This window comes from Battus philenor, unplaced genomic scaffold (assembly GCF_028537555.1).
Source record: "Battus philenor isolate CCGP_79_NKW_IND1 unplaced genomic scaffold, ilBatPhil1.0.hap1 SCAF_28, whole genome shotgun sequence".
In the NCBI taxonomy this organism is placed as follows: domain Eukaryota; kingdom Metazoa; phylum Arthropoda; class Insecta; order Lepidoptera; family Papilionidae; genus Battus; species Battus philenor.
Window position 1 is genome coordinate 8,258,972 of NW_027181691.1, and position 144,179 is coordinate 8,403,150.

Sequence of the window (144,179 nt, forward strand, 5' to 3'; positions counted from 1 at the left end):
TCGCGCTAATAATTTTTAATCGCATGCCATTTTCGAAAAACAATGTCTGTATGTATTTATTTCAGAAAAATTTCCATTTTATAATAAATTTAATGCTTTATTACAGAATTAAGATAAATTACAATTTCGTTATCCGGTTGACAAATTCACTTCTAAATCATAGTTTCTAGCTTGGCCTATATCGCTTCGCTTCGCAATATAATATTGAAAGCTATTGTTTCATAAATTTCACTCTTATTGCATAGAAATACGGTTCAAATTTCTCTACAAGACTTTTAGAATAATTCAAATTATTAGTCATAAAAAGTAATTATAAATGTCTATAAACAAATAATTATAGAAATAGAGATGAAACACCAAAAAGACAAAAAAGGCAGTATATTGCTTTATTGCTAAGGATCCCATTTTAGCGACATCTGGTGAATAATAATTCCTATCCCATTTAAGTAACCTATCACATTATTTATATTTCGTAAATAAAAATTTTATCTGTCATAATTTTCATATTTAAATACTTTTGGTGGAGGCCTATGTCCAATAGAGGATACCGTACAGTTAAAGTTTTCTCGTTAACTACAAGCGAAGCGATTTTGTATACCATTCTACGAGTAAAGAAGCCCAGAAACAGAAGCGTGGGCCATGACAGCCTCCGCAGCCTGTTTCACTTCCAGGTGGTGGCGCGCTGCGGCTGCCCACTGCTGGGCAGCAACCCGTGGCGCACCCTGCAACAGGTTCACGTACCGAAGCGCTGATTGCAGGTCTCCGTGATCCATGTGGTACCTGAAAATTAAAGATTTTATTTAACAAATTTTTTTAATATATTAATAATTATTGTTCTACATTCTAGCCATGGAGAGAACTATGTTCGAATTTTTTTTACGAAATCAAATCGGGAATGAGAAGACCTGTAGACCAAAGTAACGGACATGGCCCAGCGGCGTATCATGCTGAACTGATGGCCATTGGAACCTTAAAATTATTTAATGTCGACTACGCATTAGCATAGGACGTTCACCTAATGTGGAGAGACAAGCTTGTTAGACTCTCTTTATTGCTCTCAGGATCACCTTAGGCCTTGGTCCCACTGTAAGCGACCACGTCTCAGATCCTAAGTCATCACAAGCAACACACTGGTCAAAGATCTTTATGTTCAGTCATTACGATAATTTGAACGAAATGATTCAGAGTTTCCCAAACGCCCCCATCCGCTAAGTAGGTTTCGGCGAGTGATCTCTTTCTCTAAATTGATTTTAATATATCAGTGGGACCGGAAAGTAATGTTGTTTCTGTCGACATATTTTACTGATAAATCGATTGATTTTTTCCGCTCCGCATTGAAAATTTCTATACTAGAGGCAAAGGGTTGTTGATAACGAAGGTTGATAACTTGTGTGAATTTAACTAAAGAAAACAACATTACTTTCTGGTCACTCTAATATAATATAGTCATATAAATAATGCTTCCCATATTTTATGAATGCTTTTTTTATTGTAACTTATACCAATAACTGTTTTTTTTTATAAATAATCTGTGCACAATGTTGTAAGTTACGCATTTATATTTTTTAATACCTTATATTATTAAATTATATACATCTATTTATGTAACTGGTTGGTTGTTTATCAAATAAAAAGAATATTTATTATGTAGATTAGACGGTAGACGCGGTATCGGTAGGCCCCTCACTGGGTGAACTGACGTCATAATAAAGGGAAAGTCACTCGATGAGGGCAGTGATAGACCGGTCATCGTAGCGATCTTTGGGGGAGGCTAATACCTTGCATTGGGCGCCTTTTTACTGACACGACGATGGTGGTGATGATGATAATTAAAAATTACATAAATTTATCATTACCTCGCTCTTTGAATAATATCAAATGTGTCCAAATTTGAAAAATCTGTTGGCTTGTTCTTCAATTCGTCTTCGGGGATCTCAGCGAACTGAAAATAATGATTATTCAACAATATTTTATATAAGACACATAATACACTTAAAACTATTTTACATTTATATAATTGTTTTTTAAAATTCTTCATAAATACTTTGTATAAAGTTGACAAGACAGAAGAAGAAATTTAGATAAATTCCAAGAAACTTCAAACCTAATATCCTATAAAGTAGATAATATACGTACATACATATATACACATGTATATAAGCAAAAGCGCTGCTAATTGTTACTTTTTTTACTTAATATATAATCAACCATCAGTAACAGTTTTAAAAGTTACGTCATCATATCACCACTCCCCGAATAGAGTTCAACTAAGAATGGATTTTACGAAATTGCACCCGGAAGGGGGCGAAGAGGGCGTACACATAAAAATGAATGTTTCCAAACTACAACTTGTATTGACATAAAATTTTAAAAATAAATATTAAACCCCATGCGACCACAGCTAGTAAGTAATACTAACTGGAAAACATAATACCTTTTGGAATAGCAGTTTAGACTGAAGCCAGGATAAGAAGTAAACGGGCAGGGAGGCACCATCACGTCCAATCAGTGCCACTTTGACTGCTGTTTTCTCCATCTAGAACACACACAATACATTGGTATCAATTTCAGGGGCGATGAGAAAAAATATTTCTTTCTCTTCTTTACAGGCTTTATTCAAGTAGACATTTACACACATTTTTGAATAGTTTTTTATAACATTTAATATTAATAGTAATCTACCAGAATACTGTTGAGCTCAGAAGCGCTAACCAGAAGCTAAACAGTCGCTCTTTTTTAATGAAATTGAACAATTATTCATGTGTACATCACAATATCAACCTCGGAAATCAGTCAACGAAACCAAGTTGCACACATTTAGAACAGCTAAAAACTTTTTAATACTATAATAAGATTTATGTATTAATATACTTTATATTTAAAATTTAAAACTAAGAAAAGGAAGGTCTTAGATATGTTATAAAACCTTATTATATGTATGTACAGTCAAAACCGTGAAATGTTTAACTTTTTGTGACTTTTAGAGAACTTTTTCAAATAAAAGTATAACCTTATCGAATTTATCAAGGAGGCTTTTTTCTGTAGCGACTCCCTTTTGACGGGCTTCCGGGGAAATGCCGTTTAAAACAGTTTCCACCAGTCGGTCGTTTTTACCTGGAACATATACAAGTAGAAACATATGTTAAATTATTTAAACAAAAAGACGCGGACGCAAAAAATAATTGTCATTATTGTGAGGGTAAATCTTTAATTTTAATCATCATGTCTGCCGATAGACTCCCACTGCAAGGCATAGGCCTTCTCCAATGATCTCTACGATTGGTCTTGCGCTGCCAGAGGTCGGTCTTTTTTACACCTTTCTAATTAAATATCACGCCATAACTTAACAACAAGTTTAACGATTTCATTCGCCTTTTTTCCTTACACAAAGAACAGATAATTGCAAAAAAAAGTGACAAAGGGTGATAACTATTTAGCATTTGATAGTTTGATAATAAAATCACAGCTAATAATCAAACTGCACATTAATAAATTTTCATTGAACTTCTAGTCAATTTAACCACTTCGGTACAGCGCTCGTCGTCCACAAAACTTTACCCACAGCCGAGCGTCGGCTATAGTCGTCAATTAAAAAATTTTAATCTATCTCTGCAATTAAAGTTTATTATAATTACATTAGGTTAACGTAATGCGTATCTGTATCAGCTGGTAATGTAAAACACTCTCATTACAAGTTTTTTAACGAGCAAGACACGCTAGCTATGGCTGTCGACTACAGACGACGTTCGTACTGAAGTTGTGAAAGCCAATGTGTCAAGGTAACACATACCAGCCTTTTCAAGTGCCTTAAGTTCGTTGTCGATTTTGGCCTCAGAGCCACCTCTCCTTGTAGCAGCAAGTAGGGCTTCAGCCGCCGCCCACAGCGACTGCGAACGACGGGCTTCTTCTTCAGCCTTTGCTCTCTCTGGTAAAAAAAATTACACTTGACATTCATTGCGTAGACTTAACAGACTAAATCGATATCATAGTTCCAGTTCATTATTAGATATATTTTGTTAATTCATTACCCAATGCTGTTTTGAATTCACATCCGAATATAGGCCATATCACATGGGCCACACCCATAGATTTCCAATATTACTGGTTCAAAGCGGTCTACATCTAGTGCCTCCGAATGACTTTAACAGATTGATCAGATTATTTGTATGTCTACCTTGTGCGAGGACATGCTATACTACTCTTACTAGTCTTTAGTCTATACTCCAGAACCTTACCAACTCCAACTCCAGAACAACCCACTTAATGCCCACTAACACTTGCTAATCAGCAGGACTACGTTGATTACATCCGTGTATGGATCTCTTTATTCCTGATTCAATCCCTGACTGGCTTCGAGTCATTTATTGACAGCTTATAATGGCATGCTTCAACTTAAACACAAGTTTCAATGCACTCTGAGCCCACAAATTTCTCAGAAGGGTTTTTATGGTCACTTTCACAATCTAAATGTTAGTATAGATAGATTACACCAGAAACCTTACACAGTTGCCAAAAAAGGAGACACAAAGTTATCTTTATATCTAGTATGTACACCCAAAAAGGAGTTACTAAGTTATCATTTTTAGTATGTATATGTACTAAAAGCCACTGTGAAAGAGATAACAAGAGAAAACATTTGAAATGGATATTACCTAGACTAAATAGAAAAAGGCGAAATTTATTTCATTTTCAGTGCACTTTCTTGTCTAATTAGTATAAAGATTGATTAAAGGCTGTCTTCGGACAAATACAACTGTAAAAATAACAATGTTTCATAGTACAATCATACAAAATATATTTCACTAAATTTGATACTTCTATTTATATATTTTATGATTTAGAATCAGTAGATACTTCGGGAAAATATATGGCAACACTTTCATAAATTAATCAAGATGGCGACCATGAGGAACATTGAAAGAATTTTCTTCGCGCTGCGGAAAACAGCAAATGTAGTTATTATATGTTAAAGAATTATTATTAGTTTAATTGTAATTATTAATCAAATTATTATATAAAGGGTAATGCTAAATTGTTTCTCGCCGGTTAATCTAGGCATTATTTGTGCGAATGGTATGCGAAGAGCCTGCAAATGTATAAACTTTATGTTAAAGTAAATAATTTAAAACCTTTTATAATTATAAATGACCTAAAAGAATAAATATAATGGCAACACTCACTTTTCAGAGTCTGCTCTATGGCCATCAGTTTTCCCGCCATCGCCGCCATGTCTTTCTTGAAAATGACGCGCTCTTTTTCAACTTGCTCCGACACGACTTTGTTAAATTTGCCTAAAACCTGCAATGGAAATATTTTAAAATCAAAAACAATGATAATAATAATGATTTTCTTGCTTTTGTGATTCGTCTTTAATTTTTATTCATATATATGCACGCAGAGCGTGCATACGCGGAACCCCACCCTGCGTCCCACGTCCCGATATTTGCCCCACTAGTGCGCAGGCCCAAGTAAATGAAAGTAGTGACAGGGGTACCGACCAGCCAATGGCACTCTCGCTCGGGCACGGTGCTTCGTAACATTGTATAGTTAGTTTGTATTCATTAGTTATGGTATAAGTGTAGTGCATTTCTGATCAATAAACGTGTTTGTTAACTTCATCGTCCTATGTATTTCTTCACGGAGTTAATCCCACGTGATACGCCACAGTCCACCAAATGTCAATGTGAAAAACACCTCTGTGGAAAGAGAACGGAGCCGCAACATATGTATTGGACTTAAATACACATTGCTTTGAGTATTTATTTTCAATTTGAATTAATTTATTTAGGTGTACCGGAAAATCAAAAAGTATATAATATAAGTCGACCCCAAATGGGGTCACGAAGCAAAGTTCTGGGGTCGAGGGATTTTAATATGTAATATTTATATGTACCATTTTATAACATCACTAGAGTGGCGGAATAAAGTGGACTTGCAGCGTCTGAATGACGAAAGTTTAAGAAGCCCTAATATAGACCTTTAACAATCACCTATTTTCACGTGAATAACGAAGATAGACGGTTACGAACCTCTTTATCCTTAGCTTTGAGTTTGTCTTGTAACACCTCCTGCTGGATCTCGAACTGTTTCTTCAGTTGTTCCTTCATTCTTCTGTTCGCCTCCGACTGTATGGCGAGACTCTGAAATATAAATTACATGTTAACATATTATTAAAGCCTTCATTTACATCAATTCATGTTTTTATCTTAAAATAAACTTTTCGCCAAAACAGCCTTTAAACATAATATTGTCAAAGATATTACATTTCTATAATAGTCAATATATATATATTTGATAAAACTGTTTTATGGTATTACCTGGTTATTCCCTAATATTTTATTTGTTCCACCATAATGTTCTTACTACACGGTTTCTAATACCATGGAAAAATTCTGCGGTGTTATAGGTAGGATTATTGTACACAAACATATAAAGTATATATACATATACAGGATGGCATTTAACTTTATTAATGTAGAAAATTATAAAAAAATATACCTTTTTTTGGAACTCCAACTCTTTCTGTAGCATCTCCCTCTTTATTGTTTCTTCAACTTTAGCTTCAATAATAGCCTTTTCGTCGTGACCTGGAACGAAAAAAATTACTTATAGGATAACACATAGTAATATTTCATTTATAGCATATTATATATATATGTCATGTATTTATTATTGTTAAACAAATTAATGTATACAACAAGCTAGTCTATATGTCTACATATCCACTAACTACTACGCTTCTTTTTTGTCTATTTCCATGCTACGGTGGACTGTAAGAAATTGCCTTTAGTGATAAAACATCCCTTTGTATTATGACAATATAAATCTATATTTTTTCTTTCTAATATTATATACAATCATCGTTTCATAAACGCCCTCTTAAAATACTATCTAGGCCTCTCCCAAAGATATCTGGCGATCGTAGTGTGATAATATGCATGTGATAATGTGATGGTATACCGAGGACCTTGCGGCCCATCCTCTAGAAAGATAGTGAGCAATGGCAATCCTATATAATTAATTCATAAAGTGTTAAATATATTAAGATTTTATCCCGAGAATCGAACCTGCTATAGCATATCCCAATCCACAACCGCTAGTATAAGTTCAACTAATTTAGCAATAAATATTTTACAATAAAAATAACTTACATTCAATTGCTCGATTTATTTTCAATTCTCTAACAGTTTGAAGTTCGGCAATAGCATTTTGCAAGTACTGGACCTGAAATGATAAAGTTATATAACCAGCTGCTTCGACAGACTTTCATACTGTCAAATTTACTGATCAGTCACAAATAAAAACATTATTACATGAATCATGTTTCAGAGTAATCTAATAATGCGAGCTATAACTACTTATTAAATGAGCTCTAAGATATAAATACTTGTAACATATATCTTGATCGACATTATCATTTCAATGTAGAGCCTTCATTGCTACACATAAGCCTCTTCCATATATTTACAATAAGACTGGTCCATAGACCATATACTTACAACATTAATAAGATCTGTTTACTTTACGGATGGACATCCTCTATGCTACCTTTGGTGATGGATACCTTTGCCGTGATATACAAAAATTTGGTGACAGATGATGAAGGAGATACCTCCTGCTGAGGAACTCCTTAAATGTAATAAAAGACAAGGAACAAGTCTACTTACAGTCTGAGAATAATCGAAAAAAATATTTGTACTAATAATGTGTGTATAGAAATAGTAATTTAGATTATTTATTAAATGGTAATAATTTTGAAATATATTATGTATACAATTTAAGAACAAAATAGAAATACATGGGAATATACATATATATGTATAAAAATATATGTATATGTATATATATATATATATATATATATATATATATATATATATATATATATATGTATATACATATATACAGATATACATGTGTGTGTTATTGAAAATCAATTGACTGTTACAAGACCTCGCTGATAATGTTGGAATATCATTTTGCTCAGCCCAAAGCATTTTTCTATGACATACTGCATTTATTCTTAGCTACTTTTTCGCCAAAAAATCTACTCATATCGTTTCACCAACACCATATTTGTCTGTATTGGCTCCGTGCGACTTCTGGCTATTCAGCAAACTCAAAAGACCAATGTCACACAGTTTTGACACGATTGAGATAAAAAACCGAATCGGAAAAGTTCTTGATTTGGTTCTTGGTTCCAAAAAAACACAACTCTCTTTCGAGAACTGGTAAAGGCATTTGCAAACGAGGATTTCATCGGAAAGGGATTACTTTAAAATTTATGAAATTGTTTTGGAAGAATAAATAATTAACGTTTTACTTAAAAATTCAACTCACTTTTTGATCATAGCATTACTCTTCCATAAAAATACAACATGGATGAAAATAACAAGTGACACATTGTTATAGAAAACACTTGGGGAGACATGCTGAAAAGCAAGATTAACAGAAATACCAGAGTTTAAAGAAAATTATTATTTTAACATTAAGAAAGAAGAAGAATATTTATAACCTTCTTCTTCTCAACCAATAGCCGTTCTCTACAAGGCATAAGTCTACACCGACGATTGCCATGACGACGGGTCTGCGGTGCCCATATCCTGCGACTTACCGCGACCTATGTAGTCCGTGCACCTAGAGGGGAGACTACCCACGCCTCTACCGGTTCGTAGTCACCACTCGAAAATCCATCAGATGCTCAGCACGAACGATGCCCCGTACGCTGCCACTTAGACTAACAATTCTTCGAGCTACGTCGGTCATATTGATTCTTCTGCGATCTCATTTCTGATTCGATCACGCAGCGATATAGCAAAACTCTTTCCATTGTTCTCTAGATGACCTTGAGACTTTACGCTTATCGTAAGCGACAATATCTCGAATCTATAAGTCATGAGACACAGACTGATCAAAAACCTTATAGGCTATACATTTATATATTTAATACCTTTTTCAAAGCGTACATGAGCAGTAAATCGGTGTCTCCCTGCAACTCCAGTTTGCGTGCGGAGAGATCAATTCCCGGGAATAGCATTTGCAATTCCTCTTTGAATTCGTTCCTCGCAGCTTCTACCTGTAATCATTTAGTCAAAGCCAAGGTCAAAATAATTTAATTACATGAGATTATTACAATCGTTGATAATCATCAGCTTAAAATTAAATTTATGTTAGTTACTAACGCGCCATCTACTGAGAACAAATAAAAACAAAGTCATAGAATTGTAAAAATCTTTTTTAAATTTCGAACAATGTATTTCCAAACATCTTTATCGTAAACATACTCTGAAATAGAATAACATGTTTTTTGGGAGAGCTTGTGCTTGATAAATTTCTTTAATTTACTTAGGGATAAATTTACCGAGTAATTTGGTAGTTTGGTAGTTTGTTATATAATCGTATACATTGACAAACAAAAGTGTAAAACACTTTATGAAGCCTAATAGAGCCAACGGGAAGTTTATTTTTATTCCTTAGATTACGTTGACGTCACTATTTGTCTTAAATTGACCGGGTATTTTTATGTACACATATCTATTATTTTTTAAAAAATTTCAATTAGATTAAATAATAATAGAATATCATATACATAATAAGGCCATGTAAAAGATTCCTCAAATATAATTTCTTATTTAGGTTGACCAAGAAAGTTTGACCTACGCCTTGTTTGGGTTCAGGAAATTCACGTTGTGTTTTTGTTGTATCTCGACATTATTATTTATGTTATATTATTAACAGTAAGTAATATTCTTAATAAATATTTTTTCACTAAAAAAATCACTGCGTGTAAATTCATCTTTACAATGCATATTTACAATTGTCTACAACTACTAATCTTCTCTTTCACTTACATAAGTACTTTAGACATTGAGATAAATATTAAAAGAAGCTAACCAACCTTATTCCAATATTTATCGCTGAGAACTGCTTTTTCTTTTTCCTCTCTATAGGTGATCTCTGCCTCTTGCAGGTCAGCTCGGAACTTCTTAATGTAGCGCTGTGTTGCAGCGATGCTCTCTGGTGGAGCTTTAACACCTGCCTTGATTAGACGATCCAAGGTCTCTACAAAATAAAAACATTTTAATTTGGATTATAAAAAGTATTTACTGAATTTGAATATTATCTCTTTCGCTGTATGTATCTGGCTAGTTTACGAAGAATAAATTTTAAACACTTATGTTTTTTTTTAACTTACCAATAGCGCATTTCGCTTTAGCAGCAGCGTCCTGCGCTTTAGTTATAACTGCGTCCCTTTCGTTTTGAGCCCCTCTAACAGCGGCAAAGTGTTTCTTGTCCAAGTCATCTATGGGAAACTCGACTACCTACAAAATAAAACATCGGAAAGGGTATGTCTCTTTATAATCATATGAATAACAATTTAAAAATGAATTTATTATCGCTTCTCACACTGCCGGTATACGCGAAAGGGTCAGCGTTTGTTTTTTTTTATATAGTCTCGTTTTAGGGGCCTCTCGTACCCCTGTCAAATAGAGGACAGGGACTTTTTATTTTAAATAAGTTAGGACCAGTTGTATATACTCTATAAATTTAGTTTCCAAAGTGGTGCAATTTTCTAAGGGTTCATTGAAGACTTGGCAAGGGTTTATGATGGTGTGACAAAAATAGGGTTTATAATTCGTAACCGGGAGCCTAGGAAAATTTATCTACTTTATATAGTATTAGATAGAGCATAACCAAAAGTAAGGAGGGTATTGATTTTTAAATCATCGCGGTGTAGAGACTATATAGTATGTAGTGTTATATATTATACATTCTTTATTGAACATTATCTATTTCACCGCTCATCATAAGAACATTCTAACAATTCTGTCTTATTTATAATAAATATCAAAAGATACGAAGTTGTTATAGAAATCTTTATTTTCGGTTATTAAAGATATATTTGTGTTGTTCATCCATGCTTTAAATCAATTATAACTACCTTCATGATTAACACACAAAAAAATCAATAATATCATGATTATTTAAAGTTTTAACAGAGTAGAAATAAAAAAATAACAATTTCACTTACATTAAACAGTGCCTTGTTGTAATCTATGCAATGCTTGGTGGCAAGTTTGTAATTATCTATAGCAACTTTTGTGTTCTCGTGCATTTCATGTTCCAATTCAACCATATCCTTTGTTATAACAATCGGAGGATTTTCTTGAGGTGGGCATTGCTCTGTTTGTACGAGTGTCACTATAAAATATAAAAACAATGATTAAATATATATAATATAATAATATATTACTAAGTAATAAAACACTACTTAATGTATATCATCAGAGATTGGAAATTTGCATGCAAATTTACCTAATATTGGAGCATAGGCGTGTTATAGAAACCACATTTATATACAGGGTGATTGATTATAACTTCAACATATATTTATACAGAGTGTTCATCTGAGTAACCCATTCGGTGATTGATTATAGGTGTAAAAACTTCATAGTGATTAATTTATAGCTTATATGTGAGTCAGACATTATAAATAACGTAATAATATAGTAAGAATATGCGTTTTTAAAATCCAATAAGAAATCATAATAATTTTAATTATTGTTGACCTGTCCTAAAAAATATTTTTCAATCTAATAAGTCTTTATATTGGTAAAGCATCTTTTTTGTCCAGACTGACCTAAGTGGTATTTACAGATTCTGCAAGTGGGCTAAGTCTAAAATCTCTTTAAAGGCAGAGAAGTTTGTGTCCACCCTGAGCAAAAACTTTTCAAGCTGCTACATAATACATTTTTACTTTATTATGACAGGCAATACACAACATGACAAACACAAATATCAAAAAAAGAATATTTTGGGAAAGATAAATCATATTAATAATTTGAGAATTTATGCTTTACAAAAGTCAAGACGGAATCATGATATATATCTATAGTAAATTATTTTAGAACTTACATCTGACATATGAGGTTAACTCTGAAAAACCTATTGTTTGTTATTTTTATTAATAACTCATAAAAGATAATTTCTTAGCATTCTATGGATTCACTTTGTTCTTTCAGTCTATCATAATAAATAAAGAGGGATGCTGGGAGTTGACAACCCGAGAAACAGGTTTAGGCCTTACAATGGATTGGCTATCATCATCACCGACTAGTTCCTCTACCTAATTAAATTTCAAATAATTTCACCAATGGTACATAAAACGAACATTTCAGAAATTATCTAATGCTCGCTCTTTACAAGTACAAATCTTTCAGCAAGTCACATAGATTTCACTGTTATATCTTTCTACCTCTTTTGTATTCATTAATTTATGTCAGCCGATAGAAACCCACTGCAAGGCATAGGCATCTCCAACGGTCACCACAATGACCAGTGATTGTGACCACAATATGCCACGTCAAACGCCCTTCCGCAAGCTTGACATGTCATCAGGCCACCTAGTGAGGTACCTGCCCACACCGCGACTACCAGCTCGTGGTTGACATTCGTGAATCTTGAAACCCCAAAGAACATTGGTTACAAGAGCAATATACCTACTATACTATACCCAATACCATTTCAGACAAGAATCTACCTTATACTGTATTAAGTAAATAGGTATCTAAATAATTAACTTCTTAACTTAGCATTGAATATTTACCAGTAGTTTCGACTTCAGGTTTCAATGGAGGTTTTTCTTGTACATACAACGGTTCGAATTTCGTGGGGGGCACTGTTAAACAAGTGAATGATGTGTTAGTAACGTTATCATGCGATATTTACACTGTAAACGAAAATTTTAGAATTAAAATCTTTATACTAGTTATATATTTTTTTATGATGCTTAAAATTTATGGTAACTTTTTCGTATTAAAAAAGGCTTTAGGACTTTAAATATTTTTTTGAGTATGCTTCATGACCACTACGACAAACAACATGTTTTAGTTTTAAATTATTTGACAAATTCTGAAAAATTCGGATACCATGAGAGTTGCTGCGTCTTTATATTCAGGTCAAATAACTTTATATTATTTAAAATTTTTAATTTAAAAAAAATGAATATACACCTCAATCACACTTATATTTTTTTTTTCATCACTCTATTTATTTTTGATTTATACTGTAAGTATTTTATTATAAAGGTATTAAATAAATTCGATCTCTGTACAAAAATATTGTACCAAATAAAACTTATAATTGTTCTGATTAATGTTGGTCAATTGTTAATGATTTGTTAACATGAGAAAAATCAAAGTTCAAGGCAAGTAATGTATGAAGTATTCATTAATCATGATAATATTATTATGAAGTAATTAAAATTCACAATTGCAATTTTCAAACATGATTAACAAAGAAAATTTAAATGAATCTATCTGATGTCATCTTACATTCATAGTCCTTGGGTGCAAAGTGTTTTGCAGCATCTTTTTCTAAATCTTGTTCCGATCTTTGCTCGAAATCAAGTGGAGAGACTCCTTCCTGAGAATAATGGATTAAGATAACAATTAAAGGTTAAAAACATTTTTTTTCATTTTACTAAATATGTCTTCCTTTTTAATTGGCTTTTGATAAGTATGTGTTAATTGTTTCACAGCTAGGTAGGGGGACTATGACTTGCAATTGTAGATCTTGGGTTCGATTCCTGGGATACTATAATTCATACTTTGTGCATTAATTAAACAGGATTGCCACTGCTCACAAACAAGTTTCCGTAGGAGAAGCAGCAGCTTCCTCTGCGTACCATCACACTACACCGTGATCGCCAACCAGCCTGCCAAGCATGGTGATTATGATTTTTGCCCCCATAGACATCTTTGGGAGAGGCCTATACCTTGCAATGAGTATCTGTGGACTGAAACGGCAACAGTTCATTAGGATAGGCCTCTGGCCTCATCCTATATTTCTTGTAGAGGACTGGTTTCCTTCTGTAAAGATGTTCTTTAATAATTCCCTATTTATTTCGTCATTAGTTGGTGTACCTTCACATTGCCTTCTTTAAAGTTTTTTATATCAATAACCAATTTCCCTATTTGTTTGGAATAAGTAATTACACAGTGCAGTACATAATAATATTTATAAAATTATAAAGCCAAGATAAATATGTATTTTTTTAAATAAACCATTGTTCCGTCATGTCAACTCAGACAATAAATCTAGTCATTACTACTCTATTACCTATTGCAACTTGACATTGATTTATGGGAAATCATGTATTGTGAATATTTAAGTTTAAAAATTATATTTTAGTAGAAAATTTAAGTTTAAAATTACCTTTCCAAACATGAAATTACTGATAGCAGTTGAAGCTTTGCTTAATTGGTTAGTAGTGGCCTTCCAATAGGTTGTGTTTTCTTGATATACAAGTGCTATTAAATCGTTCGCCCATGGTGCATTAGATTCTAACCAATTACGAGCATCTGGACTTTTCCTGAAACACAAATTATTCATTAAAATTAGTAAAATTATTAAACAAAATATATTTTAATCTCCTATTTGATCAAAATGCAGGTGGTAGAACCTCTATGGGAAAGTACTGTAGACTACCACCAAGTGGTTTAAGCAGTTAACAATTTTCATTACAATTAAAAATATTTTTACACACACTAAATTAAATAGTCTTTTTTAAATTACAAATTTTAGCCACAGAGTTATACATCACAAAGTTGCCAATTTTATAATGCAACCTGACATTGTCTTCCCTGCATAGAGGAAGGTAGAAAATCTTAGTCGTGCATAGTTTTGAGTAGGATTTATTAATTAGTTTATTTATTTTAAATAACTGTTAAATAATATTAATAATAATGGCCTATATATCCGAACTTATATTTTTTAAACCAATTTTTTTGACATTAAAATATCTCATTTTTCAGTTGTTCTTAGGTCAAAGGCCTCCTCCACATCACTCCATTGCACCCATTGGTTAGCTGCTACCTTGAGCCACATGGGGCCGCGACGTTTATCTTCTAACTCTTTGAGCCCAACTTCTATACTAGATGGTCACCCAATGTTCCACTTTTCATCTTTATTTCGTTGATTATATTGTGTCAGAATTTCAGTTAACTTTATTCTTTCCTGTAAGTCTCTATTTCTGACTTCTATTACATTTTGTGTGAATAAAATAAATAATTGTTTGCAAACAGCGAATGGAAACAGCCACTAAGAGGATATGGCATATCAAGTATTAAGGTGCTATTTAAGACCATTCTGCTTTATTAATTCATTAATATTTAAACATAAGCAATCATAAATAATTATATCCACAGAAGAACCAAAGAATTGTTAGTCTAAAGTGGCAATGATCAGGGAACATTGCAGTGCAGACCCAGTGTGGGTAGACCCCCCATTAGGTGGAACAAATACATAGTTAAAGTCGCGGGAAGTCGTTAGATGAAGAAAGACTGGCAATCATGTTGATCTTTGTAGGAGGCCTATGCCTTGCAGGTGCCTATCAGCTAAAAAGAAGAAGAGGACGAAGATCTAAGCAAGCATAATTATGGCCAGAACTTTATATGCTTGCCATAGGCAGAGATAATTATTTTTATATTATATTATATGTACTAATATAAACTTATTTGTGTTTTGCTGTTGGCCTATTAGGTTGCCTATTTAAAGGCTGTAGTTTTAAGGCTGAATTCAAAAATGATTAAGTCATTGAATTGATATCAATGCTTTTTCTACTTTATTAGGGATGACTTATCACAGTTGGAAAATATGCATTGTATATGTTTATTATAAATCTTAATCTAGGAGCAACATTATATCGTCGTCAGCGGCGCATCGAAAAGGCAAATTCCACAGAAACATAATTCTTCATTTACAATGGCATAAGTATGAGCGAAACTCCAATGAATACTCACTTTTAATACCTATCTGTCCTAGGAAGAATACCAAAATCATTATTATAAGAAACAAATTTATCATACTTAGCATAAACAACTGCTGCTCCTGTTAAAACTGTTGCACCAAGAGCGCTCCAGAAGAGCGTATGTGATTTTGGTGCAGGCTTGGGTGGAGGTGGACAAGCGTCTTTGTCGTAATGAGCATATGTGCGGCGTGGGACGCGCATCACTACCAGCGCTGTGCATGATGCTTCGCCAATTTGTTTTCTCACCTGCAAAAATTAAAAATAAATAACTAAAGGCAGTCCTAAAATTAATCAAATTGATCATGCAACCGGTCCATTGGGGCAAGGTTCTATATTTATTTTAGGTTTTATGGACAATACTCTGTCCAGGGCATGCCTGGAAGAAGAAGAGACTGTTAATCATATACTACTTCGGTATAGTGGTTGCACCATACATGGCTATCCATCTTGGGTTCCCAAGGTGCTTCCATAGATCTCTGGCAACATAAAGACTCTGCTAGAATTTCTCAAGAAGTTGGTTTGGCTTAAGGTTAATGCCTACACAAAATAAGCACAGTGCTACTTGGTTGTGGACACCAGACAAAATAGACAAGTCAATAGTCTATGCCTTACAGTGGGCATCTATGGGCTGACATGATGATGATGAAACAAATTTCAATCATCACAAGTACCTTAAAATAACTAATCAAATATATAACTACTTTTGTTCTTTCTATGCTTAATTATATTACTATCTGACAATTGTCATCATGTCATTCAATGTAAATAAATTTCAATGTTTCTTTTACAAAATGCAGAGTAACTTTTATACAATACATATTCTGTATCTAAGATTACCAGACTTTAACAAATTTAAATATTTAGCATTTTTCCCAAAACTTAAACTAAGAAATTTGCATTGCTGTCAAGTTCCAAACACAAATTACAGTTTTAAAAAAAAATGAGAATCAGTTAATTGTATTATGAGTGGAACTAACACGTAAGCAAAGTTAGTTGATCATATTGATTTCATCCACCTGAATAAGGAATATGAAAGTTAACAGTCGCCGAGCATATTATTTGCCTACATTTATATGTGAACTCAAGCCAACATTTCAGTTTTTTTACCATTAAAAGGCAATATATTTTTGTAAATACACTTATCCCCCGATTTACACGGTAGATACGTTCCCGAGAAAAACGCGTAAATCGAAAATTTAAAAATTTTAAGTCAAAACCGTGTAAATCGAAAAACTTGCAGAAAATGCCAATTTTACTATTTTACAGTTATGAATTTTTTCAATATTTTTGGTGTACACAGAAATAAAAATAAAATGCACTGACAAGTTAAAATATTTAATATATTAAGGAAACACTGTTATTTTATTTAATTACAATACATTAAACAGAAGAGCAAAAAATAAAACCAAAGGTGCTTTATTATCTTTTATCACTGACAAAAATTACTCTCCTTTTTTTTTGGAAACGAAGGTTCGAATTCACTTTCATCACTCGAAGTTATTTGTGCTGATTCGATGTTTGAAACAGAAATGAAATGAGATGGCATTAAAATCGGATATTAAAACAGAAACTAACTTATTTGGAAAACCGTGTAAAAGAAGTACCGTATAAATTGGGGGATAGGTGTACTCATACATGAATTGTAAACTTCATTTTTTTGTCAAAGTAATGAACTAACATCAGTTCATGAGAACATATATACGAATATAACATTTTCTGAACTAATTTACAAAATCCATTACAGATATTCACTGACTTTTGGCTTCAGATTTTACTCTAGATAGAGATTTAGAATTACATATTCCGCATAACATTTTAATTGATTCGCTCTGTGGAGATATACATAGGTTTTATTTTTAAATAAGCTTATTTTATTATGCAAACAGTAAAAAAATATTTATTACTTAATAATGGTAGCCCAGCAGTAGAGGACTGACATTTGCAATTGTGAATTGCAGGTATGATTTCCAGGATACAATCTTAAATGATTGACACTGTGTAAAACTCATAAGCAAGTTTCCAGAGGATGGACAACAGCATCCTCTGCTTGCCATTACCACACTAGCCACTTACCTGGCTGCCAATGTTAGTGAATAAGGTTTATCCCTCAATAAACATAGATATCTTTTGGGTATAAACCATAATCACCAACTGAAAGGCATAGGCCTCCCAAGCTTTTGACAAATTGATAACAGGATATAGAAAATGTGAATTAATAATCAAAAATATCATTTCAGATGAACCTTACAGCAAAAGGAATATTAAATGCTTCAATGATGAGGAGGAGAAATAAAGGAACAGACAACTTATTATTTTTATAAACTGCAACCATTAATAGTATTATAGTCTGACCTTACATTTTTCAATACTTAGACTATACTTGTAAAATAAGTTACTTATTTTAGAATGTTGCAGTGATTCTCGAAAGAGAAATATTTCAATCAAACATAAATAATTTATTTTGTTATACAAAAATAACGAAACATATTAAATTACTAAATAGAGCGATAAATTTTAAGCATTATTACACACGAAAACAGTTCATGGTAAACAGTAAATAATAGTTATATCCAACTTGTATTTTCTTAACAATAAAATAGGCTTATATCCAAAAGTAAATTGTTGTAGAATGCTGTTAACGATAACTATAATTATATTACAATTTTATGTTGCTCAAAGTATTCAAAATTAATAACAATAAACAGGGCCTCAGATTTGACAGCTTACGTTTTTGTTACTTTATAGGTTACTTATTACGAATATGACGTTACGCTATTGTTATGTAAGCGACAACAATAACAAAGTCCGCATTATAATTATTATGGCTATTTAATAAATAATTATAACATGTTTATATATTGTAGCACATTCACAAAATAGATAATTTTAATGATACAACAACGCAAACAAATCAAACCATATAAGTAGTGGTTCCTAATCGATAAATGTTTTGCGATAAAATAATAAGTACTGTTTTAGTTGAAATGAAAGTAACAATTTTAAAAGAAATACATACCAGAACCAAATTTGGATTTGCTAAATGAGTAGTAAATTTGTACATTTTCGGCACCGAATATCTTCCACTCTGGCTGTCAACCGCTTGTCAGTTAATATGTATGCCTGTCAAAAATCTGTGGAAAAAATCCATAAATATATGGCATCCATAAATATATTTTTGAAAAAACGTTTAAATTACAATTTTACAAAAATATTACTTATAGATTTTTTAAATTTATCCAACTTATTACATAGTTATAAAAATATTGCACACCGATACTAACCAAAATAAATTACACCATCATAATGTGAGCCGGTGCCTTATTTCAAAACGCTTTTATTTTAAAGTGAAGTTATGGACCAAGAAACACTTTATTTTTATATCATTTAAGGATGAAAATTTTGTAATGAAATATTTCATCTTAATTTGATAACTTCTGAAGCCTTTTTCCATTATTATTGTTACTTCAAACGAAATCTCTACGATTTAAAGTAAGTTTTCCCAAAATTTAAGAAAATATTATTTAAATAATAATAATTATTAAATATGTTTTTTTATATTAAGTTTATTATTTCCTGTTTACGAAGCGTATTGTTTATCTGCGATTACTGTCTACTGTAAAATAACATAATAGTGACAGTGACGTTTAAAATATTAGATATTTTTAAATGGAATAAAATACTTCTTTTATTACTATAACATATTAATGGTATTATAACATGTTACGTTGTGCTCTATCTGGTAAATCTCATCATATAGTGAATACGTGTTTGTTTTGAAAGTAAAAAAAAAATTATAACCTCTTAATACTTTTCAGTTCTTCGTACTGCAACTATTCAAGTAAAACATCGCAACGCCGCTTACACTATTTACCAAAATGTAAGAAACTATACGGCTGTCAATCCAAATTACAAATATATAACTTTCGCCCCAAATAATACGGGAAGTCTAATTAATAACCGCCATATTTTAGAGATATGTAGTAACTTGACTCCCGTGCCTGTTAGAGGAGTGACTAAATTTAGCCTTAAAAGAGGCAAGAGGAAAACGGTCAAAGCAGCAGTAAGAAGATTCTTTAGACTACATTGGGGAGGATGGATTCGACCCAAAGTTGGTAGACATAAGAAGTTATGGAAGAAATCCCCTCCTCAAAGGAGGCGACTCAGGCAACATGTGTTTTGTAATTCAACACAAAGTACTTTGCTTGACAAAATGGTTACTAAATTCTGGAAAAGACCTAAACATTATGTGGAAGACCCTTATGCCCCATACCATACTAGAGAAGAATTTTTCATAACTAGGAAGAAGCCAGTACCCAGAAATTAAATGTACAATTTTTTTGTGAATATTACTTTGTTTTTGTAGATTAAAAAAAAATGTTAAAGTATAATTAAAAATGCAAGAACTGCAAAATATCAGCAATATTATCATTTTGTTATATCCTTACATATTTATAAAAATCATTTATCTGTAGTTGTCACCTTATACTCATCTATTGTCATTGTGTCAATAGATGCTATTGTATGGCATAAGCCTTTCCCAAAGATTGCATGGTCAAGAAAAAAGTCTTCATAGGTCTTTTAAGGATTTATTGCTAGGACATCTAATAATGAACTGGATTTTTAGAGCACCCATTATTGCCAGCACATTGGTTGTTCAGTATAGTTGCAAGTTGTAAGCAATAATAAGTTATTCTATAATATCACTATTACTGAGGACCTGAAAAACAGTAACACATGTCACTAGTGTTTCTCCTTATTTTCAGCCAATAGACAACTACTGCAAGGTATAGGTCTCCACCAAAGATGGCCACATAGACTGGTCAATAAAAGTCAGTGCTCCGAAAGTCTAGTTGATTATTAGATATCTATTTTATTCCTTAAAATACATAGAAACACTTTTTTCTTTACCCCTAATTCCTCGTTTAAAACATTGCAATTAATCTTATTAGACCACAAAAAGTGAATTTGTGCTTGTAAAAAATAAAGCTAGTAGTTGTTGAAATGAAAGGCCAAACAACCAGTTTTCAAAATGTTAATTCCTAACAAGAAACTACAACAATATTTCAACTACTTGCCTATATAACGAAGCTATGGTATTAGACATACAATTATATAGTATGTTTAGAAAAGATCAAGCACCATCAAAAATCATTCCATGTCAAAAGTTAATATATATAGATATGCCGTGTTGTAAGCCATTAAACAATGGTTTAATTGTTTTAACATGTTTTGATTTTTTTTTTGACTTGGCTCACTTTACTGTCCCAGTGGTATTTACAGATTCCAGGAAATTGGAGGAAGAGCGCATAACCATAACATCTGTGAAGGTTCTTCGGGGAACCTCAGAAGTCCGATGGCTCACAGTGAAGCCTCGGATTAGACCGCAACTTATTACAGTTTTATCATATTTGAAACCGCAAACTTCTAAGATTGCTCAGGCGGACACCTCGTGGAATTACCAGGCGTAAGGATCCCCGTAAGGGGACCGGTTTGGGCTGATACTCGTCTATAATTCTTCCACATTATAGGTTGACAGTGCTGGCCATTAAAAAGAGAGCTAATGAGAGTCCCTCTAAGACCAGAAACACAGATAGCGTTACGTTATATTAAAAAACAGTATTTCTTAATTTTGGTCGGTGTGAAACATGAATTTTTAAAATATTCAATAATAATACATGGTTTGTAATTAAAACAATAAATGTCAAATAATTGGATGGTCATTTTAACCTCTGTAGCTACCCTTGTACGTTAATATTATATATAGATTGTTAATCGGCGATTCTCGACCGACGACAAACAAATCGTCTTATTGACAGACAATAGAGTTCGAGCAAGGTCTGAAGTGCAACAGGGCTATAACTTATGCGCCGCGCGATTGTGGGAATTTTCCATGATAATGTTCTAGCAGGTGTATTAATAGCCAAGTATCTTTGAGAAATATAAGTATTCAATTTACTTCACACGACTGTCGTATTTTTCTTTTTACACATAAGTTTATCTATAAATATGTAAATTGCTATGTAACTGTTAATTGTATTGAGAAAGTTACATTTCGTAGAAGCGTTCCGTATGGAACATTTAAGCAGTTAACTTTAAACAACCCAATTTCATTTTATTTATGATGTAGAACTATTTTCTATTAAGGTCTTTTAAAGAGACCTTTAGGGGATATCCCTTGACATAGACAGGTCAGCAGTATTCACAGAGCACTACGGTTAAATGATTATGTTGATTTGAGTCATATTACTCATATTTTAATTTGTGAATATGTCGTCTGATGAATGGCGAAGTTTTTATACTCGTTAAATTCCTATTCCTTCGGTAAATCGTTCCTAGAAACTAGTAAAATCTTTATTTTGTTTCTCCCCAATCTTTATGGTTTTTTTAGCTGTTCGTTAAACCGAGTTTTGCTTACATTATTCAGTTTACACCAGTCGTTATGTTTTTAGTATTAAATTAAATTTATTTAGATACTTTTCTGATTTGTCCAGAACAAATTCTTTAGAATTTAATTCATGGTAGTTGAAACTAAAAACTGTTATATTTCCAGATTAACTTACATATTGATATAACTTTGGTAACAACTAACATCTTTTTTAAACTGATCACAGACATTGAACATTAAGATTGTATTATAGCGTTTATTGTATTATTAGATACAGGGAGAGTAATTTTCTAATTCAGCGTGACGATTTTTAATACACAATATATGTAATTATTGTAGTCCGTAAGTATAATCCCTAACTCTAATGGTACATAAAGATCATTTTTACTATCTGTCAACTACCCGTCAAAAAAACTGCAGATAATTATATAAAAGATAAATAACTGTAAACAATTCATTTGATAGAGGTAATTTTCAATCTGCTCGCAATATTTGACAGAGTTTGATATAAACTTAACGTATAAATGAAGGTAATTGCATAACCTTTTTAATTTTGATATAATTATAAAAAACTAAAAAACTTATTGACACTACAGCAATATGACTGGTATCAGTGGTATCTTTACACGTGCGATAACGTCAATAAAAACCTTGCCGCCGGTATGTGGTTACCTTAATAACTCAGTGCTATTTGGAGCGGTCAGAAACTTTTCAGTAGAAACATCAAAAAATATGAAGTTCGTACAGTTTACCCATAACGATTGCCCTTGCGACGTTCGTGTTGGATACTTAGTTGAAGACAAAATTGTTGATCTTAATAAAGCCGACCCGACATTGCCTACAACGCTTCTGGGCCTTTTAAAAGATAATGCCATTGAAAAAGCTAAAAAGTAAGTAATTATGATTTTTTTTAGTAAATAAATCAATTTAAATATTTAAAAACTATTTGAAGCACCTTATTGTGTATGCAAGATAATAACAAACGTTAAAATTCTTTTCATGCGGAATTATTGTTGATTACTTTAGAAATACAGTGTTTTTTTTTAAAAATGATTTGAACAAGAGGACCCATACCTCTTTTATAAATAGTATTCTTAAGACTGATATTCTAATACACAATTTTATCATCCTTTTTATAGAAAATCCCTTAATTAGGCATACAAGAATCATATTAAAAAATTAAAATAGTTTCTACTACAGTTTTTTTTAACTATTATATAAACTCTATATTTAAATTAACATAGAATGTATAAGTATAAAATTAGTTTTGGTGTTATGTAGTTATGCTCAATTGAAACAAACATTCTTGATGATATTTATTTGTGTTCAAATTGCTTTCATGAACAATTGTATGCTGAGTCCATTACTATTACTACACTCTTTAAATATTTTTTGTTTAAATAGTTTTATAATATAGTGCATTAACACATTACCTTTAAACCACAATGCTTTTTTATTACTAGATAGTTCCAAAGTTCTTTTTTTGAAATGAGTTGAAACAAAAACAGTATTAAATGCTATTATAATTTAAATCAATGTGTTTTTGTATTTTATGAAATGACCTGCAGATATTAAATATGAACAAGAATAATTGTTATATTATATATTTAACTAAATTTAAATAGGACAAGATGTAGTGTTTTATTGATGTAAAACTGGCTGAATTATAAACTAAAAACCTTATTAGTCCATCATCTTCATTTAAGCCTTTAGACACCCATAATGGTACATAGGCATCCCCCACAGATTTCCAATACAATCAAAAAGAAGCAGGCTTAGCAGGCAGCTTCCTCACTGAACTGAAATGCTTAGTAGCATTATCATTTTCTGACACAAAGTTGGAAATGCAAAATTGCATGATTGTAATAAATAAGACATATCCACTTACCATCAAATAAATATTTACATTTACTAATAAAATTTTTGAATTTGATTATATCTGGCTGGCTTGTTAAAAGTGGCATATTTCTCATGTGTCCGATGCCTGTTGTGATTGAAAGTTTCTCGAGTGGTGATCACAAGCACATAGACTTAGCATGTATAGGTCCCTCCAGGTGGAACGATGATATAATTGAAAGTCATGGGAAGTCGTTGAATGTGGGCAGCATAAGACTGGTCATTCCGGTGATCTTTGGAAGTGGCCTATGTCTTTGCAGTGTCTAAAGACTGACATGAATGAATGAATAAATGGCGCAATAGGTAGTGTGGCTGGTATTATTTCATTATAACCAAAATATTGTTTTTAGTATTACATTGAGGAATTTAATTTATCTGTATAATACACTTTTTAGTAGGATTTGTTGATGGACAGCCTTGTTATTTAACTTCAAAGGGTAAATTCAAAAACTACCTAATATTTATGTTCTCTTATAAGTAGAATATTTATATTTTGTTTTTTATTTACTTAAAGAAAGCATTGGCTCATTAAGAGGAACTTTGGTAATGAAAAAATCTCAGGACAACTAAACCTATATATTGGCAACTGGAGACCCTGAAAATAATTCCTTTGGGGCCAAGACATCACTTCAGACAAACATGCATCTGATTATATAATCTATACTAATAAATCACTACTGTTATACAAATGCTTGCAAGATATATATGACATTACATAGTTACATAATACAACAAAAAACATTAATAAATACCATTAGAAATAAAGATACGCTCATTGCACCTTTCTCCAGGCTTTATAATATTATTAACTCTTGTGTGTAGTTTTTTAATATACTCTTATGTCTCTGAATTATCATTAATAAAATTAAATAGTTTATGTAACATGAACTGTAAAAAACCTTATTACAGTGTGAAAATTTAAAAGAAAACAAAACTGGGGAATAAGAACAAATAAGTACCAAAAAAACTACATATGTAAATAGGATATGATCTCAGATCAGGCATGTTAGGTACGTTAGGTGCATTAGGTGCTCTTATAGCTTCTAATTAAGGGATATAAAGGCCTATGTAGCAGTAGTAAAACTATTTACGTTATTTATCTATCAAATGATATAGTTTTAACTAGACCTTAACCTATTTTTATTTTAATTATAATTATATTTCTGATAATAATTTATTTATCACAATTGTATCACAAATATGGGAAGCTTCCTAAAATAAAAACAATTTAATTTAATAATTACAAAGAGGCTAAATTTAAATTTATTATGTATGAAGTTGGGTTCTTTTAATATTCTTCTTATTATGTACACAATTCATTGCTATAGATGAAAGAAAAAAGTTGAGTGATCATCTAATAAAACTACAGTTTTGTTTAAACATATTTTTATTCAAGGATACAACCCTCCGACTCAAATACATTGTCGTTGTGTTCGGTAAACCTTCGTGCACCTATCCATGGCATGGACAAGATATTGTGCATCGGTCTGAACTATAAGGACCACTGTTCAGAGCAAAACCTGACTCCTCCGGAAGTACCAATAATATTCAGCAAATTTTCAAGCACGATAATTGGCCCAGGTGACGCCATCAAGCTACGTGACTCCACTAAGGTACTGTATAATTATGGATATGTGTGATAGATCCTTGACCAGTATCCGGCAATATCACGCGGCTTTTACTATATCCACTACCTAGCGGGGGGTTTACCTAAGACTCGTCTACTTACTCGTGGTTGACACTAGAGAATCTTTTGACTGCAATAGCCTTCGGCTCATGAGCATTGTGCTCCGCCCACTGCCACTTCGGACGAGAAATTCTTTGAGCTGATTCTGTCATTTCTAATTCGATCTCTCTTAATTGAATCAAGTTAAATAGAAATGTTCAAAAAGACTTCCTTATTTATGTTACTCGAATAGCAAATGGCGCATTTTAAATTTACACGCAGTCTGGAATATTCTAAAATTATGACCCTCAAGGTCAAAGAAAATTTCCTTATTTGAGAAAAGAACCAATATTTAGCCACTTCCGCACACGCAGTGGTAGTCGTAGTGTAACAACTGACACCGATTAGTGCCAAACACAGAGTCTCAAGACTCTGTGTTTGGCACTAATCGGTGTAACGTAACTCCTGAAGATGCCCCGTAGATGGGTGAAACACGTGTTGAGTGATTTAGCGGTGGTAGTTGTGTAATTCGCATTGTTTGCCGCATACGGATTTATCAGCGGGCTGGCGGGCGGTGCACTTTATTGCACGACTACCACTGCATGTGCGGAAGTGGCTAAATATTGGTCCTTTTCTTATTTAGGATGGACTTCCGCGAGGTAACGCCTGATTCCATTAAATTTTACTTATAACTTATTAATTTATATAAATTACAACATAATAAAATTGACACAATTCTTACTTGACTCATAAGTATAAGTGCACTACGTCATTGTAGTTATAAATGTAACCGCAAAATATTTTAATCGCTAAAGTTCCGAATGCTTTATGTCGCTAATTCAATATGTTTTCGATTCGTTCTTGTGTGGCTTCGGAAAGAAAAAAATTATGCAAAAATTCTTTTGTTCTTGCTTCTTTTTAGCCTATGAATGCCTACTGCATGGCTTATGCCTTCTCTGTATATCGCCTTGATGTGTTGGGCTATTCATATCCAGTCACTTCACACCAACACATGTCGTCGGCCTACCCACGTCGCCTCTACCGGAACCAACTTCAGAACCTTTTGTTATTTATACTGAAATTATAATTCAATAATAATTATTTTAACTATAACTATATCTGCCTATAGACGCCCACTCCAATGTATACGCCTCATCTAAAGACCTCCACGATGTCAGCGACTTCCCGTGACTTCCTGTGACCTTGACTATGTTGTCAGTCACCTAGGGGTCTACTACCAGCTCGTGGTCGCCATTCCAAGACCTTTTGATCCCAACGCCCATCGGCTACACGAGCGATGTACTCCATCCTCTGTCACTTTAACCTATCAATTCTTTGAGCTAACTTCGCTAGCGATATAGCTCGATGCTAGATTGGTATCTCACAGCAAAACTCTCAGCATTTATTTTTTTTAATATCAGTTTTTTTTTCATTTATTATGTATCATTTAGTAGATGATTATAATTGTAAAAGTAAGCCAAGATAGATAGATATCTCTGTTAATTGTTTAGTTTTGATATATGAGTATTGTAAATAAAATACACCGTCGTCACTTTTAAAGTGAAAATGCAATTGTGTTGTAAAAATCACGTTAATAAAATAATGGATAGATATTATTATAACCAAAAAATATGTGACGTGAACAACATAGAGCCGATGTGACCTCCGGGCCACGCGAATTGGAGTCAATTATTGAAGCAAATTAAGCTGGCAGCTCATAATGCGCGTAGGTGGTCGACAGATGAAATAATGTTCGGCGTAGATAACGAGGATACTGGCTGTATGTCGGTTATTTTTTATGCTATCTAATATATGAAATTTCCATGTCACAATGTTAGCTACCGTACTCCTCCGGAACGGTTTGACAGATTTTTACCAAATTTTATATGCGTGTTAAGTAGGTTTGAGAATTGGCTACTATCTATTTTCCATACCCCTAAGTGATAAGGGTGGTCCACCCCTAATTTTTTTTTATTTTTTAGACAAATTTTTTGGTTTTTATTTTATTATGATACAGCATACAAAAATACATACAACCCTAAATTTTCACCCCTCTGCGATCAACCCTTATTTTTTATTTGTTAATTAAAAACTATTTTTTTTTTTTTGCAAAACAACGTTTGCGGGAACATCTAGTATTCATGTAAAGTAATAAAAAGAACTCTGATAATAACTGATACTTTTGGAAGTATAATAAATACTGTGATCAAAAGTAAGGTTCAGAAAATGTCAAGTTCTTTATTTATTCTCTCAAATCAATTTCATATTCTTCAAAGTAATCACCGTTTGATAAGAGGTACTTTTACCAACGCTTTTCTAGTGATCGAAACAGTCGGAAGTCTTTTTCCAGTATATCCTACAAGACCTTCGATTCTGTTATAATCTCCTCAAACGTATCGAAACGGCGTCACCACATTATGCTTTTGAGTTTATTGAATTGGTGAATATGGTAGTTGTGGAAAGATATGAGTCGAATTTTTGACACTTGTTTCAAAAAATTGAGCGATTTGGACACTATTTTTTTTTACGACACGTATGACAAAATTGAAACATTTGACAAAAACAAGGGTAGCTCCAGTGGCGTACCTAGGGGGGGGCGGTGGGTGTGGTCCGCACCGGGCGGCACTTACCTAGGGGCGGCATTTTTTAAATTTACTTATAGTTGTAAAAAGCAACATATTCATTTCATATTTATTTTCTTTCTTGAATAATAAATTAAATTATCTTCGTTCTACAATGAGTCAATTAGGACCAAAAACTCTTGCAATATTGCCAATAGAACAAGAAATTACAAATAATTTTAATTTTGAGAGCATTATACACGATTTTTCTAGTATGAAAGCTAGAAAGAAGAGTAGATATTATATAAATATGTTTACGAGTGCATACACATATGTCTAAAAAATTTACTTTGTGTATTAATTAATATTGATTAAATAACTTAATAATTTATTTATGTGTATCAATTTATAAAAAACCACTATTTGATTGACTTATAATAGAAGGGGCGGCAAATTGGAGACCGCCCCGGGCGGCAAAAGTTCTTGGTACACCACTGGGTAGCTCGGAGATATCTTTTGAAAAACAGACGCTTGGCAAATGTTATAAAGAGGATCCATAAAAACTTATTACAAAATTATTAAAACTGTTATTTAAAATTACTAATTTTTAGTCATTTAAATGGAATGAAATAAAGCTTTATTATTACTATGTGGCTCTAAAAAAATTAAAAAAAAGTCGGGTTTTAAAGTTCCACATAAGTTTAGATTAGCTCTTTCACCGTATTATGCATTTGATTATAATATTATTTTATAATGGTTTTAAGGGTTTGGAAAGTTGTGTCTATATACTAGTTTCTTTCATCATTATGTCAGGCAATATATGCCCACTGCAAGCACTCAAAGATGACCGGTCTTGCGCTGCCTACATTCAGCGACTTTTCGCGATATTTCGTGGGCCCACTATGGGGAGACTGCCCACGCGTCTACCGGCTCGTGGTCGCCACTTGAGAACGTTCTTTTTGTTTCTACTGTAGTCATAACAAACACATTAAGATTAGTAATAGAGGCAAAAGCGCAGATCGGCTTATCTTCTCCGGGATGCTAGTTTCAAACCGTGCTGATTGTAAGTCGTAAGAAAAGGACCAATATTTAGCCACTTCCGCACATGCAGTGGTAGTCGTGCATCAAAGTGCACCGCCCGCCAGCCCGCTAATAAATGCGTATGCGGCAAACAATACGAATTACACAACCGCCACCGCCAAATTACTCAACACGTGTTTCACCCCTCCACGGGGCATCCTCAGGAGTTATGTTATATGTGACACTGACTAGTGCCAAACACAGAGTCTATTTTTTGCCACTTTACCACTGCATGTGCGGAAGTGGCTAAATATTGGTCCTTTTCTTAGGATGGACTTCCGCAAGGTAATGCCTGATTCCATTAAAGATTGTAAGTCGTTCCTAGCATCCTTAGGCGTTATGTGAAAAGTCAAACATTAAAACATTTCCTAACTCTTACTTTGGTCATATGTACGAGTAACTTTTTTTATTTGTACCCTAGGCTAAATAGTTATTGATTTTCCAGAAGGTTGACTGGGAAGTGGAACTGACAGTGGTGATCGGGAAAGTGGCAAGCAACGTGAAGGCGGCTGATGCATATAACTACGTATTGGGTTACACCGTCGCTCAAGACATCAGCGCCAGGGATTGGCAGAAGGCTAAAAATGGCGGCCAGTTTCTGCTCGGCAAGGTAAAGTAAAATTATATCTCGCTTTCAAATTGTTATACAAAGTAAAATCGTACAGTTTTATTCAGATGACGTGAAGGTGTTTGGAAGATGATGGATTTTTATTTCATTGTTTATTTTATTTTGGACGGAGAATAATCCTACATACTCGTTTTATGCCGGACTTTCAAAAAACTACACTTTTAATGCCCATGAGCGCGTGTGTGTTATATATATACATACACACACATATTCTCTTAGTATGCAACATGCCAATAACTTGACAGACAGTACAACTCTGCATAGATACATCATCATGTCAACTGACAGACGCCCACTGCAAGATGATGAAGTTCGGTCCGAACTTCATGACTTCAACGATATTAACTATGTCGTCAGTACCACTAGTGGGAGCCTTACCACGCCGCATTTACAGACAAATAGACAAATGTAATAAATTTCAATACGTAGTAATTTGATTTTCGAAAACGCGTTTTCGTACTACATTATCATTAAGTTATTATTTTATTATTTCTGAAATTGTTTTTGGATAGGGTGTACTATACATCAATTGATAGCGAATGAACTGTCCTGAAGTTTTTACACCTGTAATCAACCACCCTGTATATGCTTTTGATATTTGCATTTGGAAACTGTACTAAAATTAATCTTGTCCGTCATCGAGATATTCGCGATACGTGTTAACATTGCAATATGTCATCTAAATTTTAAATGTTTATCTCAATTGTAGCTGCCAGATAGGATAGTGTTGTCACAAGAATTTTACGATAATTCTTAAATCTAGACATGTTTACGTAAGAAGTATTAATTTAAAATTTCTTTGAAATATTCTTTTACAATAACAAATTGAGTATATAATGACTTCTAAGATTTAAGTGAATTTTTTTTCGTTACCACATAACTGAGGGTCCTGGCCAAACACATCGGTCTCCAATACTATTTTCTTTTAGACTTTTTGTTTTCTAAAAAACAGGCCTGCCCCAATTCAACTTGCTAATACGCTGAGACTTTCGTTTTTCTACGGATCTCCTCATTTCGAAGACATTCGACACATTGGAAGCATTAAAATAAAAACATTGAGAATTAATTATACAGGTGTTGTAATTAAAGTTGATTCCGCAGTCGATGGACACGTTCTGTCCCATCGGGCCATGTATCACGACGCACGACGAGATCGGAGACCCCGAAGCCCTCACTATCCAATGCTCCCTCAACGGAGAACAGAAGCAGTGCAGCAAAACCGATCAGCTCATCCACAAGATACCCAAAGTCATCGAGAGACTTTCTTCGTAAGTACAGAACTGTCGCTAAATGCCGCTTGTGGCATTTAACAATATAGCTAGTGGATCATCTTCACTAACAACTATCATCGCCTTTGATGAAATCTGAAATAAAATAGACACAATTACAATTTTCCATCATGTTTCTCTTGGCTTCATAAATTATTAACTATGTGTACGGTATATAACATATATCTACTCCACTTTTATGTCTTTATTTTAAGTTTACTAAACTTTTTTGCACTTTACTTTTAGGTTCTAATAAAAAGGAAATGAATTGGTTAAGTAGTGTAAAGGTATTGTAAAAGTAATCATAAAAAAAATTCGTCTGAGTTTGTTGTGCTTCTCGAACAAAGGCGCGTTGGAAGCCTTTGTAACTTTAAATTGAAAGATCCACTTATCACTATCATCATTATGTTCATTTTTGGACATTTCATCATCAATAGACTTTCCCCTTAGATTCTGACGACAACTGGCTTTAAGCAGCTTTCGTCCAACATCTTCTAATGACTTTAACAAGGTTGTTTTCCCTTGTCATGTCTCTCTTCAGACCTTTAAGGTCGTTGCGAACATCTGTTCTTGCTATGTAGCCTGACTTATGCCCCTTTTTATATTTCACAGACATTAGCGAATTTGCTTTTGTTGTATCAATTAAATGTATTTTTTTTTTGTTTGCGTTTCTGCACGTCACAAAGTTTTCTAAGTCTCTTAAGGCTGCATTGGTTACTTTCATTTGCCTACGGATCTCCTCACTCCTATTTAATGGAATCAGGCGTTACCTTGCGGAAGTCCATCCTGAGTAAGAAAAAGACCAATATTTAGCCACTTCCACTGCAGTGGTAGTCGTGCAACAAAGTGCACCGCCCGCCAGCCCGCTGATAAATGCGTATGCGGCAAATAATGCGAATTACACAACTGCGACCGTTAATTCACTAAACACTTGTTTCACCCCTCCACGGGGCATCTTCAGAAGTTATGTTACACCGATTATCTCTGTGTTTGGCACTAAACGGCATAATTGTATGTGCGGAAGTGGCTAAATATTGGACCTTTTCTTACTACTTATTCCTGATTGAGAGATAAGAAATCCCGACCATTTTTAGGTAAAATAAATGTTTTGTATCGTAACATTATGGTTAATCAGATAAGTACATACGAGGGTCAAACTGAAAGTTCTTAGAAAATCAAAAACTAAGCATTCTAGCAAGTTATTAGTTTTATTATAACTTTTCAAAATAGCGTCCATTTACATCAATACATCGCTGCATTCGATGGAACCATTGAGAAAAGCACCTTGCCCACTCGGCCTTAGGGGTCTCTTCGACGGCGTTTTGAAACGCAGCCACTGCTTCTTCGGCGTCCATAAAATGTTTTCCTCGAAGTTTTTCTTTTATTTTCGGGAATAAATAAAAATCGCAGGGTGCGAGGTCGGGGCTATACGGCGGGTGACCCAGTAATTCCACGTCTGAGGTCGCCAAATAGTCGATCGTTTGCCTGGCGGTGTGCGACGAGGCATTGTCGTGATGAAGGAGGATCCTGCTGCGAGGTCGTTTCTCTCGAACTTTTTCTAAGACAAGTGGCAAACAGTTGTTAGTGTACCACTCTGCATTAACCGTTTTCTGATCCTCTAAGACAACTGTCGCGTAATGACCTGTCTTTCCGAAGAACGAGGCCACCATCTTTTTTCCAACACTTCGACCTCTCTTCACTTTAGTTGGCAACTCTTCGGAAGGAAACACCCACTGAGCAGACTGTCTTTTGGTTTCCGGATCATAACAGTAATCCATCCAGCTTTCGTCACCCGTTAGTATGTCGAACACAGCATTTGAGTCACCTCCGTTAAATTTTTGGATCATTTCTCGGCACCAATCAACACGGCGGAGTTTTTGAGCCTCGGTCAAATTATGCGGTATCCAGCGGGCACAAAGCTTTCTGACCGCTAAATGTTCATGGAGGATTTTGTGCACTTGACTCATACCTATGCCTAGACTTGTCCGAATCTGCTGATAGGTCACTCTTTTGTCAGTCTCTATCATACGCCGCACAACACTGATATTGTCTTCAGTCGTCGCTGTAGAAGGCCGTCCCTCACGCAAATCATCGGTGAGATTAGTTCGACCACGTTTGAATTCATTAAACCAGTTGTAAACTGTGGCACGAGATGGGGCTTCATCGTGAAAAGCCAATCGAAGTCTATCATAACTTTCTTGTTGACTTATATGACATCGAAAGTCATAAAAAATCATTGCACGAAAATTTTCTCGGCTTAAATTCATTCTGACGTGCACAGACAATTTTCAATTTGCCGCCAAATCGTAAAACAAATGACAAATGAATGAAATGTATACTCAATATTATTGGTAAAGAGTTCTATTTTCAAAATTTAAACTTATTTTTTTAATATAATGCTTTTAAGTTGCCAGTTCTAAAAACTTTCAGTTTGGCCCTCGTAATATATCACAATCTATACTTATTGAGATAAAACCATGAGGTAGATAGATACTCGATATTACTCGCGTTATGGAAAATTCATTTAATGCTTCATTAATCAAAATGTTATATGGCACTTCAAAATCAGTCTTTTTATTTAAATCAATATATTCTATTCCTTTTAAAATAGTTTCAAACTAGGGATTCGGGTCCACTTTGATTCTAATTTGAAATATACGATCATTTTATAATATTAGGGGGACCGGAAAATAATGTCGCTTCTGTCGACATATTTAACAGAAAAACCGATTGATTTTTACCGTTTCGCCATTGATTCGTACACTAGATGGCAAAAGGTTGTCGATAACGAAGGTGAATATTGTTGTTTAGGAATAAAAAGTTTTTAAAAAGTAGTCGTGCGAATTTAAATTAACAAAGCGACATTACTTGCCGGTCCCCCTAATACTTAGTTACTATTTTCTTCTTCTGGCTTAAACTTCATTAATTCTTCTAATACTGCTTTAAAATTCAAAATTAAGGCTTCAAGTGAATCGCTCCATTAAACAGTGTCTGCTGGCAGGTTTATGTTTTTAAACATGAATAAAAAATGTAATATTTGACAAATAATTTTAATAAACGAAAGCGTCGAACGATAGAACAGTAACGCGGACTTATATTTTTAAAAGAATATGACCTCTTCTCTTCTATCTTCGTCATCGTTTCAGCAGTAAAATATCCACTACTAAACATATGCATCTCTTAAAGATTTCGAGTAAGGTCGGTTAGGTGTGGCCTGCATCTAGTGTCTTCCGACGATTTTATCTAGATTGTCTGTCCACCTTTGTGGTCGGGCATCGTACTCTGCGCTCATTGGTACGTGGTCTCCAATCCAGAACCATAGCCACCTGTTACCTGCTCAAGCCACTTCAAATATAAATAAAGCCAAAACAACTATATGATGCTTGAAATTTTACAGGGTTATGACTCTACTACCAGGAGATATCATACTTACGGGCACCCCAGGAGGTGTGGGTATGTACCGTAACCCTCCAGAATACCTGAAACCAGGCGATGTTATTTGCAGTGCAATTGAAAAAATCGGCGTCCTTGAAAATAAAGTTGAAAAGTTTCAATAGATTAATCATTACTAAGTTTATACAGTGATATCAAATATCGTTAAAATACACAATGCCATATATAATCTGTGGCCTCATACAGAGATAGCCCTAAAAGAATTCTTGGCTGGAAAAGTTGAAATACAAAATCAACCTTAAAAATTCAGATATTACAAACAATGTACAAAAATATTTCTTTTATACTAATTATTTACACCATCAACGGAAGTACTTGTAAATGTTTATGTTAGTACTATTTGTGTATAGTCTGTGTACAAAATATGGAAAGTCCTTAAAAAGTGACGCCTTGTACATAAATTAAAAATAAAATCTTTTAAAATTTTTGTTTTTTTGGATGATGTATTTTATGCAATTGTTATAAATAAATCAAAGTGAAATAATAAATGCGTTTTATTTCTAATATTTTTAGTTCGTCATATAAAAAAACTGATATGACAAATGAAATTACAAAATTATTTGTAAATTAAAAACATCTGTTATTTTTTTAACGAAATCTTTACTCTCAATATTTGTTAGTACTATTTGTGTATAGTCTGTATATAAAATATGGAGTCTTTAAAAAGTGAATCCATCGACATAAAGCTAATTTACGTAATAAATTTTTAAAAGTTTATAAAAAAATTTTGAATGGTGTATTTTATGCAATTGTTATAATTAAATCGAGGTGAAATAATGAATGTGTTTTATTTGCAATCCTTTTGGTTACTTATATAAAAAAAAAGAAACGGAAACTAAATTAAAAAATTATTAGTAAGTTAACATAACATTTTTCTTCACCAAATCTTCACTTTCAATATGTTAGTACTATTTGTGTATAGTCTGTGTACAAAATATGAAATGTCTCTAAAAAGTGGCGCTGTGTGAGTAAATAAATCTAATTTATGTATTATTTAAAAAAAAAACTGATTTTTTGGGTAATGTATTTTATGCAATTCTTATTATTAAATCAAGGTGAAACAATGAACTATGGTGTATAAACTGTACAAAATGCGGAATGCCTTTAAAAAGTGACGTCTTGTACATAAAGCTAAGTTTTGCAAAAATATTTTTAAAAACTATGATTTTTTTTTAATAATGTGTTTTATTTTTTTCCGACTTCCGTAACATTAACTATATGCCTATATACCTTTACTGGCAGGCCTACCACCATCAAGTCTTCCATCTCTGACTCTGGCCGCCGCCCCCAAATGGCCATCGCACAAGCGATTCTTTGATCTAGATCCGTAACTTTGACTCTTATTCCGATATATCATTTGCTATTCGATCTAGCAGCTGTATAGCATAGCTCTCTGGGTGACCTACAGCCTCCTTATGAGGCCCATCGTAAACGACGTCTCGGATGCGTATGTCATTAATGTGCATAAATTTTCGTAATTAAAAAACATATATTTTTATAAATATTACAGTTTCTGTTCCGCATTCCTCTTTGAGTTTAGGTCAAATATCTAAGTTCATGTTTACTGCTACTAAATAATAATAGTTCTTTGCTTTTAATCTTTGCATCTTTTAATTATGGAGAAAGCCTTTGTCCAACAGTGGATGTCTTACGGCTGAAATGAGGATATCTTTGAATTTTTTTTGTCTAATTCCAAGCGCCTGCGCATACTAATCAGCAAAATCTGTGAAAGTAAATTTTAAAATATTTCATTATTTTTGTGTCATACAATATTGTTTCATAATGTTGTCAGTGTCCGGTGTCAGAATTAGAATTTTTAGTTCAAATTAAAAAAAAACTTCTTTAATTAAATATTAATTAAAAAAAGGAATTGTGCGGATTATATTTCTTATATATTGCCTAAATGGTGACCACCATCACGTCAGGCTTACTCTTGTAATCCGGCCGGTTTCGTGCCACTTACAGCAGAAGTGATCGTGGGATATCACTTACCTCGCGAACTATGCTTTCTTTAAACACTGATATGGTCTCTTAGTTCATTTCGTGGACTTTACCCTTCAGATACTCCCATAAAAAAAATGTTACGAGGATAAGATCCGGTGATGTCACGTCAGGAGATGTCATTAACCCTTAAATGCAACACTTATTTTTATTTTATATATATATATATATATATATATCTTATAATGATAAGTACACTACAATGCAAGAAAAAATCGAATAAATGCATACATATAATATTTTTATACTTATTAAAAAAAAACCTTATGTTACACAACATTATGCATTTACTGCTACTTATGGCGTTTAGGTAGTATGTTGCAGTTTTTCATCATTATGTATTTAAGGGTTTTTTCATACTATGATTGTCTGTAAAAGATTGCCTTGTGTGATAAGAACGCCCATTGTACTTTTTTGTATATTATTGTGAAACTATTTAAATGTATCCTAACGTGTACAATAAAATGTTAAATAAATAAAATATTTTTTATTTATATACGTGTATATTGTAATAGAAATTAACAATAAAGACATTTTAAATTTTATTATCTATAATATTCCTTTATATTATAGTTTTAATTGAAAACGGATCGGGTTACTCACATTCATCATTTAAATAAAGAACAATTGTATCCATGTAAATGTAGTATAAAATAATAGTAATATAAAAGAACGATGTAACACACTCCCATGTAGTGTCTCTGACATTGTTATAAATTTAAGAAGTTCGTTAAATAAAAACTTCGGGAAAAAAATCTATATTACCAATAATTATTTTTTAAAAAAAATTAAACCACGTAGTATTTTAAATATAGAATACTAAAATAAAGCTTTGGAATAAGTTGCTCTACTATTGTATTAAGGATGTTGTAAAAACCGTTACTAGTTTGTTGTGGGCTCTTCTGGTATACTATGACGTATGCACATTTGCGAGTAAATAAATAATAACAAATACTCGAATTCAAAGTGAGATAAAAACTAGTAATAAAACTAAACAAGACTGTATATGATGAGAAAAAAATGTTTAGATTTACTCATGCAATAGATAAAACACGTTAAAAGTGATAGATGTCAATTGTCAAGATTTAAATTTCGATCTCAATTCCAAATTGCCTCGAGTAGGTTGTTCGAAGCAGGTCTGGATGATGATTGGTGAATGGGGCTCGCAATTGAGCCAATCGGCGTCTTCCGTTCGTTTACAGGAAGAAGCATTTTGCCGCGCGCGCAACTTCGCTTTTCATAGACTATTAAATTTAATAGGGAGGGGAGTTTTATTGAGTTAAGTGGTCAATACGGGCTATGTGACCATTGTAACTTGACCTCCCGCGCTTTTAGCATCCATATAAATTGATATAACGATGTAACACTTCGCACGCTGAATTAACTGGTTGTCTCCCTTCAGACTAAATTTGTCTACGCAACGGATATTTGTCGTTATGAATAGATTTCGAGCAATTTTATCGTTGAGACCTATTGATGGCAGTTGTAGAATGCAATTTTCTATTCATTGTGCAATAGATCTCAATAATCATTCTATTCTGTTTACAAAGGTCCAATAAACAGTACATTCTTGTTATAACAATCTGTTGCGTTCACGTTAAAACGCTTCGTATTACTGGCCACTACGGCCACGATACTTTTTATTTGAAATCATTCTTGAGCGTTCGAATTCGAACGCCGATTTGAAATTGGCCGCTGTCAGTAATGTCAATCTCTAATTGCATTTGGATTGATTTTGAGGTACAAATATTATTTATACCGGTTATGTCGTTTTTAATTAGGTAAAGATACGTGATCGGGTAATCCATCTCCACCACCTAAACGCATACTTATTTGTCTGTTATCATATTTTATATAGTTGGTTAATAAAAATTGCCTTTTTTGGGATACTTTTTTTTCAGCTTGAAATTGTAACTGTAAAAAGATAAAAAAATAGATTAAAATTTAGTAATGATTGCAAAATAGTTACTGATACATTATATACACGTCTTAATATCTTTAGACAACATTATCTAACCCGATTGAGTTTGGATTTAAAAACAGTGCGTACTTATATAGCTCAGCACTTCTTTTCTATCTGTATAAAGTGATTACTCTGAAATATATTAAATTAATTTATTTTTCCAAATAACTACGACATTTCAGTAACTTTTGTCAGTACAAAGTTTATATAGATAGATGGTAAACAATAATTTATTTTAATATGTAGTAATTGAATAAGGGTGTTTCATACAATATTTTTAAAATAAGGAAACAGCAAATGTACTATACATTCTCCTTTTTAAAGCTTTTACACCTATAATCTATCACACTGTATGTTTGCAAATTTAAAAATATTTTTAATAAAGAGACACACATCTGTGTAGAATGATTGTTTATAAATAACCAACGAACTTTTATCAGTTGTCGATAGCGGGATAAAGTGAATTTTAGACTGCACAAATTGATACCAAGTGCTACGTTCATTGGTTATATGATATGAATAATAAACTCCCGCATTTTTTGTATCTATAGAGGTTAACAGTAAGTGGATTTTGTTGTCTCTTCTCTCTTGTGACCTGTACAGATAATGAAATAATATAAATATGCTTGTCTTATCTTATTCTACATTCAAAGAAAAAATTCCTACAGAGGTCCACGGGTGACTTAATGGGGGTCTGACACCCAATGACTTCCTTCAAAGATCGTCACGAAGAAGGCTCTCGCGCTGTCCGTGTCCGACTGCTAGTGACTTACCCAGTAGAAGGCACGGAGGACCCACGCTGCGTCTACCGGCACGTGGTCGCCTACTGCAACTTTAGATCAGCAATTCTTTGAGCTACGTTGGTGACTTGGTTCTTCTGTTTAGCTTACGTGTATGTAATTTTACTTTTGTAATATTATTGTTTATATCTTATAAGACGACAAAATACGATACGAAAAAAAATATAATTGCAAAGAATTAAAAGTCATTGTGACATATATACACTGGCTGCAGTTTGGCTTCTGTCGTTCGTCTGTATCTTCTTTCTTCTAGAAGTTGTAACACTAAATACTCATTGATAAGCACTTAAGCAGCAGGAGATGTAGTATAAAAAGCACTCCTGCGGCACTAGTACTTAGTAACAAGATTTAGTTTTCTTCTTTCTTCATTTTTCTATATATCTTCTTTCTTCTGCTTTCCTAGATTAACAGTTTACTACTTTTATTTAATTGACGAACAGAGAAACAATTAAATATTACGAATTAACCAGTAGTTATGCGATATTTTAAATACAATCTTCCAAACTTACAACCCTATACCAACTTCCTTACAATACATGATATATATACATGTAACATACATGTTAAAAACGTGTGATACTAAATAAATATACACATATATAAGAGATTTTTAAATATTTACAGACTCTTCATGATACATCTGGAAATATAAGGCTTAGAAACTTGAAAATTTGGAATTAATATGATAGGCAGGAAGTAAACTATACATATATATATATATAAATTGTAATGTGAAAAAAAAAGTTGAAATTGTCATTAAAAACTCCCGGGCATCAGAATAAAAAGAAGGCCGCTAAATTTTTTCAGTTTGTTAGGAGTATTAATAACATTCGCCTAGCATCTATTTGCCAAGAGTAGTAACATCATTTAGTTCAGCTCAAATAATTTTGAAGGATGTTTTGTGTCAAACGCGTCGTCACCTGATCTTTCTCCGTGCGACTTCTGGCTATTCAGCAATCCTAAAAATCCAACGCGGGGACGACATTTTGACAAGATTAAGAAGATAAAAACCGAACCGAAGAAGGTGTTGAATATCGGTAAAAGAATCTGACAGTTCCGAGGATTGGAAAAGGCGTTGACAAAAGTGCGTTTTATCGGAAGGAGATGAAACTGATTTGGAAGAATTAAAAATGTATTTACATTTTATAAACGAATTCACCTTACATTTTGATCACTGTATTATACATATCGCCGTCCTCTTGGCGTATAGATCCCCACTAGAAGCACAAGATGTGCGTCTTACTTTTAAAACTATAATAAATATGTATAACTTTTCCATATTAACATAATATAAAAGTAATATTTATTTATAGCTTATCTATCTACAATTTTAAATATTCATAAAAATAAATTTTGTGTGTTCGTCGACTAAAAGATTTCTCGATACATCACATCAGAAAACAACATACTTAGTAAACATTCAATATAAGATACTACGGTTTTTAAGCGATTAGTTATTCATTTTAATAATTGATAAATATTATAATATATATGTAATATGTGTATATATATATGTATAAGCTGACATTTGAAAATGTACGAATAAAATTATACCATATTTCATTATTTTCTTTAAATCTTCTTACTTCCTTTGCGTTATCTGAAAAAAAATTGTAACATATATACTTTTTATGTTATTATACAGGGGAAAAGGTTATATGTGTTAAAGATTTAAAGAGGCGAATTTATAGCTCATTTCATAGTATAAAACTTTTATACCCCCGGTTAAATTACTTTGTATGAAGCTATAACTCTGAAATAGATTATATTAATTATGTTTTTCCATTGAAATGCGACAGGTAAAAAACTTTAATCAGATAGTAAATAATAATTTAAAATTTTTCAAGCGTATTATTTTTGAAACCATTGATTTTTGAATAGAGAGTACTATACAATAATTAACGACATACATACGCATATTTTAAAGCTATAAAAGAAGATGACCCACTTATAGTAGAGGCTATTTATAACTTTTATTAATGTAAACCGGTATCACATTCCATTTACATGTCATAAATGTTCTTATCAAAAAAAGTTAAAACGTATTATGAATAGTTAAACTCATGACATATATTTTAGTCAATATTTATACTTTGTTATTATTTCTAGATATCTATAACTGCTGTATTTTTTTTAATTAAACATCGACGCTGTTGACTTAGCATTTACAGCGTTACCGGTATTCAAATGGCACCAGCGACCACTTCACCTGCAACACTCCGCACAGGACATCGCGTCATTCACAATAGAACAAAACAATACTCACCACACCGCAATACAAGTTCTTAGGGCCGCCCGCTTCCTAACCGCGAACAGCGTGGACGAACCCAGGTTGGACACGGATCCATCTTTGGCTTGCCTGTGGTCCACGCTGCCGTCCCAAGCCGCATACACAACATCAACACTACACAGCACTACTTGGGTAGAGCGATTTACTACGTGCGAACGACATCGTGCAACTGGAATACGTCTGTCCAGCTTCTGTTTTATTTTTAAGTTCACGGACCCTTCTGCTCTGCGAACTCAGTTCCGATGAAGCTGTAAAAGCCCCCGGGCTATCAGCATCAACTTCAGCCGAAACCAAGCAGCTTAGCTCTTCTCTTAAATTTACTTCAGCAAACTAACAGGTTCTAGTTTGACTGGAGAATGCCTACAGAATGAAGTCCGCCCTTACAAAATTTGTATAGTGATTAAATAAATAAAAATATTATTAAAATAATGTTTTTAGACATTTATTTGTATTGAGCGTATGGAGGATGGATAGATGATTGTGGAATAAAATATACAGCAAATCAAAAGCAAATCCACAAGGCACGCTTATATCTTATAGTGGAAGTCCTGCGGTTCAAATATAGTTAATGACATTTGGTATTTTACAGGCAGATGACAATTAATAATACGTTATTTACATTTGGAAGATCATAGCTTCGTTAATGGCCACTTTATGCATCTAAATGTGATTTGCGTTGGCAAAAAAATAAGTACTTTATAATGATGTCAAATGTGTGATTGCGATTGATTGTTATTTTAAGACAAGGATGATTAAAATAGCCTATTATTTTATTAAAGATCAAATAGGATATAAACATGCCCGGGATTAGTGTCATACTGATGATCTGTTTGACAGATTGATGATTTATAACAGCAAAATGTTGAAATTTGCTTTAAATGTGTAACTAGCAACTTTCTTTCCAGGTTCTTTTCCATTGAACCAACAATCCGAACCTTTCAGTAGTCTATTCATAAATACATATTTAAATATATGTTGTATCAATGTCTTTATGTCTAAAGTTCTCATCTAAGTCCATTAATAACAATAAATATTTGCTTCATAGATGTCATTGCTTAGCTTTTGCAGGCTGTTACAATTTTATCAATCGCAGAATTCACGGATCTGGAATCAGAGCTAAAATGATAAATATTTACCCCTTTTCATACGTAACTTTAATGTTATTGTGACGCGTCTTTGTGTCTGTCTACGTTGTTGAAAAGGTGGTTGTTGTTCCTTAACTGTCAATTTACTGTTGTTAATGTCATACGACTTCTTGTACGTGTCCTGTCTGGCTCTATGTGTATTTTGTTGTAATGAGTCTAAGAATAAAATTGAAGAAAACGTGCCGGCAGCGAACAGCGTTTAAGTCCACAAGGTGGACGGATAACTTTGTAATGGTTTAATGCACTTTCCACGGATTTTATTGGAAATTTACAAGGGTCTATGTCCAGTGGTATATTCTACTGCTGAAATAATGATGACGATGAATACTTTTAACTTTTTATCCTCTGCTAATCTTGTTTAGTATTAAGTGCCCTTGCTGTCAACATTTTTATAGTTATGCAGCTCGAGATTTCTTTCAGGAACATCGGGTCAGATTAGATCGTATTGTATAATGACGTTGGAGAGTCGAAGCTCTTAGTTTAGTCAAGCGAATGTAACGTGGAGGGAGTAGGCTCAAGGCCCCCCCGACAAGGGATGTCACTCGTCGATAATTTCACTCATGTGTGTATGTAAAGCATAACACATTTTAAGACTACTCCCTTATTGCATCGTTGATTTTATTTTAATTGATATAACATACATTCTTTTAGGAGTATACAATAAAAATAAAACGATTTTTATTGAACTGTTCCTAGTAAAAACACGAGGCTATATTTACTCAGTCGGTATTCACAAATAGAGGGGATGCTTGGTAGTGTCTGTTTCAGTAATCATATACGTCATGACATTGCGACGTTTTTATTTCAAATCCATGTTTTGTTTTTAGACTATATGCTGCCATTTAAAAATATTTATAAATACAGGGTGATTTTTCCAAATAGGTGTAAGCTATAGAAGGGAGAATATATACCTCATTTATCAGCAAATTTTTACCAAGATTTTAGACTAACTTTCCAATAACCCTGTATAAAGTGATCACTCTAAAATATATGACACTAGTTTTTTTTTTATTATTAGAATATGACTGGCTGCAAAGAAAGATTGTAAACAAGATTAATTTTCATAGGTTATAATCCGAATTTTTAAAACGATTATTCTTTGGGTTTTTATCAATACATTTTTAGGATTTTTGGACCGGGTGTGCAATACATTACTTGATAAAAATTAACTATACATTGACTCCCTAATAGCTTTTACACCTATAACAATCATCCTTTAAATAACCACATAAATTATATTGTAACGACCTCCTTGGACAAAATGTTTCAAACTCTTTGGTGTGGTGTCATCTAAATAATAACAATGAAAAAAGTTAGAATTGGTTTTGAATTTGGAATGACGTTCGTTGCGTAGGCAAAAATGATTTACATTTTAATTCCTTATTTTTCACGTTTTTTGAACGTTTTAGACCGGCCCATCTGTCTGTATTTGTTAAGTAGTTATGTGGCATCGCTTATGTATATTATAATACCTTTACCGGAAGACTTTGTACTGCCAATGGTTATTGCCATGTTGCATTCTATAAGAAGAAACAAATGAATGTAACATTTTTAAATGTGATTCTTTTATTTATTGTCAAAAAATATATGCAATGCGTGAACTGTCAAAGTTGCAATGTTTTAACAAAATTCAAAAGTATTAGCTGCAAGGAGTTTGTTCAAAAAGAACTTCTTGCAGAATATTAGGAAACTTAAAGAAAGAGATGAATACAATCGGTAAAGTCTTTTTCAGGCTATGACGAGACCAAAGGAAAGAGGGATTCATTTAAATATACAGGATGAGTGATATAAGTGTCAAAGCTTTCAAGAAGTGAACGTTAAGCTTATTTGTCAGCAAAAAGCTTTATAGCTTTTCTTTTTACATCTATTTCCTTTCATCATGTATAGTTATCACACCAAAATATATTACATTAATTTACATTTTTTATTTGAAAGTGTCAGGCCATTAACTTCTGGTAATACAAAGCATGCAAGGACAGATAGTAAACAATAATTCATTTTAATATGTAGTAGTTAAAATTTTGAACACTATCTTAATATTACGTAATAATTATCTCTAAAATGATTCATTTTTAGCCACAGTACATCATTAATTGACAGCAAGTGAGCTATACATTCAACACTTTAAATCTTATATATCTAAAACCTATCATGGTGTATATAGAATGTCATGAAAGTTTTTCGTAGAAAAATGTCGAGTAACCTTTTAAATTAAGTTTACATTACATTAATTCATTAGAAAATAAGCGTTTGTATAATATTGATTGATATACTTGTTAAAACATGTGAATATTCAGTTGTAACAACATAATTTCATAAAACTTTAAACATCGAAACATGTTTCATCCAGCCCTTCATAACGCAGTGCGAGCATCTTCAGTTTAATTGGTCAATTGCTCGCATCCGTGTGCCACAGACTCACAAAGTACTAGAACTGACAGTATCCGGTTTAGAGGCAATCACTTCGAGCAATTTCTACAGGCCTTAATTCGTTAAACTGCGAGAGGCGAGATTTAAATGTCTTCTATATTGCTACAAAGATTTAGGCTCAAATTGCTGGTGAATTAAATCACTTTAGTTTTTTTTTTATTTCACGAAAACTTTTGGTGGCCATGATTTTTTTTCATTTTAGGCAAAAATTAATTTCATGACTATGTTATCATCATCATAATTTCACCGGTAGCACATTCAGTGCTGGGCCTAGCCCCCCCCCCCCCCTATAGGTTTACAACAGAAAAGGTTTAAACCGCCTGTTTCCAGCGCTTTCCGTCGAACTTAACAAGATCTCGTAGATGGACGTTCTACGCAGCGTTTGGTAGTCTATAGTCTCCTTCAGAATTAGAAGGCCCCCTGCGGCCATCACTTTCTTCAACTTGCCATTTCGCTGGACAATGCCGGTTAGTTTCTTTTGACTACGGATCTTCGAATCTCGAAGATAGACCCTCTTGATAGCTTGATGTGCAACTGCAGCCTTGTACCTATGTGGTGGGTCGTTTGCAGTTTTGAAATACTTCTTTTGCACTGACAAATGATCTTTACCCGTGGACGAGCATTGCTTTACCAAGTTAAACATGACGGAACAATGAAGGCACAGCCTCATGTACCATAATTTTTTTGGACAGAACTGCTATTACAGATTCCACGGCATTGAGGCGGCAGGGCGTAGGGGGCGTCTAAACTAGGACTTTTTTGTAAGATGGCGAAGTTCGGAAGCTCCCGGAGGAGCCTCAGCTTGGGACGCCACGTGCTATTTCACCGGATTGGGACGCTGCACAGCTCTTAACTTGCTAGCAGGTGCTCCAGTGAGTGATAATACTCAAGGGCCTCTAAATGTAGAAACTTGTTTGAGCGCAGTGGCCATTGCCAGTTTCTAGAGCATACCAAAATACTACACCTCGATCTCCAACCCGCCTGCCAGGCGTGGCTATTATAATTTATCCCCCTATATATATCTTCGGGGGATAGGTCTCCTTACAGAGTGTGTCTATGCCCTGAAACCACGACGATGACGATTCCGAACAGTCGCTTGTTATTGCCTGACATAACTAAACTTCGGCAAGCGTCAGTGCTGGGAGAAGTGGCAGAAAAGAACTCCAACAACAGTTCAACCTAGTGCTAATGTTAAAATTATATTTTTATACTGTTATCTATAATTAATTTCATTGTAATACTTATAGACTTTCTTTCCTGGCAAATGTTATTGTCTTTTAATGAGTCACACATTTATTTTAATATTAGTATCATTAGATAACGAGGAGGACAGGAAAATACACAAAATGTGCCAAACTAACTGGAATAAACTAAACAACATTTATTACCTGGACAAATTAACTTCATTTTATATTTTTATTAGATTTACATTTATTTAAATTGTTTAAGAATTTTCACAGATTTTTATTTACATTCAGTGCTACTTTTAGGATTTATAACAACTTGATTTAAAGAAATTAAATATTTTTTACAGAAGCAAACATCTAGACTGTCTGTCATCGAATGAATATCAGAAAACACACGTAACTTATTTAATTTGTTTTCTCTCTTTTTAATGATATCGAGATTAGGATGCGTTCACACGAAGAGTAAATTTATATTTCATGAAGTTATTATTGTGATTATTTTTTAAATTAACGTGTGTGCTTTAAAGCTTGTATATGAAACCTTTTTATGAAAATTATGAATTATTTTTTTTATTGTTCATAGTCTTAGATTAGTCTTAGATTAATATAAACATAAAATTTTAACAGAATTACTATTGGTCGTCAACTTTTTATCTATCTATTTTAATCTATTTAATTTTTGACTCTTGTGGAGAAGAAACAGAAAGAAGCTCCATAAAAACACATAATTAATAAAGTTTAACACAAATTTATACATAAACACTTCATTAGACATAGCCTATAACTGACGTAAATTCAACTAATTTTAATATATAAAAATAACTTTGTTAATTAGATAGTTAAAACGTCTATTCAATGTGTTTTAATTGCAAATTTTTGATGCGTGTTCTAAGTCACATTATATATTAGATAATATAATTAAACACGTGCCATTTCTATACAATATGTAATGTAAAGTCGCTTCGTGATCGTCCATATGGTAGCGGGATGAATGACCAGCAAACGTTTTCGGGGGCGAACGCCGCATGTTCGTAATTTAAATGGCGCTGTGACGATACTTAGCTGATATTAAAAAAAAAAATTTTTCTTTATTGCATACATATATTCTTCAATCGTATATACTTGACACTAATTTCTGATGTTGAATGAATGAATGAATGTTAATAATTTTATTATTAATAAAATTATGTTTGACAATCTACCAGTTTTTAATAGAAATGGTTATAGGATAAATTTTATTTTGAAATGATTATGTCAATTATTTCTGAACGTTTATTTTGTGTTTTAGTACAGAAACCAGTATACGGTATGATAAGAAAATGCTATAATTAGATACGCAGATACAAAAACGAAGATTAATTTGATTTGAATAGAATTTTTTTTTGTATAAATAACAGTCGATGAATGAAAATTAGACTTGTTGATCAGACTTAAATAAAAAAACATATGTATCACTGAATAGACTTTTTTTAAATAATTATCTGTCATCCTATTACTGCTCCAAATTATACAGATTACTTTTATATAAAATAATAAATGACATTTGTTTTAAAAAGATTATATACATGTTTTTGCGAACGAAATACATAAAGTATGATTAAAATTAATGCTTTAAAACGTTTTTTTGAAATTTGTTCCGCATATTTTTTATTAAACGATATAAAAATATATATTGAAATGAAATATACTTTTAAGAATATATGTACATACTAGTATAATTACTCGATTATCATAATTATATGGAACATGTACTACTTTATAGATGTAAAAGGGTTTGAGGGGTAAATGTTTAGTTCATTTGTCAAGAAAAAGCTTTGTAGATTTTACGCATATTTCCAATTACCCTGTATAAAGTGATCTCTCTGAAATATGTTATATTGATTTATTTTTTCTGTTGGAATGCGACATGCCATTAACTTCTGGCACTACAAATTCTTTGCTATAATATTTAATCTGTAGTTATTCAAATTTTAAGTACGCTTATTCTTATTATATTTTTACGTTGTGTATTTCTGAAACCAAATAAATTACATTCAGTCCCTTAAAGCTTTTATATCTATAACCAATCGCCATATATATGTCGTGTCTAAAATTAAAATAACTGTCTAGTATAATAATATATCAGTTTATCTATTCGAGAACTACGGCAACAATTTAAGGCGAAGTCAAAACAATGCCAACGTTTAAAGCTGTTATAATAATAACGGCACTGTTTACTTTGGTAGCAAGTTCATCACACTGCGTCGCTTTAGCGCTATCAGTAACTCTTTATAATACTCATCTTTAACTTTTGCCCTTTATTATCTGCGGTCGAGTTGCCACCCCGCTTTATCTTGTTAACGCTCCCTGAACAGAGCAGCATTTCTTCAATGTTGTTTGTCCAATTGTCCATTGACAATTCAAATCACATTAATAGAAATTCAAATTAAATTATTAACGCTTCAGTTTGTGTTCTGTGACAATTCATCTAAAAATTCTTTGTAATTTAAGAGATTAGATAAAAAAAGGAAAAATAACAAATTCAAGTTCGCTTAAATAGTAAATTATTACAAACAAATATGCTTATTAGCGTACTCATTATATAATTCACAGCATTTAGCGTGGACTTGATTAGTGATTCACTGTATGATGTGTCTGCTATTGCTCTAAATAGTGGCATAACGTCATACAGACAATAATAGGTGGTAATAGACTTGAATGGGCTTAGACATTTTATCCTTGTTTAAATTTTTTCTTTTTAAAAATATATATCCTTGTCAAAAGGTTTTTATATTGTAAATTACATAAAAAGCAGGAAATTTTAGAAAAAATTAAATAGAGTTAAATTTAAAATAAACCGTTAAAAATTAAAAAAGAAACTTACAAATTCAGAATAAAGTTTCGTCTCGCGCATCCAAATGTAACTGTCACTGGTTATAATCAAACTGAGCACATGAATATCGAAGCGTCGTGTTCGGAATTTGAACTGTGGAAACAATATGGCGACGGACGGACGTCGCGCGTTGTCGGCGCACGAGTATTGACTACTCCTTAACTAAGTTTGATTAGCTTTAAATAGTGGTGCCCACATTATCTACTTATTTCATTGAACGAGCTCGTTGGTGTGGGACTCTCTTTAGTAGTTTATGCTGAACTTCTCTAAAAGTTTACATTTTATAATATTTCATTTAATTATTTAATTTTCGACAATTCAAAAGTGCGTGTAAATGCTACTTTTTATAAGATATTTTAAATTTCGAACTTTTTTTTTAATTGTAACCATTAAAATGGCATAATATCCTTAAAAAATCAATGTACATTTTTTCAACATGTTTACTTAATAGTAAGCTCCCATGCAACTCCAATATCACGCAAAACAATAATTTAGAGACTTATTACTTGTAGTTCTGTGCATGTGGATTTCTTACAATATTTTTTATATAATTTGGCGACTTAATCATTCAATAAATTTAATTGATCCGCCAACCATTAAATGAAAAACTAGAAAAACAGAAAAAGGCACCGCCTTAGTTCAAGCCGGTCAAAAGGTGTCCTACCTACAATTACATGTGATCATAATAAAAAAAACTACAAAGCTTAGAAAAAAAATTATATGTATAATTAAGATAACAAGCGGAATTTTTTTAAGAAAAATAATATTATTGAAGTATGTGACATCTAAACGTCCACACACTCCTTGAATATTAACCACAATTTCTTGAAAATTCGCGGGCACATCGCTCGTTCGATAACGGACTTTTGTTGTTCCATGTTGTTTCTGCCATTGTCATTAACTTATTGGTGTAAACTCAGCTTTTCAGGTACCCCGGTGAAGAATAACCCATCGACACTATAATATTTCTTTACAAATTTTCGAACATGGCGGCTAAAGACTATTGGACGACACACCACATTGTTACAACCAGATCCTGAAGTTATTGGTTTTAAAATTATGCAGTTCTGGCAAGAAAAGTTTACATAAAATTTAAAGACTATATACAGTTTCTTTTAAATGTTTGTAAAAAAATAACAAGTTTTTTTACACAATTTAATAAAAATAAAGTAAAAATAAATTTAAAAAGATTATTTCTAAAATTATACATTTATAAAAATAAATCGCGTTTTGAGCTTGTTAACTTTGTACATATAAACAATAAAATATAATAAGGACCTAAATTGTTGATTTCAGATAATATTAAATAAATCCCGCCCATTTTTTGAAAATTGATTCATATTTTTATCCACATATGATCATTGAAAGTGACTTTGTGTAGGCCATGAGAAGAATGCTAGTTTAGGCCAATTTGTTACAAACAAGAAACAGATTGAACTATGCCATAAGGTATCTCTCAACTTCACGCTACGGGGTTTCCAGGGCTTCCCTTTAAACAATTTTTTCCAATGCTCTATTATCGCTTGAAAAATATTTAATTCTTTATGATTTTTAATGAACCTATTGTAATTACAAAATAATTTAGAGACGTCATATGGGAGTGGATTGTAGTATCGTATACCTTTGCCCCGAAAAAGTTACGAATTTTTTTAAGTTTACATTTTCAACCAGTAGTTATTATAAAACAGTCAGCCCAGATACAATCATCTGCCTGTATGAATGAGGTGTTCGGTTCCAAGACTGAATTAACAAATTAGACTCAATTATATCAGCGGCCGTCATCGGCATTAACATGCCGTACCTACTGTGTCCCGGTATAGACATTTATATGGTGTCAGAGGTCACGGAGCAAAGAACTGGAGGGTTAATTAAAATTGTGAAGTCTAAGAGATTGGTTTTATGTGCATATGTATTCCGCAATACAAATGAACGAATGAGAAGTCATTTAAATTATTTCATAATTAACTGTGCAAGATATTTAAACTAAAAAAAATATATTTAACGCTAAATTTGCGTATTAATCGATAGTAACAGAGTACAACTATTTTTTTCTCACAAAAATTAGCCTGTATTAACCATGTCTTTGCAAGTTTGTGTTAAAATTAAAAAAAAACCGTTACGTCATTTACTTAATGTCAATATTTGTATCTTTTAGATTATCAAATATATCTTCAATGTTAAATAAGAAAACTAATTAAGGATAAACCATATCAGCAAGGCATAGGTCTTCCTCAAAGATCGCCTCGATGATCAGCGACTTCCCGCGAAAAAAAATACAAATTTTAACATTATTATGAGGTTATTTTGATATCACACAGGAAATTCAATTTAATCGATCATGTATTTGCAAAATGGTCAACGTTTTTTACGAAATGTGCACTTCTATATTCGATTACATACAAAACTTCTACTTTTGTCATCGATATTAAAAAGTTATTATAATAGTTTTGTATAGATAACAGCAACATAATGGACAAGGGCTTGTTACGTAATATTTAAATTTAGTGTCATCTGTTTAACGCGGGTTTAATTTACATTATTTTTTAATTATTGCAATCTGTCAAATGTGCATTATTTTACCAAGGTTTAAATTATAGTTATTGCTAAACATATTGTGGTAATAAATGTAACATTTATAAGGTGTTATATGAAATTTTATGTTTATCGAGTAATATAATATTAATATTGTCTGAATATTAATTTGAATTCTGTTTTCTATTCAATATAATTTGACTCTCGCGATAAGTCGCTTAGATCATAGGAAAACTTGAAATGGACTATGCATTTTCAATCTACTACATTCACGGAGAAATCTTTGACTGTTGTCGCTTTCAGATTATGAGTTGCCAGAAGAAATAAGACGCACTAAATCGCTGTCGGCTTCTAAATATATAGTAAAAGGGCCCTTGGCGTCTAAAATTCATATTACTATGCCTATGCCGTGTAATATATATTATATTATATAAGTATATTTGTATGTATATATGTGGCGATCATTGGGCGAGTTCTATGCCTTTGCAGTAGGCGTCAAAGTTATTATCTATGTAAGGATAATTAAATTAAATTACTTATATTTGTAAAAGTATTAAAGGGGTATAGCATATTAGTCAGCAAAGCTTTAAAGTTTTTAAACCTATTTCAAATTATCCTGTACAAAGTGATCTATTTTTTTTGGTTTTGATTGAATTGAATTTAAAAATGCCCTGTCGATAATGTCGCGGCCATAGAGAGTACACATAGTTTTAATATTTATTTTAAATTGAACATCCTCGTTGTAAGCTTCCGGCGGAAATATGATGGTTTATTCTTTGAGGGAATTAAATTTAATTAACCTTGGTTTGCTGGTACGACATTTTTGACACCACTTCGGACCCATTTTGAAATAATTGGTATCTTCATTCTTTTTTATTGCTATGTTACCATTGTTAAAACTATATAATCTTTAAAGTAATTATTATGACTTGTAATATTTATAAATATTAAGATTAATCTAATTTAACTATCAAAATTAAAACGTTCTTAATTTTGTAAAATTTGTGTTTATTTTAGAAATAAAATGTTCACAATTAGAAAGGATTTTAAGCAGTAATAAAGCTTATTAAAAGTTTATTGGGAAGGCCTATGTCCAGTAGTGAACATCTTACGACTAAAATGATGATGACAAAAATAAAATTCGATAATGTATTTCTCTATGTTTCTAGTAAAATCCCCTCCATTACACAATATTTTTATACCATACTCCTCCGAAAAGGCTTGACCGATTTATACCAAATTTTATATACGTATTCAATAGGTCTGAGAATCGGCTACTATCTATTTTTCATACCCCTAAGTGATAAGGGTTGTCACCCTTGAAAAAAATTATTATTTGACGAAATTTTTTGTTTTTTTTTAAATTTTTTAAAATACAGCATACAAAAATACACACAACCCTAAATTTTCACCCCTCTACAGTCAACCCTTATTTTTAATTTGTAAATTAAAAACATTATTTTTTTTGCAAAACAACGTTTGCGGGATCCGCTAGTAAAGCTATATAAATTAATAAGTAGAAAAAAATCGCGTCTGAATTTACTGTGGGATTCTCTTAGACCAGGGCCTGTTAAAAATAATTTTAGATTATCTCTAACCTGTTTATATGGACTCATTGATATATTTATGTCGCCGTCGTTTTAGCAGATAAACGCCTACTGCAAGGCTTTCGTCTCTCCCAAAGAAATCTCCGGAGAATATACCATAATCGCCATGTTGGGCATGCGGGTTGGCGATCGCAATGTGGTATCATGGTACGAAGAGGACGCTGTTGCCCACCTTCTGGAAATTTGTTTGTGACCGGTGGTAATCTTATATAATTAATGCACAAAGTGTGAATTATATAACATTGTAGCCAGAGAATGCAAAGACAAATGCAAATCTCAGTCCTCTGCCGCTGGGTTTCCACTGAAAATAATAATGAATACAATTAAAAATTCATTGTGCTTTCAGGTATCAGGTGCTTTCAGTAGGATAGACAAGCGAAAAAAATAATTTTAACTTTGTATATATCATCATCATTTAAGCCGAATGACGTCCAATGCTGGACACAAGCCGCCTTTAGAAATCTAATCAAAAAACCCAATAGAAAGCTGATTGCATCCAGTGTCTTTAAGAGGGGCTCGTCTGTCTTCCTTGTGGTTGGACTTTATGGTATATTTTTATAAATTAATATGAAGTGAACAATGACGTAAATAAATTTTAAAGTTTCTCTATGTTAGAATTACTTATCTTTTACTACTGATCTTCTTATTTCAAACCTTGACACTTGGCTGGTTGACACTTACAGTAGTTTTATGGCACCCGTTATTCGAGGCCTCTCGTTCTTCTCTATCTCGTTCAGGGACAGGGAACTTATAATTTTTATTAATTATTTGACATTCTTCTTTTTATTTCTTTTCTTTCTTTCAGTATTCTTAAGATCATTCATTCTTCTTGTATACTTCACATGATCTTTCATAGTCATCCATTTTTAGTTTCCACCTTTTCATCACTTTTCATGTTTCACCTCACTTCTCAAATATCACACGTGTTAGGTTTCTTTTCTTATAACAATTCATTTCGTGTTTAAACCATTTTTATTATATAAATTTGTAGATATTATCAGTTGTTATCACATTTAATTTTATTTAATCTAATGTTTTGTTTACAAATTTACTTCCTTTTCAATTGCTTTTTGTAGATTGCTTCATTTCACTTACCCGACCTGATATCTTATTTTAGAGCCTTTTTTAACAATTGCCACTTATGTAACCTTCCTGCAATACCTGAAAAAGGTCGGCACTTACAGTATTACCAGTATTGAGATAGCAGTTCGCTGAATGCCCTCATACCTTCTCTTTTCGACTTTAAGAAGTTCGTCTGTCCACTTTGTAGGCAGACGTACAACGCTTCACTTCTCTGCCCGTGGTTGCTTCTTCAGAACCTTGAGACACCAGCCTGCCTATCTGTTCTGCACGCTGTTCTATTAGAAATCTATAGGGAAGCATATGCCTAGCTGTAGACTCCTTACCACACCTATAAAAATGAACACTCCTTTGGTCGCTGTTATTTGTCTAGGATGGGCAGGTGCCCAGGTGGTTACATAGATCTTCACAACATTTTTTTTTGTTTCGGTGGGGGAAATCTTCCGATATTGAAGATACCCTGCCTCTGGGGGGAGGACAGGGATATGTGGGATTCCTACCCACTAAAACCCCCCCCGGTGGTCGCCCTCTGCGCCAAACGGGGGACCGCGATATCTCCCGGTCAGGGATCGCCACGCGGTCTTCCCTCGCGCTGTGCTATTTTTCGATAGCCCGTAACGGGGTATGCGTGGATACGCTACCCCCGAAACCCTCGTGGTGCTAACACGATGGTTCGAGACCACGTCGAACCATCGTCCGCCTCAGAGTCGCCGAAGCTAGTGGGAGTTTAGGGCCCCCACCCTAAACTCCCGCGACTCCGAAGGCCCCGTTTATGGTAGGGGAGCACCATTCATCGGAGGGCCGTCGCGAGGCACGTCTCTGCGCTGACGGCGTCGTCTCCGAGCGGGATCTGTCCTCTGCCGATCCCGTTCGGCTGCCTCCTTCTGAAATACCCTTAAAGTCCAGCGACTTCCTTAACTATGTCTTCTAGCTAGATCTTCACATACAACATAACCTAACCCGAACACTAAAACTTAACTAATCACTAAAAAATTAGTATATTTTATATACAGGTTGATGTTTATTGGTGTATAAGCTTTAAGCGAGTGAATGCATAGTTCATTTATTAGCTAAAAGCTAAAAACTTTTACCCCGATATTTGTTGCTTTAATTTTTAGTTCTAATAAAAGATATCTTTTATATTATTTTAAAACACGTAGTATTTCGCATTTTATTACATTTTTCTTAATACATATCATATATTACTTGAAATAAAAAGCTCTAAATTTTCACTCCTTTAAAGTTTTTACATATATAATGAATCACCCTGTTTATTATAATAAAACTAAGCGAAAAGTTGTGTAATTATAAAGAAAACTTTGCAATCAGAAAGCTTTGGTCGTATTTTAATGATAAAATATATAAAATTTATTCCAAATTCAAATATTATGCAACCGATAATACATTATCTGAAGGTTTCCTTTGACATTACTACGCATTTATTACATAAGGACAGGATAGGGGACAGAATTGTTTGTGCATACATTCTGCGCAGTTATTTCAAATTGCATTAACGAGATGATATCGTCATAATAAAACTCGTGTGTTGTGAATCGCCCAGGAAGACAACAGTATAAAGAGTGGTTTGTGCGTCTGTATGTTGTTAACTAAACATTGTTTATTTTTTAAATAGTTTTATTTAGTTCGACCCGTACGGAATTTATTTGTTTATTTATTTGGGACAAAATTAGAAATTGAAATTTAAGCACCTTCCCGTTGTCTGATTGATCTGAAATTTGGCACACACATTTAATTTAGATGACTATACAATATAAGAAAATCAATAACATTATAAATCTAAGATGGTCGCCGATACAAAATGGCGGATTACATATTTTTCCTTAACCCCCTCAATATGGGTATCAAATGAAAGGGCTACACTAATAAAACACGATGATTATGTCAAAATTTAAAATTCAAGATGGACGCCGTTCCAATATGGCGGACAAGGTACATATTTTTCCACAACCACCACAATATGGGTATCAAAAAATCGTTTAACTTAAAAGTTTTTTAAATGTATTTATTTAATTTTAATTCTTTTTATTATTTACAGCTACAACTACGACTGTTAATAAATAAGATTGGTGAAACATGATATTAGTTGCCAGGCAATAGTAGCTGACTGACTCGAGGTTTGGAATTTTCGAGCACCCTTGTGACGGAATGCTAAAAGTGGTGTCAACGAGTAACAGGCTAAACCAAGATTTTAGGGGCCTTTGAGAGAGAAGTAGAGTCCAGTCCAGTCTGAAATGGCAGTAAGCAAGGCACATCACTCGTACAACTGATGGCCGTTGAGGCGAAAAAGCGCCGTATTTTGACGAATTTCAGTATTACGATAGGAATGTAGTTACTTCCTCCACTCGAAATAGGTAAATTTTTAAAGTAAACGAGAATGTAAAGTCTGAAAACCATTGGTTTAATCGAAGTCAAACAATTTTGTTTTTAAAAGAATCAGAAACAAGGAGATCACCGAAGCATCTCGAAGAATTGCTCGTGTGAGCACATCTCTCGTATAACTAATTACCTTTGAGGCCGAAAGGTTCTAGAGTGGCAAACACGTGGCGGTAGACGTGGCGTGAATAAGTGAACCCACTAGGTGAACGAATGACATAGTTAAGCTCGCTAGAAGGCCTGTGCCTTGCAATGGACGTCTATCCTTCGGAAGCCTACGAGTTTCTATACGTCGTTTCGAACTCATGGAATAAAAAAAAGATTTTTGAAAGGAGGTTGAACTATTATCGATAGATATTTTTACTCTATACTTTTATCGAAACAGCTGGACAGGAAATAAAAAAAATAACGTTCGATATCTAAATGTTTATAAAATGCAACAATAGTTTAATCCTCACAGCTATACATTCGCCGACAGTGAGTGTGACTTGATTTAACCCCATTAGGGTCTGCGTTCACTAAGTGATTACTTCCTCATTGATGCCCGCCCGTCGCCTTTGTGATTTGATGCAATCATAGTAGAAAATATACGTGTTGGTGTCGGTGGAATGTTCGAGAAACTCGTTACGTAAATAAAAATTGTTGAAAACGTATATGTATATAATAAAATAATCTAAGCTGTGAAAAATGTTACACATTGTAAATAATGAAATAGATCTAGACTGCAGTGACTGAGGATGGGATGGAAGATGATGGATAAAAGGAATAAAGACAAATGAATAGAATGCTATAGAGTAAATGTTAAAGAATGAAAGAATAGAAAATAGAACGTAGATAAAAAGAGAACTGAAAAAATTAATGGGATTGGAACAAGAGGCCCCCAAAAACGGGGACCAAATAAATATATTTTATAAATAAAACACTGAATAAAGTTATCAAGTTTTATTATAACTTTAAAATGCTTCATGCTATATAAAGATTACTTTGTATTTATTTAAAAAAAATAAACTTATTAATTTATATGATAATTTAGAGATATTAACATGTATGTACATATTACTATTCACAGATGCAAACAAAAGAGTTTGAATTACCAGAAAACTGAAAGGCACAAAAAGCATATCTTTATTTCCAATGTTAGCCTTATGCATATTTATTTTCGTATATTTATTAATATTCTTATAAGTATAAACAAGATTATTATATATAATAATTATGTAATTATATACAGAATGATTGTTTACATGTGTTTTACAACTTTTTAAAAGGTGAACGTTTAGCACATTTGTCAACAAAAAGTTTTAAAGCTTTTACAACTATTTCCAATCAATCTTTATAAATTGATCACTCTAAAACTCAATTATAATACATCAGGCTGATAACTTTTAGCAGTTCACAGATGAATAAAAAAAATGAAAATGTATTGATTCCAATTTTAAAAACGCTTTTTCTTAATATAATATCATTATGTTATTTATTATTTCTGAAACTGTTAATTTTTAGATAGAGTGTACCGTACATTGATTGACAGCAAGCGAGCTATATATTCACCTTTTAAAACATTTATAAATATAACAAATCAACCAGAGATTATAATTATTAAATGCATTGATAAACCATTCGATGAATAAGACAGTATTATTTTTTTTATTTATTACCTTATAAAGCAAAATATGTAATATTAATATTCGAAGTGTTTTATATTTTTAGTCTTTATTTAAAGTAAGATTCTAGCGGCTATGTGGGAGAATAGCCGGTCGAAACGTACTTAAAATTATGACTAAATTAAAAAAAAATCTTCTTTAACACCAGTCTCTTTCATTCTATATATCCTCTTCCTTCTTGCGTCATATCTCTACTGAAAAACGTGAAACTTTTTGGAATGTTTGTCACCTATTATATTATCTGTGCCGGTCTTCATGGCGTATTGCTTCAGCTACAGTCGTATCGGTAGAAATTTATAGTCGTCACCGATTTTCCTGATTAAATTAACCGAATAACTCAATATATATCATACAAATAAAATAGCAAGAACAGTAGTGAAGTACTGAGATTTGCGATGGTAGGCAACGGTTTCAAATTAATACATTCTTATATAATTCACACTTTGTTCATTAAATATATAGGATTGCTACTAGTCACAAACATTTCCAGAGGATACAAAAGTGTCCTTTGCATACCATAACACCACACTGCGATCGCCAATCCGTCTGCCAAGAGTGGCGATTTATGGTATATTCCCCCATAGATATCTTTACGAGGCAAATGCCTTATAGTGGGCCTCTATGAGCTTTAACGAAAGAATATAAAATAGATTAAGATAGGCTTGTTTTAAAATAAAAAGAAACTACTTAAACTCACCACAAAATAAATTCTTCTTTTCTCTTCTTACACGGTGAAAATGTTTGAGATTCATTCAAGCAGAAATTAAAAGACTTTAAATATATCAATAAAGCCGAATAAATTCTACTTATATCAACCTCAAATTGATGTCATTACTCTTATTTTATTTATTCTGTTGTCCTGCACATCTGACATTTCTAATAATATAACAGAATATAAACATTTATAAATAAATGGAACACACAAATAACAGTATACAAATGAATTCAAATTAAATAACTACATATATAGAAGAAAAAAACTAAATAGAGTTTATTTAAATTATGGCATTACATATAACAAACATGGCGGAAAGATTTTGAATGGTTACATTTTAGCGCTTGTTTTTATCATTCAATAAAGCCAGAAATATCCAAATAAAATTATCACTAGTCGAACAAATCCTACTTAGAAGAATATTCAAAGATGTAGAAGTGAATAGTCGAAATTGTTTTCTTCTGTGACGAAACAAGTTATTTTATGTAAATACTTTTTAAATTACATAGATTAAATATTGCTTCTACTGAATGAAGGGAAATCTAACGGAAGGGTGATATCCAGTAGTGAATGCCTTGCTGCTGAAATGATGTTCATGATAAAAATTCTTCTGGATTATACCACACGGAGAAATTTATCTTCGTAAATATAAGCAGAGAATATACGACATTAATAAAAACAATTGTCGTATAAAATCTACTTAAATTCACGATAATATTTTATTCTCTATACATTGGTGAAACTTGTAATTCGGCTGAATATTTTGACGCAAAATAAAGTAGAAATCAACAGGCTTTAAATAATAAACAAAGCCTGACGATATCTACTTAAATACGCACCAAAAATAAAATACAAATTGTTTTGAACCTATGAAACAAATAAGAAATAATTATTTTAAGTATTCTTAGCTAACATAACATATATTTTATTATAATACGTCTTTAAATAATCGAATTTATTATTTAAAAATACAATTAAATTAGAATAAAGATTAATATACAAACTTCATCACATCAGCCGATAGATGCCCACAACAAGGCATAGGCCTTCCATATACTTCGCCACCATATCCGGTCTTGCACTGCCTGCATTTGGCGACTTTCCGCGACCATAATTATATCAGTCCATCTTGTGGGAGGCCTATCCACGCCGCGTCTATCGGCTTGTGGTCGCCATTTGAGAACCTTTCGACCCCAACAGCCATCAGTTGCACAAACCATGTGCCATGCCTAGTGCCACTTTAGACTAGAAATTTTTTGAGCTGCGTCGTTCGTATTTATATAATACATATATAAGAAATTTGAAAAAGCTCTATACTGACTCATCACGATATCTTTTGAACAATAAAGCCAGGAGACTTGAAAATTGGCAAGAATATTTCTTTCACCAAGTAGCGGCTAGCTAAGAACAGATTTTACGAACTTCAAGCCACAACCAGGGTTGAGTAGATGTTCATTAAAAAATCATATTTTCAAAATTTACCTAAAAGGTACTGAGAATGGGTTTGTAAAGTTTCACTTAAAAAGACAGCGCGGGCCACGGTAAGCGAGCGGGGGATAGCTAGAATATATATACACATAACATATATATATTTTTCTTAAATATTATGGCAATTAAAACCGTAAAGGTCACATCACAACCAAATGAAGGCGTTCGTCTCTTTCTTTACATAAAAATACAGAAGGAATATGGATAAATCATCATATCAGACGATAGATGCCCACTGCAAGGAAAAGAACTCCATAAATATCGCTACGATGACCATTGACTACCCGAATCCTGCGATTTCCCGAGACAGTAATTATGTCGGCTGTTCTTCTAGTGGGTTGTCTATCCATATCACGTTTATCAGATCTTGGTCAAGAATACAGATAATTAAACACAAATTCAAAAATAAACAAAACAAAATAAAAATTCACCTTTCCCTTTTAAGTCCCATTGGTAACTGTAATGCTAAAAATGTTACGCCAACTGTCGTACAATTAAAATTATTCTTAAAATTTTACACTGTCTATCCAATATTATCACAGTACGATGTCACAGTATTAACTGATTCATATTCAAAATATTTAATCTTTTTATAGGAAGAGCAATGCAATTAAATATTTCCCTTAATCACCAAGGGTTGTTTACAACGAATAGATAAATAATTAGTTTGTTTATTTGTCATTTACGCTTCTAAATCTATCTCATTAGTAATGGCGTCTTATTTGTAACAGACAGAGAAAATATATTATATTTAGATATTAAAAACAAATAATGAAATAACATTGTTAAGATTGTTACATTTGATTCTGTACATATTGTCTTTAGCAGTATTGCCATATAGAACCGATAGTTGGCTTATTCATATGATTTTTTGGCACTCTTTTTTATTTTAATTTAATATTTTTTATTGTACATGTTAAGATACATTTAATTAGTTTTATAATAATATACGAAAAGGTACAATGGGCGGTCTTATCACACAAGGCAATCTCTTACAGACAACCCTAGCATGGAAAAGGTAAAAGTACGAAAAAGGGTAGTTTACGTGTACAAAAAATACATATTTACAAAAAAACGAACATACATAGACATACATACTTAAACATACATATATAACGTATATACTTATAATAAACAAAGTTTAATACATATTATAAATATAATAAAATAATAAATAAATACATCTAACTAACTTTTAGCAGTATTGATTCGATCGCACTTGCCTCAGAAAGAAACAGAAGAAGAAAAAGAAATGAAATAACTGATAGATAATTATAGGTCTTGTAAATGGTTCTTAACCATTTTATTGAAAATTAGTAGTGATTTAGCACGTCTTATATTCAGCGGTAAATCATTCCCCAATCGAACGGCCTGCGTGGTGAAAGATTTGTCTATAAACGAGGAAGAATGCACCGGTATTTTTAATTCCAGATTCTCTGATGATCTCAAAGACCTTTCATGTATTCCTGAAGAAATTGAAACCTTGATTTGAGGTAAGAGGGAGTGAGTGGATTGAAAAGATTATTATAGAGTAGATAAAGTATGTGAGCATTCCGGCGAAGCCTTATGGGTAACCAATTAAGCTTAGCGCGAAATTCCGAAACATGATCATATTTTCGGAGGCCCAATATGAAGCGAATACAAAACTTTTGAAGGCGCTAAAGTTTATTTAGTTGGTTTTCAGTGAGGTCTAGATAGCTGACATCTGCGTAATCAAGGATGGGTAGAAGAAGTGACTGTGCAAGAGAAATTTTAGTAGTAGTAGGTAAAAAGTAGCTAAGACGTCGCAAAGACCCTGCCGATGCAAATAGTTTACGGCTTATTTCCCGAACCTGTGGACCTCATGAAAGCAGTTTATCGAAATGAATGCCAAGGTTTTTAACTGTCTCACTGAAAAGAATCACTGTGCCGTTATAGGCTACGGATGGCAATAACGCCCAGTTTAGTTTGCCAAGCATTCTACTGCCGCCGATCACAATGGCCTGCATTTTAGATGGATTGACGGCTAATCCATAGGCCTTGCTCCACTTGCAAATGCTGTCCACATTACAGTTTATGCAGGCAATGCTTCCGCAATCTTATCCAATGGTACTTGAGAATAAATTTAAAGATCATCATAATGATGGCAGGTAGAACCTAATTGTTGGGAAATTGTATTAATAAATAGAACAAATAGAAGAAGAGATAGAACGCCGCCCTTTGGGACACCGACAGTTGTAGCGCAATAAGAGGAAAAATTGTCATTAACGCAAACTCGCTGTCGGCGTCCAGATAAGTAACTGCGAAACCATGTGATTGCCATTGAAGATATATTAAGAGAACTCAGTATGCCGAGCAGAATATCAAAATCGACGGTGTTGAAGGCATTACTGAAATCAAGGAGAGCAAGAACTCTTAACTTACCCTGCTCCATACCTTGTTTGATGTCATCTGTAATATTAACTAGAGTAGTGGTAGTGAGACCTGGTCGAAAGCCGGATTGAATGGGATGAAGGAGATTATTTTTAGACAGGAATTTACAGAGTTGAGTATGGATTAAACGTTCTAAGACCTTGGATAGAAATGGCAGGATTGATATAGGTCGAAAATCCTACAGGGTAGACGGGTTAAACTTTTTAGGAATGGGAGTGATTTGTGCATTTTTCCAAACTATTGGGAAGGTCCCACTAGTGATAGAGAAATTAAGGATATGGCAAATAATTAGTGAGATTATGTCGAGAATGGGTAGGATCATTTTGCGACCCACACAGTCACTTCCAAATGCGTTTGAAGAAATTGACATAATGTTTCTCACAAAATCACATGCAGCTCAGGGTCCGAAAGTAAAGAGCTGGGAGGGCTACGGTTAGACAAGTGCCTAAGAGTATTTTCTTTGGATGCGTTACAAAGTTTGGATGAAGCAGAGAAATGATTATTAAGAGAGTTTAAGTCTATATTTCTCGGAAAAGAGTTCTGTTTTGATTTACCTATACCTAATGACTTTAAAAATTTGCAGACTCTGGCTGGGTCTTGATTTTCAAGTGATTTATGAATAAACAGGCGCTGTGCATTTCTACATACTTTCCTGCAGTGATTCCTAATTGTGGTATACCTTTCCCAATTAGCATCAGTTGGGCGGAATTTATATCTATATTTTGCAGCTGCTTTTTAAGCTAATAAACCTTTGATGTCGCTAGTGAGCCAAGATGAAGGAAGATGTTTCAGTTTGATTGACCGAAAAGGAGCGTGGATGTCATAAAGTTCGATCAGCTTATTGTTGAAAAAATGTACTTTATGGTCGATACAGTTTGAGCCGAGAGCAGATTCCAATAAATTTTTTTAGCGTCACTGTGTTTTCTACATTCATACCATCAAAATTTCGTCTAAAAAGTGTTCCATGAGTAGCCGTTGGAGGTCGGATACGACAGGATAGGAAAAGTAAATCGTAATATGGATCGTAATAGGAAATTATCAGCAGAGCATTGACCATATTTAGCCACATGATCATAAGAGGACACAAACATCAGATCAAAAAGAGAAGGAGAGCAGTTAGGAAAGTGGTTACTGGCAGCAAGCGGGAGGAAAGAGAGCTGGCACGACAGAACGGTGTTATGAAGAGAGGAAGAATGGGAATCTTTCTTAAGGAGACAGGTGTTAAAGTCACTCATGATTATGCTGTGACTATACGAAGGTACGAATTTCTCTAGGAGAACTTCTAAAGATGAGAAATAGTCTATTCGAAGTGAGGGACAGTAGTAAACGCCAAGAAGAACTTTGGTGTGCGAAAGTTCCACCTCTAATAAGAGAGGCTCACCATCATTTGGGAGCGGTGGCTGTGGTGACGCACTAATCACGGTATATGGTATGTGAGAACGGTGTAATGGCAACACCACTACCGCCACCCGTTACGTGATCATTTCGGATGAGATGGAATCCAGGAAGAGAATAGGAGGTAGAGGAAAGACAAGGTTTCAACCAAGCTTCGGAGACGAGGATAGCGTTTATATAATAACAGTCAAAGGTAGCCAACATATCCGGGAAATGAACAGAAATGCTCTGAGCATTTATATGAACAACATTAAGGTTCCAGGGAACATCAGAGAACTGCGACGAGAGACATTGTGCTGGAGAAGGCAGACTTTTAAAGCTATCATTACTACAGTAAGATGTAAAGTCATCACTATTATTATAAATTTTAATGTTAGGCAATGACATTGTCTATGATGAATATATCTATCAATAACATTATTAATAAATTATACATAATAATAAATTATGCTAAAATACAATATTTTTCACTTGATACGTATACGTACTTAATTATTACAGGATTGAAGAATTTTAGTGTCATTTGACTTTTGATTTTTGTCCGGGCAAATTAAAAATACTTTATGAGAGGCGATTATGTGACAGTCGAATAGAAGACAAAATTACACTTTGAGTGTGATAGGTGACATAGTTAATTCCTACTTAAAAAAAAAAAAACTTTTGTCACCCAGTTGAACGAGTATTCGAAGTCATATTTGCTTGTAAGGTGCAAAAATAGTTTGACATTGTATTTTATAGGTAAACGAAATATAATATAATAAAATCTCTATTTACCCGGACCAAAGTTCAACATAAATTTAAATATTTCTCGTAACGCGATAACGATTTACGAAACTCAGCACATAAACATTGCCGTCGCGGGTCCAACAGTTCGTAATGCCAAACCTTTGACGTGCTGCCATAAACACCTCATGCCTTCTCTTGCTCAGAAACTCTGACAGTGTAATGCCGGATCCCTTTAATTTAGTTTTATTGAACCATATCTTGTCGCGAGAGCTGATGTCTCGCATTTTCAGCAGGATGGGTCTCGGCTGCTTGGATGACAATGGTCGGCCTATGCGATAACATCTCTGTATGTTATCGTCAAAAAAAATTACTGAGCTGTAATCGCTGTTTAATAGTATCCGCGACAAGCTGTGCAGTGCTTTCGCCTCTGCAGCACCGTGCAACAATAAAATTTTCCGTCGCCTCTGCATTTCTAAGTTGTCTATGTTTTATATGTATATCCAAAGTCTCTATTTGCTTTTGCAGTAGACATAGGGCTTGGGTTCAAAGGTACGGAACGCGTTAAATTCAGCAGCCAAGTAAGGAGTGCTGGATGTTGTACCTGCCGATTTTTGTAACTAAGCTTCAAATGCAGCTATCCTACCGTTGAATTCTTTCTTCATTTCATCCACAGAGGCTTTTATTAAAGAATCCATTGCGGGGTAGATGAGTTTAATTTTAAGTGATATTACGAGATACGATAACAAGGAATTTTGTGAAAAACTGCAAAGTAAAAACACAAATCCCGGCAGATAGACACTTATGCTTTGTTTATATACATGTAGTAGAACCCAAAGACTTTTACACAAATTTTAAAACAATAAATATTCACAGAGCACTTTTTTGCGTCTATCCTCTTAACTACCCTCGTAGTAACTCCCAACTTTTTATCATATATATGTACCAGAGTGACACACAGATAGTGTTATATAGAGACATAACATACGGATATTTATTCAGAGTAAGACAGACTTGTTAGTTATAGATGTAAAAGCTATAAAGTGGTGAATGTACATATCGCACAACATATTCATAAATTAATATTCTCTGTTATAAAAAATAACGTTGTGATTATAGATGTAAGGCCGGTTTAAAACGAATAAAACCAATCGGTTTAAAACGAAAAAAACCGTTTAAAACCGAAAAAACCCATTTTTTTCGATTTTAAACGTTTAGTGTTGACGACTATGTTTTTCTTAAATATAAACACATTATCTATTCCAAGCGTAGACATTACCTAGCTAAGTTGAAAAACTTTTACCTAGTTAATTATATTGGTTATTTTGAAAAGATTTATCAATCAGTTTCATTCGGTTTAAAACCAAACTCACACACTTGTACTTCTCACGCGGAGAGACGTCAAGATGCAACGTTGCCAGCTCGCCTACTCCACACCACACACACACACATACATAGCGTGTTGCGTGCGGACATGTCAGTGTTGCCAGTATTGTAAAAAAATGTACAAATTTAGATTTAATATAAAGGTACTCGTACCAAATATGCCAAACATTACTAAATAACTAAAATGTAATGAGCTGTTATAAAATTAGATTATTAGGTACCCGACTTTTTCTTGAAAGTAATAAAAAAAAAACTGGCTAATCTTACACAGTCCACTCGACAACATGATGATCATACAGTCAAGAAAGTCATGAAAATTTATGAGGCGCCACTATCTTTGTAAAACTGACTGACATTTCTGTCCTAAAATGAAATATGGCAACACTATTTCTTTTCATGACTTTCTTGACAGACTGTGCTGCTATGCACACAAGCAGTCGGCAGTGGTTCTCTGTCGGCAAACTCTTTGAACAGAAATTGAGGAGTGGACCTTTGAGTAGACCTTAACTACTTGGAAACAAAGGTCAAAACTCCTATCCACAATTTCTTTATGATTTAGGTACATATTTTAATCTATTGTATGTAATATTGTTTCTTTATAATTATAGTACTTTATATGTAATATACTTACCTACATAGGTATAAACTGCATAGGTAACTAACACAAGACCAAGTATTGTCGATAATGATGTGTAAAAACACTGTTCTTATATTTTAGTAGGCGAGTTTTAAGCCGTTTAAAAAGATTTATTTGGGGTTTTAAACCGCCACTTTTGGTTTTAAACGTTTTAAATCGGCTTTTTTACATCTATAGTTGTGATAATAAAATATAACAAAGTGTTTTTGAATTCAGATTATTACATATGTCAATTAATTATGTTTTATCTGTCCCTACAGACTGCACTACCAGAAGTTACTGGCGTGTCGCATTCCTATAGAAAAACTAATTTAACGTAACATATTTCAGAGTGATCGCTTTATATAAAATAATTGGAAATAGGCTTTAAAAATATTTTCTGACAAATGAGCTATATATTAACCCCTTTGAATATTTTACGCATATAATCTATCATCCTGTTTAATCTGAGGACGGCGTTGTGATTTATACATTCGTATATTTTTAAATGTTCTTCTTACTATTTATAATTATTTATGTGTAACTGTTTGTTTGAACACCCTGGTTACAGGTCGCCTTTATTCGATCCTATTGCGAATCTATGGGGGAGGCCTATGTCCAACTGTCCTATGGTAGAAACTATGATGATGAGAAACATACCTCCTTTACAGCTATTACCAGTACACGTCGAAGGTGAAGTGAAGACGATGCTGGTGAAGAGTTTGTTTTTTTTCTCAAATATTTAAATGTTTTTGTAATTGTATCTCCAAAAAGATTATACTGCATTTAAGTTATATCTATTAGTCGAAAAGAATAATTTTTTTAAAACGAAATCGAAATATCTATATCATCCATCAATCACCACCAATCCACCTCGTGGATAGCAACCGCTACCTTTAACAGAGGCCTCTGTTATCGCAAATAAAAATTATTAAAAAATACACGATACCTTTTCATTGCTTATACTTCTGGAAATTTCGAGCTGTCCGACTGTTACTAACTAGTTGCAATGTTGTTGAGAATAAAAATCAAACTGTTTCATTGACTGAATACTTTAACAATTATTATTTGTACATTTAATACTAACACTTAAAAAATGAATCTTAGCGCATAAATACATTTTATAATCATTTTAATAGTACATGATTTATTTTAATTACATTTTAATTTTCTTTTTTGGTTACAGGTATTTTTGTTTGTATTTGTGGTTGGATATACTACTTTTTTGTTTCTGTCATAGTTTTTTCATATTTTATATTTATTATATATCGAATTAAAGTTCTGTAGTAGAACCACGCTCACCGTCGTAGCTCGAAGAATTGACCGTCTGAAGTAGGCGGGGCACATCGCTCGTGCAACTGTTGGCAGTTGGAGCTACGAGCAGGCGCCCCATTAGGTGGACCTGCGACATAGTCAAGGTCGCGGGATATCGATGGATGTCGGAAGCGCAAGATCGGTCTTCATCAAGAGGTTCATCAACGTCTATCGGCTGAAAAGTAAAAGAAGATGTACAAAAATTTTTACTGTTACAGAATTTTTAAAATTTCTGATGAATGAATGGGTTTGGTATTGGTATAATTACATGTGCTATTAGGTCTAAAAATTATTAGGTTTTCTATCTTAAATGTAGTTAAACAATGTTGTGTGAAATTAACCGCAATGTTGTTTCATACTGAATGCTTTTACAAAATGCTCATATTTCCAAAATTATTATTTATACAGATGTAAGTATTATGTCATAAAGCGTTTATAAACAAAAGTATGTTCTCTCTCCCCTTAAAGAATATCGTTGGTCATGACTCACGAGTTAACAATTGGACGATTGTATAGTTTCAAGCATGGCAAACTTTTTCTTCAGATTTCTGAATTCTTGTGTAACGTGCATGTGAAAGAAGAGATTATATTTGTAAGTTTTCACCTACTACTCCAAATTATTTACATCTGTAAAGAGAAAAATCTTCAATATAAAAACCATAATTAAGTTAACATGTTTTAAACGCCTGCAAGAAAAATAAGAGCAAAGATTGCATCACACAACATGCCGTATTAATTTTGTAGGCGGCTAATTACTACAGATGATTTTAAGTTTCATTTAAAGTTCTCATCATAAATCATGTAATAAATTTATGAAGTTTACTAAAAAAAACTACTTTTACTAAAAAATCCTACTATCCTACTTTGGTAATTAGTTGTTCCACTACTGCGTATTAAGGTTATTGTGAAAATGATTACAAAAAATCCGTTGTTGTCAGCAATCAAAAAAAAAAAATAAAAAAATTCGTTGTTCAAATCAGAATGCGTTCGAAACCTTCATCGATTCTCTCTCAAGAATCTCTCAAATAACTATGAAATTAGGGTCATATGGCTATATAATTGACTCGCATACATCTCGTGTTACAGAGGCCACTGGTAATGATCCTCAGTGAATGACATGAGAATAAATAAATTAAATTCCTTTGCCGATTTGCATTGGCATAGGAAAGTATCTCATATCATAGATATCTTTCATCATCAACACCAAGTCACCCAATAGACGCCCACTCCTCCAAAGATCGCCAGTATGTCGTCGGTCTTCCTGGTCGGATCTACTTAAGCCGTGTTAACAGGCTCATAGTTGTACTGGAAAACCTTTCGGCCACAAAGGCTGTCGATTACGCGAAAGCTGTGCCCCGCCTACTGCTACTTCTGGGGGCCAATTCTTCGAGCTATGTCTAAACTTGGTATATTATTAAGATATAGAACAAAGCCCTTTGTCGATTTGCATTGGTATAGAAGGCTATAATTCATCATCGATAATTTTAATTTGCAGTAAAAATAAAAACGTTATTTTTATTTGAACAGCATGAACAGCACACATCAGCAACAACACAGTGAGCAATGGACGAGCCATGAGGAGTGCTGACAAGCAAAAGAGGCAACGCCTTCTATAAGCTGCCAGCTCTATAACACCCGGCTCCGGCTGTCGCGACCCCGACTGCGATTGGTGGCAGGGACTTTAACCGGTCATGGTCTTTTTAACAAATATCTACTTACATTAGGGGTTACGGACAGTACTTTGTGTAGAGCGTGCCCGAAAAAGAACGAGACTGCTGATCACGTCGTACTTCGGTGTACGGGGTAGCAGCTAACAGAGCTCTGTGAGCTGCTACTACGGTAGCTGCCCTCACGGATCGTTGAGGTGCCTCTCCGGGTTCGCCGGCAACATGAAGGGTCTGCTGGGATTTCTTGAGGAGTTGGTTGGCTTGATTAAGACCAACTCAAACGCAAAATGAAACCAGTTCCGCTTGGTTGCGAAAATCAGCCCGCTGAGACAAGACAAGAAATTGCATTTTCTCGGTAGAAGTTGTTACCATTAGCCCTAAGGCTTTTACAGCTGCATCTGAACTGAGTTCACGGAACGGAAGGTTCTGTGATCTTAAACGGACAAGACATGGCCGTGCGTATTATGGGTGTTATCTATAAAAAGCACGACTTCTAGATGTTATTAAAACCACAATTATCAATATACATTTTTTATTTTAATACACATTTACTACAACATACATTTATAATTACAATAAATACTTAGATTCTTACATTATAAAACTGAAAATAACATAAGAATAGCATTAAAATGGTTGTAAATTTAATATTATTGTGTAAATATAGATGAGCTTTTCTTTCTTCTAAATTTTTGTCACCGTCGATTATAGTCAAGTGAGTTCATTTTGCGATCGTCAAAACGAGCAAATTGCTTTATTACTGCCCGTTAGTGACGGTCACAAACCAACTTCGCTTAACAAAACTGTGCTCCCGGAGACATGTTCATCATTTATCAGCTCATTCTTCATCATAATTACAACTGGACCTCCACTGCTAGACTTTAGCTTCCTTTAAAGATTTTCAATAGGTTGTAAGGCTGCTTGAAATTGGCTTGCATCCAGCGTCTTCTGTCAACCTTAAGAAACTGGTTTGTCCATCTTGATCGATTTCTAGAACTTACAGACATCAACGGTCATCTGTTTTGAGCGCTATGTGACTTGTATACTGCTACCTCAACTTACCAATTTTATTAACTTGCTGGTCTTTGTCTGTAATTAAGTCTTGCCTATACAAAAAAGTTAACAGGCGAATCCTTTTTCATACGGTAGCTGTTATCATCATCATTTAAACTGCAGGACTGTCTGTTCAATTCGTGGATGGATATCTTACCCTGCGCTTACCGTTCCGTGGTCTCCACTCCAGAACCTCAAGGCCTCAGCAGCCGTTTGTTCTGCTAGCTATGTGGCTTGCCCACTTTAATTTACCAATTCCCTAGGCATGACGGCGGCTCAGTATTACATATACAAAGACAGACAATTTCTTTTTCACACCTTAGCTGTTAGAATAACAAATATAAATCAAACTTGAATTAAAAAGTTATGTTAATAATGTTAGAAACCGACAGTAATACAGATGACAGTTACATTATATTAATTTGTACAAGTTCAATTTTAAATTTTCATCTCTTTTATAAAAATATTAAACTTATATATAAAAGGAAACATTTTTTTATGAATTCAAATCTGGAACACATGGCTCCATGATACATTTTACTTTTTTTAGTGTTACCTTCTATTGTTTTTAAAAATAGAACGCAACAACGATACTTTTATTTAATCAGTTGATACAAATATATTTCTTTAAATATTTAATATAAATTTAGAGAAACTAGTTTTTACGAAAAATATTATGCACTTATTTACAATATACATATTATAAAAGCTAATTCTATTCGCTTAAATAATACAATACGAGACACTATTAATAATTTCTATTTAAAAATTTATTCTTGACTTTTGAGGTTATTAAATTTCTCCGTCTAGCGAAGCTGAACATTTATTTAATATTTCTTAATGATCTTTAACAAAAACAATTTGAATTTCGAATACTATTTATGTAAACATAATGTCAGTTTACATTGTAAACATTGTTAATAGTAGTCATTAGTAAAAGCAAACAAGCGGTTTAATTGTTATTATTATTTGTTCTTGTTTTGTTTAAGGAAAATAATATTTAAGTAATGATATTTCTTTAATTACCTTTATATCATTCAAAATTAGACAATAATCAGTGTACCTATAATCCTACATTGCATGCAACATATTATAACAACTTTTGATTTCTTGCAGTTATTTAAAGGATTTTGTAAATGTAAATATTGACCTCGTCAGACTTAAATAGACTCGTATATAAAGTGTTTAGTTATGCGTGTAAAGGACTGAACATATAGCTCATTTTTGTTTAAAAATAATACATAACTTAATGATATAAATAAGAAAAAGTGTGTTGAAGTTTCAGACTACTACATATTAAAATGAATTATTATTTACTATCTATCCATGCAGACTTTGTGCAGTCAGATGTAATAGACCGGTGGTGTTGCAATGAAAAACATAAATTAACGTTATATATTTTAGAGGGATCAATTTATACTGGTCGATTGGAACACAATATTACTCACAAATCCATGAATTTTACACAGACAATAGAAGTGCATGAAATGCACTGTCTTTTTTTGGATCGGAATCCCAATGCGGCCCAAAGGACGTATAGGTTAAGACCTTTTTTAAGGTAGCGAAGCTCGCGGAAGTGTTGCCAGATATTATTATTTGACTGGATTACTCTTAATGAAGTAACTAGACCCCCACAAGTGGACTCCTGCTTGTTCTGTCATTCGTCGTTTCTACCTAATTAGTGGTCGTCCAATAAAGTATGAACACAGATCACACAGAAAAATAGAGCAGATGGAGCATTCGCCTGAAAATCAAGCGCTTTCTGCGCTCTGGTCAAGTCTTTCAATCCTGTTTGACTCTATAAAACTGTCGTAGAACTGGAGCTGGGCAATACAGCAATAGTGCTGATTGAATTACAGCTGAAAATTAAAGTATATATTATTATTATATTAGGGGGACCGGAAAGTAATGTTTTCTTAAGTTAAATTCACACGACTAAATTTAAAAAAAAAGTTTTTGTTTCAAATCAACAATATATTCACCTTTATTATCTACAACCTTTTGCCACCTAGTATACAAATTTTCAATGCCGGAGCGTAATCAATAGGTTTTTTTGTAAAATATGTTGTCAGTAACGATATTACTTTCCAATCCCCCTAATTCTTTTCAATACATGAACATAAAAAAGTAAAAAAAATCGTGATAAAACAATATAAAATATTTGAGTATTCAATATGTCAGACATTGGTAAACTTTATAAAACGTTGCAACACTTGAATCAATAAAATTATTGTCTGCCTTCAATTTGTCTCTCTCCATGTTCAAGAAGGTCAGCTCAAGGTTAGACTGTTTTTAGAATTCCATTAAATAAAAATAATTACGTTGTAATATCTATCTGTATATGTGAAAATATTTATATATTTTTTCTGTCCATAAATAATGTTATAATTAAACATAAACAAAATATTACTTTTGAATTTGGAATCTGTCATTTTTATATGACGGTTCATTGCGTTTTCTTATATTCACGCCAGTATATTGTAAAATATTTTGTTATATTAAAACGAAGTTCCGTTATAAAGTAAACCGAATCGTTGTGATTGCATTACATACAGTGGGTCTGGTGCCAGATATAATTTTTAAAACCATCCTTATAATTATAATTTATAGTTAGTTTTAGATAGTAAGGTTTGTTCCAAACGCCTTGATTATTTCAAGCCTTCTAGAACAGTACATATGATTGGCAGTGAGGAATTTTTCCACAGAAAGAGTGCCGGATGCTATTGATAACTGTTCTCAATGTTTAAAGGACTGTTTTGCAGACAATTGAGATTACTTGAACAAGCTTTATGTTTTTATAATAATGTATTAAACTAACACACTATAATTGTAATAAATGTTACGTACAATTGCGAAATGTTATTTTTTTTGTAACAATATTTATTGCAAGACTTATAAAAGATTGATTATATACTTGATTATATAAGAGATTTTTATTTTTGTACTGACTCTTTACGATATATCGGAAACCATATTTATTAAATAACTATCCATTCCCTCAAGCGTATTGCTTACTTGAGGGTAACAGATAATTACATATTAATTTAGATAGCTAGACTACACAATAATTTAATATTTCTGTTTATTTTTACGGGATGTGAAACTACGGGAGGAGAACAGTTAGTATTATAAAGCATTATTATATTTACGAGCAGTGATAGTCCAGCGGTAGACGACTGAGCCTTGCGATCATAGGTCGCGGGTTCAATTCCTTGGATACGTTCTTAAGTAATTCTCACTTTTTGTATTAACTCTGTATTTGGCACTAATCGGTGTAACATAGCTCATGAAGATGCCCCGTGGAGGGGTGAAACACGTGTTGAGTGATTTGATGGTGGCGGTTGTGTGATTAGCATTGTTTGCCGCATGCGCATTTATCAGTAGGCTGGCGGGAGGTGCATTTCATTGCACGACTACCACTGCATGTGCGGAAGTGGCTAAATATTGGTCCTTTTCTTACTAAATTATATAGGGTTGCCTCTGCTTGTGAACAAGTTTTCAGAGGATGGGCAGCAGCGTCCTCTGCGTACCATACCATCACACTGAGATCGCCAACTCGCCTCCAAGCGATGCGATTATGGTTTATCCTCTCATATCTTTGGGGGAGGCATATGTCTTGCAGAGAACGTCTATGAGCTGAAACAACCATTATATTTGTACTTCAATTATTTCATATTAATTGTAAAATAGTCTTAAGTAATATTCAATTAGATGTTGTTAGAAATTATGTGTTAATAGGTAACACTAGCACTTCTGTAAAATGATAATTCATAATCATATATCGAGAGTAAAATTTTGTATGAACAAACATTCTGTTGTCAACAATTTTTTGTTGTTGTGTTGTTTTTATATAAATAAATATGTTCAAAGACAGTAACTGTATTAAGTTAAAAAGATAAATATATACATGGTCATAAAATTAATTCTTGTATGATTAAAACTTTCACATTTCTTTACTGTACAGGGATTCCTAAAATGTTTGATATACATTTGGTCGAACGAAATCTAAAAATCGACACCTATCGTTTAACATAAATTATTTATTAAAAAATACCTAAAAATATTACCTTCTTAGATATTTATATGTAATTTAAATTTTATAACATTAATAATTACTAATAACATTGACATATCGAATTTTAAATTCTAATAGGAAAATTATTTAAAGTTCATTCAATTAACCGCAAAGTTTATAAATCCGTAAGCGTTTTGTATCAATAAAAAAATACAAGAGAAAATTATTTTTTAATGTGCTTCGCCTATGGCTATTTTTGTAGCGATGCATCTACGATTTAGTCAATCAAACGCGATACTGTCGCCATTCTTTCACGATGTAAATGCAATTCAAAGAAACCTAAGTTCTTTCCCCGTCGCAATACAGTAGCGCGTTGGCTTCGCTACTGTAACCCATTGCAAATGCGACTAACACGTGTCTGTATCGATACGTGCGTTTGGTAGGTGCACGACAAGATCGCTACAAAAAGTCGTCGACGGGCCTAGGTATCTCTAGCTCCAAATAGTTAGTTAATCTACCATTCAGCGAATGTAGATCAAGCTGAATTTTAATTAATAATTATTGTTATTAATACCCAAACTATTTGTTTCCTATTTTAATATAAATAAGTTATAGGAATACCGATGTTCACTACTGAACTTAGACTTCCGCATAGGTATGCAATAATACCGAATCGGAATAAGTCCAGCGTGTTTCAACTGTCTTAACAATGTCGCCTGTCCTTTCTTTTTGTATATGTTCTACACTTTGCTTAAGGCTCCAGGTACCTATTTATTATTATCAAAACATTTCTAATTATAAGCAATATATCATAGTATTCTAATTTATTATAAAATAGAAGAAATATTATATAATATTTTAGTCTGTCATAATAAATAATAATAACGAATATCCACTATAACTTATATGTTTATTTCGAATGTAATATCTGTATTCCTTGACAGTAATACACTATGTAAAAGGTGAAAGGGAAAGCAAATAATATATTGCTTATTGTGTCGATTTATATACAGAGTTGTAAAATTTTATGAATGAAATATACAATTTGAAAAGCAATAACATTATTGATCTAATTAGATGAATTATGTATTAAATTTTCTCTAGCACGTCTTGCATTTAAAGTGCTAACTTCTTGGCAAAACAAGCCGTGGTTTCTTATCCAGGGCCCAAGGGCCTGACCACTTCGTTCGTTTGAGTGACCTAATATCTTGGCGGTCAATTAATCCCAGGAAATATGCCATCATCATTTCAGCTGTAGAACCTATACTAATAGTCATAGGCCTTCCCGATAGATTTCCAATAGGACCGGTTAGAAGCGCCCCGCATCAAGCGTCGACCTTATAACATTAATAGGTCATTTGTTCATCCTAGGTCTTCCGATGGCATAGAAATCTATCCAGCTTATGGATGGAATTTTAGAACTTTAAGACCTCTTGCGGCTACTCCCTCTACGTGCTATGTGGCCTGCGCACTGCAACTTCTACTTGCCAATTCGCTGGTCAGTGTCTTTGGATTACGTTCGTTTATGCATCTAATTCAATCTTCTGGAGAAATCCCTAGCATAGTTTTCTAGCTAGCTATATGAGCTTGCTAATGTACTTTGGAGTTTAAATTAGGTGTTGTATAATTGTTATGCCCTCTCAGGTGTCCACGAAGTTCGCCCGAGGTTCTTGAAGTGTCCCCCTAAGTGACCTATTTGGCGACTTCCCAAGCTAATGAAACATGCCTGAATTAAAACTCCCTAGAGATCACTAGACCTTTGTTACTGTAAAGTGATTTAAACTAAACATCATCAGCGATCTGCCTCCTACTCGCAGGAACATAGATTGAATTGTGGAATGAAAGAACAAAAAGATAATGTAAGGAATGATAGAAAAGAATGAAAATAATACAAACAAAGTAAAAAAAATAATGACTAAAAATAGAATCCCTGTCCCTGACAAGATAGGAGAGAAAGAGAGGTCCCGAAAGCAGGTGGCCGTTAATAAAAACTCTCAGGAACTGTAAATGTAGTGACAGCTAATAATGTCAATTATTTAAAAACAACTACAATTTTTTTTATCTATAGTGCTTGAATAGCTGTGTATTGGTATATGAAGCCTGTTTAAAGAATTAAAAAAAAATAAAACTCACTGTTTTACATTAGTATAAAGGTACTGCTTGTGTTCCCTTTTACTAAAAAGAAATACATATCGATACATACGATGTCCAGGTTTCCGGCTGCAGATGAGAAGCTTCAATGTTATTTCTTTCATTTTACTCAGGTTGCTCATGCAGGAATATTAGAGTATCCAGACGTCTTAATTAGTAACAATTTAGTTCTAATTTAGTTTCCATAAAATAAGAAGTAGTAATCGCAACCCAGTTTCATTCGTATTAATGTAAGATAAATGCTTATGTTAGTTCTCTTCTTTTTGTAATTTTCAGCCGATAGATTCCCGCTGCAAGGCATAGGCCTTCCTCAAAGTTCGCCACGATGACCGGTCTTTCGCTGCCGCATACAGCGACTTCCGGAGGCCTTGGTCTCCTCAACGGTCTGGAGCACGAGCGATATCCCCGCACATTGTCACTCCAGACAAGGAATTCTTGAAGCGACTTCGCGACCTTGATTATGCCTTCGGTTCACCCAGGACCAAGTCACGCTCCGTCTAACTTTAACCTAACCTAGCCAAATTTAATTACTCTTATTTTTAAAAGAATTTAATTCATTTTAATATTTGTTTCATTGCATTAACTTCTAATGTTATGAACGGTTTTTAGTAGAAAAAATACCAAAAGCTGGTAAATTTTAAGCCATTTTTTACAATAAATTATCTGCAAATTTTGTAACACACGTATTATTTTAAATAAAAAAAATATTTGTGAAAACAACAATAAAATATACTGACGGTTGATAAAAACCATCATTGCATACATATTTTCTATTGTAATTAATTCACTAAGTAAAATTTGCGTATATTCCAAGTTTTAAACTAAACGAATAATAAAGGACCACAGACTCCTAAATTGATATAAACAAATGAAAAGGTTACTGACCTTTGGATAGTTTAAAAATAGAAACAATTTATAAATATGGTATGTTGCTAACCTATACGTCAAAGTACTATAACTATATAGTGTCATAATTAAATGTTTTAAGTTTTGTAAATTTTTTACGAGCAGACTATTAATATAAATATAGTTAAAAAATACGAATAGCCAAAGCAGTTTTGAAATTAAAAAAAAAAAAAAACAAAATTAAGAAGTTCTTTATTTAAATAGGCATTTACACGAACTTTTTCGTTCGTCAATTATTGTAACATAACAAATAGTAAACGATAGCTGCTGAGAAGAGCCGACCAGAAACTCAACAGTGGCTCTTTTTAAACGAATTTTAACAATGTTTGATATATACATTCATGTAAGTGAGATATCAGACCAAGTTGCATATACATATAGTGATCAACTGAAAAAGGTAAATTACTAAAACAATATTTATTTAATTGCTTACTTTGAATTATGGAGTAAAGAAATGGAACATCTTAGATATCTTGTGGCATTTTATTATATATGCGCACGCGCAGACCCGTGAAGGCATTGTTAAATTTTTGACGAACGTATTATATTATTTATTAATTGTGGATTGAGAAGCAATATTATAATACCGATTTATTTAAGAACATCTCTCAGGGAATCTCTATACTTTGAATAATGTTTATTTTATTTTAGATCTAAAACTAAGAAAGGGAGGATCTAAGATATGCTGTGGTACTCTATTATATTTTCGTACATGAATCAACAATTTACAAGTAACGAAATATAAACTTCTGACATACAGTTTCGGTAGTATGTCTTCAGATATACGTAGCCGTAATTATAAAGTACAGGCTATATCAAAGAGTGAATATATAAAAAAAATCTTACCATAAACCTATTTGATTGGAACACTAATATAATCACTCGTATTGATATAAAATTATTGTGACATTTGTGTTGATCTGATACAGAAGGTGATCGAAGCTGGACTGAGTTGGATAGGGACTGCGGTTCGGCAATGTAGGTCTTGTGAACACAGCCTTCAAGCGCAGGGAAGGATTTCAAGCAGAAATTTAAATTAATTCATAATTTTTACGCTCTTCTTGTTCTCTCTTTCATATAATTAAACTTTATTTTCTTTTATTTAATTAAATAATGTTTCTGTTTACTAATAAAAAAAGTAACGCAGCTATAAATTTGTTAATTTTTTAATTGGCGCTTTTCGTGTGTCAAAATAGCTAAATATGATAAAAATAAATAATTTCTAGTGACGCCATTTTGTTTTTACACAATATTTTTATTTAAAAGTTCTGTACAACTTTAAATATTATTGTTTTTATTAACACTTTAGTAACTTCGTACGTAACTTACAAGTTACGAACTTTTGTATTTTTTTCATTTTATTAACAAATTAGTTTCTGTTTCTTGTATTGTTGTGTTTCATAATTATGATGATGTCAGCCGATAGACATCCTCTGCAAGACATTGTCTTCCTCGTCTCGACGACCGATCTAGCGCTTTCTGCGTCTTGCAAAAATTGTGCTTGCCTGCTAGTTTTTAGTAAATATAACTATAATTAATATATACTATAATTATCATTTTCAAACTTTTCATTTTACGCCAACTGTCAGTTTTGCTATGCCCAATACATTATTTTTAACTTTATTGGTTTCCCTTCACTGAACAGACTCTTCTTGAATATATACCGAACCTATAAGAAATAGTCATTTAAAAAAATAATAATGTAATTCGAATTGAAAGAAAAAGCGTTTTCAAAATTCGCATTACATTGTGTATAGTCTCTACAAACTTTGTACTTCTAGAAGTTACTGGTCCATCGTATTTCAACAGAAAAAAATCAATATTACTTATTTAAACAATTAATCTATGTAGCTTATTTGTAAATAGGTTTCAAAGCTTTAAAGCTTTTTACTGTCTAATACACATGTAACCAATAGCCCTATAGATATTCACATTAATATGAAAGTATATGAACATTGATAATGTATTAAAAATATTCAGATTTTTAATTCTAGTTAATTGAGTCGAGTGCAGCCCTGCGCTCGTGTGGTTTCGTGTGTGTTCAAGTGTCTTCTATATTTGTTCTAATTCCTGCGTACATGAAACTGGTAAAGCTACATTAATTTTCTTCATTTTTTCATTGATTTTACGAAATCTATTTCGAAATCATACAAATTTATTTAGTTCAACGCGCATAGTTTGGTAAAAACGAAACTTTGAAAACCTTGGAGGAATTGAGATTGGTATGGATATGACGTTTAGTTACGAGCAGTGGTAGCCCAGAGGTTGTTCAAGTTCAATTTCCAGGACACAATCAGCTATAATTCACACTTTGTGTATTAATTATATAAGATTACCTCTGTTCGCAAACACTTTTCCAGAGGATGTACAGCAGTGTCCTCTGCGTACCATAATACCACACTGCGTTCGCTAACCCGCCTGCCAAGCGTGAAGTTTATATTAGGGAAGTAACGTCGTTTCTTTCGACATATTTTACAGAAAAGTCGATTGATAGTAAAAATCTCCATTATTGAAAATTTGTATACTATAAAGCAAAGGGTTGTTGATAACGAAGATGAATATATTGTTGAATAGAAATAAAAATTTTACTTATTAAAGCGACGTTAGTTTTCTCTCCCCCTAATAGTATATCCCCCCTAGATATTATTGGGGAAGGCCTACGCCTAAATTGAGTATTTACATACGGTGAAATATTCATTTCTTATACCTAGATGCCGCTCCTTCCGTCCACTACATACATTAATTTATTTCTGTCGTATGACATTTAGATAACTTATCCTAGGCCATAACAATTATTATTTAGTGTTCTTTACGACTACAATTTTACTTAGGTATGGGTGTTCTTTTTCTTCTGTTATGTTAGCGGCGGAATTATTAAATTCTGGGTGCATAGCATGGAATTTCTTTTTCATTTCTCAGACTAATTTCTGTTAGGCATGCGCGCTTTCTATACTAAATGATAAAGATGAGATAAAATTCATTTATTTAATATTGGAATTTTTAACAGAACTGTTATTTTTCGTCGATCCTTAACTTTATTAATAAAATTTATTTTTAACTTTACTCTGCTTCCCAAGGTTTTATAGTCGTGGAGAAGAAGCAGGAAGAAAGTCTACCACTCCAATTATTGTAGAGAAAAAGATAGCTTTACAATCATTACTTGAATTTATGTACTCACCCCATTCATCTATTTCTTTATATGATACATTATATAAATCTACAGTTTATATTTCCCGGGCAGTATTTATATATATATATCATCCCTTAAGCTTTTTCTGATAACTTAATCGTCCAAATCTACTTGTATTTATGAAGAAAAAAATTGTTCAGCATAAGTGATATAATATTATTTCGCTTATTATAACTTTAACAGAGAATTTATGATTACTTATGTAATTTTATGCTATTTTTATATAATATTGTTTTGAACTTACTTAGGAACATTTAATGCTTTATATCCTTCCTTATTTCTATTATTACTTAAATTTTATCGTTATTTATGCGTAGTTGATCCACGTCATAATCATAAAATGGAAAGTTTGTTACGAATTTTGTAGAACAATTCGTTTTTAATCTTTATCGTCAAAATACTCTGAAATAATATGCCTTTTAGCATAGTCTGTACTTAATTAATTTCTTTAATTTATAAAAATATGAATTGTACCGCGTCGTTTGGTAGTTTTTTTTATAAAATGGTATAAATTGAACTAAAACTGAGTGATACACTTTTTGGAACCTAATAGCAGGTACAGCAAGTTTATTTTTAATCCTTAGATTACATTGATGAAGATCTTAAATTTTTTAGTATTATTATATACATACATCAGGTTGTCATCAACATATTGTAAGTCTAGTGTGAATTTCTTAGTGTCGAATCTTCCGACTTTTGTAATATAGTAAAATATATTATTTGACGCTATAGGTTGTATTATTTTATACTTACTTTCTTTTTATGTCACGAATTATAACTTAATTCTAATGTGATTTGTTAACGATGCTGATTATTGGAATCAAATGTTCTTTACAATATTATTTTGAACTCAGATCGAGTAATTTCATTTTTTATTTTACTAGATATATAAGCATTGGAAAAGTGATCTACGAAAAAAAACTAGTGTGTTTCTTTTGGGCTTCTTTCTGATTTTAACGCTAGAATTATAATCTTTATTATACGTAAGTAATAGTCAATCACATACATCGGAAGACGTTGAATTTAAGCCGCCTTGTCCTGGTCCTTTTAAAAATCTACGAGGCAGGATTAGGTCGAATAATGGATGTCCTACGAATGTAATTATGATGATGACGAATTGTCAATCATTTTTTTAAAAAACGAGCCATTTTTTCTACAACACTGAATTTATTTATATAGCTAATTAAATTTATTTATTACGTTATACAGGTAATAAATTGACCATTAAAAAAATTAGGTATGTGGTCTTCGAACATTAGTATCTAGAGCAGCGGTAGCGCAGCGGTAAAGGACTGAGTTTACAACCGCCGGTCGCGGGTTCGGTTTCCAGGATTCATTCTTATATTATTTATACTTTGTGCATTAATCATACACGATTGCCACTGCCCACAAAGTTTCCATAGGATGCCCAGCATTGTCTTCTACTTATCATAATACTAGTAATTATGGTGTATCCCCCATGGATATCCTTGGGGGTGGCCTACACCTTACTGTGAGAATCTATGGGCTGAAACGACGACAATTCCATTATATAATAAATGAAAAAATCACATACGTGTGGCTAAAGCCGTGAAGAAGTTTCAAGAGATTACCTTTGCATTGAATTAATATTGCCTCAAGCTTTTACAACTGGAACTGAATATCTAAGATCTGGTGCCTTCTGGTTATTATCTGTTCCGTTCATTGAAAATTCTCTTTTGATTAAAATTCAAATATAGAGCTATAAATTTCAATTTAGGATTGGCTAATATAACCATAAAATATTTATTCATGACACGTAAATTGTCTATAATTTTTACAAAAAAAAAATACTTCTCGAAGGATTCACTGGTCATCGTTTATTGATTAAAAAATCGAATTAGAATTTTTTTTTATTTTTTATTATATCAATGATTTAATAAACTTTTTAAAAGACCACTTATAATTAACGATAGGTAAATTCGAAAGTTTATTGAAAATATTTTAATTTTCGTCATTCGTAATGAGAGATCCATATAATCGATTATACACACATGCAGATGAATAAATTACAGTTGTACAAATAGATACGTCCGTTTGTTCAGAGCCCGACCTCATTTTTCGACGAAGGTCCGCCATTGTTATAATTTTAATATATATCCATTTCGACGGTTCGACTTATTACAAATAAAACGTATGTATGTCTTTTCCATATGAATCAATGTCTTTAAAATTAAGATTTACGTATTTAACACAAATACTATTTATATGGTCATTATATGACGCATTATTTCTATCCATGTACTGACTCATATAACTGGTTGGTCTTAAGATACATAGGTGTGGCAAAAAGAGAGTATTTTCATCCTTTTATCGCAGCTTCATCTTGTTTTCGTCTATAGCAGAGTTCCCCAAACTTTTTTTGTGTCGTAGACCCCTTGCCATATTTTTTCCGTGATGGGTAGACCTCCTACTTACCTGATATCGATTTCCTGTAAATTTCTAACTGTAGTGAAGTTTAGTGTTAAAAACTTAAAGTAGAAACACACGTTATGTTATGAAAATGTATTGCGACCACAAAGCCAATACCAACATCCTACAACTTACACAATTTTATAAACATATATAATATTTTTTTTACTTCATAGGTACTTTTACAAATAATGTAAATGTTTTGGTATTATAAGATAGTATGATGTAAGTAAATAGGTACTATCAGTGTATGTGTTGAGATCCACTATCGTGGACCCCCATTTTCATTTCATAGACGCCCAAATTTTTCGCTGACGTAGCCCCCTTGCAGGTTGTCATAGACCCCTAAGGGTCGATATAGACCACTCTGGGAATTACTGGTCTATAGCATTGATTTGATAACATCATAAAGCTAATAAAAGAGAGATTGTAGTGAAAAGGATAAAATAAAATGCAAATTGCACTTTATTATTTTTGGTGTAAAAACTTTAAAGAGGTCAATCGTCACTTCAATCCATAGACGCCGACTGCAAGGTATTAGAAAGCCACTAAGATATCTATGTAGGGATATCTCATAATAGTCACGTTTGGCAGACGGGTTTGTGATCGCAGTATTATGGTTGAGAGAGGACGCTTCTGCCAACCCTGTGGAAAACTGTTGTTGAGCAGTGGCAACCCTATATAATTAATGCACTGAAAGTCATGAATTGAACCCGCGATCTATGGTCACAAGTCTAAGTCCTCTACCGCTCTGCTACTACTGCTCCTTCTATCCTCTATTTACGGTAAATATTGAGAGAGTATAGCCAGGAGAACTGGTGGCAAGTTTAAAAACTTCATCAGGAATTTAGATGGACAAAAACTCGTGGTCACAGTCCCATCACGAACCTTCCGAACTAGTCTGATCCACATTCTATACTACGGCAACCGAAGCAATACGTGTGAATTATAAAAGATTGTATCCCGGGAAAAAATTCTGCGATCTATGATTGTAACTCTCAGTTCTCTTTCGCAGTGCTACCACTGTTCGAGGTAGAGAAAGAGGTGAATATATAAACCATTTGCTGGCAAGTATTGTATAATACAAGTGCAAGTGTTGTATAATATAAGTAGGTTATTTGAATTTTTTCTGAAATATGTTACATTAATTAATATTATTTATTGAAATGCGATAATCTAAAAATTTCTAGCAGTAAAATGTAGTAATCTAAATTTTGAAAACGTTTTTATTACGGGTACTATATTATTATTACGTTATTTGATATTTCTAAAGCTATTGTCTTTTGTTAAGCGTGTACTTGAGATTAATTGACATCAAACGTGCTATACATTCAACCTTTAAAGCTGTTACACTTATAAACAATAACCCTTTATACTGATTTCAGTGTCTTTCGAATAGAGTTTACTTAATTAAATTCGTATTTAAAATAATCTTCTTTATAAGATACTCGCTTCCTGGGAGAATATTACCTTCAAGTAACCATCTACAACAGGGGTGAACAACGCGAGGCCCGCAGGCTGCTTTCGACCCGTTATACATGCTTATGCGACCCGCCAAGTAATTCTAAAATTGAATTTATTTTTTCGAATGTCAGTACGTACTAAACTGGAACAATTGATCAAAGATGACAATCGATCAAGACTTAGTGATGCACGATTAGAAAGGATTATATTAATCAGCTTATCTAAAGTACAGGGGCTAACTTCTGTATTAAATATTTCAAAGATTTTCATTTTAATTTGCTCCTCTTGTTTGTTTTACATTATATATATATATAAATTTTTACGTGAAATCTCTACTTATTTTAACTTTAATTATTCTTTAATTCTAATGTTTATTATAAACAAAATTTTGTAAATTATTAATATGCGTAACTTTATGTGCGGTCCACCACAAAAAATTTACGTTTGAACTGGCCTATTAACTTAAAAGGTTGCCCACTCCTGATCTATAAGTTACCATGTAGGAGAATCTACACAATCACTCATCAACGCAGTATTTTTGTGCTCGTTTGTCAATCATCATCACCCGAATTGGTGGCCACTGCAATGCAAAAGTCCTACCCGAAGATCAACTCGATGGTCAGTCCTGCGCTGCCCGCATGCAGCGACTTTCCGAGAACTTGTCTCTGTCATCGGTCCACCTAGTATTTATCATTACCACCTAGTATTTATCATTACATTAATACCCTAGTATTTATCATTACCGTGTCTACGGGTTCGTGGTCAATTTCGATCCCAATGGCCATCCGTTGCACGAGTAAAGTGCCTTGCCCGCTGCCATTTCAGACCAGCTTCCGACGTAGAAGTCAATGAAGTTCTTCTTTGGATGTCATCATTTCTGATTCGATTTCGTAATGAAACTCTATGTCGTTGGTCCGCTACTTGAATGAACTTACCCACAAAGAGTTGTCGTCACTTGAGAACTTTTCGATCTCAACGGTCAACGGTTGCACGAGCGCTATGGACTGTCCATTGCCCCTTTAGACGAGCAGGTCTTTGATCCTTCGTTAGTGGCTTTCGTTTTTCTGCGGATATTATCATATTCTGATAAGTTCTTGCAGCGAATAGTGCTCTCATTGGTAAGTATTAAAAATAGCGTATTAAATTGTAGCACATGCCGGTAATAGATGTAAAATATTAAATTAAACGCGATGTAAATACAAATAAGCTATTTTTGTAAAGTGGGCCACAGATCTAGCATTACGTGGTTTCCTCTCGTTCCACACCGCAGCCGCGTATCGCTATATTATTCGATTGTATTCTTATTGCGTATACCAACTAGATTAACTTTCGACACTAGTCGATAGTTTCTTTATTTAATTTTAAGACTAAATATTGGCAGAACTGTAAGCTGAACCTTTGTCTAACTTATGCTTTTAAGAAATATATATTATTTCGTAGTAAATTTCAGTACTGTCATTTAAAAAGTGCGAAGAATACTATTTTACAAGACTGCTACAAGACGGACAATTCATGGAATGACAAAGGCTAAAAGGCCCTCACGAGTGAACTTCGGCTTGAGTCGTCACTCCTCGATATTAGCTGGATAGCATTACGACTCAAGGGTTCCCCAAAGTGCAGAACCTAGACTTGGTCGGTTGATATTATCTGTCTAACATAATTATCAATTCGGACAGCCTTAACGCAGGGAGAAATGCTACGTCTTTCATTACAGATTTATTTTTTAAAGTATGAAAATAGGTCACTTAATGCCAAGAATATGAAGATCTTTATAAGTAAAATCTCTGTGAATTTGTTGGTAGGCGCTGAAGAATATGAAAAAAAATCGTGGTCTTTAAAATATATAATTGGCAGAGACGTTTTAACTTGGGTTTATTAATAAGTGAATTATATTTAAATTTTTTATCGACACAAATTAATTTATATTGATAATATGAGTACTTACAAATATTTTTAATATCTGTTTTTTATATACCTTTTAAGTCAGGGGTAAACAGCGTTTTTATTCAACAGGCCAATTTAAATTTTAAAATTGTTTGACAATGCTTATATCTCGAATGTTCGGGGAGCACGAAGAAGCGAAATTACTTGGACTTAAACTTTACTGCAAATGCCTTTTCGATAATTCCCTGAATCTGAAAATCGCGTAACGAGTGACAGCCCAAGCTTTGTACCTCTTTCGTGAATCCTTGAGCAAAGTCACTGCATGGGGAGTCCATGTAAATGATCTAAGAGGCCTTCCAGTAGTTTCGTTACCTTAAAAAAGGTCAATAGCTATGCATCCTCTGCACTCTGTCGTCTCTAACTCGCGGAATCTGTAAATGCTACTAGGTCAACAGTGATCATTTGACACTTAAAAAGATGTAAGAAAACTTTTGCCTAAATTGTTTATTTATTTCGTCTACAACTGTTAAATAATAAATATTTTGAACACATTTAGATGTCAGCACAGACCGTGGTCTATTGTGTGCCTTTGGACCCAGTTATTACATGGAGCATTGGTTTATGTGACGCTTTAATATTTTCAATGATACACTACAATTTAGGATTTGTATATTCTAGGTCTTTGATGTCTTACGATTAAAGTCAATTTTATAATCTATTCACATCGTTACGTTATGTTTTCTTCTAGTATATCTTCTTTTTCTTTTCAGCCACGATGACCAGTCTTGCGCTGCTCGCATCAAGCGACTCCACGTGATCTTAACTATGCTGTCGGTCCACATAGTAGAGGGCGTAACTGCACCGCGTCCGCCTGTTTATTTAAGTATATAATAATTGGTAAATAATTATTAATATATTTAATTTACAGCTCATTTTTAAGTGTTATTTTAAGACATATAGTTATAACAGTGAATTGTATTTTAATTGTTAAGTTGATTTAAAATTTTCATTAACTTAATAGTTTCTGTAATCGTATTTATATTGTTATTATTTTAGTGTGGAAATGCTTGAATAGCTGTATCTTTTTGTAATATTAGTAATATTTTTGTGACAGTAACAAATATTACAAGTGATACGACAAGTCTAGCACAGACTAATAAATATTTTCGTTGCGTCAAGTCACACGCAAAACTTGCCAGTTTAAATGCATTTTATACATACGAAATCGCCAAGTACCAGAAAGATTTTATTCAATGATAGAAACGTTGCCTCTGCATTTCTATAAAACTATCTATAATAATACCCACAGTCACGGGCATGTAAGTAATAATCCTGTTGCCCTTTGGTCGTTGCTAGAAGTCTGTCAACAAAAGGATTATTTTGGCGTCGGTAGGAACTCGCGGATTAGCAAACGTCCGATAAAATATGAAGACTCAGCTATATATCCACCAAAATTGAAATTTATCTTTTCTGATATTTTATTACTTTTTACGCTATTAACGTCAAATAGGCGCCTAGCAATTTGATATAAGCAATTTCGGATATATAAAACAAGAAGCCGATGAAAAGTATACGGCATTTGATTTGACATGATCTAGTTTACAATTCATATGTATAAGAAGATAACATAAGCCCATATGTTTAAGTTTGCATATTCAGAACATACGCGAATTTCGTTGTCATCGGGACGGGCGTAGTAAATTGCCACTACCTGTTCAGGGATAATCTGGACTTCGGACGTCGACATTATGACTGCCTGCATGTTGTTCGAAGTGGGTCAATGGTATCAGATCACGGCGGGGTCACCAATATACGCGTAGCGGTTATTTGAAAGCTACTACCCGTTCACATATTTGTTCCCGAAAAATTAGCTCAAGGGCAAAGACGACAGGAGCATTACTAGCGGCGTTCAAATTCAAATCCTCGTTCGAATTTTAATTAGAAGGCATAAACATTCTTTTAAGCAAAGTGTTTTGGTTTGATCTACACGAACCGTTCTTAAATAAACGCTACAGATCTATTTATTTATCATAATGGGTTAATTACATTTTATGTTAACATTCGGCATCTTGAATTAAACCTATAGAAACAAAAGAACCTATGAGTAATCCATGTGATAATACACTTTATAAAAAAAAAACTTTAAAAATTCCAGTAATTTTTACATTAAACAGCTACCACTTCATGTGTGTTTGGATAATCAGAAGAATTTCTACTGTTGACTTTAATGCCAATTCGAAAAGCATTAGCTCTGGAAGGAGAAATGTTCAAAGAAAGTATAACGCTTCTGTAATCAACGGAGGAAAACTTACCTGGTATATGACGGCATTGGGAGGAAGTTGCAGGCCCTCTTTTGACCGCTTATAATATGGCTCTTATTTTTAGCAAATTAATTGCGTCCGAATTCTTTTTGATGAATACTATAATATTTTGGTTTACGTAGCAAATGATAAAAATGTCTTGGCTAGACCGATTTGTAAGTACGGAGTAGTCACCTGCAATTAATTCATTAATGTGGTTGATAGTAAGGTCAAAATATAGACGTGATTCTTCTTTGAGGAGTTGCGATGTGCGCACTGAAAATTTAAATGTGCACCTTATATGAAAATTTTCAATTCTTACCAAATACCTGATTCACGAAAAATACACGGTGGAGATTACACAAAGACTCTGCTTACGTAAGTCATTATTGGGAGATACACTGACCTTTCAATGATAACATTTATTCGTAAAAGTCACATTTGTAGTTAAAATTCACTGTATTGGTTTTATTAATAACATTTTAGTAAATATTTATATTACATATTATCGAAAATTCTTTATTTTAAATTTGCTTTAGATTCATTTATACAATACATTAAAAAGTTGTTGCCTGTCAGTGTCAATGTCAAACGATGGACATGAACAGTTCGTGACAAATTACGTTTGTTGTTGGACGTCTTAACTTAAAAAAGTTAAATTTGTTTATAAGATCAAACTAATGTGTGCTTAAAAATGTATATTTATGAGTTACCGTTTGAAGTAAATAAAGAATTGTGTAGATTACTTGACAATGACGACGAATGGAAGACATTAGCTGGAGTTCATATGAAATATTCACCTTTCGAAGTAAATGTGAGTTGTTTGATATTAACGTACGAGTGTTTATAACGTATCATTTGGACTTTTGGGTTTACCCCGATTAAGAGGGATTGGTGGGAATTCCAATGGGTTTTTACAAAAAACATCAGCTTTAAAATCACGTATGAGTCGATAGGTCATATCACAATCTATAATACGAATTGTTTTAACGTAAACAAGTTTTTCTTAAAATCTTTTTTTTAGACCCAATATCCTTGGCCTCATAATAAATGCTGCGTTTTTTTCGAAAAGGAGTACTACACAGACATTATCTTTTCACAATTTACAGATCTTTAGGATATCTAATTAATTAACTAGCAAAGTATGCCATATAACACAAGAAGTTTTTATTGGTGATATGCAGAACTTTGTTTCTTTTACTTCTCCCATGTATGTCAGTCTCAGCTACCATATTTTCCCTGTTGTGAACACAACCTCAGCCTCCTTTCTTCTCAATCTAGCTAGTAAAAATAGTCTGATGGTTTTTGTATGGTCACCAATCATTTTACAGATGTCAATGTTAGTTATTATCATTCTGATTTGATTTTTACTATTCTAAATCTCAAATAAATAATATCTGGTGAAACATTTATATTTTATTTATGTAAGTAGTGAAGATACAGAGGAAGGCTTACCCCTCTGTTTTGTTATTGAGTATATAATATATATAAATAAATGATTATATGTGAAGAAGATATAATTAAGGTGTATTCACTCTATTAGATACACAATGCTGTTTATTTTTATTATCAAAAGGATTCCATTTAAAAGTAAGTATTTAAATTCCCAGGCTGTTCTATTTTGTGAAAGTTTTAAGGAACCATGCAAGGTGTTGTACATTTTTGCATCAGTCCAACTAGTGGGTGACCATCCCCTGGCCCTTTTAACCTTTCTTTACTTTGTTGAAGTGGACTTAAGAATGGACAATTGCCAAATGTCCCATGTGATTTACATGTTAACAAAGTTACAATTACGAATTTTTATTGTTCCAATATTTTTAAAAATATTTAATACAAGACCTTAACTTGAAAATTTACTTTAATTAGTGAGTCCAGTAAAAATTAGGGAGAGACTATATTAGTTTTGTATTTTTTTTGTTAATAAGGTAACAATAAATATTTTACATTTCACTTATAGGAAATAGAACAAGTGGCAAAAAGGCAAGCATCTTCACCCACAGCACAACTGTTCATCCGTTGGGGACAACTAAACCACAGGGTTGAGGAACTGTTTATACTGCTGTATCGTATGAAACATGTACCAGCACTTAGGTGCTTAGTACCAGTCGTTGACAACAGATTTCACAGACTACTTAGCAAATATGATAATAAAGGAGATAAATCAAAGGATGTCAGTAATGGTGAGTAATATGTAAATTGAAACTTGATTAATTGTTTTTTTTATCAATGCCATAATTGTTATGTAATAGGTATAATAAATTCAGAAAAGCACATAATCATGGACGCTGTAAGATAGAGCAAGAAAACTATTGTTAATAATTGTTATAATTTTTTTAATTCTGTTTTACCTGTCTAACTAACATTATATTATAAATATTACTACATTTTATTTTATTGCTCGTCTAAAGTGGCAGTAGGTGGAACACCTTGCTTGTGTAACCAAAGACCAGAGGCTGTAGATGTGGAATGGTCTCTCTGTGATTAGGCCCCTCACCAGGTGGAGCGACGATATAGTTAAAGTCGCTGGAAGTTGTCAAAAGCCGACAGCGCATGGCCCGTCATCTTAGCGATCTATTGAAGAGGCCTATACATAGCATTCGCCCGATAGAAAATAGTGATATCCGCTACTCATTACATTAGGATGTCACTGAAGCTATTTACATACAAAATTCCATATATATTAATGTTTTTTTTGCAATATATTTTGCCCGAACTGTGACTTCACAAAATCATGTTGGTTCCAACATAACACAGACCTCCACAGCTACCTCGACTTTCTAACAGTCCAGAAGTTCGTCCAGCCCTGCTTAACAGACAGACTTTTATGCACCTTAATCCATTGAGAACGGGCGCGTCTCGCTATACCTTCCGCGCCTCCTTCAATATCTTCAAAAGGCGCCATAATGACGTTCTCACTGATATCATTTTACGTTCTCACAATTTAAGCGCCACATATCACACACTGCAGACAGTCATAACACTGTAAGCGCCGTTCCCACTAAACCAGCTTCCACTCTACCAGCGTCGTGAGACTGCAGTTTTAATTCGACTATATTCTCAAAAAAATATATGCTTATATAGGTTAACCCAATATAGATATATCGAAAGCGAATAAAATTTTCATAGACCCTCAATTTAGAATTGGGATTCTTCAATTTTTTCTCGCCTGCCTAGGCTCCGGTCAAGTCTCCTCTGAACCACATGGACTCTGTGCATCTCCACCAGGACCACTTTGGGAACTATTTAATTCATGACAAATATATTGTTTTTTTTTTGGGTCAAAAGCGTTATTGAAACTTACTGCTTCATTAAACAGGGGGTCTTAATAAACAATGTTGTTGTGTAGCGTTTCTTTTTAGCTAATTGACGCCCACTACAAGACCCTTACGACGAGCCCCCATGGGGCACGAGGTACAGAATAGTCATCACACTTATACTCATGATTCGGCGGCTGCGCCCGCCTAACCCACGTTCAAGCGAGGGCGGTCTGGAGAGGCCCGTGTCGCTCCCGTCCGCTGAGTAGTCCTCGCTTCGTATAACTTGCACTACACCTCATTCACTACACTATATTAATACACGGGCATAGTCTCTTCGTGCGTGCGTCTTTATTGTAGCTGTGGTACGATCACCCAGCGTAAATTTTTAGTCTACAGACCTGTTTCTGCGGACTGAATTTAGATGAAGCTACACAAAACCTAAATCGACTAGCAGCACACCTTCAAACACATCAAATGCACTATAAAACACAGATCTCCCGCAAAAGTATCTGTGGGGGATATAACATAATTGCCACTATTGACAGGCGGCTTAGGGACTGCAGTTTGGTAATAAAATACACAGAGGTCGCTACTGCCCATACTCTGGAAACATGTGAACGGCAACCCTTTATAGTTATTGCACAAAGTGTTTATTATATGAGAATGTATCCTGATTGGTTACTACAGGTCAACTGATTTCTCAATATAATTGTGTAAAATTAGCGCAATGTAAAAAAGATATTTATAATACGGAATACTAATGAAGCAATATAAATAAAACAGTTGATTCATTTATATGAGCGCAGCATGAATAAGTCGATTTCAAAAAACGCTTTCGTCACTATATAAGCTCGGAGCGTGCGTCAAAGCAACAGGAAAGTGATGAGAAAAATTGCTACGTTCTACGTAAACTCATTTAAAGTTATTCTTCGAAATATGTTTTTCTGCTAGGTGGCAAACAAAACCTAATAATTTATATTTGCCTCTTATTAGATGTACTTATACGCACAGTGATTTTGTATAGCTACAAGCTTAGAAAAAAGTTATAAACACAACAGACGACTTATTGCAGATTAATGTGCTTAGCTTAACCTGTCTGGAAGGTGGTGTAAATATCTGACATCCTGTCCAAGAAAAGCAACTTACACGAGAGGCATCCGATAATTATAAAGTTACTTCTAATTTAGGCTCCGAGGGAACCGCTGCTCACCAGAGTTCTATCTTAAACTTAGATTGCTAAAATCGACCCTTTATAAGTTCAACAATTATACTTTCTTTAGTTTTTTTTTTTAAAAAAAGAAGTCTCCAATTGTCTAAACTTGACTATATGATATCCCATAAATCGACATCAAAACGAAATCTGCAAGTAGTTCCTGGAAATGTCAATTAAAAAATGTTACCGAATCGTTGATTGATATTTCATTTTCATAGTCTTTTGTACTATTTATTTATATAATTTTTCATTTACAGATATTGCAATTCAAGAGACTGCAAAAGCAGAAGGGACGTGTTCGTCTATACCCATACCGGTTATGTTAATGCAAAAGGTATTTTATATTTCTACAATCTGCCTACACTTGCTAGCTATAGGATATTTTTACAGAATGTAACAAGATTCGTAATGAAACGTGGCCCTGTATGCTCTGAATTTTGAATGGTTCGACTGGTTTCGGAATTTGTAATTTTTTTTCTATAGTATTGTATAAAATAATACAAAATTAAAATATGATGAAGGAAAGAAAAATAATAATAGTCAATTGGATATGTAAATAATTAAAGTCTCGAGACATGTGGCGAGGGATGTAATGCGTGAGTGTTGTGAAAATGATAGATAATATGAAGAATGAAAGAAAGATGAAAGAGAAGGAGAAGTGGGTAAGTTTGCGAAAAAAAAAATTGTGAAATATATCCCTGTGTCAAAAAAATGGGGGAACGAAAGACCCCCAATAACGGGGGCCATAAAAAATTAATGATACAATGTAACTGTAAGGCCTACGTTCGTTATTCTTTGCCTCAATCTAGATGAATACAAGGCCTTATATATCTTGTAACTATAGTTAATCATAGCTGCATTAAATTATAAATAACATTGAGATTCATGTCAAGTTTTTTTTTAAAAAAAGTGTAGTCTAATATTAATATTGATTTTGAGGGACTTTATTATAAAAATCACATCTGAAAAACTACTAGGGTTTATGTAAAGTAATCCCTGAAAGTTTCATTCGGTTAACAATACCTACACACTACAATTGACGAAATTTCATTATTTTATTTTTACGCGAATTGCCTACTATAAAAGTGTTTTGTTCGATTGATTACCTAAATTGTATTTTATGACCCAAACATGACTTTAAGGCGACATAGTCATATGGCGTTTGGTCAGAACTGCCCTCTACCACCGGTTTACTGCATTGGTCAATCTAGTCATTTTATGTTAAAAGATGCGTAATCAATTAAATATTATCATGTTGTACATAAACACTAGATTGGATTGTTCCTAGGTAGACTAGACATACCTGACATTATAGATAATAATTTAATTTGTTAAATCTGCCTTTATGTGTTTACCAATGCTCATGTGTTTCTGCCTTTCTTAACAGATGATACTTGCTAAATGAATTGAATTATGATTATCTCTGAAAGAAGACCCTACTGTTAACATTGTTTATTTATAGTTAAAATGGATGTTTGGTTGGTTAGTATAATTGTAAATATATTTTTCAGGGTATAGATAACATTCACAGTAAGGAAACCAATGGTCCATCTAGTAACGTCGAATCAAATACGGAGTCGAGTATGGTAAGCCATTGTTCTATTCGTTGTGACTGGAGCACGTTTTGTGGTTACATTGTCACATGCGATTTCTATGTAATTATTAAGTTAGTCATGTGTCGTTGAACTTTTGTCAATGAACAGATTTTCAGAATTTAAAATATATGGTCATCTACTCCTATAGAAGTTATTGCATATTGGACACGGATGTGTTTCAATACAAAGGTAGGTTGATGATGTCATAAAAATAACAGGGAATTGATTAGATTTGAGTAAAGATAGAAAGATAGGAAGCAATAGTTTACATTTTTCTTTACCCCAATAGAGGCTCATATCTAGCGTTGAATAGATATGTATCTAGATAATGAAATAATATACTTACAAAAATTTAAGAATGTTTACAAATGTAGTTTGGATATATATATCACTACCATTTATATATATATATATATAAATATATATATATATCATTGTATATATATACAAATGGTATTTAAACAGGATCGTTTTATTTTCAATGGCCCCCGTTTTTGGGAGCCTCTTGTACACCTCTAGTTTATTGTGTTAAATGGACTTTATTTTTAATAAATATTTCACGTGTCTTTTATATTCACTCTCTTCTTCCGATCTTCACATAATCGTTCATTCAGTCTTCTAAAATACACCTGTCCCCCGATTTACACGATTCTTGTTTTACACGTTTTCGCTTTTACACGGTTTTCCAAATAAGTTTTTTTTTGTTTTTATAACCGATTTTATTACCATCTCTCATAATGTAAATATTTCTGCTTCAAACATCGAATCCGCACAAATAACTTCGAGTGATGAAAGTGAATTGGAACCTTCAATTCCAAAAAAATACATGAGAGTAATTTCTGACAGTGATAAATGATAATAAAACACCTTTGGTTTTATTTTTTGTTCTTCTTTTTAATGTATTGTAATTAAATAAAATAACAGTGTTTCCGTAATATATTAAATATTTTAACTTGTCAAAGCATTTTATTTTTATTTCTGTGTACACCTAAAAATATTGAAAAAAATCACAACTGTTAAATAGCAAAATTATGCATTTTCTGCAAGCTTTTCGATTTACACGGTTTTGACTTGAAAATTTTTTTTTGTTTCTCTCAGGAACGTATCTACCGTGTAAATCGGGGGATAGGTGTATATCTAACATTCTCATTAATTCTAAATTTCCTGCATTGCATCGCCTTTCATCTTCTTTCAAATTATTCAGGTCTATCCGTAACGATGTATCAGTCTATTCTTATTTATTTGAATTACAAATGTATAGGAAAAAACGAAGACCTAATCTTTGGTTTTTCTTTATTTTAATATTTTATTTACATTTTTATTTTATTACCGTATTCTATTAATTTTATTGCTCTTCTAAATTTTTAAAATTGTTATTAATTTAAATTGTTTATCCTATCTTAATTCAGTTTCACGATGTAAAGTAACGAAGGGATCTTCAATAAGAACTAAAGTAAGAATTATTTTTTTATGATCAAAGATTTATTATTTTTGATCATATTATATTAAGCCGTAAGATATATACTACTGGACACAGGCATTCATTATAGATATCCTATGAGAGGCCTGTGGCTCCTTATGAAGCGGTCAGAAAGACTTTCATTATGATTTCAGCCAATAGGCACACCCCTATTAGGTATAGGCATTCTCTTGAAATAGCCACGATGACCAGTCATGCTTTTCACAGCCAGAGACTTCTAGGAACCTTGACATACGTCGTCAGCTTCCTAGTAGGGGGCCGTACTCACGAATTCTATAAAGTGTATATTGTATATACTTTTAATATTTGTATAATATAACTATAGGACAATTCATCTTGCACCGGGCCGAAACCTCCAGGCCTGGACGACGAGCTGATTAAGAAAATTTCCGCCATTCCCATGGTGCATTACGAGGAGTTAAAAGCAGCGACTGATAATTGGAACGACAGTAACCTATTAGGAAAAGGTGGATTCGGGCAAGTCTACAAAGGTATGGTACGATTTTTAAATTAAATTATTTATTTGCTACAGGTTACATGCATGTTATATATGTGTGTGTGTGCGTGTCGTCTTGGATGTCCCTCTCATAGCACTGACTACTCATTCCTTCGCAATATAATCTGTTCTTTTCTGGAACGCTTCTCCACCTCGATATTAGGATGATCAGAAATCGTTGCAGTTTAAAGCGAAAGTTCGAAAGCCGTTGCATAACAAGCTGACGGAATCTTCACGATATGATTTATTTATTGTATTTATAATTAGTACATGTAAATATATATATTATATTATGTATCATTATAGTTAGACATTAGTATTTTATATGATATTTCTTTTCTTCATATTTCCATTAAATCGAAAATCTTCAATAAATCGCCAAGGTGTTTTTTTGCAAATATTGTCAGTAAAACCCTTAAAAATAATGGGCGACTTACGGAAACAGCGATTTACCCATTATTTTTCTGCGGGGCCGCGCGGGTCACATGCCTTGGTAAAAACAGTCGAAACACTGTCCGTTGGCTCCCTAGAGGCTTCTGGAGTGATCGAGGGGATGCGGACACATGGTGTACGACGCGACCTCTTGGACCCAACATGATGGCAGTCACATGGTGTCCGTCGCGGCCCACTGAACTAAACATGGTTTTTAGTCTGGCGTTCAACGTGTTAATAATATTTTTTTACTCAGGTCATACCATTAACGCTATTACAATGATAATTCTATACATGATAATAAACGACACCAGGCCTAAACGAAGAATTTTAGGTTATTGTAATTGTAATTTTAAGTAAAATTTTTCGGTATAATTCTGGTTTAACCATTTTAGTGCCAAACATATTTTTCCAATATATGCTTAAATGTAAAATCCATTAATTATATGAACAAGAGAAAAATTCACCATATCTAAATTTTTTTCAACATTCTCTTCAGAAAATTTTATACTAAGATAATATAAACGCAGAAATTGAATACAACATATTTATTGACAAGAAAATTACAGAAAGTGAATGGCAAACGAAAAAGATTTATTTACAAAAGTGTTTTCCTCTGCGAACACCGTGCAGTCGTTTTTCACACGTGGAGCAATTCATGTTGAATCTTTTCACTGCACTTCTGTTCTTACTGCTGCATACCATACGTCGTCGTAAATTTCGTCTTGGAAATTTTATCAAATCAAGAGTCAAGTAATTTCCAGCCTGGTGATTTTATTATTATTGGAATGATGCTGATATATTATATATGACTTTAATAGTTGCCAAAAGTGCGCTACAAAAAAGAGCGCTATCGCGCCGCTGGCATTTTTCACAACTAGCGAGAGCAGCGCGACGGCGCTCCTTGGCGCTAAAAGAGTTATTTATAACTCATGTAGTGCTAAATTTAGTTGGTATAGGAAATCAAAATTCGAACTGTAATTATAAAAAATAATTAACGATTCCTTTTGAATGATTGGGTAAGATTTCAAGTGGTTTAATGAAAAAAAAAATAGTTTTGTTCACAGACGACAAAACGTTTAAATTTCTGACATCTTTGTCTAGATGTTTCTATGTTTTTGTAGGTGTGTGGAAGCTGTCGGCAGTCGCTGTTAAGCGCTTACTTAACAACGATTGGAAGAACAATAAAGAATTGATCGGAGAAATGTGCCTGAACCAGTACCGTCATGATAACATTTTACCACTGTACGGATACAGCCTTGGAGGTTGGTTATATCTATTGGTTAATAGCTGTTCCTATAGAAGTTATTGCATTCGAACAGAAATAATAAATTAATGAAGTATCCTTAAAAGTGATCACTTTATTTATTGAACAAAAGTAAAATAATATTATTAATAATCCGGTGCGGCTAATCTGTGCTACTGTAAGGGCACTATAACGTGGTCACTTATGTGGCTCCACGAGACGAATACACTAAGAAATTCTCTAGGTAACGAACTGCTAATGAGATACATATATGAACGAAATAGAAGTCCAAAGGATCGGCAAGTTTATATGACAGGTAACTTCAGGTTTTAAAATGTAGACATCTATTGATTTTTTAAAATAGCAAAATAAGCGCTGAAATGTTAACTATATAAACAGATAAAAGAAACTAGACAAAAAGGAAACAAAGTAGTAATATAACTTATTTACCCACAAATTTAAAGACTCTGCTACTATGATAGAGTAGTACTCAAGACCAAAAATGGCCTTTTAATAGTGTATACTACGGGCTGATAAACCCAGCGTTGAATGTCTACCCATGAGCTGAGCAGATGACCTGGTAAAGACCGCTTCCGACCGTCGTATTGGAAATCTATGGCTAAAATGATGATCACTTTTTCTATTTTTTTTTACTAATTCATTCAATAGTTGTCTGCATGAATAGCTGTTAGTTTATTTTGTAGTATCTCGGGCTGTTAAAAGTGTATCTCCTGACATCAAAACCTATCTTCTCTTAGAACATTTATGTTTTTAAAGGTCCAGAGGCATGCCTTGTGTACCAATATATGGCAGGGGGCTCGTTGGAGAAACGACTGCGTTGTAAGACCGGTCACCCGCCTCTGACGTGGTCGCAACGATACAAAATTGCACACGGTGTTGCCAGGTAAAACTTTAATCCAAAAAATTTAAATAAAAAAATATCGATTCATTTTTATGTTCTCGATGTTTCGAATTTCGAATGTAAAAAAAGGGATACATTTAAAAATTTATTAACAGTATTTGCGTAAATCCGGGTCAATGTTTATATATAATATCATAAATATTTAATAAATATTAGGTAATGAATTGATAATTACGTAAAAATTAAATTAAATATGGAATTACTGCTCAATTAATTTATTTTAGTATGATACCTGTTCAACAAAGCGACGTAACTATTTTCGTACTTGAAGATTTTGACTGACTTAGCTTTCAAATCCTTATACAAATAGGCATTTACATTCACTTTAAAATCGTCAATTATTTTAACATTTAGTAGTGGTGATTTTTAAGAAACAAGTTTTAATATAAAAAAGTAGATAAAAGATCTACGCAGCAACCACTGAGAATGCTTCTTCGATGAAATTTATAAATTTAGTATTTGTTTTGAATATCTTCATCAGATTCAGTTTCTTAAATCAAACTGATGACACCACTCGGACAATAGCGCATCACGTCTGAGAAGATTTTTTTGTTTCATCATTCCTGTCATATGACGTCAAGTACAAAGGTACAGGACCTCCATCCAGGGTATTTCGACTTTAACAAAAGTCCTTATAGATTGACGTAAATTTCAGACCCCCTTTTATTTTGTTTCTAGGGGGCTTCAATATCTTCACACGATGGCGGGCACTCCTCTCATACACGGCGATATAAAGCCAGCTAACATACTCCTCGACCAGTGCATCATGCCTAAGATAGGTGACTTCGGTCTGGCGAGAAAAGGACCCTATGGGGAGGAGAGAACCCACTTGAAGGTGTCCAGGTAACTAAAAATTTCTAGAGTAATTAGTTAAATTCACACGACTACATTTTTAACAAGTTTTCTTTCTTATCAGCAATATATTCGCCTTCGTTATCAACAACCTTTTGCCAGTATAAAAATTTTTAATGTGGGGGCGGTAAAAATCAATCGATTTTTTTGTAAAATATATCGACAGAAACGATTTTATTTTTTAAATTAACTTTAATTTAATCATTCACAGTACTTTATGAATGAATGTAAAGAATCGAATCAAGTCAATCAATCGAGATCGAATCAGAAATGAACAGTTCCGTAGAAAACAAACATCACGGAAGTAGCTCGAAGAATTGCTCGTCAGACCGGTCATCGTGGCGGTCTTTTCGGGAAGCTTAAGGCTTATAGTGCACGTATATCTGCTGATATGATGATGATAGGAAAATAGAATAGGCAAACAATGGTCTTATCATAAGAGCCGATTTCTTACAGGCAATCAATGCATTATCTGGATTTGATACCAGACTTGTAGGTATACTATCTTCCCGATTTCCATCACGGGAGCTAGAGCTGCCATGCAGATAGCAAGCTACCGCTAATGGTGGTTCCTAACCTCGCGATCACCCCACCATGCGGTTAAACTTTATTAATACTAGCGCTACACGTGACAATGTTTGACTCGCAATTGAATGCAGCCGACGACACCTTGATTGTTCCTTTAACATTATATGTCATTGAGACGTTAAACTGTCCGGTCTTGTTTGCATTACTCCTCAATATAAAACATATATAAATATTGTGATTTGAACTTATTCTTGTGGTAAACCGAACGTTCATAGTTTCTAGGACGAAATAAGTGTCCTGCAAAATGTTAGCGTGTGGACTTATGAGGTCTTAAATGACTTGTTAACACTCACTGCTGAACTAGCAAAACTATTGTAATAGTCTTATCTTAGTATTATCAATATTACATATTTAACGCCTGTAAATCTTTTCATTGTTCATAGTTTTATTTAAGTGATTTTTCCTTGAGCAACGCGATGGACAGATTTTATGTCACTTTCCCTAATTTTCACACCGAACATTTTTCCAATTTAGGATAGATGGACTAAATTTTCAGCCTTCTTTTCAGGGATATTCTGTATTTCTAAGTTGCAGCTGCGAGATGCCTGGTGTAGGTCGTCAAACTTGGTGGTTATTTTTTCCAGGTCGACACGGTTGTCTCAAGTCCGTTAAATTTTAGAAAACCACACGTTCTGAAAAACCAATTTTATTACAAGTATTATTAAGTATTGGACCTCAATCATGGGTTATAACGTTCACTAAAGTGTATTTTATTCTTGTTTATATTAGTTACAAGTGTATAAAGCACATTCAAAAATAAAATTAAACTTTTTTTTAGCGTTTGTGCTAGAATAAAATAATCGTTTAAAAAAGTCTATTTATTGTCTGTGAAAACGTTGTACCGATTTAAAAAAATAAGTGTAATAATAGTATCGAATGTAAATTATTTGCAATGTGTCTCATTGCAGAGTTCACGGTACTCGACCCTACCTACCCGACGAATATCTGCGCTCCCACTACCTCTCCCCAGCGGTAGACGTCTTCAGTTACGGGGTAGTGATGCTAGAGCTGGCCACAGCACTACCCGCCATGGACAGAACTAGACGTTTCCAGCTGTTAAAGGATTATATTCTTTACTTACAAGATCGCGAAAGCATTGATTTAGGTGAATATGAACTTTATGACTATGTAACAAAGTCCTTTTTTATATGCAGTCGAGTTATTTAGTAATTTTATTTTGTAAATGTTCCGTGAAATGACTAAGTATTTTCTTTGACTTTTCTTTTTAAAAAAGGCTTCGATTTAAGATGGCCAAACCTGATGTCAGTTATATTTGTTTATTTATGTGTGTAATTTACAAATTATATGACCCACACAAAAAGCTCGGGAATGATTTGTCCGTAAAGCCTCTCATAGCTTTACATGATGAAGTAGCTTTTAGCTTGATGATCTCCTATTTGCATTCAAATTGGACTCTTCTGAAATTCTTCTCATGATGTATCAATATCCTGGGTAGATAATGATACAGGCTGATTGGTTATAAAAACTTTACGGGGTCAATACATTGCTAAATTGTCAGTTTTAAATCTTCTGCATTCAATCAACCTTTATAGTGTTCATTATAAAATATTTAGTTTAAATATAAAAGCTCATTTGGGTGCAAAAAGTTTTAAAGATTTTACACCTATTACTTTGCATAAAAAGATTAATCTTATTTTTTTTTCTATTGCAATGCGACAGGCCAATAACTTCTGGCATTACAGTCTACGGGGACAGATAATAAACAATATTTAATTTTAACATGTAGTCATTCGAATTTTGAAAATGCTTGTTATTATACCATATAATCATCTAATATATAAAATTCTCGTGTCACGGTGTTCGAACTTGAACTCCTCTGAAACGGCTTGACTGATTTTTACCAAATTTAATATGCGTATTCAGTAGGTCTGAGAATCGGCTACTATCTATTTTCTATACCCCTAAGTGATAAAGGTTGTTCACACTTAAAAAAAAATTTTATTTTTTTAACGAAATTTTTTGTTTTTATTTTTTTATGATACAGCATACAAGAATACATACAACCATAAATTTTCACCCCTCTACGATCAACCCTTATTTTTTATTTGTAAATTAAAATATCAATTTTTTTTGCAAAACAACGTTTGCGGGATCAGCTAGTTATATTATATTATAAATATACATTAATTATTATTATTTTTATAGGTACCTTGGAAGACAGAAATTTACGAGGTACACCGTTGTCGAATGTCGAGCTCTGCTGCGAGTTCATTTCTATAGGTTTACATTGCACGCAGTATGACAGGCAACAGCGTCCCACCATGCTACGTGTCTACAAGAGATTGGACGCATTGGCCACACCAGAGTTCCCCGACTCTCGCTAAAGCATGTACAGTCGCAGTCAAAAGTGTCGTCAACTGTAAGAATTAAAAGTCAATTAGATAAAGCTCTACGAAGCCGAAATTAGCCAATTGTCTCTTTCCAAAGGTCGATGTGCAATATTTATTGCAGGGTACTGTACGTCGATATAATTAGATACGTAATATTTGTTCCTGATATACATTTTAAAAAATTTGTAAACACATCTTTAGAAATTTACAACTGATGACACTATTTTATCTGTCCCTTACACTGGTGAAATTTATAAACTAGTGAAAGTGTTTCAAATATATTAACTAGGTGTACAAAATATAGTATATTTAGAAATATTATCAGTACTTAATAAGTATTGCCATTATTAATGTAAGTTTAATAATAAATGAGTATTTATGTTTGCTAAGAACATAATGCTTGTAGGATCTTCGGCCTAATTTACTGACCTTAGCCTTGTCCAATGCCTTATAAACAATGCGTAGTTTAAAGAGCGATAAACAATCTAGCACTACCGTTAATAACACTTTTGATTGATAATTGCAATTTAACTATTAATAATTGTTTCATAAATAATTACTGTATTGTTTCTAAAGATGTTAATGCTGTTAGCCCTAAGGCTTTTACAGCTTCATCGGTACTGAGTTCACTGAGCCGAAGGGTCCGTGAATTAGAATTAATAATTACTACGTTTGCATCGTTCTTATAGCCCTCAGACTGTCTTAAGTACGCCCTGACATTGGGCGCCATCTTGATTATTCTCTTAGTGTTGCCATATATTTTCCTGACGTGCCTATAAGCTTAATGGTGTTAAAATGCAAGTTTTTAATATGTTATAATAACTTAAAACTAGCTTTTGTTTGTGGTTACTGTTTTAAAAGTGAACGTAATTGTAATATTGTAGTGTTGGCGAAAAATCAAGATATTTGAGGTAATTTACACATATATCTACTGTGACAAGAATAGTATTTTTTTAAGAAATTTTATTATGAAAAGGTCTGTGTAAAAGGTTGCTATATTGGATGGGAAAGGGATCCAATAACTACCTTATCATTGTACCTTTGAATATTAATCGAAGAACAAAATCGATTTTTATGATTTAACGAAATGTTTTTTTTCATTTACATCAATGAATATTACTTTGGTATATTGTCCGTCGCCAAAATTGTTTTTCGAAGTTTGTTATAATTACAACTAGCGTGATTTAAATCTGTACAATGTTTTTTGTAAATTGTACGTGTTGAGTAAGACAAAACGAACTATAGCTAAGTATGTATTGTGAAATCATAGACAATATTTTTATACTCTATAATAAAAAGTCATAGCACATAAAACATACCCAGGCGTATTGGTGCATTAATTCAATAATATAATTATAAAATTTGTGATAAGAAACTACAGCAATGTAACTGTTTCAAAAAATATTTATAAATTATTTACAATAAATATATTTTTATATTTAAAATATTTACATTACTAAGCTCAAACTGTTGATTTATATATTAGAGTTAAATGTTTTATGCTTATTAAAGTTATTTTTCTATATATTGCTGTTTTAATTTTGACCTTATAAAAAAACGTGGTCGATGGGCTTTATAAGAGCGCTCAAGGTCAGAACAATGTAGACAGCTATGCCGTGTCGTTAGTAGAGTGGTTGATGTGTGAGGCGAATGGATTGTCCCACAATCCATTCGCCTCACACATCAACATTCTATCGCAGGATCCGTAAGGACGTCTTTAGGACGCCGTATGAGGTTTCTAAAGGAGGTTTCGGGGGTTAAGCGAGTGACGTTTGCTATGAAGGGGTTGGGGTGGGAAGAGGCCTTCTCGAAGTATGCTTTTTAGCACGCCTTGAAGAACTATTTAAATCCCACGTGAAATTGCCTTATTTTTACGTCGTGCGAAAGAGACAGCGCTTTACAATGTTTCTCGCCTTGTGATTGGCTGACATTTTTGTGTTATTGGTTAAATACTGCTTTCATATTTTTAACCCGTCAACTGCTTATGGACATATCTGTCCTAACTCCCCAGGTGCGAATGGGTCACATCTGTCCCGAAATAAAGTAGGCTACATTATGTCAAATCTACTTAAAAATGCAACCTAAAATCGCTTGCTCTCGATGTACCACAGACCACAGGATCATAAACAATAATATTTTATTTATCATTTTAAAAAATCGTTCCCGACACTGATAGGCGCCATGTTTTTTGGCCGGGGACCTCTCCTTCCACCCCTATCTTATTGGGGGACATGGATTTCATTTTTTATTAATAATTTTTTCACTTTCCCTATTTTTATTTCCATTCTCTTCTTTCATTCCTCACAATATCTATCTTGCTACTCTTTCTTTCCACAGTTCTATCTTTTTCTTCCACTCTGATTACCATTTCATCCATCCTCAATCACCGCAGTTAGGTCTATTTACAATTTGCTATATAACAGATTTTTTATTTAAATTTTTCTCTTATATTTATGTTTCGCAGTTCTTTAATTTTATCACAGTGACAATTTTTGTTTACTGGTTTGTTCCTTACTATATTTTACTTCTAATTTACATTTTATTCTTACATGTTTTACTTATTACTATTTATAACATGGCAGGCGTTATGTTGCGGCATATGAAGGGTTAAGAAATTTATAAATATAGGCTGTTTGGTCAATATACACACTTCTATTTTGGACTTCAAGCTGTTTTTGGACCTCCAAGACCTACCGGCTCTAGGAAGAATCCCACGTGGTCAATAATGAACTGTATGAAACGATTAGAGAGGAAAACCTATAAGGATAAAATAATAAGCTAAAACTTGTCAATCAAAATATAGTTTTATTGTTACATAACCTTTATACAATATACACTGACATTTTACATACTAATGTCATAGAAAGATATAACCGGCGTGTATAATGCCTAAACAGGGAATAATAACGGAAATTAAATTTAATTTGAAAATTACAATTACGTTTCATGTACACGCCGGTTATAAAAACAGCTGAAACCACACTAAGGTTAAATATATAAATTTTATATTCATTCAAACCATACTAGATATTAATACTGGACCCGATAGAATTTTAAAATGAATACAAAAAACTGTTATTGCTTCTAAAAGACAGTTAAATAAACTTATTTAATCATGAAATATCTTCATTTGTCTAAGACCTTTGTTCCCAAAAAATGTCCTGACGGGCCCCCAAGATCCAAGAAACCCGAGCTCACAATTCATAAACGACACGTCTATAATAATGTATTAGGTTGACCGGAAAGTAATGTCGCTTTCTTAAGTTCAATTCACACGACTACATTTTTAACAAGTATTTATTCCTAATCAACAATATATTACCATCGTTATCAACAACCTTTTGCCTTCTAGTATACAAATTTTCAATACCGGAGCGGTAAACAATCAGTTTTTCTGTAAAATATATCGACAGAAACGACATTACTTTCCGGTCCCCCTAATATCTGCTATCGATAATGAAGAACTAAAATGTTGGTTTTACTTCATATAAAAGTTACACGACTTGTAAAACCTTGCATTTTCCCATATTTAGTAAAATATATCGACACTAACAAAGCAGCTGTTTATAATGTTTATTCAGACGTATAAAGACACTAAATACCACTTATGGTGTGTGTGTTTTTGCATGCGCATGAAATTCATTCTTCACCAAATTATCACACACAAAACACAATTGGAATTTCGACAATTTTTCTAAGAAAACTTAAATTCGTTATAGGAACTCAGTCGTAAGATTTTGGTAGAAATAGAGCTACTACAGGAGGTCCACCGAAACTAGGTTTAAGAGAGGTCTAAGAGAAATAAAGCCTGGGAACCTGTTATCTAAGACATCACTATGAAAGTTATCTTAATTCATAGACAATTTCGAAACTCCAAAGGCAGGAATAATTTGGCAAAAACACGTAAATAATTTAGTGTAACATTAGTGAGGTTTCGTGGCATTTTTCTTACTGGCATGTAATTTAAGAGATCCCATAACATTACTCGCAAGGTATTTTATATTAAAAATGTAATATGATATGCGAATAAATTTTAAATTTCAGTTTTTATCACTATGGCATAATATCGCGGTTTACAATTTCAATTTCAGTTGTTTTTTCTGAACATTATCGCGACAAAAATATATCTATTAATCACCACAACAATTTCTGCTATAAACAATTTCTGAAAGCATTCATTGTTTCATCCATTCAGTGTTTAACAATTAAAAATAATATGATTTTCGTCAAAATTAAATTTACCAATAATGCTTTCAGAAATTGAATAGCGAAGGGGTCGGCAACCTTTTTAGTCTGAAGAACACACAGTATAAAGTTATTACGACAAAAATGTTTGTTGCAAACACTAAATAAAATAAAGTTACTTGCCCAATGCAAGGCATAGGCCACCCCAGAGATATATATATATATATGTAGGGATATATAATCGCCACGCTTGGCAGGCGGGTGCAATTACAGTATTGTATTATGGTACGCAGAGGACGCTGTTACCCAATCACTGGAAACCTATTTGTAAGTAGTGGCAACCCTATGTTATTAATGTACAGTGTTAAATTATATAACATTATATCCGAGGAATCTACCTGCGACCAAAGATCGAAGTCTCAATCCGCTGGGCTACCACTGCTCTGTATTTAGATAAAATACAAACTATTATTACATAATCACTCATAACAATTGAACATTTACATACAACACTGCAGTTTCAGAAATTTTTTGAAAAAACATTGCATTTGACTTGAAAGTTTCATTGGTTAGTTTCTTTACTTTCAAAAAACAATGCAATACAAAGGATGTTTAATTTACTATATATACTATGATATATAATACTATATATCTATATATATAAGGTGGAGGCGGGTAACACAAGATCGGATTTTCGGGGGAAACCTTTGCATTGCAGTGGGCATCTATTCGCTGATACGGATATATATTAATATTTGCATACGAAACTGAGTCGCGGCTTCGCTCTCTCGCTCTTCATCCGAAGGTTTACGACCCCTGTTATAACGCAATCAGTCCATAGAGAAATCACATTGTCAATTAAAACGATTATTAATATCAGATAACATGAACAACACTAACACACAAGTATACTAAAACGTAGTCTTACTTCTAGAGATTTCATGAATTTCAATGTTGTAAACATTTTGGTAAATTAATCCTATTAAAGTTCCATATGACTCGGAATAATCTAGAACATCTGCCAAATGTATAAACAAAAGTGAGACGTGGCACCGTAATACAGGGCTTGTGACGTCAGAAAGTCCAAATATCAAATGTACGATTAATTTTGTAACAATTTTTCAGATTTCCTTTCGTATATAGTATTAAATACAGATATAACAACATTCAAATAACTGACACGTAATATGAAAACCCGTTTTTCTTTTATGTATTAATAATTATAAAAATGGCCACATTACTTTTAATATTTGGAATACAAACCTCATATAGGTAAAACATCATCATTTTCCTAATGTCGGTTTTATTGTGGATACATTAAATACATTGCAAAACTATCTCGACTCGTTCCGGAAGATCAACACAAGTCGGCACGTTTGCAGGATTAGTATAGTAATGGCTTCCAAAACAAATACTTTTTTATTTTAATTACAAAACTTTAGTGTATTTAAACATTGAATAATTTTAATTCTCAGATCAATACTCAAAGACATCAATCCCAAAATACATATAGATAAATGAAGTCATGGAGTCATATGTTTACTTACTGGCTCTCGTGGCCCGCACTGCCTGTTATTCTAGGTTATGCCATGCCCAAAAAACCTGACAAGTTTACATCTATAAGAGCAAGTTTGTTCGCATGATTTTAAAGGTAATGCTCTAATACCCACCCTGTACCAAATGCACAACTATCTCAATACAGTACCCGGCGATAAATATCGCACATCGACGTTTGGAAAGACAATCGGCTAATTTCAGCTTCGTAGAGAACTATCTCTGTCCCACACTACATCGCACATCGACCTTTGGAAAGAGAATTTCGGCTTCGTAGAGCACTATCTCTGTTCCACCACTATCTACGTGACGTTTTGTCAGTCGTTATATTTCGAGCGACAGAGATAACTCTCTACGAAGCCAAAATTAGCCGATTGTCTCTTTCCAAAAGTCAATGTGCAATATTTATCGCCGGGTACTGTAGTTAGTGATAAAAATAAGGATGTGTTTACATGCGTTTTATTTTTCACAGCGCTGATTCGTATTATTGCTCTTATTTTGATCATTCCTGATTACCCAACGCTATTTAACCAATGGCTTGGCGTGTTCATGAATTGTCTACTGTTAAATTTGTGAATGATTGCTCGTCTGAAATGGCAGCAAGCGGAGCACATTGCTCGCCACGAGCCAGTAATCGCAGCACGGGTAGATCACCCCTACTAGGTAGACCCACGACGTCTAGGTAGACTCACGACGTCTAGGTAGACCCACGACGTCTAGGTAGACCCACGACGTCTAGGTAGACCTACGACGTCTAGGTAGACCCACGACGTCTAGGTAGACCCACGACGTCTAGGTTAACCCACGACGTAATCAAGGTCGCATAAGTCTCTGGAAGTGGACAGTGACAAGACCAGAGGGCCTGACGGACCCAGAGGGATAAAACAGAGCGGCCAATATTCCCCCCGTCTCGCTGCGTGCATAAAGCGCGTTACGGTAGCACTATAATACCGTTACATGCCCCTGTCTGGAGAGATTTTACCAGTGGTATATTACTACAAATTTCTTGAATTAAGAATTAAATACATCAAAGTTATAACTTTGTTAATAGACTCAATATCCGTCATAATTCAATCCAAAAATAAAAAAATCTCGTATAATCATCATAAAATACATTAATATTACAATTCTATAAAATTTTGTTAACATAAATATAATAATTATTTAAACTGGCGACATTACGTCTGTTATCCATGCGGTTAATATTATGGCTATTAATGAATCTTAGTACATGAATATAAAATTTAATGTCGGGAAAAATTTTTGGTTATCGGTTATTGGATTAAAATAACCGATTTTTAAACTTACATATGAAAACATTCAGTTGCAAACTTAAGTGTACTAAAATGGCAATACCAATTTCATTTGAAAACAACTACAGGGTTTAGAAGGAAATTCAAAATGTATTTTGTGGACACGATACAGTCATTAATAACAGTGCGTAGAAGTTTAGACAGCTTGGATATCGTGGGTTTGGGAGAACTAATACCACCACGAGCGCTTTTACACTCGATACAATTTATTTCGTAACCTTTAATGGTGAAATCTTTGGATCCGATCGTATATGAATTCTGATCATTTAATAAGACGCCTTTGAAACGAATTTTGTCGTCCGCACGCAAAAATCTCGTGTAATTCGTAAAGTAATGGTCGAACGTAAGGGTTATATCAGCATGGCGTTTCAACAGTCCACCGCTTGCTTCCATCGTAAGTTTTATTTCGTGGCTGTACCTAAAAAAAAAACAATATTTTATTACATGGCAACACATAGGTCGACGAAAAAGGTTCTTTCGAAAATAGTATATATAAACTTGTAATTGTTTCTGGCTGGTTTCGATAACATTAAAAAGTCTATAATATAAACAGTTAAGTTTTGTTACGTGTTAATTTTTAATTGTTTTTCTCTGTGAAAATATTCCAAAAAAGGGAAAAAAATGCAACGCAAGTCCCAAAAAAAACCTGACATTTATGAACCTAATGCAGTGTCAGAAAGAGTAACAAAAATTTGTTTTAATCGTTTTCATACAGGGCATTTTGATGTCAAAAACGCAAGGCGCTCTGATCGCCTAGTTGCAAATAAAAAGGTGGACGGCATTTTCGGAAAAAGTGGAAAAAGGTCGGCACAGACATAGCTGAACAATTGAAAACTGACCACAAAAGTTTTGACCTATTTGAAAAACGTACGCATTTGGATACCACATTGTTTATTGTTAAATAATTACCAAAAACCAAACCTACTACTTGTCGCGATTCTTAGCCAGATTTCTCTAAATTTCTTCATTTCATGTCATCAAACAAAATGGTACCTATATACTACAGTATACAAACTTAAAAAAATAGGTCTAAAATTTCAAAATAAAATGCGCAGAAACTTTTTACTTAATCAATTACGTAAGCCAGATAGAAAATAGAGACGATCGTATATGAACACTTTGAAAAAAGATTTGTTTTGCTCTGCTTTTTTAGGTCGGAGCGTTTTAGAAGCTTAGCTTACGTTCCATGTTTGGACTACCATATAAATCGAGATTAGCATTCCTGCACAAGAACCTCTGAAAGGGTAGAACCTCGGCTTGTTATCAGACTGGATGTTGTTATGCAAAGGAGATCCAAGCCTCATTTGTCAAAATGAGTTCATCATCACCATCATCATTTAAACCTTAAATCAGGTTTTAGGCTTAGCGCCCTGACCCCTCAATGCTACTTGGGCAGCAGGGAAAGAGAGGTAAAAAAAGATTAACTTACTCATTCAAATTGTTGAGATGGCAAGTCTTGCCGCTCTGTCTAGCAACACTTTTCACAAACTCGCACCCCTCAATTAAATCTGGACGCTGTGTTTGTTGACATAAAGTTGCATATTCCTCGCCGTAGTAGCACTTGAAGTACTCCTGCAGGAAGCTGGGCAGCCACGATGCAAAATCATTCCACTGGTTCTTCACACTTTTCAACTTCACTTCACTGATATAACCCTCCCACTTTACATGGGCGCCTTCGAGAACTGCGCACTTTATTTGAGTAGCAGCCATGTTTGTTTCAGACCATGATGGCGTATTGCATTGGTTGTAATAATCCTCCCAATTTATGTGGTAATTGTTGTCCTCGTATTCAGTCATGAATTCGTTCTTTAAAAGATTCTTTATGCTTGATTTGTCATCGCCTATCAGCTCTATTAGGCCGGATGGGAACCCATCATCTTGTATATCACCGATTAACTGGTTTCCAAGGTATAATAATGTCAGAAGACCAATTGCCAGCTGAAAAGTTACACTTATTAATACATCTCTTTGTACATCAAATGTATGTTGGATAATTTTTTTTTGTATTTTATTAGAATTAGATAAAAGCATGTTATATATTTAAAACTGTGTATGAAAATGTACATACCTGAAACGGCGTCACAAATTTCTTGGTGACTTCTGATTTCGCTAATACACACGTAATTACCAAACTAATGCCAAAACCGGCCAATATAGAAATAGTATAGAACAATCTAGAAAGCGTAATATACTGCAGGAACGCGAATATAGGTAATGTAACTGTAATAACGCCCAATAGTGGGAGAAACAAGAAAGAACAAACCAACGCTAGAGTACCCCTGATCAACCCATACGTCGTACACCCGTGGGAACAAGTTATGAACATCTGCAACCAACTCAACGTAACGCAGTGTGGTAGGGTGTACTTGAAGAAACCCTGCCACTCGCTTCTCCGGGCCATAGACACCAATATTACAGGAATAAGTAATGAGAAAAACACTCTCGAGTTCAAACAAAACTCGATGCTATTACCAAGTATATAAGACGGATAATTCGATATATGTAGATCCAGAAACCTCCAACCTTGATGTACTACCGTGTCTTTCTCATACGGATATTTGGCCAACACATTAATGCCAAATGATACAAGAGCTAGTTTATCTGGGTATGGGTTACCGTTGTTACCGAAAGAGAATAGAGTCAAGAACATAAGACAGAAGGAGAGAACGCAGAATTCAGAGAAAGGCACCCATTGGGTTGCAATAAACGGGTACAGGAACAAATTGACAAACAGAGCTAGAAAAAACTGAATGAAAGGGTAAAGGTTATTCCGAACGAATAGGTTCTCAGACTCGTCAGGTTGTAAGCTTCCGTCGCTGTACCTCAGGAAAAGTCCTGACCACTTCCTAAAATCGATAAACTGACGTTTCGCCAGCAACATTTTGAATGTACAAATGACCATGGCAACAAAACTCACGTAATACAACACAAGTGGAACCAAATGGTAAAGACTTTCCGTGTTAGCTGATAAATACGCAACAAGGAGTAGAGACAGTTCTATATTTGAAAGCCTAAACGAAAACGAACCAAAGTAGTATAACAATTTCAGATATAACACCTGGATGAAGACGAGGGGATGCAAAAACGCCTGTTGAAACAAGGGTATGTGGTCGAGTGCTTTTATACTTGGGTCTGTGAGGGTCAACTCGTAACTGACTAGAGGTAACTCGCCCTGACAATAGTCTACTGCGGCGGACACTAAATTGTCGACCGTTAAATTGCGAATGTCATCGTGACTGCTGACTTCTTCCGGGAAATCTGGAAAAGAAACATTAGCCTTTCATAATTAAAATGTTTATTATAGTGCTTTCGTAACAGCTACATCACTACTTTTGCTAAAGTATTATTAACTGTGAGAAGAAAAATTAGATGGTCTAAAACAGGGATGAATAACAGCGGCCCGCGCGGTGTTTCATTATAATCACTCCTTGCTTTCATCATAAAAGAAGGACGTGTGCGTGTACGGTTGGTAACTCAAAATCGTATACACTATTCTACGGTGTACATTATTCTATTGTCAGTCGCAGAGTGACTAATATATAATAATCACACGGTTTCATATAAACAAAGACGATTTATAAGGCATGGATCAAATAGACGACAATCACATAATAGTTCACTAACAAAAAGTTATTATACAGGTGATCGATTGTGGATGTAAAATCTTTAAAGGGGTGAATGTATAGTTAATCTACTATCAATAAAACTATGGTACAGCCTATACAAAATTCAATTGCTTCACATATACAAAGTAATGATAACAATGCAAGAATTATAGACCTGTCGCTTGTTTTAACATAAAAATAAAAATTAATGTAATTTATTTCAAAGTGATTATAAAGGATTATTGGAAATAGGTGCAAAAGCTTTAAAGATTTTTGCCGACAAATAAGCTAAACACTACCACCACTTTTACACATATAAGCATCCAACTTGTATATTCCTTGTCCCTGTTCATGATCAGGACCAAAAAAATGCAATCAAACAGTTTCTTTGTTATTTTATTTATGTTACTGCCCACCATCTTTTACGCCCAAAAGCCAATTCAGAAGAGTAGTTCTTCGAGGTAGGTCTGTGATCTTGGTTTTTCTGCGAATTCCTCATTTATGGTGGCGGTTGTGGACAAAGGTTATAGAGTGGAAATGAGCCTTCCACTATCTAAACTGACGACATAGTTGAGGTAGCGATACGTTGCCAATAGAACCTCTTCGGTGGTCGTACTATGAGCCTTTGGAGGAGCCGCCGAATGTCCATACGGAACCCGCAGGTGTTCCGAGGTACTTGTTTCAAGACACATCCCGGGGAAAAGCTGTGGACTTCTGGGTTCCTTGGGTTCACATTGAGTGGACGAAGATGACCAGGCAAAATCTTAGCAGTATTCTAATGAATCCCGGCAAAATGGCTGTTATTACATCTAGCTAGAACAACTTTACACTGGTTAGACGTACCTTCTTCAGCGTGGGTAGTTCTGATGGTTCCGTTCACGTGTATTTGGTCGCCGGCTTCGAGTAGAGACGGCTCCAAAGCTTGCTCCCCGTCCAAAGCGCGAGCCTCGTCTGATAATAAATTTTTATAGATTCCGTTACAATCGGTTCTTTATCAGTAAACACAAAATTAGTGTGAAATTTACAAATTTAAAAACGACGGAATATCTGTGAACCAATTCATTCATATTTAATGGAATCAGGCGTTACCTCGCGAAAGTCCATCCTAAGTAAGAAAAGGACCACTATTTAGCCACTTCCGCACATACAGTGGTAGTCGTGCAATGAAATGCACCGCCCGCCAGCCCGCTGATAAATGCGTATGCGGCAAACAATGCGAATCATAAAACCGCACAAATTCTGTGTTTGGCACTAATCGGCGTAACATAACTGAAGATGCCCCGTGGAGGAGTGAAACACGTGTTGAGTAATTTGGTGGTGGCGGTTGTGTTCATAATAATAATAACCCAGCTACTTTTGTATAAATATTGGATTAGAAAAGGATTTAGGTTAATGATGTTACGTTGTCGTTTTGGCCCGTAGACGCACATTGCAAAGTATAGGCCTCTCACAAAGATATATACCATCATCACCACGCTTTCTTTGCATGCGGGTCGGTGATGGTATTAGAAATCGCAGTGAGGTATTACAAACGCTGCTGCCCATCCTGCGGAAACTTGTTTGTGAACAGTGGTAATAGTTTATGATAAATGCGTAGTGTAAATTATATATAAGACTAGCAGTTGACGTTGTTCTGCAAAAAAAAGTTTTTAATTTATAAATAAAAAATAAGGGTTGATCTTAGATGGGTGAAAATTAAGGGTTGTATGTACTTTTGTATGCTGTATCATAAAAAAATAAAAACAAAAATTTTGTCTAAAAAAAAAGTGGATGGACCACCATTTAAGGGGATGAAAAAAATATGTCCGATTCTCCACCCTGGCCGATATGTACGCTAAGATTGTATATTATATATATGGATGTTATAGAGATGGATCTTCACATAGCAAATAATTGAGTTAAAAGATATTGCAAGATAGTTAAAAAATAAAGATAAAATACATTTATTCAACATAGGAACTTTTAACAGAACTCTTATTGATCATCAACATATTATCTATTTTTGAATCTATTTTATTTTTGACTCTATTCAGCTTCGCTATTTGTGGAGAGGAAGATACTCCACAACAATACATTCTACATTAAAGTTTAACATGGATTTACATATATACACTTTATCAGAAATAGCCTAAATTAAATCAAAATAACCAGGCAATATTATTATTATCATTTAAATATTCGTTTATTGAATAAGCTTTTTCAGTCAATTTAATTTTAATATTAGTTTTGAATTATTATGTAAATGGTAGTCCAATAATGTTTTGCGGCATTTTATTAAAATATATGATTGCGTTTATAAATGTATTAGTCTTTTTGCAATTAAAATTAAAGAAATAATTCATTAAGGAAAGGATTAACAAATCCTTCATGAGTTTCGAGTGTACGCATATGTAACAAACACCACAAGATATCTTTTCCTAATTTTAAATCTAAAATTGACAGTATATCATTAAATAAATCTTATTAATGCACCTAAGATCGTTTTTAGTTGATCGAAATGTGTAGAATTTCGTTCGTTGACTCCTTTGCATGTTTGATATTTCAAGATACATATAAATAATTGGTAAAATTTATTTTAAAAAAGCAACTGTTTCTCGCCGGCTCTTCTCAGTAGACCATTCCGAACCGGTGATAGCTTGCTCCTTGTATCTACTATCGTACTTTAATCGATGATTTAAAAGTGCGTGTTTATGCTAACTTTAATAAAGATACTTTGCATTTGATACCTGGTAATTCTTCATCAGTAGCATCGATTTCCTCTGAATCCTTTTTGAGGGTAGTCGTACATATTTCACGTATGCGTTTCTCCAACTGCGCCGTTGTTATATACTGCTCACCGTTTGATAGGCTGCAGGTAATTATTTTAAATTAATTAATGCTTTAAAAATATTTTTCTTTTAGAATTTACAAAAGAACAGATATATCTAATATGCTAGTAATATATAGCTAATATCTAATATATTGGACCGATTATCAAGATGGACCAATCGAACCTTGGTCCCGCCATTTAAATTCTTCCTCGCTTTACCGCCGCTGACCATGTCTAGGATTTTTTTTTAGTTTGGGTGACATTACCGCTAACGCTAATGGAAGTTTAGCACCCCCCCCCCCCAGGTTGTTTACCCTAACTTACACTCCAAATGTTCAATGCTGCCAATTACTGAATGTCAGTGAATTGGCAAAAATTCAATCCACATATCAAAATTTGTTTTTTATTCTCCTTTATTTAACACGTTTTACGTATTTATTATTTTAAAATCATTCCTTGCATCACCATACCATAGTCCACGTATCGAGCCGGCAGCGCGAGATCGTCGGCTAAGTTGGTAATTTAAACTAACAATATGAATATTTTTCTTCTTTTCCTAGGACAGAACTTACCTCGCGAACAAATCCCTTGCTGCTTTCCTAGCCACTATTTCTTGTCGGCTCGCAGCGAGGCATGACTTGGCACGCACTATCGCCGCACTGTCTTCATCAATTACACCGCTACGTATGCACCTGTAAACAATAAGTGTGTCTTCTAAACCTGACAAATATAATACGATCGTTGTCACCAATCGTCGTTTGCACCCGGTGACCGACTGTCCTGTATTAGCAGGACTTCTAGACTAGACTAGACTAGACTTCAACAAAAGTACAAAGTAATCTTTTTTGGATAAATGTATTAACAATTTTTCATCCTCAAATCAGAATAATTAATTTCCAAACATCTATCTAAAGCAGGTAGTCTCTGAAATAGGTAAAGTCTTTTTGGTAAAGTCTTTTTGGTAGAGTCTGTGCCTAATAAATTTCTTTAATAAATAGATTAATTAACTGCGTCGTTTGGTAGTTATTAAATCGTATAAATTAACCCACGAATGAGTGAGATAGCCTAATAGCGGGGGTACGGTATGGTTTTGACGTTCACAACGCCATCTATCCATAAATTATGGACATCTTGCACTGCGCTTGTCGGTTTTGCACACTATGCCACACACGTGTTAATGTATTAGACATAAATCTTACAAATTTTGAGACACGTAATTTATAGTGATATTTATTTATAATCAACTTACATTATCCTGTGTAATTCGCATCGTACTCTGTCCCACTTCACTTTCCAAATTTCGAATTCGGGTACATCGTACACTGGCATTTTACACGGATACACGAAATTATTAAAAAAAAAGTATCCATAAACTATGCGACAGAGAACCAATAACCCTTCTCCTCTCAGCCCTTATTCATCACTAACGCCACAAATGTCGGAACGCAACTGCCATGTTTAATGTTTACGTTCGAACGGAATGACAATAGTTAAACAAATAACATTACCTCATGTCATTGGCGGAACTCGTAACACAGATTTCACGGTGTTCAGAAAATATTGTTGGATTAATAACGGAATTTCACAAATGATAAATGACATCCAAAAATATGTCGTTAATTTTTTTTTCTAATTCGCTAATGACAGAATTCAAATGTCAATTTCGAGAATAAACTTCGTGATTTACTGTCTTTGTAATGTTTTATCCATATCGAATAATATTGCTATGGAGTCAAAAAAATTAATTAATATCTTTACTTTCACATTTATTACCACTGATGTTAACAACATTCAACAAACATTCAATTCAACTCCAACCTAGTAATTATTAATAATAATTTAATTTTCTTTCTCAACACTTCGCCTTTTGACGTATACGAAAAAAAAAAACAACTTTTTTAAAAATCGAAAACAAAGATCTTGATGTGAAGACTCATGTAACTTGAGAGTCACCGGACGCCCGCTTTGTCCACAATTCGACACAGCTCTAAGATATGGAGTCTTTTGAGATTCCCGATAAGACCGTTTGGTAGCGGCCTGAATCTAGCGTCTCCCGACGACTTTATAAAGCTTTAAGCTTAGGACTATTTTTGTGTTGAAACATCTATAGTATTGAAACGAGAAAATTGATTCTACGATAATAACTACAACACAAAGATTCATTAACTAATACTGATTAAGTATGGATGTAAAATTTTTTAAGTGGTTCTCTTTGGCTGTCAATTATTATACAGTATACCTTATATAAACATCAATGTTTTATTAATAATTAAGAAAACCTACCTTTTGCAAATTTTGGTTAAAATGTGTGGACAATTTGAAAGAAACAAAATATAAACAATAAAGAGTCACTTACCTTCTCAACATTCTCCTTGCCTCTGGATGTGCTTGTTCAGTAGCACATATCAACCATTCTAACGCTTGCTTAAAATTTGAAATTTTATCTGCTTCAAGTTCTGATGAAAAAATATAATAATGTAATCTAATAATCCTTTTACAAATACATAGTAGTTAAATATATGTAATACAATAATATGCATATATATATATATATATATATATACATATATATATATATACATATATATATATACATATATATATATACATATATATACATATATATATATACATATATATATATATACATACATATATATATATATATATATATTTATATATATACAATTGCCAATTGCTACACACAAAGCTGCTTCTTCTATATGGGTGATTATTCATATTTTCGTTAAGGCATACAGCAGGTTATCCAGGAATAATAATGAAAAATTAGAATAACTTTTAAATAGTCATAATAAGTTTTGTTTTCTTATGAAGGAACAGCGTAAAATGTGAACAGATGAACTGGTTAAGGTTATCGGAAAACACTAAATGGAGGCACTGAATTTCCATTCAGTCTTTTTGGAAATATATGAAAGAGTCCAATGTTCAGCAGTAGACATCTTGCAGTTGAAATGATGATGCAGCTTAGTGATTAAACTAGAATTTAATTCAACACAGATAATAAATATACTAATGAGAAGTAAGAGTAATACCACATTTTTCTTCTAAAAGCTGTTTAGCAAGAACAACTTGTGACTCCGCACACCCATCTTCAGCCAACTGATTCCTTAACCTCCTCAGAGAGCCTTGTGGTCCATCTGAACAAAAATAAATTCTTCAAAAGTAGACAATCATTATTAAAAATTTGTGTGTATATATATATATATATATCTATCACTTATTTACTAGACAAAGTTAGCTTTTTGTCATAGTATGATTTTAACATTGCTTCCACTGTTGAACCCATATATGTTAAGTTCAACCGCTAACTTGCGAGTCCCATTTTACATCACATTTCATACAAAAGATTAATTATCCTGTACATAGACAACACACTTTGTGTAACACTTAAAATGCAAAAAGTTACCGCATTGACAAATTTCCCCACAACAACCCGCTTAAACTGCCTTTATGATATTTTCATGCAGGTGTATATATACTAACATTACATAACAGCATTTCATATAAAACTGTCATAAGAGTTACATAACACTATAGTGTTTCATGCCATCTAGAATATAACTTCTATCCCCACCAGAGATACTAAATACATACAGCAATAAGTTATTTTTTCTAAAATAACTTATTACTGTATGTACTCAGTAATCTACTTAGTAATCTAAGGTGTTTCGATAGAGTTGACCAGAAACTTCACTGAAAATTTATCTTAGGTCACCAGCCGGATGCCATTTTTGCATTAATTTTATGTAACTCTCATTTAAAAATAGTACAAATTGGTTTCCATAACGACTAAATCAAAAACACCACTATTAAAAAATAAAGCCATTACCCTACTAATAATCAGTTCTTCACCAAGTTCAATAGTTGCAGCAGGAATATTTATATAATTCTGTAAGTGCTGTATAATATCATATTGGCTCCACACTTCTTTCAGATTGTTGTTTCTATCTAATGCTATAATATTTATTTTGTGATATTTTGGTGGCCTAATCCTGTATGCACTCTGATGACTTCCTGTCTTCTGATACAGTATCATTTTCATAGTTGCCACAATTTGATTCACAATCACTTGAACAATCCGATAAGGCAAAAAGCAATTTGTCATCATTTTTTTATTTACTTTTTTAATTATTAAATATTTTTTACAACAAAAGATTTAGAAAATCTTATTAGCATGAAAAACATGTATTATACTTGCGAACAATTGCATTGCATGGTCGCCAACAGAGATAACAAGAGTGGTCCAAAATTAACATTACGAGTTTACTTATGGCCAGTGTGCAATATTGGAACTTAAAAACACAAACAGCAAAGAGCTATACATTCATTAATTTAAAGGTTCTACACTAATCGAACCCACTATCTATGATCGCAAGTAACAATCCTTACTGCTGAGCTACCACTGTTCATTCCCTTAATTCTATATCAAGGACTTTAAAAAGCACATTTTAGCAATTTTTTGTAAACATATGAAATAGTTATATAATTGTAGAATGCATTAATGATTGTAAGGATATTTAAAGTTACTTTTACATGTGGTTACTTTCTAAAAATGTGTTCAAGGAACAATAAAACTTTTTGTTTTTGGTTTCTTTTAGTTAAATAATGAAAATCGGTTATATATATGGTCCATCCATTTTATGATATTTTTTATATAATTCTTCATTCTGTTTTGTATATGTGGTTGCGAATAAAAACAAAGGTTATATTTAATAGCTAGGCCATATGATTAGATGAATCATAATAATGCAAATATCCCTTGAAACTATCTGACATATTGTCGAAACGAAATGTAATGAAACATTTTATGAACAACCATTGTTACCAATTTAAACAAGCTTCTAAAATCTAATGTTATGGTATTTGCACTGAATACTTTAAGAAATATACTGGACACGTTTAAGAATCGCATTGAGCATAAGTATCACCTGCATAGCTGCTATTTAGCTTGCTATACAAATAAAATAAATCATTTATGAATCAACATACATTTGTTACAAAGTTAAAACAACAAAAGATTGGTTCCAAATTTATGGCGAATATCAAAGATGAAAATAAAAATTCAAGAGAACACACAATTATAAAGTGAATATATTTAGTCATTATTAAATTTATAAAAACATTGTTATCTACGCTAAAAATATATATACTTACCATGAAGATTCCACCGTTTTCGTCCAACAGGCATGACCTTTACGACGGATAAAATATTAATAAAGTATTATTGAATTACAGCACTAGAAAGGAATTTATAAACAATCAACAAAACTATATTTTGATTCAATCTTTCTCAATTTATTTATTTTGACAGACTCAGTCAATTTGTCATTGGGCCGTCGTTATCTACACAAACGTTATATTATTGCTACCATTTGTAAAATTTTACTTTAACTTGAAACAAAATTTGCATCATTAAAATAGCCGCCTTCACCGCCTACACTTAAACATAAAAACTAACACGTCATAACTTAATCTCAAAATATCTCTGTAAGTATAATTCAAGGTTAATATTAATTATAAATAACCACCGTGTGGGGTAACAAAACTTTAATTTTAGAAAATAATAGGGAGAAATAATATTAAGAACTGCAAAGTAGATACGGTTAAATTCATTTTTACAAAAACGCTTTTTATACTACGATGTGGTTATATCAATCTTTATCTATAAATTAATGTGTCGATAAATATGTAAAACTGTAATTCAATAAATTATGGCGCGTCAATGAAAATATTCTGAAATCTAAATTGAAATTTAAAACTTTAGTCCAGTGTTTAACAGACATAAGAATTTCTCAGCTTTTACTTCAGGAAAAAATATTAATTATGTATTTTAAAAAACACCTAGGATTTTCTAAAATAAAACCAAATTTAAGTTATTTACATAGATTAAACAAAAACAAAGAAAACTTCGGCTCTAATAAAATAAAATAGACGTAAAGTGTCATGAAATATTTTTATATTTATTTATTTTATATTTTTCATGAAATACAATTTTATTAATAAAAAATATTAAGCGAACATTGACTATTTTTTTTAAATATTTATTATTTCCGGTTATAAAAATGCATCTTGATTATATTCAGTGCGGAAATGCGATTTCGTAGAAGTCCGATTTAACTTTACTATCTTTGATATTAAAGTTGTATAACTTTCGATTAAATTTTATAAGTTTTTCATATTTATAAAATTAGCATGTCGATATGTGCTATTAGTTGTCAAGCACTACTTAAGTTATTGATCGGCAATACTCGGAATCGGGATGGTCCTTTTGAGTTTACTATATAGTGTGCTTGTGTAGTATGTTAAAGGTTTTCTTCGTGTAAAGCTGAATTACCTTTTAATATATTACATTTAACTCTAGTATAGAGTGGCTATGAATTTTTGAGATATTAAAATGCTAACTCCAAGGTTTCAATTATCTCAGGACGATAATCATGTGTACATAAATGTGCACGCGCCGTATACGAACATCGGCGAAACAGAAATTGATGTAGACGGAGAAAACTTTTTATTCGTGTCTAGTCCATATTTCTTACGTTTATGCCTCCCGGGCAGAATAGTTGAAAATGATCATTCAAAGGGTTCATACATTTGTGATTCAGGTGACTTCCATCTCGCATTCGACAAAGAAAATCCTGGTGAGCACTTTGAAAATCTAGACATGATAACTAGCCTGCTATCTCCAAGAGAAATACCAAATCTGAATCACGATTTAGTAGAAATGTTGGATGATGATAGCATCACTGATAACTCTGATAATTCTGATAACAGTGATCACACAGATAACACTGATAACAGTGATAATAGTGAAAAAGATGAACAGAGTGATGATAGCACTGCACATATCATTGCTTACCCTTACGGTTTTGGCAATAAACTCAAAGTGGAGTTCGGCGACGTTTCAGGAGAATTTCCACAAATTTTTGAATTAAAGCATCCAGATCGTGTCCCCATTTCACAGCGTAATGAGCTTCGAATTAAACACGAAAATCGCAAGTTTTCTTGTGATCATTATTTAGCTGACTTCTTTGATGAGGAACTTCTTGAACCATATGTTAATTTCACAGTTTATTGGAACAGACCAGAATTTCCACTTGTCATTGAATTCACAGGAGATGAAATTGGATTACTTAAAGATCTACCAAATAGGCATTACTTATTGAGTAACAGTGAGTATAAGCAGGTAATGCTTGGTCTAGTAGATATTTTATATGCTTTCTGCTATGACAAGAGAACAACCCAGAATGAAAGCTCTGTGGAATCAAGTTGGACCATCAATAAACTCTCATCTACTTTGAGCTGGTTTTGTGTTTTTGATGAAACAAAAGAGGTGCTGATTGCATGCTATAGGAGGGCTCTTATCTACCCAATATTTAGAAATTTTGACCTCTGCAAAAATGTTAAAGATGATCTGATATCTATGTTTAAAAAGGGGAAAAAATTTGTACTACAGTGCTTAATCAACATATACACATTGTTCAATTCCTGCAATGATGCTCGATATATCCTCAATCAGCTATATATTAAAGATTACCTGATCTTTCTTCAACAATGCAGACCAGAAGAGTTGGATGAATTGTGTAACAATATAGCCAACATTGAAATCACAAAGGCAGATCTTGAATTAGAGTTGGATGAGCTGGAAGAAGCGGCCAAATTGGTTGACCATGAGCATCCGGATGTTGTTCAAAATGAGCTAGCTTGTGAACTGGCCTCTTTGTCGCTAGTCCCAGGATTGAAAAAGCCATCTCAACTAATGGAAGAAACTGATGAAGATAGTGAATCCTCTGATTCCAGCAGTGACTCATCAAGCGATTCTTCTGACACACTAGATTCTGATGATGACCCATCTTGATATATGGGGTCTGAAATTATAGGCAAAGAATTGTAAGGGTCTTGCAAGTTTTTGCCGGCTGGCATAGCTAGCTCCTTATGGCTTGGAAAGACTGAAGAAAGGAAAAGAATTTACAGGAATTGGACATTTTGTGATGTGTTAATATTGCAGGGAAATGAATGAACTTTGAGCATCCAGTGAATACTCCATTTAACTATTTTAAGTAGCTTATACTCCTTTACATGTACAACTAATACCCAACAGCATATAAGGCAATTTCACAATATTATTGCAATGTTCTATTAGACTAAATAAACCTTAGAAATTTATTAACAGATATATATTGATGTTTAAACTTTCTTTACTTCATAAAAGTATATATGTGTTAAAATATTATAAATATTTGTTAACTGCTTTCTCCTAAATTTTATTAAAAAAATTCATTCACTATTGAGTACTGTTTGTATTTGATATAAATCTGAATTATAATAATTTATTGCTTGCAATGCAATAAAGCATGAAAACTTTAGAATTTATGTGACTTCATATATATAGTATTCACTAGTTATATTCATGTTTAACATAATAAAAACTTAGTGATGTTTAACCTGAATTATAGTATTCAAATAGATGTTTATTTGTTATAACAAGTGATCTTGATATTTGCATTTAATGTTATAGCTAATTACCATACTATTAGTGTGTCTAATTAATAGTACATAATGTACGTATGTGACATAGTATATTCATTAAAATGTAGAAATTGTTACTATTTTCGATACTGGCATTATACCAATGGAGAAAAGCTGGTTGTCTGTGTTTTAGTTCATTTATGTGTTTATTATCTAAATGTTGTTCAATGTTATGCTTAATATGACAATTTTCATCAATCAATTGTCTGCATGTTAATCTATAAGTAATTAAATATATTAAAGTCATTGTCTATCACATTGAATTGTATCTTGTAGTTCTCATAACTCTTTATTGAAATCAATATATTAAACACATTAAAATGCATTATCACATGTACCTAAGGTACGCTTCATTATTAAAAGAAGAATAAATGTTAGATATATTAATAAGTAGTATTATTTAATACCCTCTTTTATCAAATTAAATTCATGACCATGTCAGCAAATTAGAATTAGTTTCAACTTCCCGATAATGACATCCTTCAATTTAAAGTTACGAGAGTTTCCAACGCATCCACATCCCTTTAGGGTAGGGTAGGGTACTTGTATCCAGCAGGGGGCTTGCCCACGCCGGACTGGTGACCACGAGCCGGTAGCCGCGGTAGTCTCCCTTTGAGCCCCAACAGCAGTGGGTTTCACGAGCGATTTGCCCCACCAATAGCCACTTTAGAAGAGCAATTCGTCGAACTACGTCGGTGACTGGAACTTCTGCGATCTTATTTCTAATTCAATCTCCCAGTCAAGATCATAGCTATGAAACTAAATCTAACACAACCCTTTTGTTACGTCAAGGCAGACTAAACCTTCACGGTTTAGACTGCCTAACTCTGTCCACTACGCGCATTAAAACACTACCGAAGTTTTAATGCGCGTTGAATTAACCTGTACATGACGACGAGGCCTTAAAGATCGTTTTACATGGGTTGATGAAAATGTTTAGATCCGTCAACGTCTAAGTCTACTTCAGATGAATGGCGCATTGGAGATTATCTTGAATACCTTACTATTTTAGGAATTAAACATTATTTTTAAAGATAAGTCATAAATAATTAATGTAATGGATATTGGCTAATTGATAGAACTATTCCACAAATATTAAATAACTAATTTACTTACAAAGAATTGACCAAATTTAATAAAAATGGATCAAGAAATATAGATTTGTTATACCTTTCGCTAGGCTTACTATACAAAGCAATACTTTTGTTGGCAACTGTATGTATTAAAATACAGTGTCTCTAAATTATCCCGCGCTTAATCTAAAGAGTTCAGTAAAAAACTTACGTGTCAATATTTTTATTAATTGATAATAAAGTCTAAAAATGATTTGCTCTTCTACTGTATTAAGTTATAAAAGCGATCATAAAAACCCCTTGGATTTTTTATGGGTTATTCTCAGATCAGGACGTGTTTGGAACCCTCGTAGCTTTAATTTCTATATTATGGAGTTCAAAATGATTGTAGTTCCTACCAAATTAGGCACATCTGGCATTCTTCCCGTGACGTACACATGTAGACATTATTAATGATCCTATGTTGATAATAATGTAAATAAATGTCTTTAATAAATCCTTTTACATTGTTCAATATTTTATAAACATAATTAAAATTATTTGGAGATTTCATCTTGATTGTACCACGTTAATTGAAGCTTAGCTATATTAGATTTATTAGGGGGATCGCAAAATAATATCGCGTTCTTAAGTTAAAATCACACGACTACATTTTTAACAAATATTATTTCTTATCAACAATATATTCAATTTCGTTGTCAACAACCTTTCGCCATCTAGTATACAAATTTTCAATGCCAGAGCGGTAAAATCCATGGTTTTTTTTGTAAAATATGTCGACATAAACAACATTACTTTCCGGTCCTCCTAATATATTATTAATAGCATGCTTAAAGCAGCTATGTATATCGGTTTAACAATATGGCGGTGGTGCGGTATTGATCTGTGGCCTTCCGAATCATTAAGTAGATCAAGCGACAATCGAAATAGATTAGTCATTACATATTTCTAACACTTATTATAGAAATAATTTTTATGTACGATATTTTCTTTCTTCATAAATAAATATACTAAATAAATTATCCTGCAAAAATTCTGAGGACTGCGAGTCTTGTATTTTTTCGAATTTGTTATTTTGTATGCTTTACAGTTTCTGCAGATGATGGTGACAGATTGCTGACAGTGTCTAGGCTGTTTAACCTCCTTGTTAAAAAGCTCTAGCACGATCTATTACGTAGACGTTTAAACTTTAAATTCATTACTAATCTTATTCTCACAGTTGAATCAATATCTTTGTGGTCAATTATAGATTAAATGTGTCAAAATAAAATAGGCCAATTTTTTTTGCATTTATTAATAAAGTTAAAGTAAGTTTTTCATAAACTGACATTGGATTTACACTTAACAATATTGACATCTATTAAAAACAGCCATATTATAACATTCGAACTTTAATGCTATAAATAAATGGAGGGAACAATTAAAATGGCAAAATAACTGTCATATGAACTAATGAAACAAAAAAAATGTCAAAAACTATGTTACGTATCTTATTATTCGACATTTAAAATTATTCATATAATGAGACAAACTATTTCCTACCAATCAGTATAAAATTCACATTTTCACTAGTAAAAAAACATGACAAGGGATAGCATTTTTGCATTTATATTTAGCTGTGGATAATTTTTAATCTTTTTTATGCGCCAAAATTTGGATTAAATCCCTTTATGTATTTTTTTAAAACATAATTGCAGTATACCCCAAAACATGCTAATATAGTACCCTTAATTGTGAAATTAATAATAATTTACATCTTAAAGAAATTCAATTAGTTTGCTTTCTTGAAATACTCCTTGCTTTCCATTGGGCTTGGCTTGATGGTAGCTGCGTTGGTATCCGGATTCCAATTGGCAGGGCATACTGTGAATACATATATTAAGGATTGGTTTCACTCTACTATTAGCATATGTTGGAGAAATAGCAGTAGTGTTTATTCTAATAGTCATTCGTTATCATTTCGGCCATTGTTAGATATAGGCTTCTGCCATAGATTTCCAATAGAACGGAGAAGTAATATTCAGTAAAAATAATTTTAACTTTAAGTTTTCTCACAGAGACCACAGTACATAGACAAAGTGATGATTATTATTAAGTTTTTTTGGTCAAAAAAATTACATAAAATATCATAAGTAGCTGTAAAGAAGAATTCTGGAAACACATCTAAGAAATATTCTTAAGCAATGAATAGGGTCTATGTAAAAAAGTTTCACATCTAATAGAACTGAAAACAAAAAAAATTCTTGCGGTTCAATTCTGTTGTATTATCTTATACCACTCCACACATATGTTGATTTTTTTTAAAAAAAATTATGTAGTATGTTGAGATTTTGTTTTATATCAAGTTTGTGTGTTATACACATTTTGTATATTTTTAACTTCATCTATTATATATATCATATCATCATCTAAGTGGCACACCAACATATATAATTTATTATTGATCGCATAGTAAAATAATTTAAACCATATATTAAACAAATTTTTCTTTTCAACCATTAGATGCTCACTACAAGCCATAGACCTATCCCAAAGATCGCCTTGACCGCTCTGGTGCTGCTCGCATCCAGCGAATGCTCACTGCCATTTGGTTTATTTTTACTTATTGTCGCCTACTGAAGAACCTTTCGTTACCAACAGACATTAGTTACATGAGCAATGTGCCCCACCCACTGACTCTTTAAGTTCCATCGCAACTGGCCATTCTTCAAGTTGCGATGGGATCTTGATTCTCCTGCAGATCTCTTCATCTTTGATTCGACCTCGCAGTGAACCTCAGAGCATAGCTCTCATCTTTACTCTCGGTTACCTTGAGCTTTCTTATAATGTCCAATGTAAGCTACAATAACCACTAGCAAAACACAAAACAGACTTGTCACTTTTTTGTGACAGGTGTCGGTTTTGTGACAGGCATTATGTTGTCACCAAAATTACATTGGTGATGAATTTTCCTGTACTGCATGAAAACAAGTTTATTATCTATATGAAATAAAAAAATGATGTTTCACCTTCTCCATGCTTGTCAGCAAATTGAAAAGCCTTCACTAATCTCAGGGTTTCATCCACAGACCTTCCGACTGGTAAATCGTTTACTGACATGTGTCTCAAAATACCCTTGCCATCTATTAGGAAGAGACCTGAAAAGAAAAGTGTATTAGATACAATCCTACCATTGGGTATTATAAGTAAAATAAATAAAGAATTAAATACATTCTTAACTATGAAATTGTTCTTATTGTCAAGTATGTCTTTTTTGAACAGACTATGCTACTGAAATGGCATTAGCAGATTTAGAGGGTTCTAGAACGTGGACCCTCGACTCGAGACGCTACATACTATTATTTCACCAAATAAGAAGGCCGTCGAGCTCTAAATCGATTCAGTGGACGCTCCATGGAGTGACCTACAAGAGCCTCCATGAGGGAATTTGGGCTGATGTCACTTGTCGATTTATTATGGTTTTAAGGGTGTAATTATTGGGTATAATAATGTAAAAAATACCAAACTTAACCAACGAAATAACTAGGAAAAAATTTGTAGTGCATGAATAAATTCAATGTATGTGGACCGGGTAGTGCTGTGCTATTTATAATGTGCCAAAAGACTTAGGCCAGTTCCAAATTTAAGCGTTGGTTAAGTATGGAGGGGAGTCTGGTTGGTAAGGGTTAATACCAATACACAGTTCCCACTCGTGATGGTCCTCCAGAGAATAATGTGCTCCTACTAGAAATGAAGGGCCCTAAACTCCCATTAGCTTCAAGGACTTTAGTTCAGACTTTAAATTGACGAGGTCTCGAACCATCGTGATAGCATCATGAGGGTTTTGGAAGGTATCGTGAACAACGCATAACATGGGACAGGACAACTAAAATAACACAACAACAGGGACTGCAAGTAGTTCTAGCCGGGACATACCGCGGTCTCTCACAAAGCGCAAAGAGCGACCACTGGGAGTTTTAGTGGGTTGGAATCCCTAATAGCCTTGTCAAAGTTGGGGATACGGAACAACCAGAAGATTTTCCCCAAAACCAAAAAAGGTTACTACCAATCTCTTACTGTTTTTTCAACTTGAATTTTATCTTAATATTATTATTTTCTTTCCTAACTGGCTCCAGTCCTGTCACTGCCGGTGCTGGGTATCGCCCGAATGTGCTTCTGTGCTACGTTGCCTAGCCAAAGCCTTGCTACTGCTCTATACTTTATTTGAGGGTGAAAAGAGGCGGCCAAAAGCTTCCCGTCTTAGATTGTTATTGTTGTCTTATGTTGTTGATAAAATCTTTGGTTTAGAAATAACGATGACCATATAAATGTGCTTAAAAGTTAAAAATGGCAAGCTGACCAAGAAAATGTAAGCTACTAGGAGAGTAGGTTATAAAATAAGGCTACCTATAAGTTAATAATACATGTTAGTCTTACCTCGTAAGGCAAAGCCTTCATCTAAAAGCACTTCATAATCTTGTGAAACTTTCTTCTTGTAATCTGCTAACAGTGGAATTTCGATTTTACCCAGCCCTCCATCCTATTAAATTAGAGAAAATTATTACCAAATTGTTTTGAAATATCTTACAAATTTGAGAGAAACAATATTGAGAGTATAATCAAAATTATATTCATATGGTAAACACTAGAAACCTTAAAGGTACAAGAAATATATTACCCGGCGATAAATATTGCACATCGACTTTTGGAAAAGGACAATCGGCTTTGTAGAGCATTATCTCTGTCGCACGACTGACAAAACTTCACATAGGTAAGGTGGGACAGAGATAATGCTCTATGGAGCCGAAATTACCCGATTGTTTCTTTCCAAAGGTCGATGTGCAATATTTATCGTCGGGAACTGTATTACATCCAAAATTATCACATATTCTAATGTACCAAAAAAAAGCCTAGAAAATGGATTTTTTTGGACTGGACTGTTAATACTACCTAAATGGCATTTGTATATACTGCAGGTTTAAGACGACAGGGCGTAGAAGGCGCTAACCTAATACCTCTTTTACAGTAGCTAAGCTCTAGGGTCCGGGGACAGCCTCGACTTGGAGTATTACACATTACTAATTCAATGGATTGGGAGGCTGCTGAGATTTAGAGAAGGCCTTTAATCATTAAGAATCTTTATTAACAACTAACATTACTAGCATTGTTTAAATGTAAAATATGGTTAAGAATTAAAAAAAAAGTTTTTGTTATGTACAGTCGCCGCCGTTTAAGTCCATAGACGCCCACTACACATGGCATTGCATAGGCCTCTTCCAAAGGTATCTGTGGGGGGATGTAACATATTTGTCACATTCGGCAGGGGGGTTGCCGATCGCAGTGTATATTATGGTACGCAGAGAATGCTGCTGCCCATCCTCAGGTAACTTGTTTACAAACAGTGGCAGTCCAATAAATTTATACACAAAGTGTCAATTGTATTAGAACTTACAATAAGGCTACCACTTTATTATGTATACATATATGTAATATATTTTTATAAACATTTTGTTTTCTGTATGTTATACCTAATCTAGTAATAATAAATTTGTTCTTGCTGGGTACTTATGTGTTTTAATTGCCTTTTCTATGTATGATTGAAAATAAATATATAAAAAATAAGAAAAAATAATGTTATAGTTATTATATAAATTGATACCAATAAATATCCGCCACCTATAAATATTTAAATCCCATTTTTGAGCTCTGTTTTGCCGATGTACACATGAAAATTTCGAAGGTTCTTGAAAACACAGATTTAACATTTTAAATTTTAGATTAAATGCTACAATATAAGTGACAAACCTTCCTTGGTGTGTTGGTCCATGCCAAATGACTAAACTCAGAATCTGTAGAAACACCAATAACCTCACACTGGATATTGCCAAACTCTTTATACCTGTCACTGAAGGCAATCAACTCAGTTGGGCAGACAAATGTACTGGAAAAAAATAATAAAATGAATTTAATTAGCAATATTCATATTTAAGTTGTGAAAACATCTATGGTACAATTTCTTAAAAAAGGCAAGCCATTTTTTGTTTTAATATACTTTCAGTTTTTGGACTAAATATTGTTAATGTATATGTATCTTTATTAAATAAATTATCCCAATGTATACATTCATCATTCATTCATCTGTGTAATATTTTAGGATAAATTTTATAAGAACTTTTTATAAAATTTATTTCGATTTCCCAATAGCTGGCATAGGTTATGTAAATTTAAATACTGAAATAATTCAAAAATCAATCGAAGTCAAAAATAATCATTAAAAGGGCAGCATGTGATTTGCAAGCTGCAGTTTGGCTACCCTGTTATAGAACACAGATGTTAATTTTGATAGCTACAAGGGAGATAAACACAATATATATTTATATTGCAATATACATACATATATAATGTTTAGCTATTGCAGTAGTCCTTAATACAGCCATTCAAATTATATAAAATAAAATTGAAGTGTAAATCATTTAAAATAACAGGATATTGAATCTATGTGAAACTTACAAGTCCAGCGGGTAAAATAATAAAACAACATATTTCCCAGAATAATCAGCAAGTTTCACTTCTTTAAATTCCCCATTAACAACAGCTGTGCCTCTAAAGTCCGGTGCAGGTTTCTGTATTCTTGGTGCAAAGGCAGCACAGGCTGAAATTACAGATTATATTTCATTTATTGTTGAATTTATTAAATGTGCAATACATTGCTATTAATAAGGTCTTACTGATGTAATTTCTCATTTATTGTTAAACCCGAGAGCTATAAAGTATTTTGTTTTTTGGTCATTGCTTCAAATTATTCTTTATATAGTCATTATGTGAGCAGTGGTAGCCCAGTGACAGAGGACTGAGACTTGCGAAAATAACTTGTGGGTACAATTTCGAGGATACAATCTTATATAATTAATTTTATACTTTGTGTATTAATTATGTAAGATTCCCTCTGCTCACAAACAAGTTTTCCGAGGATGGGCACCAGTATCTTCTCCATACCATAATGTGATTGCCAACCCCGCATACCAAGCATGGCAATTATGTTGTATTCCCACTTAAATATTGTTGGGCAATGCTTATGACTTGCAGTGGGTGTATATTGGCTGCTTCTATTGTCTTTATAAAATGAAAAATAAAATATCAATAATTATTGATTGTAAATTACAGCTACGAAGTAACGTTATTGAAACAGGGTGATGAACACTAAATAATATGTTTGACATATAATGATAAAACGTAACTTTCTACAATTACGAAAAACTAACTTAAATATTGAGTAAAGATATTAAATAAAACATTGCACTTGCGAGACCCCAAATAATACTAGTACTTATTATGTACGTAAGTGTTATGTTTATAATCTTTGAGGTTAAATGTTGGTGTTATATACGAGGTTATTAGATACATACGTGAATTAAATTTGAAACAATCAATTCAGTGACATTTTTTTTTCGGGCAAAGATCTTTGTTCAGTATCGCGTGTACATGGTTATGTAACATACTTACTTGTGGAAAAATTTGTTTTCTTTAATAAAGGAAGCCCAGCCGTTACCACCTATAACAAAAAAAGTAAATGTGAAGTAAATGAAATATAAATATCTTTCCTGCCACTAAGAAATACATAAAAAAAACATTTACCCTACGAATGCTTTGTTTAATGAAAATCGACATTATATATATATTTTATACTTTCAAAGTTATTAAAAGTAAACTTATTTGAAAGAAATTTCTCGCAAGTCGCAACAGTGAATATTATTCCGTTGCAAGGTAAAATTTTGACATTTGACAATAACTTGCAATGTGATTTTGACATTCGGTATGTTTAAATTTTCTAATGGCAATATTGATTCATTTGAAATAATTTTTAATGGTTACATGTTTACTATTTAAAAGTACATGGATGTGATTAAATATGTAATCACTAAAACAAAATTTTCTACAACAGTGATCATGTCAGTATAAATTTTATACTAAATATAAATTAATAAAAAAGAGTAATTGTAAAGAGAGCACTCCTCATTTATATACATTGCTAGGTAAATTACTTTTAAGTTTTTAACAAATAAAATGCTAATAATTATATCACTCATTATAGGGTATCAATTTAGGTGTTTTATTTCTGCGTGAGATTATATAACTTTCATTACCATTACGTCCTCGAACCAAAAAGTAAAAATGGTTATGAATCACTGTTTAGGGTCGGATATAGTTACTGTCGTTGTACCAAGGTATTCTAAAAGACATAGTAATTGGTGGAAAAAATACTTTTTTTATAGTGTAAACATAAATAAATGTATTTGACGATTTTGTATGCTTGAAGATTCATTTGTTTATTTTTCTAAATGAATCTAATGCTTTTGTATCAAAGTAGATATTCCTTTGTTGCACACTGGTGCAATAACTTTGCCGAGAAATTGCTAGACTATTTTTTTAGTCACGGCAAAATATGCATATTTATTTCATTGACCCACGATCTTTTGTTATTAATATTTATAACAAAAGACTTGAATGTAACAACTTCATCTAGATCAGTGTGATCTCATCATCATCATTTATCATAGTCATGTTAAGTTTATCTTACAGTATTTAACCTACCTTCTAAAATGCTAGATGTTGTTGCATGAGTCTTACCATTAAGAAATTAAATGCGATAAGAATTAATAATCACAAGAGAAAATAAATAATTGCTTAACAATTTCGGTTTTTACATATACAGGATGGAAATAATTGTAAAAGCTTTAAAGGGGTGAATATTGAGCCGATTTGTCAACAAACAGCTTTAAAGGCCTTATTAGGATCATCTGTACATGGGCATTCTGAAATGTGTTTTTTTTTTGGCGGTACAAAATCTGGAGGGTTAAATAATGACCAATGATTAATTATAACACGTAGTAATTCGTATTTTGAAAACTCTTATGTTAATTATATCTGTATTTACATAAATATTGAATTTTTATAACATGTACCTCGCATTAATTGATAAAAAATATGCTATCATTTACGATTTTCAAACCTTTATACCTAGTTTCAATTAACTTGTATATAAATTATAATATAAAATTATAAATTATAGGGGAATTGGAGAATTTGCATGTCATTGCGTGTATTTTACGTGACATAAGTACTTTCTAGCATGTTACGTTTTTATTTTGTTATCTTTACTACACGTTCACAATAGTACAAAATTCGCCTCGTTTTAAAATCAAATCCGACAATGGTTTAAAATTTCCATATTTCACAATAAATCTTTTTAGAAGGATTAAGGTAAGGCTTATTCAGGTTAAATTTATGAAAATTAAAATGTTCAACTTGAATTATAAAATTAATTAAAGGAGACGTAATCCCTAAATCTCGTTATCCCTTTGAATAATTTAAGCCTGCAATAAATGTGTTATATTTATAGCAAATTTTATTTAGTATTTCCGTGTGAAAGATAAAGGTTGCCTAGAAGATAGTGTTTGGTTTGTAAGTTTGAAAACATCATTACCTTTTCGGAATAAGGTACATATTTTCGCTGAAATAAAACACTGCGTGAAATTTTCCGACTTTGTTCCAAATAGAATGCTTGTAACGGATCTCTGATGATAGATTTATGTTTTTAAATACGATTATTTGAAAAAGTAATAAACAGTACGAAGGGAGGATGGTGGATTTCTCTCGCAATGTTCCAGTGGTCGAGTGAGCATCACACGTTCGCCGGCAAGGCATTCTTTAACAATAATGATTTTTACCTTCACAATTTTGTTCACACTTCGCTATTCCTCGAATAAGTGATGGACCCAGTTAAATTTTAATTCGTTCCTAGGTACAAAGATTTCGCGCAACTGCTTTGAACATCCCAGATCTAAGACCCTGTCGATATTTACGGACTTCCGAAAACATTGAACTGGTTAAAAGCAGTTTCCGTGAAAATCCACGACACGTAAGAGCAGCCTAATTGGAACTTTTCAGAACGATTATCCATGAAATTCCTAAAAAGGGCCTGAAATTCCATAATTTTAAAACTAAAAATGTTGTAGAATTGATAGAATGAAACTTTGTTTCACGCAAAAATTTTTTGTCAAACGATTTTGGAGTGTTCTGTAAATATTATTTTTTTAGAGCGACGAGTCACGAGACTCATTTTATATTAAACGACCACCTCAGCAAGTTAATCTGCCGCTACGGGTTGCGACTGAAATATCAAAAACCGTTACATTGCGCATGAGTAACTGTTTGTAGTGGTTTTACCACGAATAGGATAATTGGACCTTTTTTTTCGAAAATGTGACAATTAATTAGGGAATTCTTTTTGCCGAACCTGCTAGCTCTTTCATTGTGCTAACCACACAGATGGTTCCAAAAGGAAGGAGCAGCTGCACACACTGGTATGGCTTCAATGAAGTTGCTTCGGTAAGCGTTCTCCCAAAAACTGTTCAGTCGCTTTTGGGATATCCCATGGCCACCGAGGTCACCCGAGTTAACCCAAATGGATTTTTTGTTATCTCAAAAAGAGAGTTTTGAACAACAATTCCCGAGCCCTTGTAAATTTATAAAAAAATATGTGTCAATCAATCATCTCAAGCGAACCCAGTTTACTGCACTTTGTGGCGCTGAAAAGAAGGCTCCAAGAAGATCAGAACGTAAAGAACGAGATAAAGAATTTGTGAGGAAAGAAAGGAGTAAGATTTAAAAAAAAAACTGAGAAATTATTTATACAGGGTGGCCCATAAGTCCTTTGAAAAGTAAAATTTGAATAAAACGAACAGGGTGCGCGTGAGCGGTGCAGGGGAAGCGGGGGGAGTAACTTCGGTTTCTGGGAATTTAGTCGGGATGGAGCGTTTTACCGGAGCAGACCGTGCGTTTTGTGTGCGCGAGTTTTATAAAAACGACAATTCGGCAACCGTTGCGTGGCGTAAATTTCGAGAACACAAAGGTTTACACAACTTTGACGACACTCCAACTCTTCAAACGATTAAGAACTGGGTTGCTAAGTTCGAGGAGACCGGTTCGACGTTAGATAAACCGCGGTTGGGTCGCCCAAGGACGTCACGTACGGAACAAAACATAGACGCAGTGACACAGTCTATTCGCGAAAATCCGACACAGTCAACTCGTAAGCGCTCCAAAGCATTAAACGTATCCAGGACTTCGTTACAACGGATTTTGAGGAAAGATTTACATATGCACCCTTACAAAATTCAGTTGATTCAAGAATTAAAGGAAACTGACGGTATTCAAAGATAAAATTATGCGAATGAAATGTTGAATCGGTTTACTTCCTTCAATAACATAATGTTCTCTGACGAGGCTCATTTCCATCTTAACGGGCATGTTAGTAAACAAAATTGCCGCTATTGGAGCCCCATCAATCCAAAACTTAAGCATCAGAAGCCCTTACATAGTCCGAAAGTGACTGTTTGGGCCGCTATGTCAGCCCATGGTATCCTAGGGCCTTACTTCTTTGAGGATGGCAGAGGGCGCGCAGTTACTGTTACGTCGGAGCGATATGTGGCTATGATCGAAGAGTTTTTCATACCAGAATTGCAAAACTTTTCAGGCTTTAATGCCAGGACGTGGTTTCAACAGGATGGGGCCACTTCTCACACCTCTAACACTGCTATGCCCGTTATCCGTCAACTTTTTCCTGGCAAAGTGATCTCTAAGAAAGGAGACATTTCCTGGCCTCCACGTAGTCCAGATCTGACCCCGATGGATTTTTTTTTGTGGGGCTACCTTAAGGCTAAAGTATACGACACAAACCCGCGGTCAATTGAAGCCCTAAAAGAAAACATCCGCAGAGAAATGACAAGCATTTCAGCAGTGACGTGCCGCGCAGTCATCGACAATTTTAGACGTCGTTTGCAAGAGTGCCGTGATCGCAACGGATTACATTTAGAAGATGTTATTTTCAAAAAATAATTCCCGTCTTTTAAGCTTTTTTTGTAAATAAAAATTTAATTCATAATGTAATTAGTTTTATTTTAATAATTATTTTTCATATCAAAGGACTTATGGGCCACCCTGTACCTGAAATGAAACGTCTCTTCCCCAACATGGCAGAGGAACAAATTAAAAAAGAACAGAAGACTTCATTTCGACGTACTCTTTAAAACATTTAAACAGCTTAATTCAATGTAATATATTTTTTATTAAAGTTTAAAATAATAAATCTCCCATCAGACTACTCCGTATTTACAAAACTCTTTGGGAATTTATATTAGTCGCGCGGTGCGTCAATGGCTGATTTTGGCGATGTTGATTAACACAGGGCCATGTTGCATTTTAAGCGTTACTCGAAGTTCATATACGTATATTAACTAAACGATTGTTCTTTCTTCACTTGAAGTGTGGCGCAGGTGGGAACTTGTGGGTTAATGCTTAATGGGATGTGTGGCTTCTGAAACAGCATCCGTTCTTAGTGCCCGCCGGCTTCCTAAACGCGAACAGCTTGGTCGGACCAAGGTTGGACCCGGATTCATCTTTGGCTCGCCTGTAGTCCGCGCTGCCGTCCCAAACCGCATCAAAACTACACAGCTCTACTCAGGTAGAGCGGTTTACTACGCTCAAACGTCATCGTACAACTGGAATGCATCTGTCTAGCTTCTGTTTTATTTTTAAGTTCACAGACCTTTCTGCTTCGTGAACTCAGTTTCGATGAAACTGTATAAGCCCCCAGGCTAACAGCATCAACTTCAACCGAAACCAAGCGTGCTGCAACATTGTTCATTGACAGGTTATTGTAATTCAAAATTACTTCTTATAAAATGTAAATGGATATCATTTACAGTATGATAATTACGTAAAAGGTAACTAAGGTATATCAAATACATTTTTATATTACTTTCAACGAAGTAGCTTGTTCTTTTATTTTTAAAAAGAAAAAAACATTACTTTAAATATAGCAATTTATAACCTAACTTTATGCTTACAAATGACTTTTGTTTTATTATTACTTGAATAGCGATTTTAACAAACCCAGTTCTTAGTAAGAGCTTCGTACACAGAATTTAATTAATTCTGTGTTGTAGAGGTAAAAATAAGATTTCATTTTTCTGTTACAACTTCGAATTGTTTATGTAAGAACTTAATAGTGTCTCTTTATAACTTCTTTCTGACTTTAGTGCGACTGAAATTATAAAATTAAATTATAAGTAGCATATTATAATTTGCGGGAAATTGAGTAAAGGGAATTTCTCATAGGTGTATAAGCTTTAAAGTTAAGTAATGATTTCATTTAATTAAAAATATTAATGGTTTTAGAAAAATTATATAACATATTACTAATATAATGAGAAAAAAACGTTTTCTAAGTTCAAATATTACAAAACACAAAATATAAAGTAATAACAAATTTTATCCCCTTCAAAGTAATCCACGTTCTATAAAATGCACTTTTGCCAGCTCTATTTCCAGCCCTCGAAAAAGCCGTCAGTCTTTTTCCGGTGTAGATCTGAAAACCTTCTTCGAATCTGTTTTAATCTCCTCAATTTTGTTAAGAAGACGTCCCCACGTTGGCCTTTTGACTTTGCTTAATAGTAAGAAGTCGCACGGAGCCAAATCAGGCGTGGCAGTGGTTGCGAAACGATATCAGTTGAGTCAGAAAAGGACCAATATTTAGCCACTTCCGCACATGCAGTGGTAGTCGTGCAACAAAGTGCACCGCCCGCCAAGTAGCATTTATAAGCGGGCTAGCGGGCGGAACCTCCGCAAGGTAACGCCTGATTCCATTAAATATTTGACATAAGTTGAGTTTTTGGCAAAAAAGCGAAAAGAACCAATGTGGTAAGACTTCGACCAAATGAGACTTGCCGCGTTTAAGACACAAACATTCTTCAAATTGGTGTGACCTGACCCAAATGATATTTAAACTTTTCACAAACAGACGCTTGACTAATGTTATAGATCATGGGTGGCCAAATCACGAGTCACATGCGACTCTTTGAACGATTATTTTTGATTCCGATTGATTGTCGAATTATTTCATTTTAATTTATATGACATATGTCAGCTCCTGGGAAATTATTACTATTATTCCACCATAAAATTAGCGTAATCTAAACACCTATCATAATTAACTATCCGGTATCTTGAGTAATATTAGGAGTGCTGTCATATAAGAGTACGTGTAACATTATATCTAATTTCAATGCACGTATTTTGTACTTTTATCATACACATAATTTCAATAGATATATTTTTAAAATATTCGTTTGGGTGTTAAATGCGTTTTAAATTGCGGCTCGCCAAAAATTTCAAATTTCGAACAATGGCCAGAACTATCAAGGAGCTTGGCCACCCTTGTTATAGACAGTTCTACTAAACTAGAAAAAAAATACTTTACTTCATAATGCCCGGGAGCTTAAATGACAATTCACCTTACTTTTTGATCACAGTATTTTAACAATTTCACGTTGCAAACGTAGGTATTCGCCTATTGCAGACATTAATTCTACATGATCTGGTATAGACTATATGTCACTCGGTATGAAAGCTATTTATCGTTGGTCGACACGATGAAGTGGGATTTATTTTTTCAAAGCATCTGAGCCACCTCTCTTGTAATAACACTAACACATACATATAAAGTACACATACGGAGCAGTAATATATTGAAATAAGATATAAGAAATAAGAAGTTAGAAAAAAGTAAGGATTATAAATAAAAAAATTAAGTCTCATTTAATAATTATTACATAATTTTCAGAAATTATATTCTATTGTTTTAATTAAAATTAAAACCATTATACAAATGTATTCAAATTTATTATATTAATAATTGTTATTAACCTTTTGTACCAAACAAGGCTAAATGTTGTTTTGTGAGTACAATAACTTCAATTATAAGATTTTATTAAGGTTTTTAAAATTAAAAAGCTTCTCAGAATATCCCGGGTTATTCTCAGCGGCGATTTCAAACTGTAATAAGAATTTGCTAATGACATTTCATAAAAGAAATTAATTAATTTTCTCGCTTGATATTTACGCCGTCAAAGAAAATTGTTTTTACTTTTTACTAGCACTTTAAAGAATCTTAAATACTGAAAATTCATACAGCGCTTATATAAACAGTAGTAAACCTTCTAAACGTATTGTTTTTGCAATATATCTTATGGTCTAGCGGGCGAATAATTACATACATATGCAGGGTAATAGGTTACTGCTGAAAACTTTTAAGAGTTGAATGAAATATCACCCCGTATAAATTGATCACTTTAAAATATTTAGCATTAATTTATATTTTTATTAAAATGCTATTAGTCAAAAACTCCTAAAAAAGTCTGTAGGAACAGATGGTAAACAATTATTAACTTTTATATGTAGTAATTCGAAATTTGAAAACTCTTTTTCTTACTTAGTAATCATTATGTTAAATATTATTTTTAAAATCTTTGGATAATGTGTATATACAGCCAGTCATCTATACATTCACCCTTTTATAGCTGATACGTTGTTTGCGAATAGTCTTTTACATGTTTGCCTCTTTTTGTAAAAAAAAAGTTATACTATTTGGCGTTAAAATAGTGTATTTGTTATCTTATCTACTTCTTATGTTAACCTATGTATGTTTTCATTCATATAACTTGAATAATAGAGAAGATTACGTACCCAGTACAGGGAAATGAATAATAGCTTTCTCGCTGAGGCATCTCGTGTAACTCCGTCAAAGTCAGTATCGTTTATAATAATGAGTAACATAGAAAATGTTATTTTTTACATTCATATTTCTTTATGTTGTTTCTATTATATCTATATTTTGTTTATGGGAAAAAGTGTTATTAAAATATAATTACTGATATAATTTCAATTCGTTAATTTTGACTCTTCCTTTATTATAAAACCTAATTTGTTTTTCATCCTGTTTATTTTACTTTGTTTATAAGTAAAACAAATTTACTGATACTCATGGTATATTTCTTACATTATTATCTTAATTTATGTAGCTGTATCAATAACTGAATATTATTTAAATTGAGTTTTCAGTATTGTTTTATATATTTATAGGATATCGTAATTCCTTATAACGCAAACCTTAATAAAGCTTCGGGAAGCTTATTATTTACAATAGTTTCAAAACATTATTTCGGTAAGTTTAGTTTTGGTATATACATATAGATAGGGCTTACAATACCGGGATTCCGTGATCTCGAACAGCGAAATCCCGGACGAATTTTGTCCGTTTTTAAAAAACCGGTATTTATGAAAAATACTGGTATTTCGGTATTGCATTAGTTGTTGAAAAGTTGAAGAATTTATGCACAATATAAATCTGATTTAAAATAATATTGATTAATTACAAGAAATTTTTAGAAGATGTACAAACAATTTGATTGTGTTAAAATCTACTATAATATATCAGGCACATTTATTATACATACCGAGCCGATGAGCCGAGTATGGCACCGTCGAGAAGCAGCGGTGTCGACAACATAAAGCGATTGTTTATATTTAATGGAATCAGGCTTTACCTCGCGGAAGTCCATCCTAAGTAAGAAAAGGACCAATATTTAGCCACTTCCGCACATGCAGTGGTAGTCGTGCAATAAAGTGCACCACCCGCCAGCCCGCTGATAAATGCGTATGCGGCAAACAATGCGAATCACACAACCGCCACCGCCAAATTACTCAACACAAGTTTCACCCCTCCACGGGGCATCTTCAGGAGTTATGTTGCACCGATTAGTGCCAAACACAGAGTCCGAAAACCGACTAATACGGATCTGGTGATTCCATCCTCTTCCTGTCACCCTTGGCAACATAAACTCTCGGCCTTCAATTCATACATAAGCGATTATTTATGTTTTACGTCTACTGCCCAATGAATAGGTCTTATTTATACAAACACATAAAGTATGTAACACAAATATTATTAAATATTTTAGA

General features: G+C 33.2%; 7 protein-coding genes and 1 long non-coding RNA gene across 9 annotated transcripts; 4 read left to right on the top strand and 4 right to left on the bottom strand.

Moving 5' to 3' along the window:
- Positions 1-334: 334 nt before the first annotated feature.
- LOC137925891 (MICOS complex subunit Mic60-like) lies at positions 335-18,909 on the bottom strand. Of its 2 annotated transcripts, XM_068769369.1 has the most exons (18): positions 18,828-18,909; positions 15,870-16,057; positions 14,218-14,374; positions 13,335-13,425; positions 12,608-12,679; positions 11,033-11,202; positions 10,196-10,322; positions 9,899-10,062; positions 8,951-9,076; positions 7,152-7,224; positions 6,499-6,587; positions 6,030-6,140; positions 5,181-5,298; positions 3,791-3,925; positions 3,011-3,114; positions 2,435-2,536; positions 1,857-1,942; positions 335-780 (listed from the first exon to the last, which is right to left on the bottom strand). In XM_068769369.1, the coding sequence occupies exons 1-18, from the start codon at positions 18,870-18,872 to the stop codon at positions 603-605; spliced, it is 2,136 nt and encodes a 711-aa protein (XP_068625470.1). In that variant the 5' UTR covers positions 18,873-18,909; the 3' UTR covers positions 335-602. The 2 variants fall into 2 exon arrangements, with proteins under 2 accessions (XP_068625470.1, XP_068625471.1); XM_068769370.1 differs by lacking the exon at positions 12,608-12,679.
- Positions 18,910-19,448: 539 nt separating this feature from the next.
- On the top strand, positions 19,449-20,224 carry mRpL35 (mitochondrial ribosomal protein L35). The gene is made up of 2 exons (XM_068769572.1): positions 19,449-19,550; positions 19,627-20,224. The coding sequence occupies exons 1-2, from the start codon at positions 19,529-19,531 to the stop codon at positions 20,133-20,135; spliced, it is 531 nt and encodes a 176-aa protein (XP_068625673.1). The 5' UTR covers positions 19,449-19,528; the 3' UTR covers positions 20,136-20,224.
- Positions 20,225-22,607: 2,383 nt separating this feature from the next.
- Positions 22,608-35,213, top strand: LOC137925913 (oxaloacetate tautomerase fahd2, mitochondrial). The gene is made up of 5 exons (XM_068769398.1): positions 22,608-23,086; positions 25,489-25,705; positions 29,845-30,009; positions 31,129-31,295; positions 34,693-35,213. Exons 1-5 carry the CDS (start codon positions 22,797-22,799, stop codon positions 34,850-34,852), a joined length of 999 nt encoding a protein of 332 aa, XP_068625499.1. The 5' UTR covers positions 22,608-22,796; the 3' UTR covers positions 34,853-35,213.
- Positions 35,214-59,035: 23,822 nt separating this feature from the next.
- On the bottom strand, positions 59,036-59,584 carry LOC137926064 (uncharacterized). The gene is made up of 2 exons (XR_011107689.1): positions 59,411-59,584; positions 59,036-59,339 (listed from the first exon to the last, which is right to left on the bottom strand). It is a non-coding gene; the product is annotated as an uncharacterized lncRNA (long non-coding RNA).
- A 30,863-nt stretch (positions 59,585-90,447) lies between these two features.
- On the top strand, positions 90,448-104,348 carry pll (serine/threonine-protein kinase pelle). Its single transcript, XM_068769494.1, has 10 exons — positions 90,448-90,636; positions 91,780-92,002; positions 94,550-94,626; positions 95,804-95,878; positions 97,693-97,858; positions 99,420-99,560; positions 100,319-100,445; positions 101,142-101,306; positions 102,812-103,008; positions 104,070-104,348. The coding sequence occupies exons 1-10, from the start codon at positions 90,517-90,519 to the stop codon at positions 104,246-104,248; spliced, it is 1,470 nt and encodes a 489-aa protein (XP_068625595.1). The 5' UTR covers positions 90,448-90,516; the 3' UTR covers positions 104,249-104,348.
- Positions 104,349-111,009: 6,661 nt separating this feature from the next.
- On the bottom strand, positions 111,010-123,071 carry wfs1 (wolframin ER transmembrane glycoprotein wfs1). Its single transcript, XM_068769428.1, has 9 exons — positions 122,896-123,071; positions 120,774-120,878; positions 120,077-120,176; positions 118,293-118,412; positions 117,638-117,759; positions 115,755-115,862; positions 113,375-114,564; positions 112,736-113,244; positions 111,010-111,724 (listed from the first exon to the last, which is right to left on the bottom strand). Exons 1-9 carry the CDS (start codon positions 122,927-122,929, stop codon positions 111,355-111,357), a joined length of 2,658 nt encoding a protein of 885 aa, XP_068625529.1. The 5' UTR covers positions 122,930-123,071; the 3' UTR covers positions 111,010-111,354.
- Positions 123,072-123,879: 808 nt separating this feature from the next.
- LOC137925978 (protein SHQ1 homolog) lies at positions 123,880-125,990 on the top strand. Its single transcript, XM_068769487.1, has one exon. The coding sequence runs from the start codon at positions 124,136-124,138 to the stop codon at positions 125,594-125,596; it is 1,461 nt and encodes a 486-aa protein (XP_068625588.1). The 5' UTR covers positions 123,880-124,135; the 3' UTR covers positions 125,597-125,990.
- Positions 125,991-128,909: 2,919 nt separating this feature from the next.
- LOC137926082 (peroxiredoxin-2-like) lies at positions 128,910-135,034 on the bottom strand. The gene is made up of 7 exons (XM_068769626.1): positions 134,955-135,034; positions 134,823-134,871; positions 133,830-133,971; positions 133,125-133,260; positions 131,757-131,859; positions 130,349-130,477; positions 128,910-129,203 (listed from the first exon to the last, which is right to left on the bottom strand). Exons 1-7 carry the CDS (start codon positions 134,985-134,987, stop codon positions 129,112-129,114), a joined length of 684 nt encoding a protein of 227 aa, XP_068625727.1. The 5' UTR covers positions 134,988-135,034; the 3' UTR covers positions 128,910-129,111.
- Positions 135,035-144,179: the final 9,145 nt, after the last annotated feature.

Excerpts from the sequence above, each read along its gene's own strand:
- LOC137925891 (XM_068769369.1), bottom strand. The coding sequence starts at position 18,872 with ATGTACAAATTTACTACTCATTTAGCAAATCCAAATTTGGTTCTG. Across the intron at positions 7,225-8,950 it reads TCATGTACGCTTTGAAAAAG|GTCCAGTACTTGCAAAATGC; the intron begins GTATTAAATATA and ends TTATCATTTCAG. Across the intron at positions 6,141-6,498 it reads AGTTGGAGTTCCAAAAAAAG|AGTCTCGCCATACAGTCGGA; the intron begins GTATATTTTTTT and ends TTTATATTTCAG.
- mRpL35 (XM_068769572.1), top strand. The coding sequence starts at position 19,529 with ATGTTACGTTGTGCTCTATCTG. Across the intron at positions 19,551-19,626 it reads GTTACGTTGTGCTCTATCTG|TTCTTCGTACTGCAACTATT; the intron begins GTAAATCTCATC and ends AATACTTTTCAG.
- LOC137925913 (XM_068769398.1), top strand. The coding sequence starts at position 22,797 with ATGACTGGTATCAGTGGTATCTTTACACGTGCGATAACGTCAATAAAA. Across the intron at positions 25,706-29,844 it reads AGCTACGTGACTCCACTAAG|AAGGTTGACTGGGAAGTGGA; the intron begins GTACTGTATAAT and ends TTGATTTTCCAG. Across the intron at positions 30,010-31,128 it reads GCCAGTTTCTGCTCGGCAAG|TCGATGGACACGTTCTGTCC; the intron begins GTAAAGTAAAAT and ends TTGATTCCGCAG.
- pll (XM_068769494.1), top strand. The coding sequence starts at position 90,517 with ATGTATATTTATGAGTTACCGTTTGAAGTAAATAAAGAATTGTGTAGA. Across the intron at positions 100,446-101,141 it reads ATTGCACACGGTGTTGCCAG|GGGGCTTCAATATCTTCACA; the intron begins GTAAAACTTTAA and ends TTTTGTTTCTAG. Across the intron at positions 103,009-104,069 it reads TCGCGAAAGCATTGATTTAG|GTACCTTGGAAGACAGAAAT; the intron begins GTGAATATGAAC and ends TTATTTTTATAG.
- wfs1 (XM_068769428.1), bottom strand. The coding sequence starts at position 122,929 with ATGCCTGTTGGACGAAAACGGTGGAATCTTCATG. Across the intron at positions 120,177-120,773 it reads GCTTTTAGAAGAAAAATGTG|AACTTGAAGCAGATAAAATT; the intron begins GTATTACTCTTA and ends TTTTTTCATCAG. Across the intron at positions 115,863-117,637 it reads TACTGATGAAGAATTACCAG|ACGAGGCTCGCGCTTTGGAC; the intron begins GTATCAAATGCA and ends ATTTATTATCAG.
- LOC137925978 (XM_068769487.1), top strand. The coding sequence starts at position 124,136 with ATGCTAACTCCAAGGTTTCAATTATCTCAGGACGATAATCATGTGTAC.
- LOC137926082 (XM_068769626.1), bottom strand. The coding sequence starts at position 134,987 with ATGTCGATTTTCATTAAACAAAGCATTCGTAGG. Across the intron at positions 133,261-133,829 it reads TTATTTTACCCGCTGGACTT|TACATTTGTCTGCCCAACTG; the intron begins GTAAGTTTCACA and ends ATTTTTTTCCAG. Across the intron at positions 130,478-131,756 it reads TGAAGGCTTTGCCTTACGAG|GTCTCTTCCTAATAGATGGC; the intron begins GTAAGACTAACA and ends TTTTCTTTTCAG.